This window comes from Lissotriton vulgaris, chromosome 5 (genome assembly GCF_964263255.1).
Source record: "Lissotriton vulgaris chromosome 5, aLisVul1.2, whole genome shotgun sequence".
Lineage (NCBI taxonomy): Eukaryota > Metazoa > Chordata > Amphibia > Caudata > Salamandridae > Lissotriton > Lissotriton vulgaris.
Genome location: NC_141693.1, coordinates 390,777,204 through 390,921,382, shown reverse-complemented (window position 1 = coordinate 390,921,382; position 144,179 = coordinate 390,777,204).

Sequence of the window (144,179 nt, the reverse complement as noted above, 5' to 3'; positions counted from 1 at the left end):
ATTTCATACCATTCAGCTAGTGTGCTGTTGAGGGGATATAATATTTTGGGAAGGTCCATTGTCCGGTTTTGCGCTGCCTCTGAGGTAGTAGATGGGAAGGAGTCAGGTTTTGTTGGGTGTCGAAAGTGCATAATTAGGCCATGCCCACTGCCAGAGTGGTGGCCCTCACCCTGCCACCATGACCACAGGCCTCCTCGACACAGGCCCCCTGTGGACCCATCGCACAGCACCACAGAGTTATGTCTGTATCGACTACTGCCTTTGATCTACACTGTGAACAGCAGTGTTCACAACTTGAATTGAGATTTGGATCTACACTACGGACAACATTGAATTCAACATTCATTATTTTATGCAGAGACAATTGTACTCAATGTCCTCAGATTTTGTTAAAGGATGTGACAAAATGCATTCCTCGATGTTTGTGCTGACTCCTGCCTTCGATCTACACTGTGGACAGCAGGGTTCACAACTTGAATTCAGATTTGGATCTACACTACGGACAACATTGAATTCAGCCTTCATTATTTAATTCAGAGACAATTGTACTCAATGTCCTCAGATTTTGTTAAAGGATGTAACAAAAAGCATCCTCGATGTCTGTGCTGACTACTGCCTTTGATCTACACTATGGACAGCAGGGCTCACAATTCAGGTGGCGTGGCGATTGTATATGAAGCAGTGCAGTAGGCAAGGCACATTGTAGCAGTGCGGCCAGCCTGGACCATGCATCATCGCAGGGTGCGCACACGCTCAGTTCTTCCGGTGCCACTAACTCACTGCACCATAAGTCATCGCCACGTGGCCTTATTAAGGCAGAATTCATTATACAAAAGACATTCCTCCCATTGCGGCCAGCCCGGACCATCCATCATCGCAAGGTACGTACACGCTGAGCTACAGAGGTACCACTAACTCAGGGCACCATAAATCATTGCTGACCGCTGCCTCCTGCCTACACTGTGGTTATCAGGGCTCACAATTAAATTGACTCTTCATTCATTAATTGCAGAGTGCAGTACACAACTAAGTATAACGTCCCTCAAATGTACACAATATCCTTTTAGTATCCTTGCTTCAAGAACTTGTTTTATATTAGTTATAGCTTTAGAACAATAACCAAATTCATCCTGCATGTCCAAAGGAACGCTGAATCACAGTCTACACTACGGACAGCACCGCTCACAATTTGAACTATAATGTCCCTGAAACGTACATCTTTCGACAATAAATTCCGTACATGTTTCATCTTTTGTTCGAAACACGATTACAGATAATGCAGTACACTAGGCAACAGACAATGCTCCCAGGGCACCCCGCCTGGACCATGCATCATCGCAGGTTGCGCACACACTGAGCGCCAGAAGTACCACTAACTCAGTGCACCATAAATAATCATCACATGGCCTTATTAGGGCAGAATTCAGTAGGCAAAAGACACTGCTACCAGTGCGGCCTGCTTGGATCAGACATCATCGCAGGCTCCACACAAGCTAGTTGCTTCAGGTGCCACTAACTACGTGTACCACTTATCTTTGCTTGATGCACACACGCTGAATTGCCAATACTGTGTAGTTCTACTCAACGCCACATGGTCGTGGGCCCTTGCTGAACCCTGCCACCTGCCTACACTGAGGTCATCAAGGCTCACAATTAAATTGACTCTTTATTCATTAATTGCAGAGTGCAGTACACAACTAAGTTAACGTCCCTCAAACCTACACAATATCCTTTTAGTATCCTTCCTTCAAGAACTCGTTTTATATCAGTTATAGCTTTAGTAGAATAACCAAATTCATCTTGCAAGTCCAAATGAACACTGAATGACAGTCTACACTGCGGACAGCACAGCTCACAATTTCAACTATATTGTCCCTGAAACCTACATGTTTCGACAATGTATTGCATACATGTTTCTGTTCGAATCGCGATTACAGATGAAGCAGTCCAGTAGGCAACAGACAATGCTGCCAGTGTGGCCTGCCAGGACCACATATCATAGCTGGCTCTGCAGAAGCTGAATGCATCTGATGCCCCTACCTTAGTGCACCACAGCTTATGGACACTTTATGATAGAATGTTTTGTGTATGATTTCAGATCTGCTGCCCCTACCTCAGTGCACCACAAGTCATGGACCCTTTACGATAGAATCTTTTGTGTATTATTTCACATGTAGTGCTCCTACCTTAATGCAGCACAAGTCAGATTCAGATTTGAAAGTCTTTATTTCGATTTAAAAAGTCATAAAAGACACATTGTAACATACTTTTTAAAAAATTTCAGAGTATTCAGGTAATCTTGTCTTGTCTATGTACAATTGTGGTAATTATAATTTTAAACCGCAACAACATCGACTTGATTCATTTAACTAAGCAAGACAAAACTGAACTAAACAAAACAAAACTAGACCACTTTTAAGACTAAAATATTATTAAACATCAAGAAATACGAAGACAAACCTGTCCCAAACGTGATAAGAGTTAAGAATAGAATACAAAAGGTTTATACAAGTACAATTAAGCAAAACCATTCCTAATACAAGATACATAATATGTTATCCTATGTTTAAGGAGAAAGGAAAGAGGAAAGCCATTGGGTTTTTAATGAGGGCATTGGGAAACACTATCAAAAGGTTTTATCTGTTGTTTTTTTTTTAACCTGATAATCCAAGCCCACCCTAGGAATTTGGCTATGCTCACTGCAAACACCTCTGAGGTGTTAGTTTTTAGAACCCAAATGGCCTCTGCAGACTTTCTAAAAGGCAAGCGCAGGAACAGGGGTTTTAGCCATTTAGTTTGCGGCGCTGAGTAGACAGGACAGGCAAACAAGAAATGGCCCTCGGTTTCCTTCTGACCTGGGCACCATCTACAAAGATCAGTGGCACCATTAGACCAATTATTTGTAAAGGTGTTCAATGGCAGGGCTCCTACCCGAAACTGATGGTAGAGTTTCTTGTCCAGCGGTGTGGTAATGACATCCCAATATGACTCACGGGACGGATCCAGCTTGAAGGTCAGAAACCTACCCGTGAGACTGGTAGAGCTGGAAGCAGAAGCTCGTGTTTGACGGAGCGAGGCCCAATACAGTGCCTTAAATTCTTGTTTGGGGGGAAAGGCGCTGGTACTAGGGGATATCCACAGTTGTTCTCTCCCCATGTCTACCAGGATGATTTTTACCATTTGAAGCCAAGGAATTCTCCCAGAGCCCCCGATTGATCTGGCTTCAGCCAATTCCTTTGCAAATAGGGTGAGGTCAGGGGAGGTCCATATGCGCCTCCAAAAGGCCACCAATCTAAATCTAACCATCTCATTAATGGGAAGGCACCCCAGATCAAAACAAGGGGGAATGGATGGGGACGACTGTGGTAGTCCTACTAAATTCCGTAGAAACTTATACTGGGGTTTGAATAGGCTTGAGAGATCCATGTAACCCCAGAGGTCTGCACCTTATAAGATTGCTGAATTAATCTTGGTGTCATAAATCTTAAGTGCTGGGGTAACCCGTTTAGTAATTGATCTCTTTTGCTCATTTAATAAACAACCAGTGAGTCGGGCGAGCTTAAGCTGTTGAGCACCGACTTGGTCTTTCCATCCCAGACGACATAAACCCTTCATTATGAAATATCTGTGTATGATTTTATGATTACTATTGTACTTGTTACCAACACCAACCGATCCCGGAGGGCTGGCTTACACTCACCCCACATGCACCCAGCACAGACATCACTGGACATGTGACCCTGGTAATAAAAAGGAGTTGAGCGCACATGCACGTACTCAGTTCAACTATCTATCTGTGTCTGTGTGATCATTATGTCTGCAAGATGCTGCCCCAGCATATGCAACCATATTACCTCTGGCAGTAGGAAAAACTTTGGTTATGTAACTTTCTCTCGCTCGATCTACAAGTACTAACATAGAGACTGAATCATTAGAGTACTGCAAACAAAGAGTATAGCAAATGTATACTTGAGTGGGATTGCCAGAGTTTTTTTGTTGTTGCATATTTATATAGCGTGAAGTCGACCCAAAAGTATTTAGGCATTTTACATGAGCACCATATTTGCATTACACTTTCAGGCATGCAAAGATTACGTGATTTGCCCACAATCACAGGATGTGGACGCGACTCCGAGGCTCGAACCCTGGTTTCCAGTACCGAGTTCGACAGTGTAGCCGACTGACCACATAAGTACATATGTTGGCGCAGCCTAACTCCGCCCCCGAGCTTCTCTCTAATTAGCTACCTTTCATGTGCCAAAAACTGTAACCTGAACTTTCCATGGCCCTTTCCAGTGAATGTGCAACATTCATAACCACAAAAATGTGTCATTTCCATCATCTTTAATGTGTGGAACTATGAATGAATATAGGGTCAGTGATTCCCCCTACCTTCCATGTTGGCCATGTTGAGAACTTTACTCACAGAATGACACATTAGCACTTGCGACCTGGGTGACGGCAGCACTACAATACGGACACTTGCATCAGTTGATTCCTCATATAGCTCACGACGGAGCCACACCCATAGCTTCAGAGTCATTCTTCACAACCTCACGCAGCACTGGCATATGCCAGGCCAGCCCACTCCGCTTACGCTTACAGGAAAGAACAACAAGACTACATGGACAAGATTTTCATTGTAGTGATCTGCTGGTCACACGTCTAGTTGTCAGAACGCCACAAACACTCTCTCATGGCTCGTATACACCCACACCACACCTATCCAGCACAGGCGTCACAAGACAGGTGACTCTACCAATAAAAAAGACCGGGCACACGTGCTCTATGCCATTTTAAAGTTGCTCCCATCGCACAGACTGTGATGGCCCGTCCTGGTGGTCCGGACACCTCATGTAGGCCTGAAGCATCGAACAGGGGTGCACACCACCATGTGTGTGCCCTCTCTGGTCACTGAGTTGATTGGCACAGCAAGCACTAAGCATGTGAGCAACCTGCGTTGATGACGGGTGCACAAGTATGTCCTTTGCCAACGCAATATCAAGACTCAGCACCAAATGTGAGACTTCTTGGTTGCAGAGCGGGACTGCATGTTGTAAAGGGTGCCCTGTCTGCGAAAAGGTGAGCAGTGAGGCCTGGATGTGCAGCAGAGGGAGTGGATGGGGTGCAGCAGCCTGGATACAAAAAGGCTACGCAACGATTTAGGCGTATGCAGTCGTGTATGCCCTCTCCTATTGCATTTTGATTTTTTTATTTCAATAGCAGGACAGTTTTTAGATTCGGCCAAATGTCCGTCACTCCCACATCTGTTGCAAAGTAGATGAGTATTTATTTTTTATACTATGCACCCTTAAATATACCATCTTATTTTGACAACCTTTCCTTTCTCAGTTGTTTTAGGGCTCGCGCCTGCGTTGCTGTGGGCAGCACGGCTCGTGCCATCGTTGCAGTGCGCATCACTGCTCTCGCAGCGAGAGCTCTTTTGTATGGAGTTTTCAAAGCTGACCACACACGTGTGCATGCCATCAGCTTTTGCCATAAGGCATTGGCTTTCGCTTGTTTAAAAAAAAAATCATGCGATTGGGCAAAGGCTCGCACATGTCCTGCCTTTGCAACGCCCATTCCCGACGATGACTAGCTCGCGCAGCAGCACGTGTTTGCCTTGCTGCCGCACCACTGGTTTCCCTCACTGCTCGGGACAGGCTTGGCCCCTCACCCGTATCTACGCATAGATATTAAAGTAAGGATTGCAACCCCCCTGCTCTGAGGCAGACACAAGGAAAGCGTTCCGCAGCCCCAAAAACAGCAGCCAGTGGTCGGCGGTACTATGGTTTACGCATACTTTTTTTGTAATTATTGATAAATCAAAGCCCATCAAAATAGTGGGACCATGCAGGTGGATGTGTTTTTAATGGGGGGTGGGGGGTGAGAGGGAAGCGTTGTTATAGTCCAGATTAAGATAGTGGCAATTACCAGTCGTAATATCTTCCTTTTGTGTTATTCCTGTTAAAGAATCTGTGTCATACATAATGGTTTCTGCAATATCACTTTAAGTTGAACTCTTTCATAGAACAAGCATTTGCAATGCAAATGGTCTTGTATTATTAAAGTTTGAGCTATTGGTGTTGCATTATTTAGCAATGCCAATAGCTCAAACTTTAACAAAGCGAGACCTATTGCATTGCAAATGCTTGTTTGTAAGGAGGTAAGGTGTGTTGCGAGCATCAAAGCATGCAGACACGAGCGTGACATTCTTGTCAAAGCTCGTGGCTGCCTTGCATCACTTTCGGATTGTTATGTTTTAAATATGAGATGGTTGAGAAGTAGAAATTAACGGGTGTTCAGTCATCCTTGCTTTACACTTGCTGCATACAAGACACGCTCTAAGGATCAATTAACATCAAGAGAATTACTGTCTCTGTCTTTTCATTCCTGCATACTGGACTTTCCTACAATTACTAATTTTCTACTATCTTACAGATGTGGAGCTTCAGGGTGCACTATGTCCCTAACACCTGGTGGGAGACACACCAGTGACAGAAAGGTGAGCTGCGAAGATTCTCTTCAGTGTCATTCTCTCACTCTTTTTCTCTCTCTCTTCCTTTCTCCTTCGATGAATACAATCTTATCATGCTTTTTATCTGACAGTTTGTGTTTCCCAAATTGGTGTCCCCGCTAACACCACCAGAGCTCAATGTCTGTGAAACCTGCGATGATCCATGGCCATCCTGACAATGCCTGAGAAGGTTGCATCAGCACGTGGTGGACCCTCTTTGAAACACACCAGTGGCACAGTGTGAGCAGAGAAGCTTCTTTCCGCAGCAGCGAGAAGTCACCTCTTGGCGGTGAGAGTGGATAGTGTGCAGCAGCCTGTGTGCACAGGAGCGGGCAAACACCTCTACGCAGTGGTAGTGGATGGGGTACAGCAGTCTGGGTGTGCAGGAACAGGCAGTCACTTCCGAGCAGTGGGAGTGGATGGGGTACAGTAGTCTGAATCCACAGGAACGGGCACTCACCTCCAAGCAGTAAGAATGGATAGGGTGCAGCAGTCTGGGTGCGCAGGAGCGGACAGTCACCTCCGGGCAGTGGGAGTGGATGGCGTGCAACAGTCTGGATGCGCAAGAACTGACAATTCTCTCCGGGCAGTGGGAGTGGATACGGTGCAGCAGTCTGAGTGCGCAGGAACGGGCATTCACCTCCGAGCAGTGGGAATGGATGGGGTGCAGCAATCTGGCTGCGCAGTAATGGGAAGTCACCGCTGGCCAGAGGGGGTGAATGGGGTACAGCACCCTGGGAGCAAAAGAGCGCACAGACGCCTCCTTGCAGTGAGAGTTGATGGAATATAGCAGCGTGAGTGCCCAGAGGCGTAACAGAGAAATATACATGTGCAGTTGTATGTACTCTGCAATTACTAACTCTATACTATCTTTCAGATCACTAAATTTGAGGGTGCACTATGACCCGGCACGTGATTGGACACACACGGGTGGCAGAAAGGGGAGCTGCGAAGATTTTCTCCAGTGTCAAATACAATACAATTATAAATACAATTAAGAAATATATTCTATATTATCTTGCTTTCTATGGAATAAAAAAAATATTGTATGTCATTACTTAACTTAAAACATCTCAAGACCAAGGGTGGAGTAAACTTTCCAGATTTTGTTAAATATCACAAATCCTTTTTATTAAGACAATCTGCCTATTTGATTAAGTACTCATCATTAGACACTCCACAAGGGGTTGATGTGGAACAAGCTTTTTTATCTCCTTTTTCATTTTTACAATGCTTATCCTTCACACGAAAGCCTAAAAATTTCTCCACTCCTATATTTAAGAACAAGTGTAACTTAATAGCCTCTATCATTTTGTATCTGCCCACTGATTAACACTAAATTCTTCTATTTGGGATAATTGTTTTATTCAAGTAAAGTGCTACACAAACAAAAATGGACAGAATGCTGAATAAATCATACATTCACCCCCAGTCAAGGGATCTGGTTAAATCCATTGTTCTTTTGCTCACCATGCCACCCCACTTTAGACCCAGCCATATGCAAATCAGTCTTGACCCTGTACCTCATGGGAACAGTCCAGGCCGAACTGCCTAGCCTGGTCCTACGTGGACGGGAAACAAGCGTTCTGGGACCGAAGTCAAGTAAAGAGCAGATCTACTTACTGGCAGCTTGGAGAAGTAAAGAACTAATTTTGGTCAACCAATTGTTTCAATAAGATTCTGTGATTACTTTTTCTCAGGCTTCGATTTACCATCCAACTCTAAGAGCAGAGTTACACTTTTACAAGATAGAATTTCTCAAACATATATTCACTTCAGATCACTTTCATCTTCTACGGATTAGTTGTCTAAACCTCTGGCCAATATTTTACATACACACCCTAAGGCTTTCTCTATATACACACATTTATTGGATGTCTCCAGTATCAGACTCAAGTTCAATAGTGAATTAACATGGGAAAAAGATCTAGATATCACTTTGCCTATATCTACTTGGAGACAGATTTGGATTAAAATCAGAGAGTCCTCTCGAGCAGTCAACACAAAACAATCAACTTTTCTCATAAATAATTGAATTTTCATGACACTGAAACTTCTCCATAGGATTACCCCAAATATCCAAGATACCTGTTGTACTTGTTCTGCAAACTCAGCGGATTTGAAACATTTATTATTCTCTTGCCCATCTATTGTTTTCATTTTTGTCACAAGTTTGGAGACAAATTAACGTTATCTTTCATTGCAACATCCCATACTCTATGCTTAATATATTTTTGGGAAGTGTATCTGATGTTTGGATAAATACTTTTTTTAATATTAGGATATTGGACCTTTTATTAGCAATTGCTTTTAGCCAATCGCCCAAAATTGGAAAGACTCTACACAGTTGTCCATTAAGGCGTGGTGGTATGCTGTATGTCACAACCACCACATGGATACTGCATATATGCAACCTTTATCTCTTGTTTTAAAGAAAAAGGAGTTATGGGCACCTGTTACGCAATTCCTCAATGACTCTGTGAAAACGTCTTTGGCTCCTACACCCGACATCCAAAAAGTTCTACAACCTCCTTGACTCCGTATTATATTATTTACTGTATTATCAAGTACCTTATTATTATATTTTTTGTAGGATTTATATTGTTCTTTTGATCAGACATGGTTGTGCATCAATATTATACTTAAATCCCCCTCCCTCTCTCCTCCCCCATTATTTGTTACATGTGTAGAATTACTGCTTTTATCCTAATAAACTTCTTAAATTAAAAAAAAAGAAAAACCTGTAAGGCGATACTTAAGACTCTGGCAATTTCTACCTTTTATTAATCTAATAAAGACTTTTCTTGAAAACGTACCTGTCTCTGAACAGTGGTTCTTCGAAATTCAGAAGGCAAAATACCAGGAACTAGACTATTGGTAATAGAGAATTTTTAAAAAAATGCCCTGCCATTGCAATAACAAGGAATATTTCAAACAAAGCGTGGAGCCTTGCAGGCCAGGAAAATGTTTGCAGACACCAGATCAACAACATTATCAGGCTTTCAAAAATTGCGACCAAAATGGTTTCTCCTCCAGGGAACATCAAGACACTGGCCAACAACAAATGCACTGCGAAAAGACAATAACAAAAAAGTAAAGGGCAGATTGAAAATGTCAGCCTGACAATGGATGTAGAAACTGTAAAGTCTCAGCCATGAGGCCACAGATATACTTCACCCATTGAAAACTAAAGCAATCATGAAAGTGTGCAGTTCAGAGTTCAATTTGATGAGTAAAAAAAAACTGCAAATGCTCCGCAATGCAAATAAAGTATATTTGCGTTGAGTTTTGCTCTCAGTTTTATATAGTGCAAAAGACTGGGATGGTTGTCTTTTCGTGTTACCTCTATTTTTCTCTTATAGACTAAGGGACTTATTTATGAGAAATGACACTTCGCTGCGTGAAAGCAGCCATGCGTCACTTCTCAGTGCGCCCTCCTTGCGACAAACTGGATGTGTCATATTTAATGTATGACGCATCATGTCGCAAGGAGTTACAAATACGTCAGAATTTCAGACGTATCTGTAAGCAAAAAAGTGACGCATTGCTCGAGTGTGTCACAAAAGTGACACAACTCCAGCAATGTGTCCTTTCACATGGGGCAAGCCCCATGTGAAAGGGACTGCGTCAGTCTTACGCCTGCTGTGAGGCAGGCGCAAGATATTGACGCAATGGCGTCATAGAAGTGACGCAGTGAAATCTCATAGATATCACTGCGTCACTTCTACGAGGTTTTTTGCGAGGTAACGCTCCCCCTGCACACATTATACCTGACGCAGGTATAATGTAGCACAGGAGTTTACAAAGTGACGCATCTGCTTCGATGCATCACTTTGTAAATAGTGCGCACCAGTAGGCATGTTTTACGCCGCCGATGCGTCACAAAAAGTGATGCATCGGAAGCGCAAAACTGACGCAAGGCCTCATAAATGAGGCCCTAAATGCATAGTTTAACTCTGGGAAATAAGTGACTGCTACAACAGCCTCACACTCCAGATGCTGTACACCTGAAACATAACACAGTAACATACATTCCACTTACTCCCTGTCATTAGTCCCTGGTAATCGGTTTTAGAGATGTAAACACTTGGGGCCAGATGTATCAAGAATCCGTTTTGCGAATCCTAAATAGCGATTTTTTGCGAATCGCTATTTAGAATTCACAAAACGGTATGTATGTACAAAATCGCAATTTTTTGCGATTCCTTATACTTCTTTATTTGCGAATTCGCATTTTGCGAATTCGCAAATAAAGAATAATTTCCAATCTATTCCTATGGGCCAGGAGGCCGATAGGAATGAAAGTGCAATAATTCTCAAATTGCGAATTCGCAATTTGCTAATTGCAATTTGAGAATTATTTCAAGGGTGCAGGGGTGTCTCAAAGACACCCTGATGCACCCCTGAAATCTACTTGTGTGTGCATGTAGCACACATACATGCCCTATGGGCATGTATGTGTGCCATATGCTACCCTCACAAATGCCAAATAGGGCATTTTTAAAAGAAATCACAAATTACCACCAAGTACAAGTTGGTGGTAATTTGCGATTCCTTAACTAAAAAATCGCAATGTAAAAATGTGTCATACATATCATTTAAGGAATCACAAAATTTGCGATTCCTTAAATGCCATGTCAAAATAAGGAATCGCAATTATTTGCGATTCCTTAAATTGCGATTTTTTCATACATCGGAAAAAATGCAAAACGGCCTTTGCGAGTCGCAAAAGCCTTGATACATCTGGCCCATGTTCTTTCAACAGGCAATTTCCCCTTTTGTTTTCATAATTTAGGAAAAGAAGGTCACTCTCATTGTAATACCTTTGCCCTCTGCAGTTTTTCAAAAACGACTGCAAACAAGTTGGTGCTTGCATCGTTTTATCTGTTAAAGCAATATGTTCTGTGTGTTCAAATTTGGCCTTTGATCTCCTCATAAAAACTGAATGCACTTAGGTGTTTCAAAACTTGAAAAATGTTCAGAAAGCGATAGGGAGTTTTAAAAGGAGAAAAATATGTGGAGGCTCAAGGTTCTAGGAGCGCTGTTGTGTTTAGACATTCAATGAAAGTCCAAGGCGTCGATTTTGCTGTGATCCATCAGAGGAATCGGAGTTCAGAGAGAGTTTATTGCTTGTTTCCTGTTTCGGTCTTGGCTTCTTCTTTGGTGTTGAGCCTTTAAATCTTCACAGACAGGCTAATTGAATAAGTTGCATTCTCCTAAATTGGCTGGATGTTTTGCAGGGTCTTTCTCTGGGCGGGTTGGGGAGGTCCCACCGTATGAGAGCTCTTGCATATGGAACGCTTGCATGTTGAATGTAGTTTCCGTCTTCGTACAGCAAACCTTGGTAGTGTTTTATATGTGGAACAGACCTGATAAAGTAGTTAACCAACTGTTATTGACAGGAAAGACATCTATGTGATTGTGATTGTGTGGTATTCGGGCGTAGTTTCTAACTGAGGGCTCGTGTACTATTAGGCTGCATGGGAGGAAAATAAAGTTGGGATTACCATTCACACTTCCATTGCACATCTACCTTTATCAATTGTTAATATTTTCTTACCGAAGTCGTTCGCTCCAGAACAGCCTTAGGTTTCATGTTTTGAGGGGGTTGGGGTTCAGGAGATGTATGTCATCACACTGCACCATTGTTCTATATCACTGTGTTTCTTAGGATCATGGTTGGGAATGGAGATGTAGGTGAACTCTGGGGGATATTCTCAAGAACCATTGCAAAAGTAACAATACAACTTCCAACATCACAGACTATTGTGGGAAAATTACACCGTGTTAACGAAGCATTCTCAACAAGGTGATACCATGCGATAGTCTCCCGACAACGCGTTAAATGACCAGGTTGAAATCAACGCCACGACGCACAAATGCGAAACACAAATGCAAAAACTCTTGCGATGAGGCCAATTGCGGTACAAAAAGCAGCGAAAACCAGAGACAGGCCTGCAAATCCCACGTGTCTGGCGGTAAAATGCACTATAAAAGCTACAGAAAAAACACACCAAAAACAATCCAAAGCGCGTAGCGATAGGATGCACCCTGACTGAGCGCAGAGGCCAACGCGAACCCCACAACCCTCACAGACCACCAGCAAGGAACAACAGGGCTGGGAAAAGCCAAGGAGAGGAGGGAGAGGAAGACAGGGTTCAGTCCGGAGCAAAACCAGATCTGCGTCACGGAGGTGATAGAATACCACCATCAACTGACCCACAATTAGACCACTGGGGATTCAGTCGGAGTGTCGGGGAGGCCAATGGAGGAGGCAAAGAGGCACTGGCATGATGTGATAATCTAAACCAGACACAAACCTGCTGCCAACAGGAAGGCAGCAACGGCGACAGGTGGTGGGAGTAAGGCCCGGACTGGCCGTTGCGGGCACTGGGCAATCCCCCGGTGGGCCACACAGGTTGGGGCCAGTTTGGGGCCCCTGGGGGCCGTTTTTGTTACAGGGCTGTTTTTGCAGAATAGCTGCAAAAACAGCCCTGTAACAAAATCGGCCGAAAACCGGCCCTGGCAAAGAGCGCAGCCGGGCCCTCCCTTCCCCCGGGGGGAGGGGAGGGGGGGCCAGCCGAGCACTTTGTCAGGGCCGGTTTTGGTTCCCAGTCCGGCCCTGGTGGGAGTCCTGCTCCACAGGAGGAGGTGGAAGAAATGGAGGCCACAGTCATCAGTGTGGAGATGGTGCAAGGAGTAGGGAGTATGGACACAGCTCCAAAGGACCTGATACAACATCAACAGGGTGAGTAACGACCAGGGACTGGGGGTCAGGGGAGATGGGCACAATGGCACACATGCACATCCACAATGACCCTGGATCATGTCCCTGATCCCTGTGGCTCACTGCAGCACACACACATAGCAAGAACAGCACACCCACATTGGTGACAATGTGGTACAATGCGTAACCCCGACAACTGACAGATCTTGAAACTGTGAAATGTACGCGTACAACCTCACATCTGTCATGTACTCCAAATGCCAGCTGTCCACCATCAAAATCCAGCCCCTCCCAAACAGTCACAATGTACATTGCCATACAATCTGCATGTAAATAAGAACAATGCTCCAACATACATGTCAACACAATGTCAACATGCATCTCCCCTTCACTTTGCAGAGGGACACACAACACCTCCAGCAGAGCACAGAAGACCACACATTAGTGATGCCGGAGAGGACCACCATACCTTCGACACCGATGCCCTACAACAGCCCATGGACATCCCACGCAACCCACCACCAGGACCAGGGCAGCCAAGCTACTTAGATGAGAACACAGACCCTGCAAAAGACCACACAGCAGGAAGCACCCACAAGCACGGCTGGCTCACAGCACTTCACCGACCCACACATGGCACCACAATGCAAGGTGTCAGAATGCCAAAATGAGGTGGCTGAACACGTGCGGGTAGGTTTCAAACCCAAGGAAGGTGAACTAGATCACATACATGGGTGTGTATTATCCTTCAGGGACCACCTATATCCCACAAAGGAGACCCACACTGCCATAGAGACACATGCAGATGCACATTCCCAGTACAGAACCATGCCCAGGGGCACGCAAATATCAGTCACGCACCCATGTTGGCTCTGCGTACGAAGGGCCAGTCCACTCCCCTTACTAATTGAGTGGGTAACGACAAAGCTACATGTCCAAGCTCTAACCCGCTGCCTGCTGTGAAATGTCTGCGACTGCTGTCCACAGCACAATGTAATGTCGTAGGGCCCAGGGCCCTCATGCATACAACAAGACCACAGGTACACACTTAGATATTATATTGAACTGGCTATGGGCAAGTTCGCCTGGCCCCTTTATTGGAAGGGCCACATGTATAGTGATGCCTGTGTTGGATGTGTGTGGGGTTAGTGTAACCCAGCCCAAACGCATTGCTTGGTGCTGGCAAAAACTTGAACAGTGGACACCAGTGCAATGGAAACAGAAAACACCTGCATGACAGAATCAACTGCTGAGCAGCAAGTACAGAGGTCACCCAACATGCAAACAGAAGTGTCCGTGAGTTGCAGTACACTGAGGTTGTGGCACTAGAGCTGTGTGCACTGTGTGATGAAATTGACTAGGATTGTGTCCATTCAGTATATTCCTGATGCAGAGGCAGTGGGGTGTGTTAGATCTGCATCATCTTCCTCAACCTACGGCCCAGGTCTCCCACATTGCCTGAGGTGACATTGCTGCGCATCATCTCCACAGCACCAAACTCAATCAGTATCGGTCCACAGGTTGCGGTGCACTGAGTCAGTGGCACCTGGAGTGCTGAGCATGAGATCAGGCAGATGATGGCATCTACAACAGGTCTGAGCAACTCTGTTAGTCTGCCAGTACCACTGTTCAGATGGTGCAGTGATGCATCATTCAGGCTGGTCAGAACTCAATTTGATGTGTGAGCCCTGGTGGTCCGTAGTTGAGTCGGAGGCAGCAGACAGCACAGGGCCACATACACATGGAGACGCTGACCCCAAGACCACTGTCACAGAGGTCATCCAATATTCATTCAGACAGAGTCCCTGACTTGAGCTGCACAGAGTTAGTGGCCCGGATGCACAGCGGCCGGCACAGGCACAACGCCACGGGACAGTGACTTTGGGTCCACTGAGGTAGGGCCACGCAGACTGAGTGGGTCCTTGTCGATGTCGAAGGTGAATGTGGCTGAGGGTTGCGGGGACAGTGGAAGGTGTCCTCCAGGGCATGATTTAGAGGGCAGAAGCTATCCGGAAGCAGCATATGGAGGAGTGGAGTGCTACAGCCTCATTGCCACCACCAATTCGGTATCAGCTACATGAGGGTGAAAACTAACCCCTAGTCCATAGACTCAGACGCAAACAATGTTCGACCAGAGAGTGTCCATGAATGTTGGGCAATAGAGTTAGTGGCACCGGGGCTGAGAGGGGATGCAGTCTGCGATGATGCCGGAACACTGATATGAACTTGGCCATGGCTAAATCAAGACTCTGTCCCAAATGTGTGACCTATAGGAACACAGTGTAGGCCGGAGGCAGCCGTCAGCAGTGGCCCACAGCCACATTTCATTGGCTCGCGATGCACAGAGTTAATGACACCAGGGCAGTTGTCGTTAGTGTTCGATCACCTTGTTAATGATGATCCTCTTTCCTGCCTGACTGCAACACGTCATCCTCTTACACCTCTCCTTAAATTCAGTGATATGTACTCTGCCATTGAAAAATCGATGCTCAGTTCCAATTGTGTGCAGTGTAGCCCGAGGTCAGTAGTCTGCTTGGGCCCACAGAAACTTGCAGTTGTGATGCACTACCAAGACCTGGTGGCACCACATCTAAGGGAGTATAGTGACAACAAATAAGCCATAAATATTGTTCTCTGCCACAGTGTAATCAAGCCTCAGTTCTAAATGTGTGACCTACTAGTCCGCTGTGTATGCCGGTGGAGTGCATCAACGAGAATGGAGTACTGCGGGCCTGTGTCGCGGAGTCCGTGATGGTTGGAGGAGCCTGCCAAGGTCACGGGCCTCGGTCTTGGAGCCTGCACCAGCACGTAGTGGGCCCTCTTCGACACTAGGCATTGGCGGAAGTCGCGGTAGGGACTATTGCGGAGAGGCACGGAGATTGAAGCAATCTCCGTGCCTCTCCGCGATATTTCCGTTTTGCGAGGGCGCCTGCTCGGCCGCTTTACACCTGCCTGCTTCCCGCCTGCCCGCATTATTAAATTAAATTAAATTAAAAGGCTAAATAAAAGTTTAAAGCAAACTTACCTTATTGGGCCGCATCTTCCCGATCCCGGATTAATTTTTGTAAACCGCGCATGTGCGGGAGCCTGCGCATGCACAGTCCCGCAAATTGCAAGCCCTAATCAATGGGATACTCACTTCACAGTCTTGCTGCATCTCAGAACTGACACATCTCTTTGATTGAACAGCCTATCTTCTATGAGGACCATCGCAATGCTCCGCATGCCAGGATTTAAAGTACTTTGTTCATTGAGCCTAACTGGGTCCCTGTAGATGGCTGACATGCCATAGCGGTTAGGCAGAACTTGTGACTTTTTTACAGTCTGACTCGCGACCAGACTACCACAGTGTACACTATGTGCTTTTTGGAGTTATTCTCAATAAAATCTTTAAAACTGCATATGTCCGATTCTACTGATGGATTTTTGCCATTTTAGTCTTGTTTTATTTATTTTGTGTGGCGATTCTCACTTAACTACTGTTTGAAGTGTTGCACAAAGAATACCCATTGCCTCTAAATTAATCCTGACTGCTCAGTGCAAAGCTACCAGTGGGTAGAACATAGGTTCATTAAGCATCAGCTTGTGCCTCACCCTGATAAGGATTGTGGTTGCTGCTTGACCAGGGCTCACACCCCAATCAACAAACAGACCAATTTCTCACAGTTGGGTTTTGAATAGGGATAGAAAATTGGCTGTGGTTTAGAAAAGGGAATTTGTGAGTTGCCGTTGAGAGTAATGGGATTGCGTACCTGCTAGCTGGGTGAACCAGACAACAAACAGAAGGGAAGGTTGAAGAGAATTATAGATTATTTATTTTATATTTTTTTTAACAAATAAGTGAAATAAACATATTTCTAAATATGTATTGATGTGCATGCATACGTATACACACAACACTTAGTAAAGTTTTAGTTCCATGCATAAGACCCTATGTTCATAGACACTCATATATATATATATAGAAGTAGCAATATTTACATAATCTGACATACACATGTATGTTGTGGCTTGTTGATGATACTGGAAAGGCAGGTCCAGATACTAACCAATGAACCTGAAGACACCATGAAAACCCTGATTTGCGCAAAGCTAGACCATAAGCTATACCTATACTTACGCAGGGTTAGACTTAATATGCAATTCTCTTGAGCAGCTGAGATGCTTCTTTCAAGACTTAAGTTTAAACAATGGGAGAGAAAGGTGGCGGATTTTGGCCTTACAGCTCAAACAAATGGATTCATTGCATACTCTCCCAACCCAAATCATGGAAGAATTAAACAAAGTTCTATAAGGCTGTTTACACCTCTAATGATGACTGTAGGAGCCAGAAGTATGAAAATTATTTTTTCAAGGATCTACACCAGCCCAGCTCTGACTGTGTGGTGAGTTAGTGGACCAGTTGGAAACTGATATCACCACAGAAGAACTTGCTGAGGCCATAAAAGCCATAGCATTGTGAGAAGACAGCTTCCCGGACGAAGTCTACGAACTAAATGTTGGTCGCTTAGCTCTCTTACTGTGTAAGGTCTTTAAACATACAGTAGTGACCAAGGGCCTGTTACCTCAGTTTAACAAGACAATTATAATCCTACTTTACAAGAGTAATGAAAATCTGCTGACTGATCTTGCCTATAAATATCGATGCCAAAATCTTAGTGGAAGTACTTGCCCACCGACTAGGAATGCTGGTACTGGCCATTATTAACAAGAATAAAGTCAGTTTTGTTCTGAGGTGCTCTTCAAGCCATTATATGAGGCTGCTTTTTCATCAGGTCTGCCAAAATAATGATAAGCACATTACTGTGCCTCTTAATGTGGAAAAAACTTTCGGCCAGTTGATTAGCCTTACCTTTTCCAGGCACTAAGCAGGGCCTGCTTCAAAGAGAAGTGCATTCAAAAGATGCAATGGCTAATTTAACACCCCACAGTGTCTAATCTGTGTAATAGTTTCCACCGTAGCATATGGAGGAGCATAAGAAAAGTGTCCCTATCAGCACTTATTTTTCTTATAGCAATTGAGCCCCTGGCAGCTAAAATAAGGTGATTGCTTACAAATATCAGGTGCGCAGACGGTAATTGGAGAGGTTAAACGTCTTCTCTATGAAGATGACACCCTGTTTTTACTTATGTAACCTGAGACCTCATTATTAGATGTACTTGACATAGTGTCCAATTACAGCAGGTTTTTCGGTTATAAAATAAACGGGAGTAAAAGTGAGGCATTCCTGTAATTACTATTACATACTCTTCCTCCATGGCTGGACTACCTTCAGTGCTTTCCACATTTAGTTAAATAACTTGGAGTTTATGAAGGACGATATTTGAAAGATGTAGTGCAATACAATCTCAAAATTCTCATTACCAAGAAATCTTTAGGGGGTAGGACAGACAATCAAAATGATCACTGCTTCCAGATTGAATTACATCTTTGGGGTGCCACAGCTCTCTTTTCCTGCAACCATGCTAAGTTTAGATATAATGATCAAAAAGTATGTTTAGGGTGCCCAGAAAGCTCAACTACGACCCTCAAAATGTCAGGCCACAATGACATCAATGAGCCTCTGTCTCCCATATATGGTCTCTATTATAGAGCACACCACATTGCAAATATGACTAACTGCTTTTCTACTAGCTCGGAGGGACCTTACTGGATGTGATTGGAAAAACAGATCATGAACAGCACTGCAGGTCCTGATTTTTGTATAAAAATGTGAAGGCTACCTTGGACCCTTCTAACTTACTGCTACGAGAGACAGGGAGCATGTGGAGTGCTATCCAGAGATGCTTTTGACTACATGGATTCCTCCATTCACTGGCACCCATCTGGCAGAATGTGGCACTGAAAATAGACCAACGTATCATATGCTGGGCAGATTGGGTGGCTAAAGGAATCCATAGTTTGGACTACGTCCTCATGTCGGGAAGATTTAATACCTTTGAAGATTTACAGATCAAGTTTCCGGTGGACGCAAGACGATAAGGGAGATATATGCAATTGAAGCATTGCATACAACTGAGTCCCCCCAAGGTCCCAGATGCTCTACCCCAATTGCATATTGTACACAATCTCCAAAGGTAGAGTAATTATAAGGAACTAATATCTGGTTGTACTATTACTCCAATAGAAGAGTTCAACTCCAAACAACTACAAAGCTTCTTGACGGCAGACTGACCAGCCACGCTAAATAAAATGTATACTGAAGTAGATTGGGTTGAATTTATCGAGACGGATAACAGATGACTTAGAGAAGCAAGACTGAGGCTCAGTTACCTGTAGATATTACATCACTGGCGCTGGTCACCACAATCATTGATACTTGCTAATTTCTTTCAGTTTTCGGATTGCTGGAGATGTTGGGGTCCTGGAGGGGTTATGCTGCATTTCAGTCAATCAATCAATCAGGATTTATAAAGTGTGGGTAATCACTCAATAGGGTATCCAGGTGCTTGCGGGTACCATAGGTATATTCAAACAGCCAGGTCTTGAGGGCCAATCCAAATTCTGGAAGTAAGGTGATGGTTTGTAGTTGCGTGGGGAGACTGTTGAATGTCATTGTTGCAATGTGGGAGAAGAAGTGTCCTGCACTTCTGCTTCGGTAGAAGCAGGGAGTATGGACAAGTGAGAGGGAGGCAGAAAGTAGTCTCCTCAATGGTTGTTGGAAGCTCAGGTGGTGGCTAATATAGGTGGGTCCTTGATTGTGTAGAGACTTGTGTGTTTGGGTCAGCAGTTTGAATTGCAATCTCTTCTGTACTAGGAGCCAGTGAAGCCGCCTGAGGAGGGGTGTGATATGGGGTTGTCAGGGAAGGCCAGGGATGAATCTGGCTGCAGTGTCCTGTATGGTCTGAAGTCCCAGTATGAGGTGTGTGATGCTTCCTACATAGAGGGTGTTGCTGCAGTCCAGTTGATTGTTGATGAGGGCCTGTGTCACAATATATCTCGTGTGTAGGGGTAGGCACTTGGAAATCTTATGAAGAATGCACAGAGTGAAGAAGGAGATGGAAGAGAATGCTTTGGGATTTCATTGTGAGCTTCTTGTCAATGATGATGCTGAGTTTTCTGGCATGGTCAGAGTGAGTAGGTGTGCGTTCTAGGTCTGATGACCACTGGGAGTCATTCCAAGTGTTACTGCTGTTGCTGAAGTTTAATACTTCCATCTAGCCTGTGTTCAGTGGCTCTTGATCCAGTCAGCGGCGCTTGTCATGCATCTGTGGAAGTTGGTTCTGGTGGTGAGTGAGAGGATGAGTTGGGTGTTGTCTGCGTAGGAAATTACCTTGAGACCGTGGGATCTGATGATGTTGGCCAGCAGATTCATATATGTGATGAAGAGCATGAGATTGAGGGATGAGCCCTGGGGGACACCACAGGTGATCTCTATGGGTTCAAAGGTGAAAGGTAGGAGGTGGAACCTCTGGGTTCTTCTGGTGTGGAAGAAGGTGATCCATCTGAGCACGCCCCCTTGGATGCCTATGTGGTAGAGTCTTTTGATCAGTGTGTGGTGGGATACGGTGTTGAAGGCTGGAGAGAGGTCAGCAAAGATCAGAGCTGCTGTTGCTCCTAAGTTGAGAGGGTTTGGATGCCATCAGTGGTTTCGATTAGAGCAGCTTAAGTGCTCTGATTGCTGCTGAAACCTGATTGGGAGGCGTTGAGAAGCTGGTTTAGCTCCAGGTGTGTCATGAGTTGCTTGTTAATGATCATTTTCAATACCCCCTCTGGTAACGGGAGCGAGCAGAGAGATTGGCAGGAAGTTATTGAGTTTGCTGGGATAGGCAGAGGGGTTTTTGAGTAATGGTCTGACTTCGGCATGTTTCGAGGAATCAGGAAATGTTGCTGTGGGGATGGAGGTGTTGAGCAGGTTGGTGAGTTCATGACCAATCTTTTGGGTCTTTGGGTACTGAGAATGATAATGTGGTGCATGCATGTGCTGGGGAGCTCCCGAGTGGATGGATTTCATAGTGGAGTTGGGGTCCTGGTTTGTCAGGTTGTGGTTCGTGCTGGTTGCAGTAGTGGCATATCTGTTGACGAAGTCCATAGGTGTGATTTGGGTTTGAATATGATTGTGAACTTGTCGTGGAATAAGTCAGCGAGGTTGTCGCACAGGTCCTGTGAGGGTGCGATGCTATTTTCTCTGGCTGCCAGTCTGGAGAATTCCTTAGCGATGTTGAAAAATTCCTTGGTGTTGTTGGCGCTGGTTTTGAAGCGTGCAGCTAGGACTGTCTTCTATATTTCCCTCAGCAGGCAGGTGTAGAGGTTGAGATGGTCTTGATGACTGCCCTGTAGGAGGTGTCCTTGCTTGCGCGCCAACTCCTCTACATCTGTTTGCTGTCTCAATTCTATTCTGAGATCTCAGGTGTATCAGCTGGCCTTTTTGAAGGACGTTCTATGAAGGTTACCCTTGATGGGAACGATCCTTTCAGCACAATTGGTGTTCCAGGCATTGAAGATCTTCACACACTGTTTGAGGTTGCCGGTGATAGCCGGGTTGGAGGTGTTGAGGGCATCCTTCCACAGGATGTATGGAATTTAGTTCCACCTCCAGTGGGGAGCGCTGGCCATCTCGGGTGGCAGTGAGGGGGCAGGAGATGCTGAAGTGGATGCTGGAGTGATCAGTCCAAGTGAGTTCTGTGATATGGCCACATTTGACCTGGTTGCTGGAGGTTAAAATGCTGTCTAGCCTATGTCCTGCGGTGGGTGTAGGGTTATGGACAACCTTGGTCAATCTGAGGCTGCTCCTCCTGTCGAGGGAATGTGTGGTGTTTCTGTCGGTCAGGTCAAGTCCTCGGTGTCTAAAGATAAGGGGCTCCGCTCAATGAAGTTTGTGATGGAGTTTGAGAAATTGAATATGTCCCTGGGGGAGTGTATGCAAAGGTGCTTTTTATGGTTGTCTTGCCATCCATGTGGAGCTTGAGGTTGAGATATTCCTTGGAGTGGTGGTGGTGTTGGTGGTGTTTCTGTACTGTATGGGCTCTTTGTGCATGATGGTTATTTCTCCTTGCGGCTTGCTGATGCAGTACTGGTGGGTGATTTTATATCTGTTAGGGATTGCTTTGGCAATGTCTTGGGCGGATGTTCCATGGGGGTGGTGGTGGTGCACTGTATGGTCTCTTTGTGGATGATGGATGTTCCTCCTCCTGGCTTGTTGATGCAGATCTGCCGAAGGATTTTATATCCTTTGGGGATTGCTGTGCCGATGCTGGGGCAGAAGTGGGGTTGAGCCAGCTCTGGGAGAGGAAGATGATGTTGGTGTGAGGGTGGTGATGAAGTCCCACATGAGGCACTCATGTTTGCGAGCAGGTGGGAAATTAGAAAGTCAGGAGGATTATAACCCCCAAAGGTTGGCCACACAATTAGGGCGGGCTAGCTGCTGTGCACAGCCAGGAATAGCTGTGCCATCATGAAAAGTCAATTAATAGTGGGTTCTGATTAGTTTGGTGACATACACGACCCAGGTGTGTTCCCCTCAAGAGCAGATTAGCTGTCTGCAGGATCAGTAGCCCATTGCCTACCATCTCACACTTCTAAACACTCCCAGGATTTAAGGGGCAACCAGTACTCCAGATCTGCTGTGAAGAATATCGGACAAAGAAGAGACCAGTGTGTGCACATGCCAGTATTCCACAAAGAGAAGGAGCAAAGCTCTGCACCCATAGCAGCCCCCCTGCACCCGCTCAATTACGACTCAATTACTCAATTACGACCAGAGACCAATTTCAAAAGGAAGGTGAACCTCCCTGCAACTGAAAGACTTCACCAGGAATCCCTAGGACTAGTCCCCTGCAGTCTGCATCCACAAACCGCACTTCAAAGACAAAAGAAGGACTGTCTGCCAGATTCAATAAAGGACCAGCCAAAAGTAACCAGCAAGTGCATTACCAACCCTTCAAAGCATTTCAAAGACTTCAGGAAGAAGAGTTGCTACAGTGCTGCATTGGCCATGGCTCTGTCTGACTTCTGACTGCTTTACTCAACACTCCAGAGATGCCAGCGCTGGGTAGACCCGTTCTGCCTGGTGAATCCTGGTCCTAGGGCCCCTCCAAGCATAACCTCTAAGGGGCTCCCCTGTACTCAACCTGCATGTGAATGAGTGTCACTCGTGTGTTTTTGATAACTACTGCGGCTTTATGTTCAGCACCAAGGATAACCATGTCACCACTGCACCCGGACTCCCTGGGCAATTAAAATTGTTCTGACTATTGAGGCTTGGTCTGTGTGGTCCTGCAAGACCTTACCTCCGAGTGGGTTCTGTTGAACTCAACCTGCAAGTGACAGAGTGTCACTAAGGGAGTAAGGGACCAATTACGATACAGCCTGTAAAGGGAGCCGCATCGTAATATGCCTGCCGGATTCCTTTCAGACCACCTCTTTATAAAGGAGGCACTCAGAAAGGAATCCAACTGGTCCTTCCGGCTGGCTTCTGACGGTTTCGGAGAGCCCGTCCGCCAGTTGGAATGTGGCCTGTAATCTCAAGGGCGTCTCTTTCCGCCCTTTAGATTACAATGAAAAAATAGCAACATGGAACCATGTCGAAAAGCATGTTAGGGGACCCCCAGCAGGGCTCCCTTTGGTGCACATCCTCTTTTGGAGGCCATAGGGGCACCGCTGTGGTCCCTGCACCTTATAGCAGGCAGCTTGATGTGCCTGCCACGGGGTGCATGGATGAACTGCACCTCCCATTTCACTATGGGAGCTTGCAGTATGGATGGTTTATGGCCGTAAGGTATGCTCCCATTGTGAAACATAGGAATGCAACCGAACAGTGTTTGGTCCCAACCTAATGGGGTGGTCGGTATCGATGATTGGTTGTCGGTCAGTCCCATGACCGATGTGGTGTTGGGCAGAAGTGATTCTGTCGACATCGTAATGAGCCCCTTAGTGTTTTCTCCATTGATCGCAATGATAATGTTTGACAGCTCTGCAAAGTATTGATTTTCGGAGAACTTTAAATTCAATAACTCCACTTATATTCCTTGAATTGATTTTGTTTTGGTACCTACATTTTTATAAAAATAAGCTCTAGTTTTATAAATTGGTGTTGGATTTCTATTGAGTCATGTCAATTACTTATCATCCATGTTTGTGCTCTTAAATGCTTAACACTCGTTCCTCTAAGTAAGTCTGACTGCTGTTTGCCACTCTACCAGGACTGAGCTAAGGATTACTAGTTCGAATCCCCGGTCCACTTTTGAGTATTGAATTAATATTACATAGTAAGGCTCCCCAGCCATACCACATAATATTTCCACCTTGCTACATGGTGTGTTCGGTGGGACTGGTCGGTGGGCTGCTGTGTTTGCTGTGGCAGGTGAAGTTGTAGTGGGTGCAGGCGAAAGGTCCTGCCGTGGGCATGGGTCAGCTCAGTTGCAGTGGTTTTTTTCGGCATTTTGGATCACGGTTGTAGAGCTCAAAGAAGATGTAACTAAAGGGTGGTAGGAGGGTCAGGAGTTGTGGCACTGGATGCAGTTCAGGCTAGGACGACGCCGATGGGCTTGCCTTTGGCAATCCAGTGGCACAAAGGTGGAACACATGCCGCACACATCCACTGCACGGTTGAGCTATGGCCTGCATTAAGTAGGTCCTGAGGTGGGCGGGGCTTCTGTTGGCGGGAAGAATGGTGAGTGAGAAAACCAGGGCAGGAAAGAAAACCTGGGCGGAAAACCCATGCATTGGCGGCGTCACTGTATCATTCTGGAACTGGATGCCACAGGCAAGTGGCATGCTAGGTGCCCTGGTGCCTCCTGCATTTGATGTGCTCATGTGGAATACTGCACACTTTCCGGCATGAGGTGGCAAACACTGTTAATATTTTGAAAGATCTCCCTCTAGACTTGTGCCCCATGTTATGCCTCAAAATACTTTGGGCATTCCAGACGCGTCTCGTTATAGGAAGATCGCCATAGACACAGGATTGCCTGTAGCGAAAATGTTTGTTCTGAGGAAATCGAGACAATGTCAGCCTACCACCCATAATGACTGTCGCAATGGCAGCACTGTAGAAGAGAATAATCGATCAATTGATGAATCTCAGATATTGGACACCATCCGATATCCTTTATTATAATCTCTGTCCTAGTACATGAGTTTCGCCTCTTTTCTGAACATGTTTTATTTGCTCTGTTTTTTCTTCCCACGTGGTTAGCTGTTCAAAGGGTCCAGCTTCGGTCCTCCTCGAGGTTGTTGGACTTCATCGAATAACACTTATTAGACAATCCTATGTGAGGCACGGTATTAACTTAGCTTTTTAAATTCTATTTGTAACTTCGTCATTATTGTTTGGAGTGTGGGATTCCATAAGGCATTCCTCTCCAATTTCTTCTTTTATATCGCACTTCTACTTTTTCCTTTCCATTTTACTTGTTTTACTGCAATGGAAAAGTAAGTATGTATTGCATAGACAATTTTATAAAGACGTAAAAGTGGAAAGAGAAACCCAGTGTAAATTCAAGAGAAAGTGCTCCTAACACTGTCACGGTACATCAAGGTACACTTTTTACTGCCTCGAAGTAACATTGTTATGAAAATGTGGTTTAATCTACCAAAAAGAAATCAAGGCAATCGGAGACAGAACGGATTAGCCGAAGAGGAAAGAGTTTGCATTTGTTAGCGGAGCACTGTAGAGAACATTGCTCATTTTCTGCTCCAGTGACCTCTTCAGACTAACACGCAGGACAGCTGAGTTGATCTCCTTTTCAGAAATATAGATTGTAATGAGCAGGGGAAGAGTGTCCTGTGACCTTTAAACTGTGAATCATAGACGACTGCAGGCACATTGTCAAATAGCATCAAAAGAGCCGCTACATTTCAGGGAAAGGAGTGTTCGCTTATAGTAGACACACAACATGCAAAAATGATATCTTCTTTGTCAAACAAATTTATCTTGATGTTATATTCCTGATTGGTTCGTTGACAGCGTGCATTATGTAAATTAGGATTAGCGCCTTGACATTGGTTGGTTTTCTCAATAAGTAGAAGTAAACGAAAGACGAGGAAGTGTAACTAAATCAGACATGGATTTTATAGAAAAATATTTTAGATCATGTCAGTTTGCCTCAGATTGTTAAAGTGTCGATAAACGTTTGCAGTTTAGTGCACAGTGATCATACTTGTGAGTTAGTCTCCCTCTTAGGTGAGAAAATGAATTTGTGGGCATGCTTCCACGACTCATTTGTTAATTGCTGCTCTCACTATATCGAAAGGGGGAGTTCAAGAAATGTATGCATGACACCTGTCAAAAGTATAATCTTTACTTCAGATTAACAAAATCATTATTTCTCAAACGGGAGAAGGGAGAAGGTACGTGTCTTAAAACGAACAGGCTGTTAGATTCAGAACTCAGCTTATACGTTGACCATGTTTGTCCGGAGAGCAAATTTGCAAATGCTTTCAAATCAAATTTAGATTAAATTAAATGAAATAGTTTTTTTGAGATTCGCTTGGTTACAGCACTAAAAGGAAGTAGCTGCACCCAAGTGCTCTATTCAACACTAAACAACTAAAATATTAAAGTGATTTCAAGAGAGTAAAGTGCCAAAATCACTTGCAAGTGGAGAAACTGTGGTGTACATATTTAGGTACTTAGGCGAAAGAGAAAGCCGAGTATGTATTCAGAAATGTTTAAAGAGAAACCAGCGGCTCAAATTAATCACTTGCCTGGCTTTATTTAGCAAGTTTTTAAAATTATAGTATTCTCTGTAGGTCACCATAAATTACTTTTTTCTGATTGCAACAGAGCTCAATCACATTTTCTTCAATATGGTTTAGAAACAACATTTACAAATGTCAATTTACTTTCTCCCATTAGTTATAGAAATAGAAAAACAACTCAACCTTTTCGCATGCAGTCATTCGATAAAGCAGAGAAATACTGTGATAATTGAACTTTGTGTAGTTTCTGACACTGCAAGCGGGTTTTCACAGCCTGGCAAAGCTTCCAAACAAGCAATGAAAAGCAGATAGCAGTCTGTAACTTCTCCCAAAAATCATAGCTTCAGCAGAAGTAACATTAGCTGTTCCCTCACCTTCTACAACAGCATAAGAAGTGTCATCAAACAACCATTGATTGTGCTTTGCGGTAAATACGAAGTTGTGATGGCAATTAAATAGTGAGGTCCAGCTCACAAACCTTTTTCACCTGCGGTTATAGATGTCCGTGGTAAGGCAGTGCTTGGTGCATATCGCTTTCACCATATTATGAGAGCAAATTGTTGGAGGTGGTAAAATGGAACTCTTAGACATGACACCCTTTGGGTGGGATACCCACCTCCCAGCTTTTTACCTACCTCCTCCACTTTTCGGACTTCTTCTCTTTTATACATATAAGTAATCCCTAAGGTAGGCCCTGGGCAACCCAGAGGGCAGGGTGCAATATATTTAAAAGGCAGGACATGTACATTTAAGTGTTACTTGTCCTAGTAGTGAAAAACTCTCAAGTCGTTTTTCTCAACAGCAAGGCCCATCTCTCCCATAGGATAACATAGGGATTACCTTCTTATATTTTATAAGTGCAATATCCAATTGGAAAGAGATGAGAACCCAGGTCTGGTGTCTCAGGAATTCTAATTTAAAATCCTAATTTAAGGTGAGGTCAGATTTGAAATGACTGTTTTAGAAAGTAGCAACACAAAAAGACGATGGACCGAAGGCTGAACATTGACAAACACTCACCCCCAGTACAGAGATCTCAGCCTATATCCATCGTCTTTTTTGCTCACCATGCCATTCCAGTGTGGACCCAACCATATGCAAATTAGTCTTGACAATGCTCATCATTGGAACTGTCCAGCCCGAACTGCAAGGCCTGGTCCTCTCTGGACCGAAAACAAGCATCCTGAGACAAGTTTCAGAGTATCACCCCCTCATCAGCCAGGCTAGTTTAAACCCAAAGGCATAGTGAGCATGGGGCCCACATCTGGCCATACCCTTCCCACTTCGGGTAACTATAGCAACACAAAAAGATGATGGATCAAATCCGGAACATTGTCAAGCATTCACCCCAGTACAGAGATCTCAGCCTAAATCCATCATTTTGTTTGCTCGCCATGCCATTCTAGTGTAGACCCAGCCATATGCAAATCATTCTTGATCCTCCTACTCATGGGAACAGTTGAGTCCAAACTGCCAGGCCAGGTCCTATTTGGACCGGATACAAGCATTCTGGGACCGGTTTCAGAGTATCACCCCTCATGAGCCAGGCTGGCTTGCATCCAATAGCATAGTGAGCATGGGGCCCACGTCTGGGCGTACCTTTCCCACTTGAGGCAACAATAGCAACACTAAAAAATGATGGGTGGAATGCTGAACATTGGTAAACATGAATTCCCTTGGCATCTGGGCAGAAACCCATTGTTTTTTTTATTTTTGCTCACATGCTATTCCACTTTGGACCCAGCTATATACAAATCAGTCTTGACCCTGCTCCCCATTAGAAAAGCCCAGCCCGAAATTACTGTTCAGGAAATGCAACTTTTAGAAAGTTGGCATTTTCTTACTTTAGCCATTTGGTGACTCCTGTCTCTCTCAGATCAGTCTGTGGTGGGTGACCGCTGGGCTTTGACGAGCTTAGGTGTGACATGATGGGCCATCCTGGCAAGATAAGAGGGAGGAGCTGGACCCAGTCTCACTTACGCCTGAATAGGCTGTGTTCTGTCCCCACACAAAGGGCTGTTTACCCCCCTGCAATGAGTCAGGACCCAGGGCAGGAAGACACTTCAAAGCCACGTATTTCCCCACTTCAAACACACAACTGGATATAAGTACTGGACATCCAACAGAATGACTTCAGTGCACTTCTGGACCTGTAGCCACTCAGCCAGGAACTGTTGTGCCACTAAAGGACTGTCACTCTTCGAGACTTTTTGTCTTGCCCTGCTGACTGATGCTCTCTAAGCCTGTGTGAGAAGGACTGGGACTACAGCACTTGAACACAGAGTGACTCCAAGGGCTAGCTGACTGGTCACCTGATTTGAAGTATCAGGTACTTCAAAGACTACCATCCATTCTGCTCCTACACCTGGACTCTGCAATTTGTGAGTTTACCCTGTCAAGTGGTGCCACCCTAGTCCTGGAACCTTGGAAGTGGGCCTGAGGTGTTTGCTCTAGCCGAACCGATTCATTATCTGCTGTTAGAGCAGAATCTACACATCTCTGATGTTGCAGGAACATGAACGGTACATCGCCCTCAGAAACAGGGTATCGCTTTTGGAATCAGCACTTCTGAACCAATGCTTCGCCGCCACTGCATGGAGAAGATTGACGCATCACCTCTACTGCATGGAGAAACGTTGCACATCGCCTTCAGAACCGCAGCATTTCAGAACCAGCACATCACCTTCGAAACCGACGCATAGGTGCTGTTGCATCAAGAAAGACGACTTATCACCCCAATAATAGGCACGCCTGGAGGCGCGCCTATTGCCCGACTCTGAAAACACACTATTCCTTCACACTTAATACGTACAAAAAGGCTATCCTTCTTGCTAAGACCAACTATTTTTTGGGCAAAATACTTTCAGCCGAAAATCAGCCCAGGGAAATTTTCTCCACTGCCTATGAGTTGGCCTCGTCAGGCAGAGCTTCCCTCAAACCTCCCCCTCTCAATCCCTCTGTGACTCCCTAAACAATTTTTTTATTGACAAAATCGCAGTCATCAAGGATAACATACCATTGCCTTCCTCCTCCTTCGCTGCCCCTGAGCCTCCGCCCAACAGACTCCATCTAGACCACATACCTCCTCTGACCAGGAAAACTCTCTCTCCTCTGTTGGCCCGGGTTAAATCTGGTTCCCCCTCGGATGTCTGCCCAGCCTTCGTACTAAGAGAGAATTTTCTAGCTTGCCCTACCCCCCCTTGGTTCTCCTCAACGATTCCCTCAATAAAGGCATTGTTCCTGACCACCACAAAGCGGCAATAATAATCCCTATTCTGAAAAAATCTGGTGCCGACCCCTCTTCCCTCCCCAATTACCGTCCCATTTCCCTTCTCCCATATTTGGGTAAAATCCTGGAGTGCCACATCACCACTTCCTCAGCTCTTTTGTCGAGGACAGTGGCTGTTTAGCCCTTTGCCAGGCTGGCTTCCGTCCGCTCCATTCTACTGAGAAAGTCGTGGTTTCAGTCATGGACAAACTCAGGGAGTGGATGGACATCAACTGACCCCAGGCTCTGGTCCTCCTTGACTTGTCCGCGGCCTTCGACACATTTGACCACTCCACTCTTCTCACCCATGTCGAGGCTGCGGGCATCAGGGGGCCCCCCTGGCCTGGCCCACTTCTTTTCTGAAAGACCGCACTCAGGCCGTTCATCTGGCAGACTTTTCTGCCCACCCCCCTTGCAAGGTGCAGTGCGGCGTCCCTCAGGGTTCCTCCCTCTCCCCCCTTTTGTTTAATTTGTACATCTTCCCCCTCATTTTTGCTTTACAGCAGCTGGAGGTTTTCAACTATGCCAATGACATCCAGCTCATCTTTAACCTTTCCCACTCCCCTGTGTCCGCTCACAATTTTCAAGCAGTTATGATTTTCATCAGGGATTGGATAAACCTTAACCACCTTAAACTCAACCCGGACAAAACTGAGTTAGTTCTCACTGGCGGTTCATCCAGTCCCTGGACCCCCACGTTCTGGCCCCCTTCCCTTGGCTCTCCCCCTTCACCGTCCCATTCAGTTAAAACTATTGGGATCACACTGAATCAACACCTCACCCTTCACTCCCAGATCAGCACGGTAGTATCTTCCTGTTTTTTTACCCCTCGCACTATTAGGAAAATGTCCAGATTCTTTTCCTTCTCTGCCCTAAAACTCATCCTGATGGCAATGGTGTTATCACTCCTAGATTATGGTAACATCTTACATAACAGCCTTCCCGCCTATGCCCTCCGGCGCCACCAGTTGGTCCAGAACCAAGCTGCCCGCCTCATCCATGGTCTTTCCAAATCACACAATGCCACCCCTCTACTAAAGACCTTGCATTGGCACCTTATCAGAGAGCGGGCCCTCTTCAAGCTGGGATGCACTACGTTTCAGGCCCAAGCTGGAACTGCTCCAGCTTTTATAAACTCTGAAATCAAAAATGATAGGCCAATCAGAGAACTCCGCTCTTCTGCCCAGTCTCTTCTTTCTGTACCACAGTTCAGGAAGAACAGAATGGGCGGGATGGAATTCGCCGTTCTTGGCCCCACCTTCTGGAACTCCCTACCCCCTACCATCAGATCTATACCTTCGTATTCTGAATTTCGCAAGACGCTAAAAACTTTCCTTTTCTTGCAAGCTTTCTCGCCCTAAATCCACCATACCTATTGGCCCCAGGTTCTTGTATCCTCCAGCGCCAAGAATCCACCTGGTATACGTGCGCTTAATAAAAGCTTTTAAATTCAAATTCAACTGCGGGTGCAAAACCAACGCATCAATCAGCTACACCCAGCATCTTCACTGATGCAACCAGGATTAAGGTAATTTTGTTCGGCGTGCCTCACTGGATCCCTGTATCCAGCCCACACTCCATAGCACTCAGTCTGAACTCTTGAGGGTGTACCGGTCTAGCTTGACCAGATATCCCAATTCAGCGCTTACTGCTTCTAAATGCTATTTTACAGTTTATTCTTTAAAAACTCATATATCCAGTTCTGCTTATTTGATTTTCATCATTTCGGTCTTGTTCCGTTTACTAAATTAAGTACTATTTTTCTAGCCTAGTGTGGAATCTTTTGTGTGTTTTTTTTTACTGCTTTACTGTTTGCACAAATTCTTTACACATTGCCTCTAAGTTATTCCTGACAGCTCTGTGCCAAGCTACAAGAGGCTGAGCACATGTAAATTTAGAGTTTGCCTGCTTCTTACCATGACTAGGACTGTGGTTGCTGCTTGTCTATGGCTCATACCCCAGTCAACCTACAACCAAATTTCTAGAAGGTGACCAGAAGTGGGCCCATATTTGCTGTCTTTAATTCCCTTGTGATTGGTGATGTGTTGTGGTTTCTGCTACTGTGCGTTTGTGTTTTTGTTTTTGCAGTATATTGTTGTAATTGTGTACTGTGCTTGGTATGTTGCATTGTGTTTTAACTGTTTTATTACATTGCTTATTTTTTAAGTTTTGTAAGTTTAAGGGAATTGTGTTAGCTCATAGAGATGTCTATGGCCTATGTTCCAGCTTTCTAACCAAGAGATTCCCTCATTATCATCCATCTAGAACTTTACATTCTGCAGATCCATTACTGTCGGTGGTGCCTAAGACTAAAAGTAATAGGTGGGGAGGCACGTCTTCCTCTGTGTTGGCTGCTGCGGGCTGCAATGTCCTTCCCTTGCACCATCATGATATTAAGGATGGTGCCTCTTTTAAGTCCAGCTTAAAAACTTGGCAATTTAACCATGCATTTTAATTCTTGTTCCACATGTAGGATCAATGGTAGATGAATCCTGTAGCTCCGGGACACTCTATAGAGCATAAGTGCGCTTTACAAGTGCCATTTGGTTTGATTTAATTCTGCATTTTATAATGTCTTTAGGATGGATGCACAGAGCATAATTATGCATATGACATGTATGCTAGGGCTAGATATCGAGCTCCTAGAGCATTTGTTCAGGACGTTGCCCCTTCTTGTACAAAAGAAATCCTGCCGGCAACATAGGCCCCCTTGCAGCATTGTGCAAGGGGGCCAGCATTTTTATTTTACTTTTTATATGGCTCAAACTAGACCAGCGACATTGCGTATCAGAGCGCTTTACATGAGCACCAGTTTTGTTACAGACGGACGCATTCATTTTTGTTAGGCACGGGGAGATTCAGTGATTTCCCCAAAATAACAGGATGTTGAGAGTTCTTGCCAAAGACTCAAACCCGGTTCCCCAGCTTCGAGGTTGACTGCTCTAGTCATAAGGCTACATCCTCTCCCCATTGTCACAAGGAAGCACATTGTGCACCAGCGAAAAGAAAGGACAAGAATGTGCCATTATCATGTTAAATATGGTACATTCCGGCCGCATGAAAATTTGGTATCAATGCTTGCCGGAAAAGGCATCATCGCCAAGTGCTTGGATAAAAACTGGTTGTCATTGACTTCACACCGTCAACTCAATTTTGGGAATTTTCATCACCTCAGCAGACTAGAGAAGGGTAAATAACTTGGACAATGTCTTTTTGTGAGAATTACAAGTTCATTGTAACACGTAGTGTTGATCAAGTGAGATCAAAGCAGCAAGAAAAGCTTCATAAACTCACTAAAACTAATCCTGCAGTCTGGTCTGTAGTGCCTTATGTCCATGAAAGCACTGATGCAAGAATACAATGAAAGCATGTATATCTATCAACTTAGATCTTCCTTATCCATTCAATTTTTCCCTTTCTACTCATGTAGCTCCTTATGAATAGTTGCCCAGAAACTCTGCCCAATTAAAGGTATTGATTTTGAGGGTACTGCTGACTCCATGTGGGTGGAATCACAACAGGATTACAAATGCATCTCTGAGGGTTCCTGTAGAATTACCAGTGACTTGGAAACGCTGGGTTCAATACCCCGGGTGTATTCCCATTTTGTGCTAAAACTTTACATTGAGATTTTAGATGCTTTCATAGGTTGAAATAACTGATTGAATCAAAATAGATCCACAGTGTTCTCATGAATATCATAATTCCAATAGAGGTGGTAACTAGTGTTACCCCCTTGATCAGAATTAAGAGAAAAGTAATGACAAGGGTCTTAAAGAGAGACTGAGGGGTCCATTAGGATGGTGGGCGGATTGCCCGCGCCAGGCCGGAGATAGACACCACCGGCCTGGTGGGGGCGATCCGCCCACCAATCTTGAAGGAATGAACCTCCGCCATATTATCATGGCTGGGGGGTTCGCGGCGGACAAAAAGACCGTCCACCGCATGAGCAAGGAGATTCACCAATCATTGAAAAGGGAACCAAAATATGAATTTTTAAGGCCTACGCAAAAGTGCCTAGAAAAATGAAAGCACCATTGAAAAAATCAGCAGTTTCAGGCCAACTGCATATGGCCAGAATTTGGGAAGGGCAAAGTGGATTGTCATGCTCGAGGTTCCTAACGAGGCAAGGTCCAAACCTGTGGCTGATGAGGGTCCCTCACAGTCAGATGCATTGTTGTTGAGCTCCCTCTAAAGCCATTGTTTTAGTCCCAAAAGTTTTGCATTGAACAAAGCTGGATTACATGGACTCAAACAGTGCTTCCTCTGTTGTACAGATTTGCCTCCCCTCTGATCCAAAGTTTTACTTCTGAGTTTGTGAATTTTGGTTTTCCAAATCCTCCAGGGTAGCAAGGTTGAAATCTGTAGCTAAACAGAGCTCCACAAACTTTGATACCTTTGTCACAAAGTCCCAAATAACCTGTGTTGAAAGCTGCAGCATGCTCTGAACAAGACACACAAGGATTTTGAGCATGTCTTAGGTGTGACTTCCCATGGCAAGCCCTGGTAATGAACAGTAAAAAACCATCTCAGACATATCCAAATAAAAAGAGATCGGGCTAAACCTGTCCTTTGTTCTGCCAACTCTTCATGTCCACTCCCAGATAGCTAATCTCTGCAAAATGGTCATCATTTAACATAGAATTGTTCTTCCTGGCTCAAAGGGAGGCTATTGTTCCCTGGGCCAGAATCGTTAACTCTCTCAGCCAAGAATGTATATACCAATTCTGGAGGTGTGATGAGTGACAGTAGAGGTTTTAAGACAGTTCTGACTCAAAAAGTCGAAAGTACAGCTTTATAAAGTTATGTTTCAACATAAGTTATCAAAAAATTATTTCACAATTAAATTAGATTTTGAAAAGTAAGGGCCCAATTAATATGTTGGCGTTGAGGGAGTAACCCTCCTTTTCTTTTCGTCTTGCCATCAGGTACTTCTTGACTATAAATACCTTTGTTTTAGTTGGCATTGATACCACACAGGAAAGAATGACTCATGGATCAGAACTGCCTCCAGGTAAACAAGAATTAATAATTCATAAAGTGATGACAAGCACCTGCATGTTTGTTTGAACTTTTCATATCATACGTCCACTGTATGCCCAACAGCACATACATCTAATTAAATATTTCACATTCTTAAAACTGCAATTAAATGTTTCATGAATGCTATAGTTGTTGTTGCCCGATACGTATTTTACCAAAATATTGGAATACATTACATTCTCACATGAGAAAAGCTCATGCTAAATGGCCCCAACCAAGGGGCAACAGAACTCATTTACAGTTCACTGATGGTAATCATTTAATACAGAAATAGATGTTTTATGTAAATAGTTGCAGAATGCCAGTTAAGATCTCCTTCCTTATTTAGTCGATGAAGTATGGTAGGTTCATTGTAGATTTGGGCATTAATACAGACTGTTGGGGCCTTCTCTTAACATGTCTGAACTGGGGTTGCTGAGTGAGCTAAAGAATGGTGATGGATTAAACCCAGATCAGTTGACTGGGGGTGAGTGTTTGATTTGCTCAAACACTCTGTACATCATCCCCTTTTGTATCGCTTTGTTCGCCCTAAGTTGGCAGGGTATGCTCAGACGTGAGTCCCTTGCTCACTTGGCCACTGGATTCAAGATAGCCTGGCTGATGAGGATTATGAATCCGAAACCGATCCCAGGGTGCTTGTTTTCGGTCCAGGAAAGACATGGCTTGGCAGTTTGGGCTGGACTGTTCCCATGAGGCACAGGGTCAGACTGATTTGCATATGGCCATGTCTGAACTGGGGAGGCTGAGTGAGCTAAAGAATGGTGATGGATTAAACCCAGATCAGTTGACTGGGGGTGAGTGTTTGATTTGCTCAAACGCTCCGTCCATCATCCCCTTTTGTATCGCTTTTCTTTTAACATGTAGGCATTATGAACTGTATTATCAAGTATTTGTCATACATGCATTTCTCTACTCATACTTTCTAGTTCTGTCTCAGAACTGTGAAGTCACAATACTGACAAGTACAAGTGAGAAACTACAGAATCTAAATTTGTAGAAAAAAACACTAATAGCGGAAAACAAGATAATACAAATAATGTTTGCTCAGAAACAATAGAAACTCTTAAAGTGGAAACACAAAAGGAGACAAAGGGAGGCAGAGTAGGGAAATAGAAGAAATGAAATTGAGAAGGGCATCCATGTGGGAATAATCTAAGATTCAAAATGGGAGAAGCAGCAGGGCATGCAATGCTCAGCAGTACCAGGAAACCAGGAAATGCAGGAAGAGTAATAGGAAGATCAAGTGAACCAGTTGCACAGGCAGAAAAAATACCAGAGCAAGGAGGACTTGGTGAACTAAAAGGATCATGACAGGAAAAATGCAGAGAAGGAATATCGACAGGGAAATATTGTGGGACAAAAATATCACCGCAGAAATATTGTTTGGAAGAAATATCGACCACAAGAATATAGATGTAAATGTATGAAGCTTATATAGCACATGACTTACCCTGGGGCATCTCCGCGCTTGCTTAGGGAACCCGTCCTGGTATTCCCCTGTGAGATAACCCTGGCAGGGTATCCACAAGGTGAAAGCCAGGCATCCCACTGCGAGGGGCCAATGTGGAGATTAAGCAAGCTATTGCCCAGAGTCGCAGAGTGTGAACCCGTGAGTCGAGAAGGCACCGGAGCGAGAATTATCAAGTCTGTGGAATTATTGAGCCCAAGACCCGCCGAGGCGGGGAATTGAACCCTGGTCCAGGGCCGAACTCAATCTCCGGGTCTGCCGCCTCTAACCCCTGAGCCACACTTCTCCACAAGAATTTAGACTGATAGGTAAGGATTATCGATTACAAAAATAAAGTTGTAATAAATATCGTTTACAAAAATATAGTTTACAAAATATCGATTTTTTAATAATGTTATGTATTTTAGTGTTTTTAATAAGAATTGTTTGGCATTTTATTATATGTTTTAGAATTTTCTACTTATTAATTTATTTTAAGTTTAATTTTGTGTTATTAGTTCCATAGCGGGTTGTGGGTTTACAGGAGAGTAGGGTGGGAAGTAAATTAATTATGTAAATTAATTTATTAATTAATGTGTTCATTTATTAACTAATTATAGTTTAATACTTAGTTGTTAATTAATTTCAATGGGATAATTAATAATTAAGTATGTTAATTGTTTAATTTATTTTAGGTGTGCGTTGTGGTGTTTATATATGTAAATGGTGTGAAGGGTGGTAAGTAAATAATTTTGTATTGATTAATTATTATATAGTTTAAAATTGATTTCTATTAATTATTTAGTAACTGTTAATTGTAATTGTGTAATTAATTTTAGGTGTGTGCCGTGGTGTATAAATGTGTAAATGGTATGAAAGTTGGTAAGTAATTTATTGTTTAATTATTAAATAATAAAACCTTTATTTGGAATAATGAATTAGTAATTATTAATTGTAATTGTGTAATTAATTGTAGGTGTGTGTTGTATTGTATATATGTGTAAATGGTGTGTAAGCTGGTAAGTATTTAATTGTTTGATTAATAAATAATACAAAAACAATTTTAAATAATTAATTAGTAAATATTAATTGTGTAATTGATTTTAGGTGTGTCTTGTGGTGTTTATATGTGTAAATGGTGTGAAGGCTGGTAAGTATTTAATTGTTTAATTAAAAAATAACTAAACAAAATCATTAATGAATTAGTAAATATTAAATGTAATTGTGTAATTAATTTGAGGTATTTGTTGTGGATTTTATAGTGCTAAATATTTATTTTTTCTCTTTGTTAGTAATAATATTTTTATATTTATATATTAAGTATGTTAAAATTAGAAATTACATTTATTGAAAATGTTGATATTTTTTATTTTTTATTGTTTTGGGATCCTGCGCTTTCCCTACTGTTGCACTCACTGGAGTGGGAATAGTAATTTTTAGCCTACGCTATTCAGCGCTTTCTCTATTGTTGCACTCACTGGAGTGGGAATAGTAATTTTTACCCCTCCGCTATCCTGCGCTTTCCCTACTGTTGCACTCATTGGAGTGGGAATAGTAATGTTTACCCCTACGCTATCCAGCGCTTTCCCTACTGTTGCACTCACTCGAGTGGAAATAGTAAATTTTACCCCTTCGCTATCCAGCGCTTTCACTACTGTTGCACTCACTGGAGTGGGAATAGTAATTTTTACCCCTACGCTATCCAGCGCTTTCCCTACTGTTGCACTCCCTGGAGTGGGAATAGTAAATTTTACCTCTATGCTATCCAGCGCTTTCCCTACTGTTGCACTCACTGGAGTGGGAATAGTAATTTTTACCCCTCCGCTATCCTGCCCTTTCCCTATTGTTGCACTCATTGGAGTGGGAATAGTAATGTTTACCCCTACGCTATCCAGCACTATCCCTACTGTTGCACTCACTCGAGTGGAAATAGTAAATTTTACCCCTTCGCTAACCAGTGCTTGCCTTACTGTTGCACTCACTGCAGTGGGAATATTAATTTTTACCCCTACGCTATCCAGCGCTTTCCCTACTGTTGCACTCCCTGGAGTGGGAATAGTAAATTTTACCTCTATGCTATCCACCGCTTTCCCTACTGTTGCACTCACTGGAATGGGAATAGTAATTTTTACCCCTACGCTATCCAGCGCTTTCCCTACTGTTGCAGTCACTGGAGTGGGAATAGTAAATTTTACCCCTACGCTATCCAGCACTTTCCCTACTGTTGCACTCTCTGGAGTGGGAATAGTAAATTTTACCCCTAAGCTATCCAGCGCTTTCACTACTGTTGCACACACTGGAGTGGGAATAGTAATTTTTACCCCTACGCTATCCAGCGTTTTCCCTACTGTTGCACTCACTGGAGTGGGAATTGTAATTTTTACCCCTATGCTATCCAGCGGTTTCCCTATTGTTGCACTCACTTGAGTGGGAATAGTAATTTTTACCCTCCCACTATTTGGGGTCTGATTCTGATTCGGGAGAAAAAACGTCCGTACGATTCGATTCCAGAGCCCTCTCCGTACAATTCATACCCGTCCGTCCGAGTCGCGTAGTACGATCCGTATTTCGTGAATTCGTCCGAATCGTTGCGATCCGTCCGTATTGCAAGGCAGAAACCGTACACATGCCGCAAGACCCGACGAGTACGATCCGGAACGGGGGATGAGGACGCGATTCGTACGGTCAACGCCAGGTAAGGGTGATTCGTACAGAAAAGCACACAATCACATACACACTGTACGGTCCATATGCCCCAAGATTGTGGGGTACGGTGCGTACCACTGCGATCATGGGATGTACGCATCGTACCCCTGCGATTGCAGGATGTACGCACCGTACACCCTGCGAACATGGGGTACGGTCCGTTTGCACCTTGATCGCGGGGTACGATGTGTACCCCCCATGATTGCAGGGGTACGCACTGTACCACTGCGATCATGGGGGCTAGGCACCGTACCCGGGGGGGGCGTTCTGTACCTGTTTCGAGGCGAACTCTGCTTTTACCGCTGTTTTCGGCTATCGTAGGAAAAGGGTCGTATGGTGCGTACCTGACACGAATCGTACTTGCTGGATCGGAAAAACCAGCGGCGAACCGTACGGATGTCGCGTACAGCGGGTTCCAAGGGAGAATCGTGCAGAGATTTTAATCGTACGGTCTTCGTACGATTCGTACGGTGTCCTGCTTCCGGTACGAATTGTACTTCGTCGTACATGCGAGGGACGGGGCAGAGTCCGATTCGTACGGGAAAAACGCTCCATACAGCTAATCGGAGCGCTTTTTCCTGAATCAGAATCGGACCCTAAATGTTATACCTATTCATGTTTTTATTTTGTTATTAAATGCATGTGTTTTTTTATAGTTTAATGTTTTAATTAAATATAGAATATATTAAATATGTTTATTTATTTTTAAATATTTATATATGTTTTTATTTTTATATAATTAATATAGTGTATACATTAAGGTGCCTATTCCGATTCGGGAAAAAGCGCTCCTACGCCACATGTTAGAAGGGGGACTGTAACCTATTCCGCAAACAGTGGGTGTAAACAAAAAAATATTTTATGTTTCATAAAGTCTGGTAGGTACCTGTATCTCTAAAAACTTTATAAACAAAACATCCACAACAGGCACAGAGGCGGTAGGCATGACCAGCAGGAAGGTGAAGACTCGACTTACAGAACATCGCAGCACTATTAGATGTGGCAGATCTAACACTAGGCTGACTTCACACTTCCTATAGATAGGGCACACCTCAGAAGATTTGAGGTGGACGGAGAAACTTCAGCTGGGTATGCATGCTGGGGATAACAATGGTACATTACATGCTTGAACAGAAATGGGTCTATCGGCTCAAGAGCCACATTGTGGGAATGAATGATGATATACTGTGGCAAGCTCTGAGTGGGTGATTTTATTTCATGCATTTACTTTGAATATAGATATCAGGTGTTTGAATGTGATTTGCCGACAATGGGGACTGTTGTGGTCTGTGAGAATATATTGGCAATACATTTTGACATAACAGGATATACAGCTATCTCCAAATTTCGGGATGGCTCTACTTTTATGATCACTGGTATACCCCCGCCTCTGTGCCTGTTGTGGATGTTTTGTTTATAAAGTTTTAGAGATACAGGTACCTACCAGACTTTATGAAAAATAAAAGATAAATGTTGTTTACACCCACTGTTTGTAGGATAGGTTACAGTTACCCTTCTAACATGTGGCATAGGAGTAGCGTGTACTTAGATCGGAACATCCATTATTGACAAGTAAACAATCATTACTATGAATATAAGACTTGTATTTTAAAGATCGCACCATAATACGACTTATGATATAGGTTTGTATTTCAAAGAGTGCATCAGACCATAATTTACAAACAAGATGGTCCAAATATGAAATGTTTCGTGGGTCACGACAGGCGGGTTGCCATGATTACACCCAGGAGGTACTACACCTTCCAGCAGCCCCATTCGCGAAGACGCTCCGACACGCACACGCTCTCAAGCGAGTGCGAGGGGGCATATTTGGAAGAGACTTTCATAAATTAACGGAGCTGGCTCGCTTGTGGTATCCTACGCGGCGGTCTAGGAGCAGGCACGACTAGTGTGGATATCCTTCGGAACAGTAAGGAGTATCTCACCTGGGGGGACATAACTTGAATTGGCGGATAACTTTTTAAGTAAGTCTTGACAGTATTACACACGCTGTCTGCAGGGAACATTTAGTTGGGTGCAGGAAACGATTCCTTGGCGTCCTTGGGTTACAAAACGAATGGGTTCCCTCGTCTTGTTTTCCTCCCTCCAACACAGGTTGTGTTCTTTGGAATCCTCCCTGCCGGGCGCCCTTTCAAGTTTAATTCACTGATAAACTCTGTGAGTTCGCCGCAAGATTTGAGTGCAGATGGTTTATACTATCTTGTATGAGCGTCGTTTTTTAAATCATAATTACAGCAGGTCACGCTGTAGGAGAGTGTGGTGCATCTCATGCAGCAGTATATTTTAATGTTTTTAAAAATACCGTATAATGGCATGAAGGTGGTGAGTGTATTTACGAGCCACATTAAAGGTCTGTCTAATGTAACAGTTCTAGACATTTTGAAATCGATGGGGACATCATTAAAAAAAAAATGTAGTCTTTAATGGTGGTTTACAACAGCAAGCACAATATATGAAAGTATACGATTTTCTGTTCTCTTTTCCAGTATTTGTATCCCATGATGGCGGGACTATCATCCACACGTTCATGATCGATTACGATCCTTTTTACTCCATCCATTTGCCTGATTGAGGTAAGGTAGACATTAGGACTGGGACAGATAGATGTCCTGAAGAAGACCGGGTTGACCAGCTTATTAATGGCACAGTAAGTGGGTCGAAACATGTTGGCACTAGCAGTTTGAGGAAGGGGATTTTAAGAACGTAACATTCTCTCTAAACCCAGCCCATCCTTCACTATTTTAATCCTGGTTGTGGAACCTATAATTAAAGGTCCTAATGGTATCCATGAGCCAGTTATAAAGCACTTTCTTTTGCTGCACTTTGTTCTATCACGATACCCAGTCACAGGGTGATACTCACTGTGTTATCACTATTCTGTCACATTTGTGTTGTTTTGTTTTTGTTTCTTTTTCCCTCCCTCTATGCTCCAGCCTGAGCATGGCTACGCCAGGGCGTTTTGTAGGCAGACCAGATGATGAAGCATGTCACACACATTTGTGTGTGAGTGAGGGCAGTTTCCAAGAATGGAGGAACCAAGAAGGGTCAGGATGTCCAAAAGGCAAGTTTGATGAGAGGAAAGCCCAGGACAGGACAAACTATTAGGAGCAAGAGGATTAGGACCAATGGGCACATAATCTCAAGAAGGAAACGGACTGTTAAGAACAAGAACAGCACAAACAGGGCCAGGAATGTGAGGCAAGTGTGTCCAGAGGCAACCAGAGCCACAAGGAAAGGTTCTAGGACAATTAAGCAACAAAGGACTAGGGGAACCAGGCAGATCAGGGCAAAGAGGAAAAATACCATGAGTACCAAGACCAGGACAAGGAGGGTCAGAGTCAGCGTCATCAGGACCAGGATGATCACAGCCTGGAGGCCTAGGCCATAGGACTGGGCACAGGATGGCCAGTAAGATGATCAACAAGATAGCGAGGCCTAGCAGAACAAGATGAAAGAGTAACATGATACGTTTGTATAGAAGCACAGGAGCAGGAAGACCAGAAGGATCAGGACCAGATCCAGGAAGACCAGATTGAGACAAATATGACCAAGGGGCAGAATAAGAATGTAGGTGAGGTGACACCACGAAGAATACCAGGGGAAACAAAGGCAGAAGGACCAGGAACAGAGCAAACATGATTAGAAGGATCATCACCAATAGGACCAGGACCAGGATTAGGATTGCAGTGGGGATGACCAAAACCATAGGACCAGTGCCCAAATTACTAAGAGGAGCAGACAGACTGGTACCTGGGGGTAGCAGACCTAGGGTGAGGAAGTTAAGAAGGACTAGAACATCCCAAGCTAGGAAGACAAAGGGGGCTGGAGCTGGATGTCCATGAGGACCAGGACCAAAATGACAAGGTGCTTAAGGACTCTAACAAAGAGAACCAGGAGCATGAGGGCCCAGACCTATTGGTGCAGTGCCAGACATACCATGAGACAATGTTCAGGGCCAGGAGGACACAGATAATCCAAACCAAGAAGACAAGAGCTAATAGGGCAAGGACTAAGATGGCCAGTACTCAAACCCCAGGCAGACTGAAGGGACCAGCAGGTCCAGCAACTGATGTACTAGGAGTTAGAGTTGGCAGAGAAGGTTAAGAAGAATCAGGTCAAATAGGTAAGGGTTGAGAGGATATGGAAAGAAAAGGAAGAGCTTGCAAAGGAGGCCTGAAAGGACCAGGGAGGCCAGAAGGACCAAAAAGATTAGGCATACAACATTCCAAACAAAGAGGACCAGAAACAAAAGCTCTAGTAGGCACCAAACTGGGAAAGGGACCATCGACTGTGAGGATCAGGAATAGGAAAACATTTGCTAGGCAAAGCACATCAAAAGTGAGGAGGACTAGGAGAAAAGGACCTGAAAAATCAAGCGGAGATGGCCATGCAACTAGCACCAGTAGGCCGGAGTTAAGAGGACCAGGGCAAGGAGGACCAGTGGACCACAACCAAGTAGAAAAGGAAGCTCATGTTGAAGTGGCCCAAGGATATCAGGACCTGCCATTTGAGGATAAGCAGGACCAAGATGGGGAGGAGGATGATCATAGCAAGAAAAGCCAGGTTGATAGGAGCCATGATGACAAACCAGGTTTCTAAGAATAGAATGGCCTGAACAAGGAGGATCCAGATAAAGTGGTCAAGCTAGTATAGGATGACAATGAGCAGGAAAGCAAAGGCCAAAAATATCATGACATATTAGAGATGGACCTGGAGAACTTGTCAGGTCAACAGTAGTTCCAGCAGTAGTTGTACTAGGGCCAATAAGTCCAGGGACCTGATGGGTCAGGATTAGATGAAATAGAAGGATCAGAATAAGGAGGATCAACGGTACAAGGAAGACCACAGAGGTCAGAAAAAAGGAGACCAGGACCTACAATTTTAAGTGGAGAAAGAGGACGAGGAACAGTGGTGTTAGGACCAGGCTTGTGAGGATTAGGATGAACAGGACATCCAGAGCCATGAGGACCAATGAGACGAGACCAGGATAAAAATGAACTGGCCCATCCCAAGAGGACCTAATAAAGAGGACCAGGACCAATGGATGCACTACGAGATGTACCACAAGGACCAGGCAAGGAGATCCATGTTGACCCAAGCCAGGAAGACTAGAAGTGCTAGCCCTAGGAGATCCAGGATAACAGGGCTAAGTGTATATAGAGAGAGCTGACCCGCAGGATCAGGGTGAGGATCACTAATACCAGGATCAGGAGGTTCAGAAATGGCTCATACACAGATGTGCCAGGAGCATGGCCAGGAAGACCACGGTCAGAAAGGACTGTAACAATGGGAACTATATTCAGGAAACCAGTACCAGGTTGAGCAGAACTAGTTATTCCATGGCCAGGATGGGGATCAGGAGAACAAAAATAGGCCAGAAAAGCAGGGTTGGACTTGCAATACCAGGCACCGGATGTTTCTCTGGGAGTGTGGAAGGGTGGGGCCAGTGTTGCAGTGGTGGGAGCCAGTTTAGTTACTGGGGGCTGTTTTGCAGGGGTGGTCAACATTGGCCCCAGTAACAAAAGCAGCAAGAAAGCATTTTCAGCCTCCAAGTGCCAGGCAGCTTTGCTGACAAATATTTGTGTGCCGAGACAGATAGGTGGAAGTTCAGCCGCAATAGGGGCCTTGTCCTTGTTATCTGGGTAGAGAGGAACTGCGCGGCTTTTGTTACTGCACATAAATAGTCAAATATGTCAGCGTGTACAATTTCTGATGACCCTTCAGTGTCCAGTTTGGGTCTTGTTGAGGGAACTGTTACACGAATGGATCTGCCAGTGACTAGTGGGTGTGGTGTTAGGTGGGGATCAGTGACTAAATATCGAGGGACAAAATATCGACTACACAAAATATCGACGCCAAAATATAGAAAACTACAATATCGACATGCAATATTTAATTTAAATGAAAACTCAAATATCAAACCCCCTATATCGTCTAAAAAAAATATTATTTCTATCATCATCGAACAACAAAATATCGAAAATGAAGTTATCGAAAATCATACAAATATTTAACAATGAACCATAATATCAAACAACAAAATATAGCCAGCCAAAAATATCATTTCAATAATAAAATCAAATAAATATAAAACACATTCAAACATATAAATTCATATAAAAAACACATTTTAAAGCATAAACATACACAATACAATAAATACATATACATAGATATTTTAGGATCACATTAACAATTTAAATACTTACTAATATCACTTAAAAACGAAAATAAATGCATACTTAAAATAAACAGCAAAATATAGATCATTTAATTAATTATCATTTATATTGTAACAATGAAACATATTTAAAAAATAATATTACTACTTAATAAGCATCATACATATATGGAAACACTACAGAAAGAAATTCAAACTGAACACAACAACCAATTAAAATCTAACAGTAAAAACAAAAACTAATCACAGAAAGTAACTAATTAAAACAACACTATAAAAGCCAAAAACAATATTGACTCTTTTCCACTTCAACAGGACAAAAACACAGAAGAGGAATCGCTACCAGATAATTTCCTGATAAGAAAATTCCAAACTAAAACAAATAAGTAAATCATGTGTTGTTAAACTTTAACATTGCTAAAAAGTTCTAAAAAAATATTTTAAATATTATGAAACTCAAATATACTTTCACTTATTTACATCTCCACTACAGATTCTACCAACAATAAAAAATATGTCCTGCAAGAAGTAAGAAAATAAAGCTAATTAAAAAAAAAGTAAGTAAATAATAGCTTGTAAACCATTAAGTGTAGAGAAACATTCTAAAAAATACAACTAAATTAAAATAAACTAAAATATACTTTCATTTATTTATATCTCCACTACAGATACTTGCAGTCACAAGAATACCTATCTACAACAACTAGAAAATAAAGCTAATCAAAAAGTAAGTATATTAAATAAGTAGATTAAAGAAAAACGATAATGTACCTAATTAAAATAAACCATTTCCCAATTGCCCTATAACCTACAACAACTATTTCAAAATATCTTTAAAAAAATTCCTATTATATCAACAGATATACTTCCTCCAGAACAAAATGTAAAAGCCAACACACATCCAAAGAAAATTGGTTTCAACATCTTCATAACCATTGTAAGTATATATGAACAAATGTATATGAATGTAACAAAATATTATACTGCATATTATTAATAAAATTATATCTACATTTTGTTTAGCACAAAACCCACCACCATGACTGAATTCGAATTCATAGTATCACAAAAGGGAAAAATGCTCCTATGCTACATGGGTTATGTATATACACAAGAAAGGCGGAAAGAATTAAAAGTCTTTCGGAAATGTAGCAAGTATTATGCTAACAAATGTTACGGAAGAGCCATAACTAAAGAAACTACTGTATTATCTGTTAATGAGCACAACCACCCCCCCCCCATAGTACTGAAATAGAAATTAGAGCAGCTTTAGAAAAAATAAAAGAAGCAAGCAGTGGCACAGACAGGCCCACTAGTGAAATATTAAAAGAAAAGCTACTGCAAATACCCCAACATGCATCTGGACAACTACCATCCATTTAGGCATTAAAAAAGGTTATAATTAGACAAAAAAACAGCAACAAGTACCATGCCTATCCCTAAAACTTTCCAAGAAGTAAATATCCCACCAGAATTTATCACTACCCATAACAAAGAGCCATTTATTTTCTTAGATAATAACAACAGTGAAACATATATAATAATGTTTGCCACTGCAATTAACTTGACTAAACTCCAACAATGCAACACCTGGATGATAGATGGCTCTTTTAGAATATGTCTAAATCCCATGTTATCAACTGTATACAATAAATGCTATATACCAAAATACTAATATACCCTTCATCTACTGCTTACTCCCAAATGAAACTCAAACTACTTATCCAGAAATTCTCAATAAAATAAAGTCAGAAAATCCTAAATACTTCCCACATAAAATAATCATGGATTTTGAAGTTGCAATGATTAATGCAATTTTTAAAACATACCCGCATACAGCTATCCAAGGAAGCTACTATCATTTTAATCAGTGCCTGTGGAGATTTCTCAAAAAGTCAACACTGAGGGGCCGATTCCGATTACGGTCGGACAGTCCTCCGAGATGTGTAAGTAGCCTTACCTTATAGCCGAATCGTACGAGGAGCGGGACCGTCCGTACAAGGAAGTACGATGCAGAAAGGTGCCAAATTCCCGACCGACACGTGCGCTGCAACTCGAGCCTGACCCGGAAACACACAATTTGCGTTGAACAGCTTCATAAACACTGCTACTTCCGGCAGGTCAAGTACGATGCGAAGTTCCTACATTCCGGATGGGTAGCCACGTACAGCACGTCACAGCACCAGGAAGAGCTGCATATAAACTACGAATCGAGCCAGTAAAACTCTCCACAGATTTGAAACAGAGCAGCTAGCAATGGTTCGAGACGGAGCAACATGAATCCATTTGCGTAGGTCATACCAGCTTTGTACATATGTGACCAGATCAGGAACGGACGCGGACGGCACAGACGGTAAGTCGGACACCCACCATTCAAACAAACAACACTTACCCGTCAAATGTCACATACACCCAGGGGATCCAGAACCTGTCCACTAGCAACAGGCCTCCATTGGGAACCCATGGCCACCACCAATGCCACCCCACCCATATGTGTCATGTTGCCTATCACTAATGACACCCCACCCTTAGGGGCATGTTGCCCACCATCACTGCCACCCCACCCATAGGGGCATATTGTCCACCACCACTGCCACCCCCATATGTGTCATGTTGCCTATCACTAATGCCACCCTACCCATAGGGGCATGTTGCCCACCACCACTGCCACCACTTCCATATGTGTCATGTTGCCTATCACTAATTTCACCCCACCCATATGTGTCTTGTGGCCTACCACTAATGCCACCCCACCCATAGGGGCATGTTGCGTATCACTAATGCCATCCCACCCATATGTGTCATGTTGCCTATCACTAATGCCACCCCACCCATATGTGTCATTGTTGCCTATCACTAATGCCACCCCACCCACATGTGTCATGTTGCCTATCACTAATGCCACCCCACCCATAGGGGCATGATGCCCACCACCACTGCCACCCCACCCATATGTGTCTTGTTGCCTATCACTAATGCCAACCCACCCATAGGTGCATGTTGCCTATCACTAATGCCACAACACCCATATGTGTCACATTGCCCACACCACTGCCGCCCCACCCATTAGGGCATGTTGCCTATCACTAATGCCATCCCACCCATATGTGTCATGTTGCCTATCACTAATGCCACCCCACCCATATGTGTCATGGTGCCTGTCACTAATGCCACCCCACTCACATGTGTCATGTTGACTATCACTAATGCCACCACACCCATATGTGTCATGTTGCCCACACCACTGCCGCCCCACCCATAGGGGCATGTTGCCTATCACTAATGCCACCTCACCCATATGTGTCATGTTGCCTATCACTAATGCCACCCCTCCATAGGGCCATGTTGCCTATCACTAATGCCACCCCACCCATGTGTGTCATGTTGCCTATCACTAATGCCCCCTCACCAACAGGGGCATGTTGCCCACCACTACTGCCACCCCACCCATAGGGGTATGTTGCCCACAGCCACTGCCTCCCTACCCATAGGGGCATGTTGCCCACCACCACTGCCACCCCACCCATATGTGTCATGTTGTCCACCACCACTCCCACCCCACCCATAGGGGCGTGTTGTCCACCACCACTGCCACGCCACCCATAGGGGCATGTTGCCCACCACCACTTCTACCTCACCCATATGTGTCATGTTGCCTATCACTAATACCACCCCACCCATATGTGTCATGTTGCATATCACTAATGCCACCCCACCCATATGTGTCATGATGCCTATTACTTAAGCCACCCCACCCATAGGAGTCTGTGTGTCTAACAATATAGACACCCCACCCATAGGATGGTTGATGCGCCCCACATCCATCAAACCTCAACCTCAGGTATTTAGTGTCTGACAAATACGCATAACAGTGAATTTGAATTAGGACACATAATGTAACTACCATCACATGTGTGACCAACACCAGAGTGTGTTGTACACATGTCAAGCTTCACAATAGCAATGTGCCAATGTGTTCAAAAGCCCCATCAGTGTGTGGATCCAATGTAAAAATGTGTGGACACAAACTGCAGCATAAGTTGGGCATTGTGGCAACGGGTCACAATCCACCATCATCACAGTGACCCCAAGGTAATTGTCATCATGGAAATAGCAGCAAATGCCAAATAGTATGTATATTTTCTAGTCGAAGACCATCACACATTTTGTGGCAAAGTAGTGGTTGTGTCACCTACCCACAGAGATGTGGTGAGGCAAACAGTGCTGAGAAAACACAACATACACTCGGCCATGTGCAGACAAGCAACACCCATGGGGGCTGACATTGCATACAGTGTACAATGACCAAAATGCAGAAGTGACCATCATAATGCATACACACATCTCGAAAATAGACACACAAAGCAATACATCCTGTGTAGACTGTAGGTGGCAGTCCACAAAATACCATCCCTGGCAGCAATGGGACAGGACAACCCGGAACAATGTGCAGAATGATGAGATATGAATCATAAGGACAGCAGGGAAAATAAACTAAACAATATCCAGACAATTGCCCACAACACCAATTCCAATGCACTAGTGCAGATGCACAAACACCAACAGGCAACCTCACACTGCACATCTCACACAGCATGTGTGTGTGTGTATCAGAGTCCTCATGAGGGGGGCTGAAGCACAATGACACAGATGTGGACATAGTGCCACACAAAAGTAAGCCATTAATTGTGCATCCCTCAGTGTGCAATCAGGCATTGTGAGATGAGAGGGATACCAACAGACACATGTGACATCACACAAGCTTGAATGAACATCAACTGAAACAGTATGAGACAGACCCACAACAGCACTACCCCCTGGGACCATATATTGGGGTGACACAAGCCTGCATGAAAGCTCCCCTGTGATGCCAAAGGGAGATGTCGTGCAAACTAGGAAACACAGACAGGTGTCCTGTGACACAAACGTACATCACACCTATACATACACCAATCAATCGGCATGGCACGTCAACCAGGGACAAAAGGGATGTAGGGCCCCACACAGGCAAACATTCACATCTGTCCACCCTCAACACCACACACCCGGAGCTGCACTGATGTGCATCACTGAAGCCCACATGCACTGGTAACATTGCACTGGCACCGTGATTAACACACTAATGTTGTAATGATGTAGGGTGCACAAACTTATCACACATGGACAGTCTACAACCACGGAGAATGACAGACCCACTGCACAGTATGAGGTACATGGCCATGACGTCAGACCTCCATTAACCTTAGGAATCCTTGACACAGTCCCAGGACAATGCAGAAGTCAAGGAGAACCACAAAGCACACATGCTGAAATCAGCCAACAGTGCACCCCTGAACCTGATGGGTGGGAGCAGTCACACACACACACATGTCTGAATCACTGAAAGGTACCCCCAATGGACATCAACATGATTTTGCAAACAAACAAACAAGTGCTCATGGGGAGCCCTGACTGTGTAACATCTGCGTCTGACCACAACATCACCATTCAGAACTGACAAATCCCAATGATGACACACACAGGAACAGTAGTGTGCCATGCACCCACAAATCTGGGAGCCCCAGACAAAGATGTGGGATGAACACAGGACAACTCTGCAAGCATCACCAACACCAACATATGAAGGTACCACAGCCTTTGTAGAGAAAGGGATGGGAACACACACACATGCCACACAACACATACCATGGGCCCAGGCAATGTCAGGGAACAACACACTAACTAGATGGGACTCAACTCCTGTGGAAGCACATCCGTGCCAAACATAGTTCTAGCAGGTCACAGTCATGTCAGCACAACACTGGTCAGTCAACCATCATTTACCTCCCAATGTAGGCACTGGTCACATCCTGCACATACACAATACATATGTCTAGCAAGTTGCACAGAGGACACAGTTATCTCCACACCAATGATGCCCACACCTGCATGTCCAGTGGAGATGGGCTCTCAGTCAAGGAAAGTGACGAATTGTACAATGTGAAGACATCATATGTGCATGGGTGCAAGCCACAGATGTGGCCATGCAAAGGAAATGTTAGCACCCCTGTGCTAAAGTAGTTAATCATGACACACCCAGTTATCTGCAATGGATGACATGGATACCAACCTGAACAGGATACATATCTTATGGAGTACATCACATCAACTCCTCAGTATCCGATTCCGACATTGAAAATCCTGCATCATCACAGCAAGGTCAGGGTAAACATCATCAACATAATGTACAGCTAAATCAAATGCACAAGGAAAACTAAAAATGCTTTATTCAGCAAATTCAAAGCCAAAGGGATAGTCCCAAGAATAATGAAGTCCAATGTACTCTCAAAATACAACGTCCAAATAGGGTGTGAGTGACACCTGTCACCCGGTGCTTGCCTGCACTGCTAAGGACTGGGGAAATCCACTCTGAGGGGCATACATGGGGAGAGGCCAGGCATCGCAGGGACATGATCAGGGTTCAGCAGAAGGAGGCAGTGAAGGGGAGGTGGGTGCAGGAGAGTCACTGGCAACTGCAGTGGAGGGGTCTGGCATGGTGTGTGCCGTCACAACTGTGGGGCACAACTCTGATGGGTGGGTACTGGAACCACTGCAGTGGGCAGGTCAGGTGTAGTAGACATGCTCCCCACTGCAGTGCCCATGTCAGACTGGGTGGTCGTGAACTCCACTGCGCTGCCTAACCCCATGGGAGTGGAAAGGGGTGCAGGTGAGGTTGGCAAGACAGCTGGGGGGGCCACGGTCCCCACACTAGTTGCACTAACAGACAGAAAGCTGGTGGTGTCAGTGGCAGAGCAAGTGGGAGTCGGGGAGGGCCTGAGCATTTTGGGGATGATGTATCCCTGTGGGTGGGGGAACCTGTGGTGTGCTGACCTGGGGGATGGAGGAAGGACACTGTGCAGCTGAGCTGTGGGGTGGTGGTGGGGTCTTTCTCTTCAGGGTACGGGTCGACTTGCGGGTAGGGGCCTCAGTCTGCCTGCGCCTGGGGAAGGGTGTCCGGGTGTGAGGGGCACTCCTCTCTGTGTTTGGAGACTTCCTCTTCCCCCTGTAGTCTGGATCTGCTGGATCGGAGGGGAAGAGGCCAAGGTCACACAGGAAGTGCTTCTTAGGAGATGGGGTTGCAAGTGAGGCAAGGGAAGGGGTCTTGGAAAGAGAGGGATCTGAGGACTGCAGCGTGGTTGTGGATGCCTGTATGTGTTTAAAACCCATCCCCTGTGTGTGTGGTATCAGTCCCCTGACTTTGCTTGCATGCACATTGTAGGAAGGGGGAGTCTCTAGTTGGCGCAGTGCAGCACTAGCGACAAGCAGGGACTCTCCTCTTCCTCGTCAGGGCTGAGGGTTACCTTCCAGACAACCTCTGCTTACCCTCTAGGTAGTGTGGCTTAAGCAGTCGCAGGCTAATCTTTGGGGCATATAGGTTAAACACTTGCAATAGTACACCTTTACAACCAACCCACCACACAACGAGACCAGACTGTATTCTGTAAAAATATATATCTTTATATAGATTTTAAGCAGGCTTGTGAATACAGTCAACGTACTTTATGATAACGGTTGCAAGTTACTCAGTTCAGGTTACCACAGTTCTTATAGCAGTTCTCTTTGGGCCCGTAGGCCGGTGTTAACCAAAGTTCTTGTGGAGCCGGCGGCTTCCAGGGGATCTGTCCCACGTCGCGTTGCCTTCCCGGGGTCGCTGATCGTTGCGGCTCTTCAGCCGAGCAGGTCACTGGTCGTCCGGGGCAGCGGTGTTCTGTGGCGGCAGGGTCCTCTCCTCGTCGTCCGCTCCGACCCTGGCGGCGGCGGCTGTGCGGTGGTGGCAAGTGGCAGTACGGTCCCCAAGTGCAGGACGTACCCAGCCAAGTGCCGGTGCAGCTGTGTGCTCACAGCTGGGCTGTCGGGCAGGTTACCGACTTTGCGGATTCTCACAGGGCAACTGTCCGTCTTTGCAGGTGAGTGACTGCTCGTTATGCAGTCACCTCGAGAGCTTGGACCGGACGGGTCCTCCTTCGCTTTGCTCTCGGGCTCCCGGTGCAGTTGCGGTCACGGTGTTCGGGCCAGCAGCGGCTGGCCCTTTCTTTGCTCTCGCTGTTGCTTTGGGCCCCGGTCACGGTGGTCAGGTGGATGTCGTTGCCTTGGAGGAGATTCCTCCGTCGGTGCTGCGGCGATGGTCAGCACCCGCAGTCGCTTTCTTTCAGGGGGTAGCGTTCACTGTTCCTGGGACGCTGGTCAGGGGGCAAGTTCACAGCAAGCCCTTGGAGATCTCTTTAGCAGAGTTTGGCACAAAGTAAAGCAAAAGTCTTCTCGTAGTCTTCTCTTCTTCCTCTCCTTCAGCAGCAAGGCACCAGACACAGGCAAGAGTCAGCACCCTTCCTTGTCTCTCACGGTCCTTCTCGTAGGGCAGAGTCCTTCTGTGGCCCAAACAGGATCTAATTTTCAAGGAGCAGGGCTCCTTCTTTTATAGGCCAATTCTTTTGTTCTCGCAGGCCAGGGGGGCCTTTGCATAGCCACTCTCAGTCCTTGAGTACCCCGGCGGGTGTACTCCGGCTTCTGCTTTCAGTGTGAGGGGCAGGCGCATCAGACGCCCCACAGGGGGTGGAGCCAGCATTGTGCGGACAGGGGCGGCCAGAGTACCTTGTTGATGGGGGCTTCGCCCTTCCTGGGCCAGGTGCCGGCAGAGTCATCCGCCGCTCCCCAGGAGGGTGGAGCCAGCATTGTGGTGGCCGAGCACAGCTACAGTTCGAGTCAAGAGGCACTCCTACCTCCCACTAAGGTGTAATCTGCGCATTCACCACCTGTCATCCCTCCAGCCCTGTCACTCACACATCCCAGACAGTCAGATAAACATACCAGCAGAGGCGGGCTGAAATGGTTAAGCAAGCAAATGCTAACTTTCTAAAAGTAGCATTTGCAAACCCAGGATACTAAAATAAGCTTGACTACAAGAAATATTTTATCATCCTGAGTTCAGGCATACTAAACATGACTCGCTACCATGCTCCTTGAGCCTGCGGGAATTATATGGTGTAATAATTCCAGCAGCTCAGTCTGGCCTAATGGAGCAGGTAGCCTTCAATAGTGAAATACGGTCTCGGTTGTAAGTCACTACTAGGACATGCCACACACATCAGGGCCTGTCCTACCTTACACCTACAATGCACCCTGCCCGCAGGCCTACCATAGGGGTGACTAATATGTAGTCAAGGGAAGGGTCGAGGCTGGCAAGTGGGTGCACTTGCCCAGCTGGCGTGACAGTACGGGACTGCACGCGGGTTCTGCGGTCGCAGTTCCCAGACACATCGTTACGGCTGCTTCGGTGGGTGGCGCAACCAGCGCTGCAGGCCCACCAGCAGTATTGGCATCTACAAGCCCCGGCACTCTCTAGTGCGCTTTACTAAGGACTGACAGTAGATCCAATGCATCAATCATGGATACCAATCGTATATACAGTTTACAGTAGGGAGCACTTGCACTGCGGCACGGATCAGCCGTGGCGCAGTGCCCTGAGTATCGGAAAACCAGCAAAACATCGGAGGCACATCAGCAAAAAGTGGAAGGGAGACTCACGCCAAGGTGCCAGGTCTAACATGTGTCCCCTCCAGCTGAAATGTGGGGGGAACTGCCCTTCCCCAGGGAGTTCCACATCACTAAGGCGGAAAAATCTGGACAGACCGTCAGCGTTGGCGTGATCGGTGCCAGGGCGGTGTTCCACCGTAAAGTCCATACTCTGTAGAGAAATGGACCACCTCAACAGTTTCGGGTTCTCACCCCTCATTTGCATCAACCATCTGAGGGGCCTGTGGTCTGTCTGAACTCGGAAGTGAGACCCAAACAAGTAGGGTCTTAGCTTCTTCAGCGCCCAGACCACAGCAAATGCTTCACGCTCTATTGCACTCCACCTACTTTCCAGTGGAAGTAACCTCCTACTTATGAAGGCTACGGGTTGGTCAAAGCCCTCCTCAGTCATCTGTGAAAGAACAGCCCCTACACCATGCTCTGAAGCGTCTGTTTGCACAATGAACTCCTTGGAGAAATCAGGGGCCAGGAGCACGGGCGCCGTGCACATGGCAGTCTTCAGGGTGTCAAAAGCCTTCTGACAGGTGTCAGTCCAAATCACATTCCTGGGCTGCTTCTTCGAAGTCAGCTCTGTCAAGGGGGTCACGATCGTGCCATAGCCCTTGACAAACCTCCTGTAATACCCAGTGAGCCCCAGGAAGGCTCTCACTGCAGTCTGGGTCTTGGGGGGTTCCCAAGCCAGGATGGTCTCGATTTTGGGCTGCAAGGGGGCTACCTTGCCACTCCCAACTTGGTGTCCCAAGTACACCACGGAACCCTGCCCAATCTGGCACTTGCTTGCCTTGATTGTGAGGCCTGCTCTGCGCAGGGCCATCAACACTTCCCAGAGGTGTCGCAGGTGTTCGGGCCAGGTACCGCTGAACACTGCGATGTCATCCAGGTAGGCGGCACTGAACTCGTCCAGTCCAGCCAACACCTGGTTGACCAATCTCTGAAAGGTGGCAGGGGCATTCTTCATTCCAAATGGCATAACCCGGAACTGGAAATGCCCATCTGGTGTAGAGAATGCCGACCTCTCCTTTGCCCCATCGGTCAAGGCGATCTGCCAGTACCCATACGTTAAATCAAACGTGCTGAGGAACCGGGCAGCCCCTAGCCGATCAATGAGCTCGTCAGCTCGGGGGATGGGGTGCGCGTCAGTCTTCGTGACTGAATTGAGTCCTCTGTAGTCCACACAGAACCGGAGTTCGGGTGTGGCTCCCGGCGCAGCAGCCTTCGGAACCAAGACCACGGGGCTGGACCAAGGACTGCTGGAAGACTCAACCACCCCGAGGGCAAGCATCTTGGAGACCTCCTCCTTGATGCAGGCCCGGACCCTGTCAGTCACCCTGTAAGCCTTATGCTTCACAGGTAAGCTGTCTCCTGTGTCCACATCATGGACGCACCAATCTGTGACACTCGGAATCAAGGAGAACAGGTCTGGAAACTGCCCCAGCAACTGGCGGCAGTCCTCCTGTTGTTCGGCGGTCAGGGTGGGTGAGAGGTTAACTCCATCCACTGACCCATCTTTCTCACAGGCCACCAAGAGGTCAGGAAGAGGCTCCGACTCCTCCTCCATTCCGTCATCGGTTGCCAACAACATGCCCACTTCGGACCTTCGCAAGTGGGGCTTGAGGCGGTTGACATGTAGGACCCGCAAAGGGTTCCTGGGCGTCTTCATGTCCACCAAGTATGTCACGGGGCTCTTGCGCTCCACAACCTCAAATGGTCCTGTCCACTTATCCTGAAGGGCACAGGGCTCCACTGGGGCTAGGACATACACCTCTTGTCCAGGCTGAAGCTCGACCAGAGTGGCATTCTGATCGTACCACCGCTTCATTTCTTCCTGGCTCGCTTCCAGATTTGCCTCGGCAAGTTGTCTGAAGCGTCTGGTCTGGTTTCTGAAGGCCAGCATGTAGCTATATACATTCTGGGGAGGTTTCCTGGGAGATTGCTCCCAGCCTCCCTTTACCAAACTCAGCGGTCCTCTCACGGGGTGACCGTACAGTAGTTCAAAGGGGCTGAACCCTAGGGACTTCTGTGGCACCTCGCGATATGCAAAGAGCAGGCATGGTAAGAGGACGTCCCACTTACGCCTCATCGGACCTTCCAGGCCCATGATCATGCCTTTTAGGGTGCGGTTGAATCTTTCAACCAACCCGTTACCTTGGGGATGGTAGGGCGTGGTGAACTTATACGTCACGCCACACTCCTGCCAAAGGGACTTCATATACTTCGATATGAAATTGGTCCCCCTGTCGCTCACCACCTCTAGAGGGAATCCTACTCGTGAGAAAATTCCCATCAGTGCACGCCCCACCACGGGAGCCGTCACTGTCCTCAGAGGGATGGCTTCAGGGTACCAGGTGGCATGGTCCACCAAGACCAGGATGAACCTGTTGCCCATGGCTGTCTTGGGGTCCAGAGGCCCAACGATGTCAATACCCACTCGCTGGAATGGCGTACCGACCACAGGGAAGGGTTGGAGGGGAGCCTTGTTCTTCCCTCCCGTCTTCCCACTTGCCTGGCAAGTCGGACAGGTTCTGCAATAAGCATCTGAACTCTTATGCATTTGGGGCCAGTAAAAGTGGGTGACAAGCCTGTCATAGGTCTTGTCCATCCCCAAATGTCCTGCTAAAGGCACATCATGAGCCAGACCCAGTAGGAAGGCTCTGAACTTCTGGGGTACCACCAGCACACGGGCTGACCCAGGTTCAGCAGCCTTAGGCTCCGAATACAGGAGGTCGTTCTCCCAGTACACGTAATGTGTTTTGGCCTGAACACCATTGGCCTGGTCTGCAGCCTGCTGCTGCATACCCACGAGAGAAGGGCATTCTTTCTGCTCCCTGCAGAATTCCTCCCTGGATGGTCCTCCTTCTTGCTGCCAATGGGTCAGCTCAGGCAGGTCCCCCAGTTCAGCGATCTGTTCCCCTGTAGGCTCCAGGGCATCCCCCTCAAGGTCTGCTCCCTCCTGGACCGTGGGAACTTCAGGAGCCGGTTTCCTGCGCCCCCTGCGCCTTCTCCCTAAGGCCGGTTCCTGGGCCTCTCCTTCAGGCCCCAGGACCTCTCGATCACCCCTACTGGCTGCCATTGACCGGGTGGTCACGCACGCCCAGTCAGGCAGACCCACCATCCGCAGGTGAGTCGTCTTCTCCACCTTTTCCCAAGGGGAGTGCTCCAAGTCGTTCCCTAGCAAACAGTCGACAGGCATGGTTTTTCTCACACAGACCTGCAGAGTACCAGAGACCCCCCCACTCGAAGGGAACTTGAGCCATCGGACACTGACTCTCTGAATTATCAGCGTTGATAACCCTACAGTAGGCATGGGGTACAACCTGCTCTTGAGACACCAGGTGCTGCCTCACTGCAGTCACACTGGCTCCTGTGTCTCTAAGAGCCTCAGCTTCCTTACCATTGATGATCACCACCTGCCCATATTTCTTAGTGTTAGAGGGCAGGTAGTTCGTAGGGATCATCTCGCTGTCTCCTAGTGAGACCAGGGTCATGTGAACGGGATCTCCACCCCCCGGGACCATCATTTCTTCTCCCAGGTGAACGCTAGTCACTTGACGGGGCGGAGCACCAGTGGGTGCGGGTTTTCCAAACAGGCGACACTTGGGGTCACTGGATATGTGCCCAGGCTCGCCACATTTGAAACAATTGAAGGGCCCCTTTGGAACAGGTTTACCTGTCGGGGCCCCATTCTGCTTTGGGGGTGGGGGAGGCTGAGAACCCTGCTGCGGGCTCCCTTGGGAACTACTTTGGGGGCCTTTTTGGAACCCTTTCTGTTTTCCCCCCTTGTCCCTCCCACTATTCTGCTGGGGACCCTGCCCACTCTTGGCGGAGTCTCCCACGGGACCCTTGTGGACCCTGGTGCTGAGCCAGCGGTCCGCCTCCTCAGCAAGCTTCCTCGGGTGGACAGCTTGCTATCGATCAGGTGTTGGCGTAACTCAGGAAAACAGTGATCAGACAAGTGCTCCCATGCAATTAAATCAAAGAGACCTTGAAAATCATTAACGTTGTTACCTTTCACCCAACCATCCAGTGCTCTGCAAAAGTAAGTCACATACTCCACATACGTATTCCCAGGCCGCTTAGTACATCCCCTAAACTTCTGTCTATACATTTCAGGGGTAAGCCCGTACCTGTTCATTAAAGCTTCTTTCATGTGGTCATAGGATCTCTGATTTTCAACGGGCAAATCTAGCAAGGTATCTCTCCCTTCGCTAAGGAACCTTCCCCACAACCCCGCTCCCCAATCCTTGTCAGGGACCCGGTGGGAGGACATGGCTACCTCGTATGCCCTAAACCACTGTCCTATGTCATCCCCCTTAAAGAACTCTTTAACTACGTCTTTCGGGATGTGCACTCTTGACTCTACCTGCACTGGCGATGTGCTGCCACCAGAGGGAGGACGATCCAAGTCTCTCTCCTTGAGACTTATCTCCCTCATTTTTACTTCATAATCCATTTGGTGCTTTCGCTCTTCCAGCGCCATTCTTTTTGTTTCAAGCTCCAGTTGGATTTTCAATTCTGCCAGCTTTCTTTCGTGATTCCTTGTCTCCTTCCTGTCCGCCAGCTCCTCTGGCGACAGGCCTTTACCAAAGCTGTGCTCGCTGTCTTGCCTCTCGAGATCGATCAGATCCCCAAGTGCATTCTGCTCCTCCGTTGCATTCTGCTCGGTGAGGACGTCTTGCTCCTCCGGGGTCTTTCGGGACTCTATCCAGGCTTTCAGGGCCTTGGAGAGCTGTGTCTTGTTTTTGCAGCCAGCGTGCGGGACCTTGAGTTTCTTGCAAAAGAACTTCAGTTCGTCCCTGGAATATTTATCCACTTTGGCGGGATCCCACTCTACCTCCAACACCTCGGAGGTCGTGGACTCTGCTCCATCCAGGCTCTTTGTGCCCGGCATGGTTTCTGCACTCGGAATCTTCTTTTCGGCAAAATTCAAAAGCAAAGTCTGTGGCTAAGCAACTGGACCGTAATCCTTGTGTAGTGGTCAGAAGCTCAGGTATAGCTATCGCAAGTGTAAATTCAAAAATCCCACCGCTGCCACCAATGTAGGAAGGGGGAGTCTCTAGTTGGCGCAGTGCAGCACTAGCGACAAGCAGGGACTCTCCTCTTCCTCGTCAGGGCTGAGGGTTACCTTCCAGACAACCTCTGCTTACCCTCTAGGTAGTGTGGCTTAAGCAGTCGCAGGCTAATCTTTGGGGCATATAGGTTAAACACTTGCAATAGTACACCTTTACAACCAACCCACCACACAACGAGACCAGACTGTATTCTGTAAAAATATATATCTTTATATAGATTTTAAGCAGGCTTGTGAATACAGTCAACGTACTTTATGATAACGGTTGCAAGTTACTCAGTTCAGGTTACCACAGTTCTTATAGCAGTTCTCTTTGGGCCCATAGGCCGGTGTTAACCAAAGTTCTTGTGGAGCCGGCGGCTTCCAGGGGATCTGTCCCACGTCGCGTTGCCTTCCCGGGGTCGCTGATCGTTGCGGCTCTTCAGCCGAGCAGGTCACTGGTCGTCCGGGGCAGCGGTGTTCTGTGGCGGCAGGGTCCTCTCCTCGTCGTCCGCTCCGACCCTGGCGGCGGCGGCTGTGCGGTGGTGGCAAGTGGCAGTACGGTCCCCAAGTGCAGGACGTGCCCAGCCAAGTGCCGGTGCAGCTGTGTGCTCACAGCTAGGCTGTGGGGCAGGTTACCGACTTTGCGGATTCTCACAGGGCAACTGTCCGTCTTTGCAGGTGAGTGACTGCTCGTTATGCAGTCACCTCGAGAGCTTGGACCGGACGGGTCCTCCTTCGCTTTGCTCTCGGGCTCCCGGTGCAGTTGCGGTCACGTTGTTCGGGCCAGCAGCGGCTGGCCCTTTCTTTGCTCTCGCTGTTGCTTTGGGCCCCGGTCACGGTGGTCAGGTGGATGTCGTTGCCTTGGAGGAGATTCCTCCGTCGGTGCTGCGGCGATGGTCAGCACCCGCAGTCGCTTTCTTTCAGGGGGTAGCGTCCACTGTTCCTGGGACGCTGGTCAGGGGGCAAGTTCACAGCAAGCCCTTGGAGATCTCTTTAGCAGAGTTTGGCACAAAGTAAAGCAAAAGTCTTCTCGTAGTCTTCTCTTCCTCCTCTCCTTCAGCAGCAAGGCACCAGACACAGGCAAGAGTCAGCACCCTTCCTTGTCTCTCACGGTCCTTCTCGTAGGGCAGAGTCCTTCTGTGGCCCAAACAGGATCTAATTTTCAAGGAGCAGGGCTCCTTCTTTTATAGGCCAATTCTTTTGTTCTCGCAGGCCAGGGGGGCCTTTGCATAGCCACTCTCAGTCCTTGAGTACCCCGGCGGGTGTACTCCGGCTTCTGCTTTCAGTGTGAGGGGCAGGCGCATCAGACGCCCCACAGGGGGTGGAGCCAGCATTGTGCGGACAGGGGCGGCCAGAGTACCTTGTTGATGGGGGCTTCGCCCTTCCTGGGCCAGGTGCCGGCAGAGTCATCCGCCGCTCCCCAGGAGGGTGGAGCCAGCATTGTGGTGGCCGAGCACAGCTACAGTTCGAGTCAAGAGGCACTCCTACCTCCCACTAAGGTGTAATCTGCGCATTCACCACCTGTCATCCCTCCAGCCCTGTCACTCACACATCCCAGACAGTCAGATACACATACCAGCAGAGGCGGGCTGAAATGGTTAAGCAAGCAAATGCTAACTTTCTAAACGTAGCATTTGCAAACCCAGGATACTAAAATAAGCTTGACTACAAGAAATATTTTATCATCCTGAGTTCAGGCATACTAAACATGACTCGCTACCATGCTCCTTGAGCCTGCGGGAATTATATGGTGTAATAATTCCAGCAGCTCAGTCTGGCCTAATGGAGCAGGTAGCCTTCAATAGTGAAATACGGTCTCGGTTGTAAGTCACTACTAGGACATGCCACACACATCAGGGCCTGTCCTACCTTACACCTACAATGCACCCTGCCCGCAGGCCTACCATAGGGGTGACTAATATGTAGTCAAGGGAAGGGTCGAGGCTGGCAAGTGGGTGCACTTGCCCAGCTGGCGTGACAGTACGGGACTGCACGCGGGTTCTGCGGTCGCAGTTCCCAGACACATCGTTACGGCTGCTTCGGTGGGTGGCGCAACCAGCGCTGCAGGCCCACCAGCAGTATTGGCATCTACAAGCCCCGGCACTCTCTAGTGCGCTTTACTAAGGACTGACAGTAGATCCAATGCATCAATCATGGATACCAATCGTATATACAGTTTACAGTAGGGAGCACTTGCACTGCGGCACGGATCAGCCGTGGCGCAGTGCCCTGAGTATCGGAAAACCAGCAAAACATCGGAGGCACATCAGCAAAAAGTGGAAGGGAGACTCACGCCAAGGTGCCAGGTCTAACATGTGTCCCCTCCAGCTGAAATGTGGGGGGAACTACCCTTCCCCAGGGAGTTCCACATCACTAAGGCGGAAAAATCTGGACAGACCGTCAGCGTTGGCGTGATCGGTGCCAGGGCGGTGTTCCACCGTAAAGTCCATACTCTGTAGAGAAATGGACCACCTCAACAGTTTCGGGTTCTCACCCCTCATTTGCATCAACCATCTGAGGGGCCTGTGGTCTGTCTGAACTCGGAAGTGAGACCCAAACAAGTAGGGTCTTAGCTTCTTCAGCGCCCAGACCACAGCAAATGCTTCACGCTCTATTGCACTCCACCTACTTTCCCGTGGAAGTAACCTCCTACTTATGAAGGCTACGGGTTGGTCAAAGCCCTCCTCAGTCATCTGTGAAAGAACAGCCCCTACACCATGCTCTGAAGCGTCTGTTTGCACAATGAACTCCTTGGAGAAATCAGGGGCCAGGAGCACGGGCGCCGTGCACATGGCAGTCTTCAGGGTGTCAAAAGCCTTCTGACAGGTGTCAGTCCAAATCACATTCCTGGGCTGCTTCTTCGAAGTCAGCTCTGTCAAGGGGGTCACGATCGTGCCATAGCCCTTGACAAACCTCCTGTAATACCCAGTGAGCCCCAGGAAGGCTCTCACTGCAGTCTGGGTCTTGGGGGGTTCCCAAGCCAGGATGGTCTCGATTTTGGGCTGCAAGGGGGCTACCTTGCCACTCCCAACTTGGTGTCCCAAGTACACCACGGAACCCTGCCCAATCTGGCACTTGCTTGCCTTGATTGTGAGGCCTGCTCTGCGCAGGGCCATCAACACTTCCCAGAGGTGTCGCAGGTGTTCGGGCCAGGTACCGCTGAACACTGCGATGTCATCCAGGTAGGCGGCACTGAACTCGTCCAGTCCAGCCAACACCTGGTTGACCAATCTCTGAAAGGTGGCAGGGGCATTCTTCATTCCAAATGGCATAACCCGGAACTGGAAATGCCCATCTGGTGTAGAGAATGCCGACCTCTCCTTTGCCCCATCGGTCAAGGCGATCTGCCAGTACCCAGACGTTAAATCAAACGTGCTGAGGAACCGGGCAGCCCCTAGCCGATCAATGAGCTCGTCAGCTCGGGGGATGGGGTGCGCGTCAGTCTTCGTGACTGAATTGAGTCCTCTGTAGTCCACACAGAACCGGAGTTCGGGTGTGGCTCCCGGCGCAGCAGCCTTCGGAACCAAGACCACGGGGCTGGACCAAGGACTGCTGGAAGACTCAACCACCCCGAGGGCAAGCATCTTGGAGACCTCCTCCTTGATGCAGGCCCGGACCCTGTCAGTCACCCTGTAAGCCTTATGCTTCACAGGTAAGCTGTCTCCTGTGTCCACATCATGGACGCACCAATCTGTGACACTCGGAACCAGGGAGAACAGGTCTGGAAACTGCCCCAGCAACTGGCGGCAGTCCTCCTGTTGTTCGGCGGTCAGGGTGGGTGAGAGGTTAACTCCATCCACTGACCCATCTTTCTCACAGGCCACCAAGAGGTCAGGAAGAGGCTCTGACTCCTCCTCCATTCCGTCATCGGTTGCCAACAACATGCCCACTTCGGACCTTCGCAAGTGGGGCTTGAGGCGGTTGACATGTAGGACCCGCAAAGGGTTCCTGGGCGTCTTCATGTCCACCAAGTATGTCACGGGGCTCTTGCGCTCCACAACCTCAAATGGTCCTGTCCACTTATCCTGAAGGGCACAGGGCTCCACTGGGGCTAGGACATACACCTCTTGTCCAGGCTGAAGCTCGACCAGAGTGGCATTCTGATCTTACCACCGCTTCATTTCTTCCTGGCTCGCTTCCAGATTTGCCTCGGAAAGTTGTCTGAAGCGTCTGGTCTGGTTTCTGAAGGCCAGCATGTAGCTATATACATTCTGGGGAGGTTTCCTGGGAGATTGCTCCCAGCCTTCCTTTACCAAACTCAGCGGTCCTCTCACGGGGTGACCGTACAGTAGTTCAAAGGGGCTGAACCCTAGGGACTTCTGTGGCACCTCGCGATATGCAAAGAGCAGGCATGGTAAGAGGACGTCCCACTTACGCCTCATCGGACCTTCCAGGCCCATGATCATGCCTTTTAGGGTGCGGTTGAATCTTTCAACCAACCTGTTACCTTGGGGATGGTAGGGCGTGGTGAACTTATACGTCACGCCACACTCCTGCCAAAGGGACTTCATATACTTCGATATGAAATTGGTCCCCCTGTCGCTCACCACCTCTAGAGGGAATCCTACTCATGAGAAAATTCCCATCAGTGCACGCCCCACCACGGGAGCCGTCACTGTCCTCAGAGGGATGGCTTCAGGGTACCGGGTGGCATGGTCCACCAAGACCAGGATGAACCTGTTGCCCATGGCTGTCTTGGGGTCCAGAGGCCCAACGATGTCAATACCCACTCGCTGGAATGGCGTACCGACCACAGGGAAGGGTTGGAGGGGAGCCTTGTTCTTCCCTCCCGTCTTCCCACTTGCCTGGCAATTCGGACAGGTTCTGCAATAAGCATCTGAACTCTTATGCATTTGGGGCCAGTAAAAGTGGGTGACAAGCCTGTCATAGGTCTTGTCCATCCCCAAATGTCCTGCTAAAGGCACATCATGAGCCAGACCCAGTTGGAAGGCTCTGAACTTCTGGGGTACCACCAGCACACGGGCTGACCCAGGTTCAGCAGCCTTAGGCTCCGAATACAGGAGGTCGTTCTCCCAGTACACGTAGTGTGTTTTGGCCTGAACACCATTGGCCTGGTCTGCAGCCTGCTGCCGCATACCCACGAGAGAAGGGCATTCTTTCTGCTCCCTGCAGAATTCCTCCCTGGATGGTCCTCCTTCTTGCTGCCAATGGGTCAGCTCAGGCAGGTCCCCCAGTTCGGCGATCTGTTCCCCTGTAGGCTCCAGGGCATCCCCCTCAAGGTCTGCTCCCTCCTGGACCGTGGGAACTTCAGGAGCCGGTTTCCCGCACCCCCTGCGCCTTCTCCCTAAGGCCGGTTCCTGGGCCTCTCCTTCAGGCCCCAGGACCTCTCGATCACCCCTACTGGCTGCCATTGACCGGGTGGTCACGCACGCCCAGTCAGGCAGACCCACCATCCGCAGGTGAGTCGTCTTCTCCACCTTTTCCCAAGGGGAGTGCTCCAAGTCGTTCCCTAGCAAACAGTCGACAGGCATGGTTTTTCTCACACAGACCTGCAGAGTACCAGAGACCCCCCCCACTCGAAGGGAACTTGAGCCATCGGACACTGACTCTCTGAATTATCAGCGTTGATAACCCTACAGTAGGCATGGGGTACAACCTGCTCTTGAGACACCAGGTGCTGCCTCACTGCAGTCACACTGGCTCCTGTGTCTCTAAGAGCCTCAGCTTCCTTACCATTGATGATCACCACCTGCCCATATTTCTTAGTGTTAGAGGACAGGTAGTTCGTAGGGATCATCTCGCTGTCTCCTAGTGAGACCAGGGTCATGTGAACGGGATCTCCACCCCCGGGACCATCATTTCTTCTCCCAGGTGAACGCTAGTCACTTGACGGGGCGGAGCACCAGTGGGTGCGGGTTTTCCAAACAGGCGACACTTGGGGTCACTGGATATGTGCCCAGGCTCGCCACATTTGAAACAATTGAAGGGCCCCTTTGGAACAGGTTTACCTGTCGGGCCCCATTCTGCTTTGGGGGTGGGGGAGGCTGAGAACCCTGCTGCGGGCTCCCTTGGGAACTACTTTGGGGGCCTTTTTGGAACCCTTTCTGTTTTCCCCCCTTGTCCCCCCCACTCTTCTGCTGGGGACCCTGCCCACTCTTGGCGGAGTCTCCCACGGGACCCTTGTGGACCCTGGTGCTGAGCCAGCGGTCCGCCTCCTCAGCAAGCTTCCTCGGGTTGGACAGCTTGCTAACGATCAGGTGTTGGCGTAACTCAGGAAAACAGTGATCAGACAAGTGCTCCCATGCAATTAAATCAAAGAGACCTTGAAAATCATTAACGTTGTTACCTTTCACCCAACCATCCAGTGCTCTGCAAAAGTAAGTCACATACTCCACATACGTATTCCCAGGCCGCTTAGTACATCCCCTAAACTTCTGTCTATACATTTCAGGGGTAAGCCCGTACCTGTTCATTAAAGCTTCTTTCATGTGGTCATAGGATCTCTGATTTTCAACGGGCAAATCTAGCAAGGTATCTCTCCCTTCGCTAAGGAACCTTCCCCACAACCCCGCTCCCCAATCCTTGTCAGGGACCCGGTGGGAGGACATGGCTACCTCGTATGCCCTAAACCACTGTCCTATGTCATCCCCCTTAAAGAACTCTTTAACTACGTCTTTCGGGATGTGCACTCTTGACTCTACCTGCACTGGCGATGTGCTGCCACCAGAGGGAGGACGATCCAAGTCTCTCTCCTTGAGACTTATCTCCCTCATTTTTACTTCATAATCCATTTGGTGCTTTCGCTCTTCCAGCGCCATTCTTTTTGTTTCAAGCTCCAGTTGGATTTTCAATTCTGCCAGCTTTCTTTCGTGATTCCTTGTCTCCTTCCTGTCCGCCAGCTCCTCTGGCGACAGGCCTTTACCAAAGCTGTGCTCGTTGTCTTGCCTCTCGAGATCGATCAGATCCCCAAGTGCATTCTGCTCCTCCGTTGCATTCTGCTCGGCGAGGACGTCTTGCTCCTCCGGGGTCTTTCGGGACTCTATCCAGGCTTTCAGGGCCTTGGAGAGCTGTGTCTTGTTTTTGCAGCCAGCGTGCGGGACCTTGAGTTTCTTGCAAAAGAACTTCAGTTCGTCCCTGGAATATTTATCCACTTTGGCGGGGTCCCACTCTACCTCCAACACCTCGGAGGTCGTGGACTCTGCTCCATCCAGGCTCTTTGTGCCCGGCATGGTTTCTGCACTCGGAATCTTCTTTTCGGCAAAATTCAAAAGCAAAGTCTGTGGCTAAGCAACTGGACCGTAATCCTTGTGTAGTGGTCAGAAGCTCAGGTATAGCTATCGCAAGTGTAAATTCGAAAATCCCACCGCTGCCACCAATGTAGGAAGGGGGAGTCTCTAGTTGGCGCAGTGCAGCACTAGCGACAAGCAGGGACTCTCCTCTTCCTCGTCAGGGCTGAGGGTTACCTTCCAGACAACCTCTGCTTACCCTCTAGGTAGTGTGGCTTAAGCAGTCGCAGGCTAATCTTTGGGGCATATAGGTTAAACACTTGCAATAGTACACCTTTACAACCAACCCACCACACAACGAGACCAGACTGTATTCTGTAAAAATATATATCTTTATATAGATTTTAAGCAGGCTTGTGAATACAGTCAACGTACTTTATGATAACGGTTGCAAGTTACTCAGTTCAGGTTACCACAGTTCTTATAGCAGTTCTCTTTGGGCCCGTAGGCCGGTGTTAACCAAAGTTCTTGTGGAGCCGGCGGCTTCCAGGGGATCTGTCCCACGTCGCGTTGCCTTCCCGGGGTCGCTGATCGTTGCGGCTCTTCAGCGGAGCAGGTCACTGGTCGTCCGGGGCAGCGGTGTTCTGTGGCGGCAGGGTCCTCTCCTCGTCGTCCGCTCCGACCCTGGCGGCGGCGGCTGTGCGGTGGTGGCAAGTGGCAGTACGGTCCCCAAGTGCAGGACGTACCCAGCCAAGTGCCGGTGCAGCTGTGTGCTCACAGCTGGGCTGTCGGGCAGGTTACCGACTTTGCGGATTCTCACAGGGCAACTGTCCGTCTTTGCAGGTGAGTGACTGCTCGTTATGCAGTCACCTCGAGAGCTTGGACCGGACGAGTCCTCCTTCGCTTTGCTCTCGGGCTCCCGGTGCAGTTGCGGTCACGGTGTTCGGGCCAGCAGCGGCTGGCCCTTACTTTGCTCTCGCTGTTGCTTTGGGCCCCGGTCACGGTGGTCAGGTGGATGTCGTTGCCTTGGAGGAGATTCCTCCGTCGGTGCTGCGGCGATGGTCAGCACCCGCAGTCGCTTTCTTTCAGGGGGTAGCGTCCACTGTTCCTGGGACGCTGGTCAGGGGGCAAGTTCACAGCAAGCCCTTGGAGATCTCTTTAGCAGAGTTTGGCACAAAGTAAAGCAAAAGTCTTCTCGTAGTCTTCTCTTCTTCCTCTCCTTCAGCAGCAAGGCACCAGACACAGGCAAGAGTCAGCACCCTTCCTTGTCTCTCACGGTCCTTCTCGTAGGGCAGAGTCCTTCTGTGGCCCAAACAGGATCTAATTTTCAAGGAGCAGGGCTCCTTCTTTTATAGGCCAATTCTTTTGTTCTCGCAGGCCAGGGGGGCCTTTGCATAGCCACTCTCAGTCCTTGAGTACCCCGGCGGGTGTACTCCGGCTTCTGCTTTCAGTGTGAGGGGCAGGCGCATCAGACGCCCCACAGGGGGTGGAGCCAGCATTGTGCGGACAGGGGCGGCCAGAGTACCTTGTTGATGGGGGCTTCGCCCTTCCTGGGCCAGGTGCCGGCAGAGTCATCCGCCGCTCCCCAGGAGGGTGGAGCCAGCATTGTGGTCGCCGAGCACAGCTACAGTTCGAGTCAAGAGGCACTCCTACCTCCCACTAAGGTGTAATCTGCGCATTCACCACCTGTCATCCCTCCAGCCCTGTCACTCACACATCCCAGACAGTCAGATACACATACCAGCAGAGGCGGGCTGAAATGGTTAAGCAAGCAAATGCTAACTTTCTAAAAGTAGCATTTGCAAACCCAGGATACTAAAATAAGCTTGACTACAAGAAATATTTTATCATCCTGAGTTCAGGCATACTAAACATGACTCGCTACCATGCTCCTTGAGCCTGCGGGAATTATATGGTGTAATAATTCCAGCAGCTCAGTCTGGCCTAATGGAGCAGGTAGCCTTCAATAGTGAAATACGGTCTCGGTTGTAAGTCACTACTAGGACATGCCACACACATCAGGGCCTGTCCTACCTTACACCTACAATGCACCCTGCCCGCAGGCCTACCATAGGGGTGACTAATATGTAGTCAAGGGAAGGGTCGAGGCTGGCAAGTGGGTGCACTTGCCCAGCTGGCGTGACAGTACGGGACTGCACGCGGGTTCTGCGGTCGCAGTTCCCAGACACATCGTTACGGCTGCTTCGGTGGGTGGCGCAACCAGCGCTGCAGGCCCACCAGCAGTATTGGCATCTACAAGCCCCGGCACTCTCTAGTGCGCTTTACTAAGGACTGACAGTAGATCCAATGCATCAATCATGGATACCAATCGTATATACAGTTTACAGTAGGGAGCACTTGCACTGCGGCACGGATCAGCCGTGGCGCAGTGCCCTGAGTATCGGAAAACCAGCAAAACATCGGAGGCACATCAGCAAAAAGTGGAAGGGAGACTCACGCCAAGGTGCCAGGTCTAACACACATCTTGACTTTGGTTTGGGTGATTGTGTGCTGTCTGTGTCTGTGTGTTTGGGTGACTGTGCTGGTGGGGACAGGTAGGATGCTAGGGGTTAGGGACTGTTGGAGGAGGGATACTGCTGCTGTCAGGGAGGAGGCCAATGACTGATTGGTCCTCTGTAGGGCAGACATTCCCGATGAGATGCCCTCCATGAACGACAGCAGTTGCATCAACAGACTGGTGTGTGCATGGAGGACACTCAGCATTGATGTCTGCCCTACATGGATCTGTTTAAGCAAGTCCACATACTCTACACTCTGGGCAGCAGGGGACAAAGGGGCAGGGGCTGCGGTGCCTGGCATGAAGGAGACATGCTCCGAACACGGGAGTTGCCACGGACCGAGGGGATGGGAGCTGAGGGGAGGGTGGTGGTGGTGGTGGCGGGAACAGCCTCACTATCTGTCGTTTGCTGGCTACTGACACCCGCCCCCACAAGGGAGTCATCCTCTGAGCTGCTGTGGTCCTCAGCTGAGGTGGATGGTGCTGAGGACTTCTTGTGTGGCTCCCCTCACCCTCCGTGCCACTGGGTCCCTCAGACTCTTCAGTTGCTGGCCCAGGCTGACTCCGCGGCTCCTCCAGTTCCATGGCTCTGTCTCCTGTGCCCGTGGATGTATCTGCATATAAGTAGGAAAACAAGGCCCACATTAGTCGTCTGCACTGACTGCACACAACATACTGAATACAGCGCATTACAGGGCATGCACTGGCATCCTCAGCTGATAATTGCTCAAAATGACCACTGGTGTACATAGGGCAATTGCCAGTCTGAACATCAACCATGGCACCCATATCCCTCCTGGACCCGTACCCATATTTCTGTTGCATGCTCGATCATAATATCCACAAATGCACCACCTACAGTTTTTGGACATGCAATGTAGAAGTTTATTACTATACACACACATCACATCACATGCCAATCACTCAGTACAAGTTTAAGGATGAATGGATGGCCAGAGTTACATTTCACAATCTTGTGATGCCTAGCAGCACCACACATAATGATGTCCTCACGTCTTGAATGTCAATGACACAGTGGGGTACACGGAGCACGTTTTACTCCAATGCAGGATCCCTCTAAGCAAGTCAATGCCCTGGCACAGACATGCATGGTAAGTCAGTATTCACTGCCACATGTCATAGGGGCAGGGCATCCGAACAACATCAGTCTGTACTGTGTCACAATCATAGGTCATGCCCATACCAAACTCTGCAGCTGACAAGTGCAATTGTCCCTCCCCTGCCAAACACTGTTCTTGGACTATGATGAACCCACATCACTAAAATGATGCAAACACAACTACCTGAACATGAGCACCTAACAGTCTGCTGTGAATGACATACAGCTGCGTGAAAGTCACAGTTGCATACAGCTTTGTGCACAATCAAGTGACCACACTCCTATATGTGACACAGGTATCATCCCCATAGTCACAACTCAGATGTCCTGCTGACACTAAAATTCTCAACACATCAGTTGTCACAAAAAGTAAGCCACAACACAATGACATTGTGTCAGACACCTGATGGCACATTTCAGGAATCACAATCAGTAGGTCCATACACGTGAGTGTGAATACAGAGTCTCCCAATACCGTGGAGTGGGCATAACTGCCCAGGTAAACCTGAAACAGTGTATAGGCCTGGACAGTAGGCAGGTGTCTGGGCTAGTGTGACATACTTGATATACATAATCCTGAGGACACTACATGGACTCACCTGCTGCATGGGTGTTTTTTAAAAACCCCACACACATGTTGTAAGCCGGATCAGCATTTGGGACACATATCAAAGGCACACACAGAACACATGTCAAAGACCAGGCATAGTGCACACAATCAACCCACACACAAAGCACACATCAGAGTCACAGTAACATATGCTGTACAGGGCATTCAGCATGGCAGACTGCAGGGACACAGTGCCCAAGTGAAGAAAGTCACAGACTGGAGGGGCCACAACTGAGGATCAGATGAGGAGTGTGACTCACACAATTGAGGGACATGAGTCCAGGACTACAAGACCAACATAATGTGGAAGCATGACCAGGCCAAAAGACTGTAAATAGCATGTCAGACATAGTTCACAGATTGGGCATGGACTTACCCCCTCCTTGCTGCTGTCTGGCCTTCAGTTGCCCATCCATGTCCAGGAAGACCACCACCAGAATCCGTTGCATGTGGGGGGTCAGGGTCCGGTGTCCGCCCCTACGGCGAAGGCGCGTCAGCTTCAGCTGGACCCTTGCGATCCTCCGGGTCCAGCCACGTAGGTCCTGCTCCCTCTTCTGGCAGTGGCGGATCCAGCGCTTGTAGACCCCCACAGAGTTTACTGCCCGGCGGATGGTCAGTCAGGTTTCTTGCTTCTGGTGGGCACCAACCTGTGAGGATGACAAAGTGAAGAGGACATTACCATACATGCCACATAATTGTGCTGCAAACAATTGAAAATACATGTAGTCATCACAAAGCTAAAAGAGGTACACAGGTAGTGCACCCATAGTAATGTGCATCTGTTCTGCAGGCCTGACATGGTAACATTGCCTAGGAATTAAAGGCTAGCACTACTGCACTACTGCAGCAGGACATCTGTCCATCACATGTACCCACATAAATTGGTTGCTGAAAGTACTCAGTGCATATGCCTCCCACTGCTGTGCACACTTCTATTACTGCTAGTCAGACAACTTGCAGAAAATGGTAGGCAGTGGCCTGCAAACTCACCTGCTCCCCTGGTTTCCTATACAGCTTGCTGTACTCTGGGAGGACCCTGTGCAGCAGGGCCTGGTTCTCCTCCTCTGTGAACGCTGGTGCCCTCTCCAGAGTATATGCCATTGCAGGATCCAGAGGAAGCATAGACAGCAGCAATGGAATCAGTTTTGGGATCCTGTAGCATGTAGCGCAGTCAAGTGAGCTCCTTGGGGGCCTGCCAGCCTTAAATCAGTGCTGCAGAAGCAGATTCTGTGACATTGTCCCTTACTGATAGGCCTGAAATGGTTGCATTGTATGAATCTGTCCAATCCATGGAAATGTAAGACTCCTACACATCTTCCGCATCGTTCAAAACTTTCACCTTCAGGACACCCTAGGATTGTAACATTGTTGTAGGCATCCAACTGAATTTCCAGCACACGACTCAGACGATTTTTTAATTTGCGTCCTATCTCCATGACAGCTGATTGCCAATGAGTGCGCACGGCTCGGAAAACTGACTGTACGACACGTATTTTTTTAAACCACACGCACCGCCCCAGTACAATTCTATGGGCTATGCGTGTGCACGTCTCGGTCCATGCCTGTACGAAGCGTCTGCTTTCAAGTCACCCGCGTCGGTTCAGATTGCAGTCAATGGCCAAGCTGTGAACATGGCTTGGTCCAGATTAGAACTGCACGATGTGTCTCTATAGAAGTCACCTACGTCGGGTCACATTGCATACGCGTCGTACATGTATGAACCGAGCTGTGCGCACGCATAGCCCATTGTCATCAATGTGATCCGATGCAGGAGACTGTAATGCATACGCATCATACAGTCAATGGACAAGGTGTGCACACTACTCGGTCCATGCATGTACGGCGCGTCTGCAAACAAGTCACCCGCCTCAGTTCACATTGGTGTGACTTGCAGACCGATTCCACATGCATGTCATTGCCATAGCCACACCTTCTACACCACAGCATGCCCCCATAGCTACGAAGGTTGCAGATTGCTATGTGTGACATTTTCCAATATTCAGTGTAAATATGATTGACATTTGAACGACTATGAGTGAAACTTTATCACAATCAAAAACAAGCAATGATGATTAGGTAAACATGTCAATAAAAAAAATACACCCATTTGAGGTACAAGAAACTCTGAGATGATCAATGAAGTGCTGCAAAGCACCAGAAATAGAAGAGCAGTAACCTAGTCCTCTTGTAACCTGATTGTACTGTTAATCAATTGTGTTATCATGATATTATACTACTGTTTGAGAGGCACTACTTTAGAAAAATTCTGAGCACATTAGCAGACATGTGCAGTTAAAATACAAAACATAACACTTACTCAACACAGTCAGCAGAGTCGCAGACACTGACAGGCACCGGATATACATTGGGAAGCCTCAGGCTGAGGCACACACAGTCACATATGTCACTCACATCCGGCAGCCAAGGCGCTCCGATGTAGGTTATTATACTACAACAATACATTAATGCCCTGAAGCGCAAAGACTAACTCCTGTGACAATAGGCCATGCCGCATGGAATTCAGACTGGGCTCTGCAAAGCAGCTCAGTGGTGTGCTGTGGGCTCCAGGCCGCATGCCGCGGTCCGTGGGGTTGGGTCCATCCCGGCAGAGGGGATGATCAGCATTGATTTGATGAATAAACCGCAGACTCCTAACACTTTCTCATGATGTCAAACTGAAGCCTGAGCCCCACAGTGCATGTGGCGCTTATTTAAGTCTGTGTTAGGAGTGGTGATATTGCGATAGCCACTGGCAACTGCCTATCCTGCCATCAGTCGCGTGAGAACGTAATGCTGTGCGGTCAAGTTGGGAATCATATTGTTACATTGCAGCACTGCCGATCCGTTCAGCCAGCCCACCCAAGCCGGCTGGTAGCAGCGCACACTCCATGGTGCATCTGCCACTGCAGCTTTCAGTTTCTGTCACAGCAAGGTGACCAGGTGCGATTTTCAGAGCTGTCACCAGAGTGCCTGTGGGCGGTCAGTGGGAAATGCGTGACAATGCATTTCAGTGCGGTGATGCGGAAACACCACACTGAAATGCGTTAGTGTCACACATTATATGTGACACCTGGCAGGCCTATGTCCCACACTACATCCCATGACATGTACGGCTGCTTCATGTAGAACAACAAGGACCCCCTGATAAGAATCAATTTCCTGGGTCAGGGCAAATAATATATGTGAGTACAACACCCAGGCAAATTATCAATACCAACTAGCACATGAAAGGTGGCATGTGCCACACAAAAATTAATAGTCGACTACTGTTTTTACACATAGAATACAATTTAATTCCTTATACAAAACATAATATTAGATACATGATTATAGACAGTTGATAAAATATTTCAGCATTATAGCATATTCATTTTTCTATACACACAACACTTATTAAATATAAAAACTATTAGATGGTTTCATGACATATACCTTCAAGTCTCGGGTACGAGCATGGGCAGTATTTTTGCTCCTTCGTTAGCGAAGCTGTATGTCCATATGTTTGAGCAGACAACAGTGTTAAATCCAACCAACCCCTTTTTTCCGTCTATACTGTGGTGGAAACGCTACATAGATGATGTTTTAGTGGTGTGGAGAGGGGACATAGATTCAGTTACTAACTTTCATCATTGGCTGAACAATCAGAACGATTTCTTGCGCTTTACTATGGAAACTGCGCTTATGTTGTTGCACTGTTCTTGTTTTTAACAAGGAAGGGGCTTACGCCCATTAAAGGAATCTTTGTTGAAGCTCCCTATCCTTTTTTAAACCATCACTTTCACTTTCCTGTGTTTGCACTGCACTTTCCCATCAGATCCTCATCATTTGGTCTATTCTAGTGACTGTAAGTCATTACCCCATGCCAACGATGGGGGTATGCCGTATGTCTCGATGGTCAAGAGGCAGAATACCCTGGCAGGATTACCAAATGAAAACATTGATCCATACAAGCTATTGATGGGAATCCTAAATGGGTTTTGACTAGCAGTTACAGGTAGCCCCCTTTTTTGGTGATCTGGTCTGTTGTTCATACTTGTCAGCGACTTCTTTATCTCGATGTACTTTGTAGACATGAAGGTGATTCTGGATACCCAAACATGCTGTGGTTGTTGACACCCCTCAGGAACCCTGTGACAGCATCCGAGATGCGCTAAAATGAGGCACATGGTAGGACCAGGCGAGTGATTGAACGTACCTTTGGTCTCCTGAAAAGCTGCTTCCGCTGCCTGGACAAGACGAAGGGCCCTCCCATATGAACCTGCAAAGGTGTGCAAGATCATCATTGTCTGCTGCATGCTCCTCAACAAGATGACGATGACCAACATCCACCACCTGTGGAAGACTGGCCTGGGCCACGAGTCCAGTGATGATGATGATGAGGGTGATGCCCACCCAGAGCTCATTAACAACTTCTTCAGCTAAATGTGAGTTCATAGGGTTGTCATGTCAATGTCCCGAGTTAGCCTGTGATGTGTTTGTGCAGCTCAGTTGCTGTTTGAGTTTGTCTGTGTGGTACTTGACTGGATGCGTGCAGTGATGTGTCCTGTCAGATGGTCTGTAGTCCACAATAGTGTTCACATGCTAAGTTGTTACCGTGTGGGTTTCTTGTGACATGTTTTGTGCATGTGTATTGCATTTCCATCCTGTTCTGTTGTGCTTCTGACTGTGTCTCATTTCTGTCCTTCCCAAGGTACTTTGCCTGTTGCTTGGTCAACTATGACACCCAACAACCAGAATCCAATGCCAGGGTGGAACTTCTAGTATCCCATCATGTGATGTACCACACAACTCTGAAGCTCAATTTGACGACACTTGGGGAACATGTGCCCACTTTCATGTGGATTCACCTTGCTACTGTTGTGTAATAAACATGTGTGTTGTCTGTCTTCACACAACTGACTGAAATTTGGTTACCTCACCTGTGGCTTGTTAGCAGTGGCTGTGGATAGGTGTGGTGTCAGTCCATTTCACCATATATCTGGCAAACATCATGTAGGCAATGTGTTGAATGTCCATGGTGAGTATGTGGTGTGGTGCCCTATTGGTGTGTCTCCCTCATATGTGTCATATCAACATGAGTCACATGACGATAATAACATTGCTGTAGGAGTTTGCATGCACTGTGTACTTCAGCTTTTCATCAGGTCCATGACACATACCAAGTTTGAATCACAACATAGGCAAGTATAGTGTAATAGTGAGTTTATTTACATACATATGTGGAGATAGTGCTGTACATGAGGGTTAGAATCCGAAGTTCACAGATGAGTTTGAAGTCTTGGTAGATGAAATCTCCAGAGTCAAGTTCACATTCCTCTCCTACATTAGTACAACATGGACCCTCCATGTCATATTGGGGAGTTGTGTCATGTGCAACAAGGTGAACGCGTTGCACACAAAGGACAATATCCAAAACAGGATCTGGGTTCCTGGGGGATGTGCACGGACAACTGTGGCTTACTTGTCCTTCTTCCGGCGACCCTTCTTCTTCTTCTGGGGGGGATCCTTAAGTGCAGGCATCGGCATTGCATCAGACTCTCAACCAGATTCATCCTCCTTCCCTGTGGCATTTGCAGATGTTGTTGCAACAGATGTTGTGGGCACACAGGGAGGTGTGGACATATTTCTTCTAATCTGGCGGAGACAAGTAAAAATGTTGCTATGCACCGCAGTAAGTTTGTCCCACTTGGCCTCCATGCGTGCATGATGGCCAGCCTGCTCCTGTTGCATGTCCTTGAGGATTTCCACTATATGGCTGAATCCTCCGGTGCTATCCTGGTACGCATCTATGATGCGTACCAGTTGGGTTTATCATGCAGTCCAGGTCCATCTGTAGGCCGTGACCTTTGCCTCACACCACTCCCACCACCCCTAGCTACATGGGCTGGACCTGTGGTGGCACCCACAGTTGACCGCGGGCCCCCTTGGGTGTTGCTACTGGTGTCATTGTCCATAGCTTCCTGGGTGGCCAGTGTCCCTGTGCTGTTTGTAATCTGGGTCCTAGGTATGTCCGTTTTGGTGGGGGTGCTTGGTCTGTGGCCAGATGTTGTTTGCGTGGCTGCAGGGGGTGCAGATGTTTCTGATGCTGAGGCTTCATGATGACTCACTCCGGAGGTGCCAGGTTGTTGTTCATCATCCAAAGAGGACAGAGCCAGATCCACACCAGAGAGTTCATCCTCCACCAGAGTCTGAGACAGGGACTCCTCTTCACTTGCTGCTGTTTCCACTGTACCACCTGTGTTTGTAAGAGACAGACATTGTCAGTTATAATACTACAGGCATCAATGGTTAACCTATGTATTTTGCAACGGGGAGGGAGAAAGAGGTACTGATGCATTCACCTTGCAATGGGTAGTACTAACAATGAAGTAGGCTGGAATGATTTACTCATCCTGTGCAACCATGGTATTTACATATTTTCATTCATACTAAATGACCTCATATACATATACAGAAATGGGGCCATGTATCTTGTTTCACCGCCTCTGTGAACTGTAGCAGGATTTTCTTTGTGTCATCATTGTTGCAAATATGATGTGCCTCCACCTGCAGGTAGACTGGCTGCTTTCCCTGTAGGGTCCAGGCGAGACATAGGCTCTAGGATCACATGGGGCTTCACCATGTTGCCCAACACTGAACGACCCTGGTGAGGTGGACCAGTAGCTGGATCCACACACGCAACACCTTTGCTTGTAACTTCATACATCACAATGCTCACCATTTTTTCTTTGCTTTTGGGTGTTGTGAGTGATTTTGACTCACAGCACTTCAGCACAGACAAATACTCTCAGTTTTCATCTCTGGACACTATTGGGAAACCAGCCAGTTTACCTCCGGGTGGAGGCACAGCATATTTGCCACAATGGGGAGCCAATGATGGTGCTGCTACAATACACTGATGCAGAAAAGCATAATATCCCACACTACGCATGTGTATGTATGTGATGATTTCAATGGAGGCAACACAATATGTAATGACCCAGGTTGCACAGGACGTGTGAACCATTCACCCCTTTTTGTAACAATGGTTCATATACATGTAATTTGAAATGGGACATCAGGATGCATGCGTGAACACTGAATTGTCTTCAGTCGTCACAGAGAGAGCTTGATGTTGTTGTAGCACATTGTCCCATCATCATGAAGCCCTTCAATGTGCAGGTTGATGTGTGTGCATAACCAACTCATGTATGGATTTTGATGCACATAGTCATTGGTACTCAAGAGCCATCAGGTGGCTGACACAGGAGTGTAATCCCTGTTAACATTTGACCCTGCTTCCCTGTGAGGGGGTGTGCCTGTGCTGACAAGATGGCTGACAGTGGAGTTCTGGTGTTTGTTGGTGGCCAATTCCCAGCAGGGCCTTGTGCTCCCCACAACAGATCCCAGTCCCAGAGTACTTGCTAGCCCATTCTCTCCCCCTGTGAGGTGTGCATGGTGCAGTGTGGGTGTGCTGGTCCATGTAGGTGGCTGAGGCTAGTGAGTGAATGCCACTCCCACCATGCTCTGGCCTACACCCCCCTTCCCAGCATGCACTCACTTTCCTCCTTTGGATTCTGCTTCCCTGTGAGTGGGTGTGCCTCTGCTAACAAGAATGCTGAAAGTGGAGTTCTGGGGTTCGTTGGTGGCCAATTCCCAGCAGGGCCTTGTGCTCCTCACAACAGAACCTAGTCCCAGAATTCTTGCCATCCCATTTCCACCCCCTGTGAGGTGTGCATGGTACGGTGTAGGCTTGCTGGGTAATGTATGTGGCTGAGGCTAGTGAGTGACTGCAACTCCCACCATGCTCTGGCCTACACCCCTTCCCAGCATTCCCTCACTTTCCTCCTTTGGACTCTTGTTCCCTGTGAGGGGGTTTGTCTGTGCTGACAAGATGGCTGACAGTGGAGTTCTGGTATTTTGTGGTGGCCAATTCCCAGCAGGGTCTTGTGCTCCCCACAACAGAGCCCAGTCCCAGAGTTCTTGCCAGCCCATTTCCACCCCCTGTGAGGTGAGCATTCTTCAGAGAGTTGTTGATGGTCCAATTGGGAGGGGGAGCATTGTCTGTGACAACAACACCATCATGATTTTGTATACACTCACTTCACCAGCATACCCACTATTTCTTTCTTTCAGTCAGCTTCACCGTGAGGTAGTGGTTGTGGTGGCAAGAATTACTGACATTGTTTACTTACATTCGTGCCACAGCCTTGCTCTATTTGCTGGTAGGTTTGTACTTGTCATGACCCAGTTATAAATCACTATGATGTGGCTATTGTTGTGTTTGTTGGACTAGCATACACTTCTTGGGCTGATTAACTTTTGTTTACTATGCATTTGTTATCAGTGCATGGTTTCACTGTCCTCTTAACGGTGATGTGTGTGTATTGCGAAACAATTTTGAGTATATTGGTTGTGTACTAACCAGGCTCTGGTATGTCTGATAGGCCATGGACGCTCTCTGTCGGTAGGATGTCTTGCACCTTCTCCTCCCAGGACCTGAAGTAGACTGGTTTGGCAGGAAGGCCACAGCCAGTGCGCTGATGCAAGGCGTGCTCCTTCTGGAGGAGCTTCTTGACCCTCCTGCGCACGTCAGGCCACCTGTTCTGGTGCTTGTGCATTCGCATTGTCCAAGATCCTCTCCCACATCTTGGTTTTCTGTGACAAGGGGGTCCTTTGTACCAATGTGTCAAGCAAATGTGGCTCCACTCTGAGGATCTCATCTACCAATATTTCTAACTCAATGTTTGTGAACTGTGGATTCTTCCTAGGGGGCATGATGATGGGTGGCGGTGAGGAGTGATGCTCTGCAAGTGAGGGTGGGTGGGTGGGTGTCTGTTTTGGTAGGTGTATGTGTGAGAGCTTTTGGAGAGGTGCTGATAGAGTGTAGGTTGTGTGATTGGTGAGTTGTGTGTTTGTCTGTAATTGGTGTCTCAAGTTGTTCTGTCCTTGCTGCTCTTTTGTATTTGCAAAGGATCTTGGTAGTGAATTTGTGCCTTTTTATAGGTGGAGTTGTGTGTGTGTCTTTCTGACTTTTTTCATTTTTTTGTTATTTATTGACTTTCTCATTGCTTGTTTGGTCCCTTTTTTGTGTTTTTGCCATTGTTTTTTGTGGGCATGTAGGAGACGTTCTTCTGACCAAGTCAGACGCTCTTGTTGGCTTGTGCGGGCTGCTCCGTGTCTTTCACGCTGAATTTGTTCTGTGTTGCATGTGTGTCGGTTGCGGTGGTCTCTCTTGCTTCAGGTAAGTTTTCTGTGCGTGTCGGTCATGCGGCTTGGGCTCCGTGCAAATCGGTTGTGTTTCATAGGTATTGCATCGTACTGTGCATGACGGATGTTGCAGGTACGTCTTGGTCTGGTTTATTCCTGGTTCGTATCGGTCAGTGTGGCTCGTGTTGAGTTTCCAGCTGAATTGATAATTTCTGTATGGCTCAGTCATATGGCTTGTTTTCCGTACGGCCCCGGTTGCAGGTCACAGGCTTCACATCATAGTGCACGGGTCATATGGTGCCTATAGGTGTCGGTCAGACTACCTTCCCGGTACGAGTTGGTCAGGCCTATTTCTTAACGGAATCGGAATCAACCCCTGAGTGTAGAATAGGTAACAGATAGCACCTTAGCATACACATAAAAAAAATTGTATCACTAGCCTATGTGCCTGTGACAGACATAGTAGAACAATATAACCTACTGATAGAAAGTCCATACTACAAGAGAAATGAGGAGAAATTAAGCCCACTACTTGATTACTTCGAGGAAACATGGGTAGGGCGACTACAAAGATCAGGTCACCGAAAATTTCCAAAGTTCCACATACCATGGTGGAACGTTTACATTAGTACCCCAAACAAAGAAGCCAAAAGTAACAATGCCGTGGAAGGGTGTCATAACGCCTTCCAGGCAACAAAAGCTGGAGGTACACCCACTCTACCAAAATTACTAGAAAGTATCCTAAAGAAGCAAAGTTACCAAGAACTACGGATGCCACAATCCATTACACTAATTGGACCAAAACTAACTAAACAGACAAACAAAATGTATGAGCTTTTACAAAGCCAAGTCAGACTCGATTCTGCAACTAGAGGCTTAGAATACTTATCCCTAATTGCAAAAACCATCCTTTAACTCAAATCTAAACATTAAATAAAACATTTTCATATACAACACACTAAATATATATAAAATATTTTCATATTTTATAAAACATTATTAATTTGTCAAATATATATACAAGTAATAAAATAGCAAATATATATTGACAAAATAATATTGAAATAGAAATACATTACATTTCCCTCCCACATACCAATTTAAAAATTACTTACATTTGTTGTATCTCCAAAGCTAATTAAACACAAGTTCTAAGTCCATCCAGATGTCGAGTTCTCCAAACAACGTTAAATAAACCCCCCAAAAAATGCAAAAATGCAAATATGTCCAAAAACAATTACTCTATAGATGAATCCAAGTGTCAAATACCATAAAAAAACAGAAATGTAGAAAATGTAAAAAATGCTCCATGAAAAGGGGAAAATTGATGAGTGTGTTAAATAAAGATAAGTTTATGAAACTAATACACACCTCTTAAAAAAACAGCAACCATCTCCAAACAAAAATCCTCCTTCAACAAATCCAATTGGCAAATTCCTTCGAAATCCCGACAACGTATAAAAATAAAAAACACTCCAGGAACACGCGAACAATTAAGAGTATGTTAAACAAATATTAGTTTGCAAAACTAATACACAGCTCTTAAAAAAAAACGTCCAAGTTCTCCAAAATACGACATCATCAAACGGAAACCTGTAAAAAATAATAAAACATAACCACCCACACACCATCAAAACACTTGTAATAACATTTAAAAACAATTCACATAAACCTATCTACATATACTAGACTCGAAAGCACCAGGCCTCAAAAACCAAACCTACTTAAAAATGTACGTAACGTAAAGTATACCCAAATGACACCAAAAACACAAGTACCAAACTCTAAATACACTACAAACCACTTAATTGCATTCAAATGAACTTAAAACTTAGGGCCCGATTAGGATGTCAGGCAAATTGCCACCGCCAGCATGGCAGTGGCAATCTGCCCGACATCCGCCCACGCCTGCCACCCATTTCCTCCCGCCATTTTACTATGGCAGAGGGGACCACGGCGGACGGAAAGACCGTCCACTGCTTTTCCGCCCAGTCAACAAGTTGACCATGAGGTAAAGAGTTTAATATGGTGGCGTGTCTGTTGGACACAGCCAACCATATTATGATGGGGGCGGTCACATGCATTTCCGTGGCGGCAACGTTGCCACTGAAAGGCATGCAGGAATCACTTGTGGGGGCCCGTTGCGGGACCCCAAGGATTCTGGGGGTTGAGGGTACACATGGGGGTACCTATGGTACGTCCCTGCATTTCAATATACAAAGTGGCAGGCACCGTGCGGTGCCTGTCACATTGTACATTGAACTGCTTGGTGTGCATTTTTAGCATTGCATACAGGATACAGGATGCGCCCGCCACTGTGGCGTATTCTATTGACCCAAACGGGACCCCCGCCCTTATGGCGGGAGGTCCCTTTTTGCCTCGAGATGGCGGGCGGACAAAGCCCGCCCGCCATCCTAATGGACCCCTTAGTTTAAAATAAAATAAATACCTCTTACCTAGCTCCAAGCGACACAGCTTCCAACCGCGATCAGATCCCCTGAGAAATGACCCAAAACGACAGTAAGCGGTAAGAAAAGTAGTCCCCATAAACAAAAATGCCTGAATAAATATAAATCTAAACCTTAAATATAATAAAACATTCATCAAACATAACAAAAATGTGAATAAATATAATTTGTAAAATTGTAAAAAATGTGTATAAATGAATAAAAAAACTGTAATATTTGTACAACATTATTTATTAATAATAATAAATATTATAACACATATATTAATTATTATTATTTTAAAATTTTCATTATTACCTCAACATCCCAAACATATGAAGAGGATATAACAACATGTTTAATAAATACCTACCTTTACAGATAACACATTGGAACCTAAATAATGAAATTATTAATATTAATATTAAAAAGCATATATTGATAATATTAATAATAAATATGTTGTGTATATATCAAAATGTTTCTATTAAAGCAATATTTTGTTTTGTTAAGTGTAAATACATTAAAATGCAATATTCCTTTACAATAATGAAAATACCAACAATATAATTATTAATAATACACATAATAATAATATTAATAAAAATATTATTGTATATATGGTAATATGTTATGTGACAATATGAGTATGGTTTGTTAATTTCATAAATTTTGAAATATAATATTGTGTTAACAACTATTTATATGTTATATAAAACATGTGAAACATTGAAAAATTACCTGTTAATTAAAGTACCAATATTATTTTGTATTCAAAATATATTTCTCACAAAGATCAAAAATAAGAAATGTATGTTACCAATTATCTACATATGTATTACTAAACATAAAAATGTATAAACTATGTATGAATGAAAATATATATTGTAAACATTGTAATATGTATCATAAATGTAATAAAAAAAATAAAAGCTGTAAAAATGTTCAGCAAATATCTTCATGAATCTATTATTTACAGATTAAAAAATAACTACTTCAACTAACTATATTCTAATAAAAATAAAAACTTTGTCCATCATACTTCTATGTCTGAATTATTTCACAATACTTGTACTGTTGTAAACTCTTAATAAAAACACAAACATTTAACACAAATACTATCACACATCAAAAACAAATACACCCTTAGAACTATTATTCCTCTAAAAAAGATGTAAATTAAAAATAATTTACTATTCCAACTACAGTCACTATAAAATTAAGAAAAGGTCTGGATAGTAAATAAACATAATTTACTATTCCAACTTCAGCCAGCATAAAATCAGAGAAGGGTCTGGATGTAAAAAAATATAATGTACTATTCAAACTCCAGTAAACATAAAATCAGGGAAGGTGCTAGATAGTAAATAAATATAATTTACTATTCCAACTCCAGTCAGCATAAAATCAGGGAAGGTGCTGGATAGTAAATAAATATAATTTACTATTCCAACTTCAGTCAGCATAAAATCAGGGCAGGTGCTGGATAGTAAATAAATGTAATTTATTATATTCCAACTCCAGTCAGCATAAATTCAGGTAAGGTGCTGGATAGTAAATAAATATAATTTACTATTCCAACTCCAGTTAGCATAAAATCAGGGAAGGTGCTGGATAGTAAATATATATAATTTACTATTCCAACTCCAGTCAGCATAAAATCAGAGAAGGTGCTGGATAGTAAATAAATATAATTTACTATTCCAACTCCAGTCAGATTTAAATCAAGGAAGGTGCTGGATAGTACATAAATATAATTTACTATTCCAACTCCAGTTAGCATAAAATCAGGGAAGGTGCTGGATAGTAAATATATATAATTTACTATTCAAACTCAAGTCAGCATAAAACCAGGGAAGGTGCTGGATAGTAAAAAAATATAATTTACTATTCCAACTCCAGTCAGTATTAAATGAGGCAAGGTGCTGGATAGTAAATAAATATAATTTACTATTCCAACTCCAGTCAACATGCATGCAGAGTCTGCTTGGACTCTGGAAGGGTGGGGGGTGCACATGGGGGGTACCTATATTACCCCCTGCCTTTCAAAGAACAATGTGGCAGGCACTGCGCGGTGCTTGTCACGTTGTGCTTTGGAAAGCACAACATGTATTTTTAGCATTGCAGCGAATGTTAAAAATATGGGATGCGCCCGCCACTGTGGCAGGCACATCCTAATTGCCCCCACGGGACCCCCGCCCTTATGGCGGACCGTCCCTTTTACGGTGAGGATGGCGAACGGACAAAGACCACCAGCCATCCTAATGATGCTAATAAAGCCCTTAGTTTTAAAATGTTCCTATAATTTGTAAATATATCATTAATAATGAATGTAAAATAAAATGAATGATATTTCTAACACTACCCACCTTTATACATTTACAGCCCAACATCCAATGTAATTTGTTTTATATAAGATGATTATTGACATAACATTTTAAACACATATTACTTCTAATAAAGAAATATACAAAATAAATTAAATATTATCAAATTAAAAATTAAATTGAAAATATAAGAGATATGTTATTTTTCTAATTTGTATACAAATATTTTTAATTTGAAAAACATATTTTGATAATCTCAACAATTTAAAAAAAAAAACTTATAATTTTATAACAATATCTCCAACATTATCCCCTAATAACTCAACATCCCACTCCTAAAATTAAAATATCAAAGAATGTTTTAATACATGTAAAAAATGAATAATATGTAATACAAATATATCTACTCTCAACAAACACATTTTTTATTATCATATTATTTATTTCAATATTTTTAAAACACTACCCACCCTTATTCCCTAACATCCCGCTCCTAAAATTTATATTACAAATAATTGTATTTATACATTTTAAACATTATTAATATCTCATAAAAATATATTTACTCAACAAAAATTATTTAAAATTAAAATAATATTTATTTCAATATTTTTAAAACACTCCCCACCCTTATCCCCTACTAACCCAACATGCCGCTCCTAAAATGTATATTACACATAATTTTATCGATACATTTTAAAAATTATTAATATTTCATAAACAAACATTTACACCTCACCAAAAATTATTTAGAATAAAAATATTATTTATTTCAATATTTTTAAAACACTACTCACCCTTATCCCAAAATAACCCTGCATCCTGCTCCTAAAATTCATATTACAAATAATTTCCTTTATACATTTTAAACAACTACTATTTATAATATTTTCACCTTTTTAATATTACATTCATTACATTTTGATATTTATAATATTCAATATTTTTAATATTATCATTTTCGATATTACTTACCTTTACAAAATAACTATATTTTTTCAGAAAGATATTTTATACTCGATATTTTAACATTCAATATTTATTAAATAAATAAAAAAGATATTTTTGCATTCTATATACAGGCATTTGATATTTTAGTACATTGGATATTTAAAATTCGATATAATGTCATTTCGATATTTCGATTTTGTTATTATGTCCGTTCACCGTCAGGTGGTATTCAGAACTGGGAGTATTTCTGAGTGCAAACAGGGCAATTGTTAGGCAATAGAGCCGCTTTTTTCCTATTGTGGCACTGATTTTGCTTATTTTACCTTTAAGCAAGCAGTTGAGGTGCTCACAAATGCTAATACTTTATGGGTGATATGCTGATGTCAATTTATATTTAATCCCTAACATTGTTGTGAGGAAGGCAAAGATGGCATTTGAAAAATGGCTGCCGTTGTCAGAACAGATGGCTTTGGGCAAACCCCAGCACCATATGACCTCAATAGTCCAGCTTTGATCCGTCGTGAGAAAGGGCACACTACCACAATGAGGTATTGACAATGTTGGCATATGTCAATCATGTCCACATAGTCTATGTGTAGTTCTTTAAAAGAGCCTTTTGGTTTGGGTATTGTGGATGCAAAAGTTTTCATAGTGATGTTTGGTGAGTACTGCTGGCAAATGAGGCATTATTTAATGAAAAGCTGAATTTGTTCGTGACCATTTGGGATGAACCAGTCAGTCTGGAAGGTAGTGGACATATTATCTCAGGAAATGTGGGTGGGATGGTGTAAGTGATCCAGTGCTACCTGCACTAGAGCTTGTGGCATGACAGGCTTTCCTGTCATTGTTTGTCTATAGATACAATCTGAGGTATTTTGCTGTACTCCCCTCTTCTTCCATAACTCTTTCTTTTGAGATGGCGCGCTTTCCTGTATTTCTCTAAGGTGCAAATGAGCAGTACAGTCATATCATTGTGTACTCTCAATAATGTATGGGAGTGTTAAATCAGGGGTGTCGCTATCTGCAGTATCTTTGCCCTGCTGTGCTGTTATAGGTAGGTGTTGGCCAAGCAAGATGGGGGCCTGCCGACTTTCTGGTGATTCTTCTGGTGGAGGTGGTAGTGCGGCAGGGGGGAGGTCGGTTGCAGGAGGGGTATCCTGGCAGCTGCTTTGGCTGCCTAGTCTGCCAGAGCATTGCGTCTTGGCCATTAGTGTATGCTGTGTATTTTACTACAGCTACCTCAGCTCGCAGTGTCTATTAGTTCTTCGAGGAACTGTCTGTGCATGACAGGCATACCATCTCATTTGAGAAAACCATACCCTTTCCATCGCAAGATGCTGGAATGTGTTGTTGTGACATATGCAGAGTATGAATACACAGTGATGCGTTTGTCCGTTCCTCTCCTCAAGGCGGCAGTCGATGCCACCAATTCTGCTGCTTGTCTTGAATAATGTGATGGTAATGTTATTTGCTGTATAATGTCTAGGGATTCTGAGTAGTAATATTTTGTGGTGCTCTATCGACTGCAGCTCATGTGTATCTGATCCCTGTCTCTTGATCAATTGTAGAGGAGCCATCAGCAACGTATACTGTACTGTCTGGCAATGGGTCCACTTTAGCTGTTCCTGACTCATCAGGCTGTATGTGGCACAATCGTGAGGGTCATCACCTGCAGTAGCAATGAGGTGGGTGAAGAATGTTGCAGGATTTAGTGTGTGGATTTGACACCTTTCAGGGAGGGCAATGATAGTATGACTTCATAACCTGACACTCTTTGTGTGGTAAGAGTTGATTTAGCTTTCTGCAGTTTTACAAAGACAGCATGCTCAGTGTACAGTGTGAGTGGAGACCCATGACTATGGGGGTGCTCTTGTAAACAGTGAATGCTGCCGCTGCCAGTGCTTGTTTGCATGGGTAATGCCCTTTCATTACAGAATATAACATACCACTAAAGTAGGCGATGGGCTTGTGGCCCATGTGGTACTTTTGGGTGAGGACAGCCGTCATAACTTGACCATCGGAGTGGGTAAACAGGTAGAATTCCTTTGTGTAGTCAGGGGATCCTAACACTGGTGCATTTGTAATCTCATCCTTTAACTGTTTAAAGGCTGTTGTCATTTCAGGTGTCCAATCAATTTTGTTATGTCTATCTTTGGCCATATTAACAGCTATGAGCAGGGGAGCAGTAATAGCAGAGAAATCAAAGACCCACTGACGCACATAGTTCACTAATCCTAGGAATTTCTGCATGTCCTTGACTGTTTGAGATTCAGAGGTACATTGTATTGCCTCAATTCTATCTGGGGTGGCTCTCTTTCCTGAGTCTAAGAGTATCTGACTCAGATAGAGTACTTCCTTCTGGCAGTATTGAAGTTTCTGTTTGTTAACCTTGTATCCTCTCTGTGCTAAGGATGTAAGTAAGGTTATTGTATCCTTTCTACATTGTTGCTCTGTGGTGCTGTAGAGCAATATCTCATCGACATATTGTGGCGGGGTGCCCTCACATCGGAAGTTTGACAAATCATCTTTAACAACTCTTTTGAAAATGCTGGGGCATTCACAATAGCCTTGTGCTATTCTTCTGTACGTCATTTGCACAGTACGGAATGTAAAAGCCAATTGGTATTGCCTATCAGGATGTAGAGGAACACTGAAAAAATAATTTTTCAGGTCAATTACAGAAAAATATTCTGTGTCTGGGGGAATATTAGTAAGGATCACTGAGGGGTCCGGGACAATTGGAAACTCTGGGACCACAATGAAGTTAAGGAGAAGTAAATCATGAACCAAACGCCATTGGTTTGTTTTACCTTTCTTCACCAGAAACAGACAGGTGTTGCAAGGCGATACACAGGGATATATTACTCCCTGATCTAGTAATGCTTGTAAGGTGCAGGCAATACCCTCCTCTGCTTCCTTGGACAAGGGTTACTGGTGCACTCTCTGTAATACTGCCCCCTGCTTGAGTGTTATCCTAAATGTTGCAGCAGATCAAATGAGACCTACGTCATTTGGACCGCTGGTCCAAAGGTTGTGGGGAACCTGTGCTAGTTCAGCATCACGTATGGTTTCTACTTGTGTGGCTGGAGTTGGTGTTCTTATGTCTACTGTCACTGAGAGGGGGACTTCATTCAGGTAGACAATTTTACTTTTTAGATAGTCATCTGTAGAGTCAAACAGTTGGGCAATTGAAATATCTCTAATCAATTGTCCAGGTTCAATAAAGGTGACACAGGCCCAGGTGTGTGCGTCATCGTCAATTGCATGGAAGGCGCCATATGTAGGTGTGACTTCAAAAGCATGAATATGTAAAATCAAGTGTTTGTCGGGCATTTGGGAGTGATGAGAATGTGGACAAAATGTATTTATTTATTTTAGTCATTTGTAGAGCGCAAACAGCTACCCCCAACGGGGGTGTCCCGGCGCTGACAACGTGTGAAGTCCTAGAGGGTCCAACAGAGAGTTCCAACAGGCTAGATCTGAGAGAAAAAACAGGTTTTGAGTTTCCTGCGAAAAGCAACCTCGGATGAAAGAAATCTGAGTTCTACTGGAAGGGGTTCCACAATCTGGAAGTGGCCACGACAAATGCTCTACCGCCTTTGCGAGTCAGACAAAAACGTGGGCAGAACATAAGCCCAAGATGGTTGGATCTGAGATCCCTTGTGGCAAGAGATCGCCTGATTCTGAGCCTTAAGAATGCCGGGCCACGACCATTGAGAGCTCTGAAGGCAAGGACCAAGGCCTTGAACTGGATGCGATATCTCACAGGTAGCCAATGGAGTTCGGCCAGGTAGGGTCAAATCGAGTGGCGATAAGGAATGTTGCAGATCAGCCGGGCCGCTGAATTCTGCACAAGTTGCAGCCGGTTAATGAGATATGCAGGGGCGCCAACATATAGACTATTAGAATAGTCCAGATGAGATGTAATTAGAGCGTGTACTCTGCTCTGCGGGACTCGAAAGGTAAAAAAGGAATGATTTTTTTAATCATTCGGAGTTTTCCAAAACAAGCTGATGAAACCTTATTAATTTGGGTCTTGCAGGACAGTGCTGTGTCAAATTGGAAGCCCAAGTTGCGGGCAGCTTGCACAGGCACAGGGGGGGATTGAGTTGAGATGGCCACCAAATATTAGAGGGGATGGCAGATTTTTGAATAAAAAATAGCACCTCAGTCTTGTCAGTATTTAATTTTAAATTGTTGGTGGACATCCATGAGGCGATGTTAACCAGATAGTGGCGGAAGTGTGCCATGGAGCTGTCAGAGTGATCCTTAAAAGAAAACACAAGCTGAGTGTCATCAGCATAAAAGATCACTCTGACGCCCCATGCTTCGATTAACTCCGCCAGTGGCCTTAGGTATACATTAAATAAGAGAGGACTGAGGGCAGATCCCTGCGGAACCCCCCATCTCAATGGTTTCTTGGAGGAAACAAAGGATCCGAGGGAGACCTGTTGAAATCTGCCTGACAAGAAAGATTTCACCCAAGCCAGGGGAGTTCCTCCAACGCCCACCTCCTGTAGGCGAATCAGTAGAGTGTCATGTGAGATGGTATCAAATGCAGCGGATAGGTCGAAGAGGACCAGCATGGCCTCCTCGCTCTTATCCAGACACTCGCGAATAGATTCAGACACTTCCAACAAAGCTGATTCTGTACTAAAATCAGGCCTAAATCCTGACTGTGTGTCATGAAGGAGGTGGTTAGTTTCTAGATATTCAGACAGCTGCTCCTGTACCGCTTTCTCCAACACTTTTGCGGGCTTGGGGAGCAGTGAGATGGGGCGGTAGTTGTTAAAGCATAGTGGGTCAGCGCCTGTTTTTTTTAGAATAGGTATCAACAGTGCCTGTTTCCATAAAGAGGGAAAAAGACCTGACTGCAAAGAAGAGTTCCAGATATCTAACAAGGGCTTAATCGGCAGGGTCCAAAGGAGAGCCAGATTTACATTTCAGATACAGAGTCAAAGCATGGTCTTCCGTTAGTGGCTTAAATGAGGTAAACACTTCCGCACAGTTGATGGCCTGGGCCGGCGGTACAGCGGAAGAAATATGATGGATGTTTACTGTGATATTATTAGTCCTTCACTGAGTGATTGGCTTGGGATGATTGGGGAGGCCATTGCAGAAGGATTAGCAAAATCCTTGACAATATTAAAGAGGGTCTTGGTAGAATTTTCTGCTCTTTGAATTTTATCTGCAAAATACTCTTTCATGGTCATACGTTTCAATTTGTGAAATTCTTTTAGAGCAGATCTGTAGCGGGCTTTAGCCTCCGGGTCATATCCCCGGCGCCAACTTCGCTCCAGTTTCTTACAATTGCTTCTGTTTTCTCACAATGACTGAGTGAACCAAGGGGCCGAAGGTTTGGATCGTAAAGAAGAGAGGTTTTTCAAGGGGGCAATTTGCTCGGTAGCATCAAGAAGATATTTATTAAATGAGGCAACACGTTCATTGAGATCGTTAACTGGGGACGCCGGAGTGTTCTTAAATCCCTGTTCCAAAGCAGGGCAGGTAACTTTGTGCCAATTTCTACCCTTGTCTCTGCAAATAGTTTCTATCCTAGGTGACTTGGACATAGACACCTCAAACGGGATTAAATAATGATCAGTCCACGTGAGGGGCACAGACGGAAGGACTTTAAGGTCAGGCAGATTTGAAAAAATCAGATCGAGGGTATGGCCTGCAGAATGGGTCGGGCCACTCACCCTTTAGGATAGATTCAGACCTTGCATAGCGTCAAGAAGATTTTTAGCAGGTATACAGTCATGCGAACAAACATGATGATTAAAATCCCCCAACACAATGAAATCAGAGTGTTTAAGGGAAAGATCAGCCGTGGCGGCTATTAGCGAGGTAAGTGCCGACTCGGTGATGGAAAAATAAAGAGCCTCCATAGGCTCTAAGTTAGGAATTTTCCTGGAAGTAATGGTAAAGTGATCCCGTAAAATAACGGCAATGCCACCGCCTGGTTTCGAACCCTCGCGGCTAATTCCTATGAAGTGGTAACCCGGGGGGATAGCTAAAGCAATATCTGGATTGGACGTATCCTTAATCCAGGTCTCCGTGAGAAAGAGTAAATCCCAGGATGTAGATGATAATAACAGCCAAATGTCGCTCGAGTGGCATGGCAGAGAGCGGCAGTTCAATAGGCCAGCTGTGAGGGTTCGAGTAGACATGGGGGGGGGTGCTTTGTAGTGGGAGAGGGGGAGCTGGTAATCGTGATAAAAGCAAAAGAGCATTTATTACATTTAAAGTTGGAGCAGCATGGGGAGGCCAAGTTGCATCGAGTCTCGGGGGTGCAGGGAGCTTGGTTTAATGCCATGAGCTGGGATCTAGACCAAGATTGATGATGGGAAGGAGGGGGAGCAGCAGCATGGCTGGCCCTAGGCACGGAGCTGGCGCGGACGGGCGCAGACGGGCTCGCCTTTGGCGAACCTTTGGCGCGCCGCCGTCGCGCCCGCTGCGCTTCCGATGCCAGGGGACCATTTATACTTGAGGGGCGGGAGAGGCCGAGCGCTAGAGCGCTCGCCGGCTCCTCGTCTCACACAAGATGGCGCCCAGTGTAGTCGATCCCAGCCAGACCTTAGTCGTCTGTAATGGGGGCTACAGCGCTTCGGGGAGAGGTAGGTGTTTCCCGAAATGCAAGCGCAGAGTGCGCAAGAAAGAAAGTGAATATTTTTAAAATAATGGTCGAAAGTAAAATACAACAAATACAATTTTGCATCAAGTTAAAATAACAAGCACCAAATCACAGTATTTACAAATCTCTCATGCAGAGTCCCGGCTTCCGCCTCAGGACTTACTCACACAGCTGTTAATCGCTGAGTGAGGAGAGTGCCGATGATTTTATGCTTGTGGGGCGGAAGGGGCCGAGCACTAGACCGCTCGCCGGCTCCTCGCCTCACACAAGATGGCGCCCAGAGTAGCCGATCCCAGCCAGACCTTAGTCGTCTGTAATGGGGGCTACAGCGCTTCAGGGAGAGGTAGGTAATTCCCGAAATGCAAGTGAAGAGTGTGCAAGAAAGAAAGTGAATATTTTTAAAATAATGGTCGAAAGTAAAATACAGCAAATACAATTTTGCATCAAATTAAAATAACAAGCACCAAATCACAGTATTTCCAAATCTCTCATGCAGAGTCCCGGCTTCCACCTCTGGACTTACTCACACAGTGCGGCCATGCAGTTCAGGTGTGGTGTCAACAATGATGTGCACTGCAGTCGAGAACGCTTTTTCATCCACAGGACAAGCTCTTATTTCATCTTTTAAGGAGGAGTCCACAGTCACTGCCATCATTCTGGCCAAATGGGTACCTGGAATTGAGCAAATCATGTGCCATTTTCATCAAAGTGGATTTTCATGTTTAATTTTGCCATGAGGTCACAGCCTAGGAGATTCACTGGGGACCATGGTCAGTAGAGTAGACATTGTTCCGCACGTTTTCCTCCTACTTGTATTGGTACTGGCTTGGTGAAGGGGACCCTAGCTATAGCCCCAGAGAAACCCAGTGTGCCCGCCATATGGTTTGAAATTGGCAGCGCTCCTCCTGTAATACAGGAATAAGTAGCACCTGTGTCAATAAGAAAGTTGTAAATCTTGTTGTTTATCGTGACAAACACAACGGGATCCTACTTAACATCGATTGCGCATGACAAAACTGGGCACACAATAGTTGTCTGTGGGTTGTCCTAACTGGTATGTCCTCCATTCTGGTACTGCTGGCTGGTGCCCTGCATGAATGGATTGCTGGAAGATATCACCGTGCCTCCCTAGGGTAGGAATGCTTGTGCTTGGGGCAGCATTTGGTATGCAGGTGTTTGTTGTTGTACTTGTGGCTGTGCTTGAGGTGATGGTACCTGCACTTGTGTAATTGTATAGGCCGGCATTTTTACTTGTTGCTGCCTGGGCTGTTGCTGCACTGGTGGGAGGTAGGAATATAATATCTAGGGCTTAGCTACTTGTGGCTTTACTTGCTCCTTTTGTTGGTACTGGGTGGGGGGCTTTTGTTGGGGTCCTCTGACCACCGCTCTTTCTTCATGCTGCATTTTTTCATGACAATCTCTTATGAAGTGTCCTGGTCTCTGACAGTAAAAACGTGTAGTTGGCCCCTGGTTGTTGTGCTGCCCTTTGTTGGCCCAGTCCTCTACTTCTGCCCTGCATCCCTGTATTTCTTGGCCTGGTGTGTTGGTCCCTATATTATGGCTGCTGTTCTTGGTTATAGGGGTGCTGTGCTGGTATGTATGGGGCACCACCCTTGGTGTTATCTGCCAATGCATTGATAGCATCCTGTGGAAATCCTGTAACTGCAGTCATTTGATTCACTGGGGTGGCAAGCATGAATGTGTCAAGGACATCTTTTTTCATGTTCAGTTTCTGTTGTACTAATGTGTCGGCCTCATTTTCAATCACCAATCATCTACTTCTGTCCTGTTCCTACTGCTTTTTACAGAAGTGACTAATGTGATGCTGTATTTCTGGCTATGGTTTGCATTCTATTGCAACAATGCCATCTAATCTGTCCTGTACCACAGTGGGAAGCCCCTTCTTGACTGTATGGTAAAAGAACCTACAGTTTCCTCCTGTTGCATCCCATTTCCCCCCTAACTTCTGGTGGAATTTTTCCTTCATTTTTGAAATGTATTGTGCTAGGTCCTCAGTCGGTTGTATTGTTTGTGACATTAAAGACCCTATATCTGGGACATCCGGAAATTTCCTGCGCAATTGAGACCACACATGTGTTCTTATTGTGTTAAAAGTGTTCCCATCATAATCTGTGCCCATAATTGTAATCTTGTTGTGGACATATGTGAATATATCTTCTGCGTATTCTCAAATTAGGGAGATAAGCAGACTTTTCACGTCCCTAAATTAACACCTGCAGTGTGTTTTTCAAAGGCGGCTATCCATTTCCCAGCGCCCTCTGTGACTGGTGGTAGTTGGTTTTTCAAATTGTCTTTATCCATTTGTGACCATGGAACATAAATGGGGTGATCAGTGGCATTTGTGAATAATAGGGGCATCTGGTGTGTCACCCTTGTGCCTACTGCTGTTGGCTGTGTACGATCATATTGGCGTGCATATTTCTGCCAGATCTTTAAACTTGCCCCCATAAAGCCACATTCCCAATATTCCTCTCCTGACAATAATGGGATACATTATTCTGCTGTTGCCATATGTTGTGGCTTAAAATACCATTCCCTTGGCCACAGGAGCATTTGTGGTGCTAAGGTCTCTGTCCAGCCTGTCAAATCGTCCATAAAGGGATTGACAGAAAAGTCTGAGTCTTCCCCAAGGGTCACTATTTCTTTAGGTGTCAGGTTGTTTCTTTGTGTTGTATACCGTCGACTGAGACACATGTTACTTGTGTTTTTTAGTCTGGTGTTACGCAGAGAGGCTGTACCTGAGACATCATTTGATATGTCATCTGGCCGCCTGTATGGTCCCAAAATTCTTAGTCCTTCCACTTCTGTCTGTCTACTCTATCTACTTACTGCTTGTTCCTGTACACTTTGAGAGTACCTTGATGACATAGTGTGCATGGGAGTAAGCGTGGGCATAGATGGCGAGTGAAGTGCATATGTTGGTGCTGGTGGTCTTGCCTGAACTTGAAATCCACTGATTTTCCTTGTGTCCCCACACAGAGATTACCTGGCTAGTTGTCACAGCTATCTGGGTCATGCTTGAAGCAGAAGCTTCAGGAGGACAAGGGGCCTCATTGTTTTGCTGTGCTGTGACACCCTGTTTATCCCCTGGAGCATGTGTCTGCAGTGGTGCTTGTGAGGGGATGTCTGTCCTTGCCTCGCTTGGTGGCACCGGGAGTTGCTGAGCATGTTGGTAAATGTGTCTTTCATTTGCTCTATTTTTAGTGGCAGACGTTGAAGGGCCTTAATGTTGCTTATGGGGCTGTTTGACCGACTTCTGTGTAGTATGTCTGAGAGGCTGGGTGACCGACTTCTGAGTAGAATGCCTGAGTGGCTGGGTGGCCGACTTCTGTGTAGTACGACTGAGTAGCAGTCTTCCAGTGTAACGCTTTTCATACTGTAATTAATGTTAGGGCCACTTTTCCATTTGCTTAAATGATCTTTGTCAGATGTGTTAGGGAATAGTTGTCGCTGTCCCTAAACAGCTTATGTATAATTGGGAGGTCCAGAATAGCCCGGGATGTGGCGCTGTTAAATAGCAACTGGCTTTGGGGAGAGTGGCGTGGCTTTTGGAGTAGTAGCTGGTCATTTCTAAGAAAGGAGTTAGAGTTACTACGGGAGCTGTGAGAGGATATGTGAGTGGCAGTATCAGAGTCCTCATCTTCTTCTTGCTGCTGTGCTGCAGTTTTTGATGTTGGTCTAAGTTTCAATGTGAATTGTGCATCTATCTGGCCTGACATTCCTGATGCCACAGCTTCTATCATTGGACTGGCCCTCCGTGGTGCTGGATCTATATTCATTTGGCCTAAAGCTGTGCTCATATTGTCACTATCCAGTGATGGATGTTGTGTAGGAGTGTTGTTATCTGGCAATTGGATGGAACCAACAGCTGATAGGTCATTTGTAGTAGGTGTCAACTCTAAACTATCAAGGAGGGTGACAGAATTCGCCAGAACTTCGGGGTGCATACCACTTACATGATAAGGATGCAGGGAGGTGGGCATGAGTGTGGGCAATATATGTTCATCAGCATTCTCTTTAAAGATACGCCAGAGGGCTAGGGTGTCCTTGCATTTTTGTAGTTTATTGCCGGAATACTTGGCTTCTAAGAAAGTGGTGGCATGATCTAATATAGCTCTATCGAAACTACCTTCAGGAGGCCAGGGGTGTGTCAAGTTTTTAGTATATTTGTGCAGCTCCCTACAGTGTTTTTGACGCATAGCTCTTGGCCTGTAAAGTTTTTTAGGACGTGCTGTAACGGCGTTGCCATATTTCTTGTGGATCTGTCCTGGGTGTGTGTAGTTGGGAAACGTGGCTGGGTATTATTGTCAACTTCACCTGGTGTTGATGTGTTACGTCAATCCCCAATACTGAAAATACTGTCATGAGGGCAGCACTTGTTAACGGTGTAATCTGGATGAAGGATGCAGGGGGGCCTTGTGAAATGCCAATATTGTGTCTGTTAATGGGATATATAACTATCTGGGGTGCTGGAGATCCTACTGATGCTGCACTCATACCCTTTTTTTGGCTTACTGAGTGTTACTATGTCTCTGGAGCATGCATGTGCTCCTTCTCTGGCTGGAGGCCTTGCAACAAAGCTTGTAAGGGGGCAATGTGGTGTTCTGAGAGCATCCTTGCAAGAGTGCTCGCAATAGGGTTACGTTAATGTCCTGAGGATCCTCTTGCTGTATGTTACTACGTGAGCTTGATGACAAAAGGTGTGTTTGGGAATATGAGGACGGGGATATAGGCGTCCTCAGTGGGTCACACTGAATAGGTGTATTCCTGAGGAGGAGGAGGAGTCCCTGCTGTCGCTAATTACAACTGGAGAGGCTGGTGAGTTTAGTGGAGGTGTGTAGCATGTGCCGTTTGAAGTGGAAGAACTCTGGAAATACTGAGGCCAGACAAGGTCGGGATGCGTAGTATCAGGAAGTGGTGCGTTAGGCCTGGTATGTGTGTAAGGTGTTTCTGGTGGAGGCAGTTCTATCAGGGTAAGTCAGACACTCTCACTTCGACAACTGGAGTGACGTGAACTTCCAATATGTCCCATGATGTTGTGATAAGCTTGCTTTGATATTCCGGTAGTGGAAACAGTGTATCTATGTTTGAATTATACACTGCCACTGCCCTATGGTGCATGAGATGCAAAACTAGGTCAATTATTTGCGGTTCGTTATTAGTCATTACGTGTATTATTGCTGATACTCTTTATGAAGTCAGGCAAGGGTGTTTGTGGCGAGTGGCAGTTGAACAGTAATGTGACATTACATGCAACACTGCACCATTATATGTGGTGGTACAGTCAATTGCAGGACCTGTAACCCAGGGGACTGTTGTCCTATATGAATCACTTGTGGTGACCCATCCACCTCTAGATATACATTCCTGAACTTCGCATTGAACCAAGTTTGTCTGAACAACCTAATCATGGCGTCCCGCCCTAGATGAGGATCACCATGGTACATCCTAGCCATAGGAGCAAGCATACACTCTAGCAACGCAGGCCTTCCATCAAGGTGAAAAATGACACCATCTCCAGTCCTTCTCTGACAACCTATTTTTGCCCTTCTTCTCTTTCTTTTTGTTCTGCATCATTTTGTAGGTCTCTCACTTCTGCCCACATTTTCACTCTTTCAAGCAACATAAGTTGGCAGCTGTTTCCATTTGTTTCAACTTTATTGTTTATTGCCATTTTATTTTTGGCGCATGTTTTTGGTCAGCATATCTGTTACCTGCTCTCACTCTGTCATTGCCAGATTGGTGAGCAGCACACTTGACCAGAGCCACTGTTTCTGGTAATTGGATTGCTTTCAGCAAATCTTTCACAAAATTTCCATTTTTATTAGGAGTGCCTGATGAAGTCAGAAACTCCCTTTGCATCCAGAGTTGGCCAAAATCATGCACAACTTCATAGCCATTATAGTCAGTATAAATGGTCACTCTTACATTTTTCCCAATTTTGCAAGCCTTTTCCAATGCAATTAATGCAGCTACTTGTGCAGATTTGACTCCAGGTAAATAGAATGCTTCAACTGGACCCCATAGAGTGCACACAGCATAGGCAGCACTCACACCTCCTTCCTCATGTCGCATGCATCAACCATCTACAAATAGCTCATGTTCGGAGTTTATTAATGGTTCTTCTCTTATACCTGGATGAGGTTTAGTACAGTATTCTGTAAGATCAATACAATTATGTTTAACTTCATTTTTGACTTCTGCAAAGTGTGAATCAGGCAATAATGTTGCTGCGTTCAGAATATTACACCTAGCAATAGTCACATTTTCTGCACCTACAAGAATTTGTTCATACTTAGTCAGCCAACTAGGTGTTAGGTACTGAGTTTTAGTTCTGGTCAACAAAATAACAACTGCATGTGGGACATATACGGTTACTGGATGTCTCATAATTATGGACTCACTTTTCTAAAGACTCATGCAAGTTGCTGCTACTGCTTTCAGACATCCCGGCAATGCAGCTGCCACTGGATCCAGTGTAGAAGAAAAATATGCAACAGGATGTCTCATCAGACCATGGGTCTGAGTCAGAACTGAAAGTGCACAATTGTCTCGTGTATCACAAAATAATGCAAAATCTTTTGAATAGTCAGGCATGCCTAATGCTGGAGCTGAACACAAACAATCTCGTAATTTTAGGAAAGATGACATGCTTTAATCATCCCATTCAACTGGGTCCTTTGCTCTTTTCTTTGTCCTTTTTATCATTGGTTTTGCTAGGACTGCAAATCCCACAATCCATTGCCTGCAGTAACCTACAACTACAAGAAACATTCTGATTTCTTTCTGTGTTTGAGGTGAATTCATGTTTTGAATTATTCTGATTCTTTCAGAAGTAACTCTTCTGACACCTCTATCTATCTGGTGCCCCAGATATTTCAATGATGTAGTACAACATTGCAGTTTCTCAGGTGATGCTTTATGTCCTCCTTTACCTAAGTGATTCAGTAAAGCGATGGTATCAACAACAAATCATTTTGATTTTTAGACGCCAGCAGTAGGTCTTCTATATATTGCACCAGGACTGATTGTCCAGGCAATATTAGGGATTCAAGACACTTGTTCAAGATATGATTAAAAATCAATGGACTTGCCATGTACCCCTGAGGTACATGCGTAGATATGATCTTCGTACTTGAATGAGAAAAAATATTTGCTATCTGGATGTAATGGTATGGAAAAAAATGCATGGCACAAATCTATCACAGTAAACCAGCCTGCTGCCCACGGTATTTGATACAAAATCACAGCAGGGTTTGGCACAACTGGACAACATGGGACAACAATTTTCTTAATTTTGCGGAGGTCTTGGAGGTGAATTACATGGACTGCTCATTGTCTCCTGCACAATTCCTGCTTCAACTAGACGTTTTATTTGTAGTGCAACTCCTGCTTTTATTTCTGGGCTCATTTTGTATTGTCGAATATTTGGGTAAAATGCACCTTCTTTTACTGTCACTTTTACTGGATCGACATTTGCCATTAATCCTACATCTTTTCCTGTGAAATCCCATACTCTGTGGGGGTCTTTATCTTGAAAGAATACCTGCAGTTTGATTTTTCTCAGGAATTCTTTTAATTCACAGCATAGTTTAAACTTGTCTGTGGTTGGGGTGGGTACAAATCCTAAGCCTTTGTTAAGCACTTGGATCTGTATAGCTGTGAGGCATAGTGATGATAGGTTTACTACTAAATCGAGCTGGTGCTCGTGGTTGGTTCCGGCGGGCCTTTGCTCCGTGTGTGACGTGTGGTTGTCACCACTGGTTCTGCCCATTGTACTCCCTGGCTGGGTTTGTTTTTTGCTCTTTGTGCCTGGCGGCCTCTCCCTAAAAAAGGTTTCCTTTGGTTACCTTGGTTTCCTTGATCATTCCCCCAGTTCTGATAGTTGGGTTGATTGTACATGGGTGGACCATAGAAGAAAGGCGGGGGCGGGGGGCAATAATTATATGGGTCTTGGTACATGGGCCACATCGGCGCTTGATTGCCTCTAAAACCCCTTGTGTTGCCTCTTCCTCTTCTAGGTCTTCTGTTGGGAGTAGTGCTGTAATTGCTTGATCCCCCAGAGCTATTTGATCCTGTGTCAGAGCCATCACTATCGGTGTTGTATCCAGGGTTCTTATTGTTGGTTCTGTAATCATCCCTAATGTAAGGATACACTTTTTCGTGAGCAAATGCTTTTTTATCCTTAGATAATTTGATGTATTTTGAATTACCGAGCGGGTTTGCCAATAGGAAGTAAGTGTATGAGCTACGCTAGATTGCAAGGAAATCGGCAATTTAAACGGGCAAAACAGGAAAGGAGCCTTCTAACTCTAAACCTTGATAATCCTCTTTCAGCAATGTTTCCACGAGGCGTTCCTGCCCTTGCCTAAGACCATGGGGTGTAATCATACACTCTTTTATGTAAATATAACCATCTGCCATATTATTTCGTGTGTTTGTGTTGTGTGTCTTGTCAATAGTCACATTAAGTCTATATGTTTTGTGTGTGAAACCACTAAACCACTTTATTCACAGTGATTTACCTTTCTACACCGGTTTGAAAACCAGCACGCATCATTATGATGCCAAGGGCACACTCACGCCCTAGTTCGAGTGAGATGCATGTGAGTTGTTCCCCTTCCTGGAAGGGGTGTCCATCATTTAACAATTGTTATTCTATTTTACAGGAATCGAAGTGAAATATAAAAATGTATGTACAACCACACGCATGTTTTATTAACAACAGCGTTAATTGAAAATAAGTATTTTTTAGCAACACTTTTTCATTAGAAAACAGGAGTGGCAATACAGGGCTGGACCCTGTATGGTCCTGAAGAAAAGCTTGGGGGAGCTTGAAACATGTTGACCTTGACACTGATCTAGCTCAGTAAAAGTTGGAATACAGTGTTACCCCTTTTTAATTTTTATACCACACTAGGAGCAGAAATAAATTGTTGAGGCCCACTAGCACGGTATTTTTAATTCCACACCCACTCCACCACCACCACACTTGCACCACACATAGTCATCTCACAAAACCAGTGCTCCAGCGTAGTCGCCTTGTCGCAGCACGCCCCTTTTCGTAGAGAACTGGGATGGCCCCAATGATGAAGCATGTCACCGTGGGGCAACCCCGGTGAGTGAGGGGACTCTAGAAAGAAATTTTTCTTTCTTACACATTTTTGGTACACACTGACTGAGTAAGCAGTGACCATACAAACACCTACCAGGTCTCTGGACCCTTGACATAGGGTTCCTGTATTTTGATCTACCAAGTATGCACTCCTCGTCCTCCCCTCTCAGGCACCGTCAGAAACTGTCTTCTTCAAAATATGTGTCATTCAAAAGGATTTGGGTGTCATGGTGTCCCTTTTACCACTTCCTTCCCAGCTTCTGGTATCCACACGGTATGTGGTATGACTCCCAGGGTTTGGCATAGGCGCCAAAGGTAGCTGGTTTGCATGTTAATAATTAATGCAACCTCACACTCGTTTTTCCAATGCCCCAACTTGCTGCACCCATGACAAGAACATTTCTTTTTAGCTTCATCTTGGTTGAACTTTCCCCTAGGTTTACCGTCATTTCCATCTCCTTGGGTCTGAATATTTTTCATTTGGAGTTCTTGTTGCTCGTCTCCACAATATTTTGCATATTTTAAAATCTAATCTATTGGTTTGGCCTGCCAACAGATTTTATGATCTTTAATAATTTGCAAAATTTCTGGTTTTAACCTTGACACAAACTGATAAATAAAATGTGTCATGTCTTCTGTAATAATGCTTTCTAAGCCACTGTACTGCTTTAATACCTGTAAACGGCACTCGTAATATGCATGTACTGATTCATCTTTATTTTGGGTAGTTCTGTCTAGTCTTGTCCAATATGTTTCTTTTGAGGGTACCTTTCCTTTCGAGTACAGTATTACTTTATTATATTTTTTCATCACTTCATCTGAAGGGGCTCCTCTTGTCTTTGGATCTCTAGGGTATTCATGATTGGGCTAATCAACTGCTATTTTACACTCTGTCCACAAATCTACAGGAACAACAATGTCAAATAACCCATCCAAATCTTTTAGCATCACTTTCGAGACCTTTACAAATCTTTTGACCTGCCTCTAACATTCTACAGGTTTCTCTCTGAGTTTTGGGAAATCATTTGTAAATGATAGAATATCTTGTCTAGACCATGGAACATGTACATAGCCTCCACCTGGCACTTCTCTCATCGGACACAATTTCTCTACTTTCTCTGTTTCTTTCAATACGTATTCAGATACAGAGCTTTTCACTTCAGCTTCTTCCCTTTTCTTTATCCATCTAGCTTTCCATCTGTCTAAATCACCTCATTTTTGCAATAATGATAATAACTCTTTGATCTGCAATTTACGTCCTGACACATTCATGTTTTCTAAATCTTGGTCAGAAAGTTCAGCTCAATATGGTTTCTGGAACACTTTTGATTTACCAATATCAATTCCCATTTCATTTGCCAAGCTCGTTAACTTTTCACGAAATGTCTTTGTATTTCGAGTAATACTTCGACATATAAACAACAGTTCATCTTCATTTAATGCATTTAATGGGTCTAAACCCACATTTCCAGCAAGCAGTTCTTCCAATTCCACTCCTAATTTAAAAATATCCAACGTATTTGCTGTGATTTTGGTTTTTCTATTTCTAAAGACCATTTTTCAATTTCTTCTGGGGTAACTACAGTAGCACTTCTTGTACCTGAGGAAATTTCTATTTGTACCTCTCTAGAATTTACAGGTGTAGTTTTCCCAGCTGAGCTACTTACTGGTTCCCTTATAGGTAAATCCATCAGAGAAATTTCTGAGTCACATTCACTTGCTTGATCATCCACTATTAATGTTTCGTTTCTTGGCTGCACTACAGGTGTAGTTAGAACAGGAGGTCTAGAACTGGTTTGCTTATCTCCATGTAAAGGAACACCAGGACCTATATTCACTGGAATCGGTAAGGCTACTGGACTTATATTTAACTGTGTAATTTTTTTAATTAACTCATGTCTTTGTTTAATTATTGCTCCTCATTCCTTTTCCTGTAACACTATTTCTAATGATGTCTCATGTATTACTTGCGGAACTAAAGGTGGCTTTAAGAACGGAGCTTTATGATTAACTTGATTTTGCTCCTCATTATGAGGTGGCGTATTTTTCATTAGTAAATCATCTTCTGAATCAGCATTTGTCATTAAATTTTCAGTTTTCTCAGTACTTTTACTCCCTGTTTGTTCTTCTAAAGCTCGGACAGGATATAATCCTTCCACTAACATGGACTGCCTCCATTGTTTCATCTGTTTATCTCTTGTCTCTTTCGGTAATTTAGGATAAAATGTATTCAAAATCCTGTCACTTCTAGATCTATCTCGCTCAAAAGCCTCTGTTTCCCATTCCTCTAATGCTTCATATTGGGTTAATCTAGGTCTAGGATCTAATTCATTCATGCGTGCTCTTAAATTGTACAAAATTCTACCATTCAAGGTACAATTTTCTGGAAATGCCAAAATTCCATCATCTTTTGTATATTCTATCCAGATTAGGCAGAACGAACAGCTTAGCAAAGCAGCGATGCAAGCTTCTTGCACATTAGGACACAGAACAGCCATCTTAATTCTAGTGCGCAGAAGCAAAAGTTTCCCACCAAGCGAAGTAACATGTCATGTCACATGAGTGTGACAGACGCATGCACAGTAGAAAATCCCGCGTAGCAGCAGCCATTTTAATGCAAGCGGATTATAGTTAGTAAAAGCACACTGTCGAGCTTCCACTAGATAGTAAAAATGTTGTGTAATGCAATATTAATATAACAAAACATGTTAGTTAGTACATTAATATTATTTTTTGAGATGGCTGAATACAAGCAAGTCACTTTACGTGTGCAACCCTGCTCCATCACTAGTACCACCAGAACCTTTTAAAAGTTGGGAAAGTGCAAGATGCTATTTTTCCCTTACCAATCTATGTTAAACAAACAGATGTCCTCTCCCAATTCATAGAGGGAAAATGAAAACTAATGCATAAAAGGGGAAGTCTCACAATTCTAAACCGTTACAATTGGTTCATGCTAACTCTTGGCTCCCTTCCTGCACACACGTATAACAAGGGATGGTTCTTTTTATCGTGGGTAGACACCAGCTTAAACAGGAAATTGAAACTTTGGACAGATACACCCACAAGTGCTTAACTAACAACCTCAGGCGAGGCAACGCAGGCACAAGTGACTTACCCGGGTGAGTTGTGTCTGCTTGGTCAGGAAAAGGCACTGGAGGACAATCTTCATCCGTGGTCACGGTGTGTAACTGCTGGATGGAGCTTACCAGAGATCCGAGTCACAGCACCAAAATGTTGGAGGGTGGATTTAGCGCACCTTAATTTGCACCGGGTGCTCAGTCTAAATGCGGAAATACACGTGTGTGAGACAGGAACTGAACCAAGAGTTGAAACAATTTATTTAAAGGTAAAACCTAAGACAATAATGATTTAGGCACCCAGATTTAAGGAACTAAATACCAGAGCTTTTAAAATATCAAATATCAATGATGCATTTTGAATTGAAGAGCAAAAACATGCAATCTGCAAATAGGCTTAAAACCAACAATGCAAATGAGAGAAATGCTTTTCAATAATGTAAGAAAGAATATGCAATATTTAACGCTGTTATAGTATCAGGGTCAGCTTAGAGAGCAGACAATATGCAATTTCAATGAGACTTAAATGCAGCTTAATACCTTGGAAATAATACCTTTCATGATAATATGCATAAGAGGTAACTGTCACAATACAAGCAAGGACAGGAATAACACTTTTCTGATAGATACCATGAGAGAAATATATTCCTTAACAAATGCAATGAGAAAGATCTACAAAGCAATAATCCAAGGAGAAAAAATGCATTTCATGGTCAATGAAAACAGATACTGAGAGAAATATTAAGATACATTTTAAAGTAACACAACCTTAAAACAAGACTTCTTAAATGAGCTCAATTTCAATTTCAGTTAATTGGGGAGCACCCAAACAAACAACCGTGACTCACGAACACAGACTAGGGGTGGGTCAAAGAGTGACCGGTGGATATTTCTTTTATACCATTTAAATGCAACGCATTTTGACCACAACTCCTCCTGTGTCAATTGTACTCAACGTAAATCATACCCACAATTTGTAAATTATCAAGAATAATGTGCGTCACTTCACAAAAATCTCTATAGAACTGCGGAAGACTAGAAAGGTTATAGGTCATCTTCTCACGCTTGTCTTAGGTTGCTTTAAAAGCTAGCATAATGCAATATTATAAAGAAATCAAGATATCAAAACTGCCCATCATCCCACCACCTCAACGTGTTCCTCTTAGGTACTGAAGTTCTCTGTTTTTGTGGTTGGCATGTTTCGTGTTCTTGTGGTTTAAACATATTTCAATAGACATGAGAACAGAAGTGAACTGTGGGTGCAATGAGGGAGCGGGGTCTTGGGGGAGCGGGGGCCTCGCTGAAGAGCTGTCTCGTGATTTTAGTTAGAGAGGCACAGCACAGGACCTACTATTTTAAGAGAATAACTCAAGAGTTGAGACAGTATGGTCAACCTAACACTACTCTGTATGCTAACTGGTGGGGCCTTATAAGGGCATCACGTTTCAGGTGTGGACAGAATGGTCCGGGAAAGTCACTACATGGTAAAACTAGACCCTGCTTCATCTGGGAGTTTGTTTTTGAAAGCAAAATGTCTGGCAGTACTGTCCTTCAAGCATGTTGTGCATAGACAGGAACCACCATGACAGCAGTTTCTCTCAGTGTAGAGAGTTTTCCACAGGGCCCGGGGACAATGTACATTTTTTTACGTGCTTTAATCACCAGAATTAGTACTTACAGAATGCACCGATTTGCTGCAGAAAAAGAGGTGTTCTGATAACATTGAGCCCTTTGTGTTATGCTATATCTGTCCCTGGTGTACTCCCATAGCTTTTTATGAGCCAGCATATAGCTTCAGAAGAGTAAACAGCTTTAACTAGTCACTTCTGCAAGTAAACATAAAAGAGAAAGAGCATTTGCAGAGCACACAACATCTCCGTAAAGGGCCTCCCAAGAGGCTATTTCTTGGCCAGTGGTGTAATGGAGTGTCATTCTGTGCCATGTCTGTCAACATTACTTGGAAACATTTGAATATTTGGGACCAACAGACCTATAAGTGAGTGACTTCATCTATGCCAGTTTTAGCACTAAGGGCATCCTGTCACAAAATCCAAAGGATTATGACCACAGAAGGGCTAATCCTTATGTATAAAACTCTTTATATGAGTAAGAAATAGGTTCGACTAGTAAAATGACTTTTGTGATTGTTTCCAAATTGCAAATAAGAGGGTTTAAGAAAAGAGTTTCCCCTCCATATTCTGTAGTGTAGTTCCTATATTCCCCATAGGCTCTGCGCATTGGAATAACATATACTATAGATTTGACGCAGGACTGAGGTCTACTAGGTCTCTATCGAATATATTAGACTTAATTGTGAGTGCCAGCTAGCTCAGAGGTCACTAGAAACTTTCTCGAATTCACAGGAAGGGGTTAGTTTCTGACCACCGCATAAACATGACAACTTTGTTTCCCAAGAATAAGAAATGTATCTCTAGAGTCGCGGAAACAATAGTTATTTCACTCAGTCAATCGTGCATGCTTCATTTCACCAGAGGTGCAGAGAAATAGAGAGACAGGACTTTTCAATAAAAAGTATTTATTGAACAGTCTTCTGTCTCATGCAGGAGAAATGAACTGCTACAATTGTAATATTGGTTGCAAAGTACAATGCGTACAGTACGAAGAGTATTATAAAATAACACTGTAAAAGCATGATATGGTTTCTAAGCCATAAAATATAACATAGAATACATACATTAATAAATAATGACTAAAAGTACTCAACTGGTGATTCTAAAATATGCCTACCCCGGTGTACCTAACCTAGGTCTAGTATGAGGGAAGAAGTAAGTGAGGTGTAGCTTAAGTTTAGTATTTTTTGCCAACAATCTCTCCAAGAATTCTCTAAGGGTCTAATCAGCTCCGTACCTTGGTTTTAGAATGAAGGAGGTCTTGTATCTCTCTCTCTCAGAACTCGATTTCCCAGCAACCCGCAAGGGCAGCATGGAAACACTGGAGCTGGATTTCTCGGCAGGAGAAAAGACAGCGTCTCTCAGTGCATCTGCTGGAGGGGTCAGCTTCCTTCGGCACTTGCTGCGGCGAGCTGTGTTGTGTAGGTAGATAGTCGAACTGATCCAAAGCACTGTGTGTTTGACTGAGCAAGTGTGGGCATATTTATACCTTGAAGGTGCCTAGTTTGACATAAGGTTGGACATAATTACGTCATCAAAGGCTCAGTTCTTTGAAAACTCCATGATTTCTTGGATAAATTAATATTCAAGCAAGGGGAAGTCCCTGACTGCTGAAGGCGGGTTTTTCCAAGAAATCGTTGTGGATTTTCAGAACTAGTGGAAGTAGCCATGCCGTATTTGGACTGCATAGGCTAAGTCTAAATATGGTTATGATTTCTATGCCTATATAATGATAGGGTGATTTATACCTATGTATGGGCATGAATCGGGAAAATTACACTGGGGTCCTAAATTCATGTACAAAAATTCCAATTTGGAAAGGAATTTATTGATCGTTTGTGAGTACAATTGCTGTTGCAAACCATTAAAGATTTTTTTCTTGCCAGCACTGGTTCCTTTAGGGCTAACTGGCTGCTTTGAATTTTTTTTTCTATTTTGGAATGCAGCCATTGAGATAAGGGTGCTGTCCCTTGAGGCCACCATCTCTGCGATTACAGCCAATCACAGACGGTCACACATTTGCACCGGTATAATGAATATTACTATGCAGATTATTATGCAAACCCTGCGATTCGGTATTTTTTTAACCAACTGAACACAACATATGTTAGTTTGAAAAATACTTCTCCATTCATATTAATACGTTAGGACCCTAATTATCAAAAGGAGATGGATGCCAATTGTGTACACTCCATGTTTTCAGCTCTACCTAGCGTAAGTACCTGTTGAAATCTGCAGATTAGTAAGCTGTTTAGACAGCAGCCAGGTAAATAGTAGAGTTCCTTTGTTGTTTGCATGGCTCCCGGCAAACTTCTACACACTGTCTACTAGTTAGTCCGTAGCCAGGTAAAAAATGAAGTTTCTCTTCAAGATATTTGCAAAGCATGGTCAATACAGTACATCAATTCGACTATTTAGCCGGCTGCCGGGTAAATATTGAAATTCCTTTTCTACTTGCCAGGCTAATGATCAAAAAATATCACATTCCTGATATTTAACCGGCAGCCACATAACTATTTATGTTTATTTGCATGGCTGCTGGCCTAATTGTACATGCCTGCTGTTTTACAAGCAGCTGGGCAATGAGTAAACTTTTTTGTGTGTATACTGCTGGCCAAATAGTACACAACTTCTTTTATTTAGACAATGGCCATGTAAATAGTGCAGTTTTCTTGGTATTTGTGTGGCTACTGGACAAATAGTGCAGAATCAATTCTATTTACCCAACAGACGGGTAACTAGAGAAGATTTTCTACTATATGCATGCCCGCCAGCCAAACATTTGGTATTTGCATGGCCTCCTGACGAACAGTGCAGTATCGCTACAATTTGGCAAGTAGAGGGGTGAATAGTTATGTTTTCCTGGTATTTGCACGGCTGCCAGCTATACAGTGCAAATACTTCACCATTTTGCCAGCAGACAGGTAAATAGTAAAGTTGTACTGCTATTTGCATGACTGCTGGACAAATAGTGCAGAATCTCTATTATTTATAAGGGCGGGAAAAGAAATCCACTCCACCAGCAGAGTGTGCAGAGACTCTGACGCCCCAGCGAAGCGAAGTTAGCCAGCCCCCCTGTTTAGTTTGCTCCCCGTCTCCACCAACCCCTGATAAAAAATACGTAAAAAGTAATTTTGCCGTACATCTTGCGAGAACCGCGCATGCGCATTTCTCACAAGATGTACGGCGAGGAGGGCAGCCCGGGGAATGCCGCAGGACAGATAAGTGTTTTTATTTCTTTTTAAATTACTTTTTAAGTATTTTTTATTAGGGGGGTGTAGGCGGGTGGCAGTGCAGAGTTTTACAGAGTTTTTTCCCAACTCCTTGGGCCTCCGCTTAGTGGCACTAGGCCAGCTCCACCCAGGGATAAATATTTAGTCAGTGGCTGCGAAAATAGTGAAGTGTCTAATGCCACTGGCCAAATGGTAAAGTGTAATCTTACTGAAAATTGTAAGTTAACTTTGTGATTCAGGCCCTACGTAATATTCATATCAGTTCACCTTGTATGCCTAGCCATTGTTTAGCAGACTATCCATCACAAAAGATTAATTCGTTTTGCAGGTCATATTGTCACCCAGTTGAATTTATATAATTTCTTTTCACTTACTGCTTCAAATGAGTTAGGTGATAAAGTCACAGTGCCTAAAGTGCCTCTCAAACGAGAAAATCAATCAATCAATCAATCATTTGTAAAGCACACTACATACCCGCAAGGGTCTCAAGGCGCTGGGGGGGTGCTACTGATTGAAAAGCCAGGTCTTGAGTATCCTCCTGAAGGTCAGCAGGTCTTGGGTCTGTCATAAGCTCAGTGGGAGGGTGTTCCATGTCTTGGCGACGTATGGGACCGGTGGTTGTTTTTCGGATGCGTGGGACGGTGGCGAGTGAGAGGTCGGCTGAGCGTAACTGGCGTTTGGGGATGTAGAAGGAAAACCATCTGTTGATGTAGGCTGAGGCTGTCTTATGGAGTGCCTTGTGTGCATGGGTGAGGAGCTTGAAAGATATATACGCTTGTTGACGGGAGCCAGTGTGGGTTTCTCAGGTGGGGGGTGATGTGGCCGTGGCGTGGTACGTCGAGGTTCAGTCGTGCTGAGGCATTTTGGATGCGTTGTAGTCGTTTGATGAGCTTGGTCGGGGCTCCCGCATAGAGGGCATTTCCGTAGTTGAGTCTGCTGCTGACGAGGGCCTGGGTGATTGTCTATTTTGTATCTGTCGGGATCCATCTATAGATCTTGCAGAGCATGCAGAGGGTGTTGAAGCAGGAGGAGGAGACAGCGTTGACTTGCTTGGTCATTGAGAGCGTTGAGTCGAGGATGATTCCCAGGTTGCGTTCGTGGTCAGTTGGTGGCAGGGCTGCCACCAGTGCCGTCGGCCACCTGGAATCATCCCAGGTTGAAGGGTTGGAGCCGGGGATGAGGACCTCCGCCTTGTCTGAGTTCAGCTTCATACGGCTGGTTTTCATCCAGTTGGCGATGGCCTTCATTACTTCATGGAGGTTGGCTTTGGCTGTGATGGGGTCCTTGGTGACGTAGAGGATCAGCTGAGTGTCATCAGCGTAAGAGAATATTTTGAGGTTGTGCTGTCGGCCTACGTATGCGAGTGGGGCCATCTAAATGTTGAACAGCATCGGGCTGAGGGGGGATCCCTGGGGTACGCCGCAGATGATCTCGGAGGCTTTGGAATGGAATTGGGGAGGTGGACGCTTTTCTGCCAGAGAGGAAAGTTGTCCAATCCAGAGCCTTGTATTGGATCCCTGTGGCGTGGAGGCGTGCATGTAGTGTGCGGTGGCAGACAGTGACGAAGGCGGCTGAGAGGTCTAGAAGGATGAGTGCTGCGGTCTCGCCAATGTCCAGCAGAGTCCTGATGTCGTCGGTGGCTGCGATGAGGGCAGTCTCAGTTTTCTTCGAGGTATCGGGTTAGCTGTCTGTTGACGGTTTTCTCGATGACCTTGGCCGGGAAGGGAAGCAGAGAGATGGGCCGGAAGATCTCGAGGTCTCTTGGGTCTGCCTTAGGTTTTTTTGAGGTGGGTGTTGATCTCAGCATGTTTCCAGATCTCTGGGAAGGTTGCGGTCTCAAGGGAGAGATTGATGATGTTGCGCAGGTAGGGTGCGATGGAGCTGCTTGCTCTGTTGAAGATGTGGTGCGGGAATGGATCTGACGGAGAGCCGGAGTGGCTAGCAGGGGGTCGTGGTCAATGGTGTGCTGTCTGTTTTGTTGCTGTCTGTTGGGGCTGTCTGGGTGTTGAAGCTGTCATGGATGTCTGCTATCTTGTGGTGGAAGAAGGTGATGAGGGAGTCACACAGGGCTTGTGATGGCGGGCTGTCGTTGGTGTTGGAGCTGGGGTTGTGGAGGTCCTTCACGATGTTGAAAAGCTCCTTGCTATTGTGTGTGTTGTTGTCAAGGCGGTCTTTGAAGGAGGTCCTCTTGGCCGCCCTGATGAGGTGGTGGTGGTTGTGGATGGCGTCCTTGTGTGCTGCGTGGCTGTCCGGAGTTTGTTCTCTGTGCCATTTCTTCTCTAGTTTCCGGCAGGCTTGCTTGGAGGCTAGGAGTTCTGGGGTGAACCAGCTGGCCCTCTTGCTGGAGTCTCTGTGGGGGGGGGTTTCTTCAGCGGGCGAGGGTATTGGCACAGTCTTCGATCCAGAGGCTGAGGCTGTGGGCAGTGTCGTCGGTGTTGGAGGGTTCGGTGGGTGGGCTGAGAGCGAGGTTTGCGTGTAATTGGTCTTCAGTGATTTTGCTCCAGCAGCGGCGGGGGTTCTGTTGGGTGCGGTGGTGTGCGGTGGGTTTCTGGAAGGCAAAGTGGATGCAGCGGTGGTCGGTCCAAAGGAGTTTGGCGGTGTGGCTGACGGAGACGTGCAGGCTCAAGGAGAAGACGGGTTTGAGCGTGTGGCCTGCGGAATGGGTGGGCGTTGTGACGAGTTGCTTCAGTCCGAGGATGGCGAGGTTATCAATCAGAGTTGTGAAGTTGTTGTTGTTGTTTTTCTCAAGGTGAAAATTCAGGTCTCCGAGGAGAATGTAGTCGGTGGAGGTCAGGGCGTGCATGCTGATCAAGTCGGCGATGGAGTAGCTGAACTGGGGCGGGGACCGGGGGGTCAGTAGATGAGGGTGCCTCTGGATCTGGAAATGCATGTGTTCAGCGGTGCTGAGCATGTGGTATGTGCTAGTCGAGACCCTGATGCTGTTCTTGTGGACGATGGCGATTCCTCCTCTGACTCCATTGGTGCGGTGTCTGCGGGTGATCTTGTAGCTGTCTTGGATGGCTATAGCGATGTTGGGTGTGGAGGAGTCGTTAAACCAGGTCTCTGTCAGGAAGGCGATGTCCAAGGATGTTGTGTTGAGCAGGTCCCAGAGCTCGACGGCATGCTTGTGTTCGGGTGTTCAGTAGTATGCATCGGAGGTTGTTGGGGTCTTTCTTGGCGGGTGGTTCGTCGGCTCTGAGGCTGATGTAGCTGAAGTTCGGGCAGGTAAAGGGGCCTTATGTGCCTTTCAGGGCAGCCTTGAAGCAGGTGTGGCGCAGTTCGGAGTTGAGAGCGTGCAGAGTTCTGGTGTGGTAGTGGCGGTGGTCATCCTGGCAGGTGCGGGGACCAGGGGTTCAGGCACTAGGCACGGTCTAGGCGTAGATGGGTGCAGACAGGCTTGTCTTAGGCGTGCCTTCGAAAGCGCCAGCGGCGCGGCCACGCAGCAGCTGGCATATATGGGGAGGTGGGAGGGAGGAGCGGCTGGGAGGCGGGCGGGGGCAGCGAATGGGCAATGGGCAGTCAGAGGGGCGGGGCCACAGGGGACGCAGCAGCGAGGGCGGTGAGGGACAATGAAGGTAACAGAAGGAAAAAGGGGCACAGAAACGTGGGAAAAACGAGTGGCACAGAGGGCAGAAGGGCACAAAAAATGAGTGGAACAGAGGGCAGAAGGGCACAAAAACAAGTGGAACAGAAGGCAAAAGGGGCACAGAACAGGTGGCACAGAGGGCAGAAGGGCACAAAAAACGAGTGGAACAGAGGGCAGAAGGTCACAAAAATGAGTGGTACAAAAGGCAGAAGGGCACAAAAAATGAGGGAAAAACAAGTGGAACAGAGGGCAGACGGGCACACAAAAATGAGTGGGACAGAGGGCAGAATGGCACAAGAAACAAATGGAACAGAAGGCAGAAGGGCACAAAAAACGAGGGTAAATCGAGAAGCACAGATGGCAGAATGCACAAAAAACTAGTGGAACAGAGGGCAGAAGGGCACACAAAAATGAGTGGGACAGAGGGCAGAATGGCACAAAAAACTAATGGAACAGAAGGCAGAAGGGCACAAAAAACGAGGGTAAATCGAGAAGCACAGATGGCAGAAGGGCACAAAAAAAGAGTGGAACAGAGGGTAGAAGGGCACAAAAAACGAGTGGAACAGAAGGCAAAAGAGGCACAAAAAGGTGGGAAAACAAGTGGCACAGAAGGCAGACGGGCACAAAAAACGAGTGGATCAGAAGGCAAAAGGGGCACAAAAAGGAGGGAAAACAAGTGGTACAGAAGGCAAAAAGGGCACAGAAATACCGGAAAAACAAGTGGCACAGGGGCAAAATACAGAATACAGAAATACAGGGCCAGCTAAGAACAGAAGGCAGAACGGGCAGAGAGGCACGGGGGCAGCGAGGGGAACAGAAGGGAACACTGGGCAAAGACACAGGGGCAGCGAGGGGTACAGAAGGAAAGACCAGGCAGAGAGAGCACGGGGACAGCGAGGGGAACAGAGGGAAGAAAAAGGGGCACGGACCACGTACAGGCAGCGGGGGAAGACAGACAACAGCAGTCACAGACACAACAATGAAAATACAGGCAATACAATAAAAGCAATAAAGTGGAGGATGAACAAACCTACCTACGGCCTACCAGTGGCCATCTGGGATGAGGCGCAGGTGGTAGCCTGCAGGTGGTGGAGGGCCTCAAAATTTGTTCTGTGCGGAGGGGGAGCGACCTACCTTGGCAAGCACTGAGATGATAAAGCAAGACATGATGATACTTAGGGCTGAGATGCCCAAGGATAGTCATGCGCTCTACAAAACCCATAAGCATGAACATAAACATACTGCAACAGAACTTTTACAGTTATCATTAGTAGTGCTTAAGAGTTCATCGTAAACTTGACTAGACAGGGTATGTATTTGGGTCCTGTTCAATGTACCCTTTTGTCAGTAACAAGTAGTGGAGTAAAGATTCTTTCGAAAGACAAATGGCCTGATTCACAAAGGCAGCCTACACGTTTGAGTAAGTTTACTACTTTTCGGTATTCACAAACTATAAGTGTAAGTTAGATCTAAACAAACCTGGCTAGTCCAGCACTACACATGGCCAACAATTGGTCCAGCAAAACCCTCTGATAGAAAATAATGCAGGTTGGGTCTTAAAATAAATTCTCATACGATATATTATCGGATTCAATAATTTGTTAGTGTAAGTTACCTTTTTGAATCAGCCCCCACATGTGTAGAATCCACCTGTGAAGGAATTTCACAAAACGAGAAGATTCACAACTTTTTTGTAAAACTGATGAATTTCACAACATTGCATGGAATTTCATGTGTGTACCATATCAGGAGAGTGTTGTCAATATTTTGCAGTTTCAGGGTGTTTTCTCAAAGCACCACTAAAAGACTCCCTACATTTTGTGTTCTGTAGACTGTCTTTGGTACCAAAATCGACCAATCGTGTCAATCAATAGTAGCCCAGCCGACCATCTCAATTAAAAACATGTTTGGAGCCTAATCAGTCTAATAAGAGTACCTTTTCTCACCACACAGTTTCCACCTTGGGATTCTAACTGACCATTTGGAATTCTAATAAAATCAAAGCATTCATGGGCCATAAGTGGGAAAGGGTGCACACCTTGTTTGACATGTCTGCAACAGATAATGTCTTCTGTATTTACAACAGAAACTCCTTAGGAATATTAGAAAGGTTAATCTGGGAGAGCCTCCTAGCTGCTGTATTGATACAAGATCATGTACTCAAACACAATGCCGGATATTTAAAATGAATAACTCCCGTAGGCATGTGGTTTTACACTTTCCCATTATTTACTCAGATTTTTAGGCAGGTTTCATTTTTGAGAAAAAACGAAATTGTCTGGGACAGTATCCCTGACCGGTGCATTGTTTTTTTGGTTATTTTGGTGATAGTTTTGATTTTGTTTTCTCTCCCTATGACTTCAAATTGACCAGGGAGTACAAAGGTTAGTTTTTGATGGAGTATGCATGTTTAACTAAATATGTATTTGCCTCTAAAGTCCATAGAGTATAGAGTTGCATGAAAATTTCATGATTTTACTTGGTTTTGCTAAATATGGTGTCCCTTGATATGAGAATATAGGCATTATGAGTCACACTTTGAGTACATGATGTGCTCATGATTTACATACAGAGGTCTCAAATTTTTAGAAGTTGACCGTGTATGGGTAACCAACCTTGCATATATGACCTCTGTGCAAGACGCATTCTAAATAGGTGGGGTGCCCAGTTGACTATATGGGAATGGACCTGATGTGTTTTTGCTGATTGCCAAGTTCATTTTATGCATGTTGTACTGCGTGATGTGGGCTGGTTTTTCCAGCAATGCTGTTGTAAGGATGCCATTTAGGAATTGTAGCATGTGCATGTCAATGTTATTATTGAATTGCTATGTTATTATAGGAAGACTGATATTGCGGCATGAGTTGGGCGTGCAATTTTGAAAAGGTGATAGTGCGCCTAGTGCTGATGATGTGGGACTGGCTGCCATGTTTGCTGTGTTTCCGCAGGGGAAGGGGTGTCTTGCCTTATTAGGCTTTAAAGACAGGCCCTTGCTGTCCCCATGGTGGAGGGGGGCTGCGTAAACCTTCATGGTCTTCCCAAGACTTGAAGGGGCAGCCATTCAGCTGACAGCCTATGAATGTCTGGTAGATATAGGACACTCAGGGACCCCACTTCACATTCTAAAGGGGAACCCCATTATTTTTTTGCACTGTGCCTTATGTTGTAGTGTCGAGGTCTTCGTCATTTCTGATGTATGTGATGCTGTGAAATGCATACATGTGAGTGGTCCAGGAAAATAGATTGAGACTGGCTGACTGACGAGGTAGTAAAGTTAGTTGGCAACTTCTGGCGCATAGTTAAATATCTGTCTTAACTTTAATGTAACTTAAAGAAAGAAGAAAACAATCACAAGCATCTGCATCACAACTGTTCTGTTATAAAATGGTAAATCGTCAAGGTGAAATCACTACACACCAAGGGTCAGATTTAAAAGAAAGTGACGCATCTGTAGAGATGTGTTAGTTTCCCTGCGCATGCCGGTGAAACCCTTGCTCCACCATGGATGCACCTTATTTACATAGGGAGCACCATGGTGCAAGGATTGACAGATGCGTCAGAAATTCTGACGCATCTGTTTTATGCAAAAGTCACGCATTGCTAGAGTCATGTCGCAAGCATGATGCATCTCCAGCAATGCACGGGGAGGCCTATTCTCACTAGACTGCATCACTCCTTACTCCTGCTTCAAGGAGGCGTAGGGTGTTGATGCAATGGCATCCTAGAAGTGGCGTAGGGAAAACTTGTAGATTTCACTGCGTCACTTCTATGAGGTTTTCCTGCATGGGAACACCCACCCTACATACATTATACCTGACTCAGGTATAATGCACACAGGGCTTTACAATGTGATGCATCTCCCTAGATGCGTCGCGTTGTAAATTGCCCGTCTTGTTTACATCGCCGCTTCGTCACAAAAGTGACACAACGGCGGCGCAAACTTGTCACAAGGGGCTTGTTAACCTGCCTCCAAGAGCCTGTGATAATTTGAACACATTTGAATGAATTGTACCTTTTAGAGGGATGAAACAGTATTTTTCTTCACTGGTAAAAATAGTTTTCTGACTTGCAGATTCTTATTTTTTACTTGCGGGCAAGTGTTCTTCATAGGAATGGTGACCTTGACGAACAGATACCCGCCTCGCTACCATCGCTAGTTATGTTAACTAAGAGCCATACTAAATTATTGATATGAAGCACCTGTCTGTAATATTGTAAGTTGCAGAAATAAAACATTATGCCTTTGCCGTTTTCTGATAATAACTATCGCGGTAGAGTGGGGAGGTGGCAAGGAAACAATAGGTGCAAAGTCATTGTAAGATGTATTTTGCAATTACTGCTTCACTGTGCCTTCAAATGGAAAATCTGAGCGGTGACCATAAACTCATTAGTGGTGTGATTAGCTGTGTTTGGAATGAAGCAGTACTCTCGGTGGTGTCAAAAATATTACCTACCATCCTGTCTAAGCATATACTAGCAAACTGCATCGCTGCCACTGCTTGATGGTTATTAATAGGCTTAGCACGCACTAAAAAGTTTAGTATATTCAGCGAAGTTATTTTTTTATTTATTTTGTGCCTTAGATGGAACGCATGGCAAATGTTAATATCTCTTTATTGCAGCTGACCTGAGTCTTGTATAGTCCCTGATTTGATCCATTCTCGTTAAATGTGCCAGGCCGATCTACAATTGAGGGGTACTGTATTTATGCACTCCTTGGAAATGAGGGTGTTTCCTCCGCAGTGGGGAACACCTTTATGTTTTTAGGTCCCCTCACACACCAACAGGCCCCTTGGTGTCATGCTTCATCATCGGGGCCATCGTACCTCTCTACGGGGTACGGCATGCTGCGACCTACGAAGACACGGGAGCACTTGTATAAGACTATGTGTGATGTTGGTGTAGGTGTTTTTTTTTTTAGATGTGAGTGTATAGTGGGGTTTGAGGAATGGTGAAAGTTAAAAATAACCTGGCTCGTAGGGTGACTAAAAATTATTTAATAAGCCCCCGGGCTGGTGCTGTTAAAAAAGAGGGTAGGAGGTCTCTACGCTGACAATGTGCGTTATCTCCTTTTTGTGTGCGTCGACATGTTTTGGTGCCAGAAGCACCTTCTTCAGGACGGGGTGCACAAATCCCCACCTTACTCACGTTTCTCTAACTGATACTAGAAATTCCTAATAAAAGTGAGGAAGAAATATTAATAGTGCCTATTATGTGCCTATCAAAAATTAAAAGAACGTTGTCTTTCAATCAACCTGTAAAGGAAAGTAGACAAAAACATTTTTCAGGTGGTCTCTCTTTCCAATTCCAATGGTAAAATGTCCAGCGGTTACAGGTGACAGACTATAGCCGTATTACAGTGCTTTTAGTGAAGAAAATATTTTTCATTGTAAAAAGAACACGCTAGACACACTGACACACAACATAAAGTACACACACTTGATGAAGAAGTTTTCTGGTCTGGTGTTAAAAAACATCATGTGGTCGTAACACCCTTGTTGGTAAATAGGGAAAGGATAAAGATTGTGTATATATCCCTACAAAGTGAGGAGGAAAAAAGAACATTGAAATCATGCCAATATATATTCGCAACATACTGTTTTGGAGTTTGTGGATAAACCTCATGAGCCAATGCGTCAGGATCTGGTGTGCTAAATAGCACCTGTTTGAGGGGAAAAGGGCATATTCAGGTTCTGATTTTGCTTACAAAATTTATCATGATGGCACTGCTTAGAGTTGTATGGCTCCACTACTTACGATTTCTAAGAGGAAATACCTCCCGATCGATCCCTCCGTGGCTCCGGTGATAATGCCAGAAGGATTCTTGGGAATGGGTTTTATACCCTTCCCGAGTCGGAGTTAATTGGTTAATTGCATGACTCATGTTTACTTATGGTCATGTATGGTCATTGCCGGTTTTTGTTAGTTAATTACATGATTGCTGTATCCTTAGGAACATATATGGGCATTGTCGGATCAGACGGTCATGATGTACTCATGTCTTTCCTTCGCGCATGCGGTATGGTTCCTCCTTCTGCGCATGCGTTGTTATGAGTCAGGGTTTTCTTGTTGCGCATGCGCTTGTACGGGTGTCATTGTTAACCCGTTATGCGCAAGCGCTGTATTGCGTAGGAATTTGGTTTTGGAAGCAAACCAACTGTACTTTGTCACGTGCACCATTGTAACATGTATAATGTTTGTAGGGGAACCTAGATAATCTTCCATCATGATTACCATTAGTCCCGCGTTGTCCTATGTAGCGGGCTAGAGAGCACATTGTCATCCGAATGAATAAGGCGTTGGTTTGGAAATAGATCCATGATTTTATGTCCCACGAAAACACTGTAAACGGCCCAAATAAATCATAATTCTGATTGTCATTAGTCGATCTCGATCCTGTGTAACACATTTTCACCAGGATATGTGAGGCGATTGGGAGACAGCCAGGTATCTGTTTAAGAGGGGAAGGCAAATTTCATGAACCACTCTTATTAACTAAAAATGGTCTGTACGCCACCTTAGAAGGGTCCATTCTATGTTATCTGACCCCACGGAATGTTGTCATTTAAACCTGTCACATTGGTACCCAGTCTGAAAACCCATCTCTGCTCTTTCTCGAAGAGTCCTTGTTCTGATGGGAGTTGTTCAACCACTGTCCACCTAATGTCATTGACACAATGTCCATTCTCAACGAAATGCGTTGCCATTTTTGTTGTTGTCTTTTTACAGCGGATATTGCTCTTATGTTCTCCGATTCATGTTTTTACTGGCCTTTTCATCATTCCGATATACTCCAAGCTGCAAGGGCAGGTAATCAAATATATGACATTTTTGCTGTTGCAATTGGTTAGTTTGCGTTGTTCCCAAACCGTTCCGTTCTTGAAGGTCGGATTTTTACTTTTCTGGGCTAAGTGGCAACTCGCACAATTTCCACAAGGGTAGTGGCCACCTAGTCCCTGTGGATTGAGTTGTGACATCCGATGTATCTTTGGCGGGTGTGCACCAGCATGTCCCTGAGATTTTTGCCTCGTTTGTGAGCAATTAGCGGTTTTTCAATCTTTAGTTTGGCACTTGTCAGAATGCGCCAGTGTTTATTCAGAAGTTTAGTAACCTCATTGCTTTGAGGGCTGTAGGTTGTAACGCAGATGGGTCTGGCTGGTGCCTGATTGTTCTGGGGTCTTTTTTCCAGTAGTGCCTCCCGATGATTATTTCTCGCTCTTTTCATTGCGTTATCGATGACTTTCTCTGGGTACTGCCTTTTCTGCAATTTGATTTTTAAATCCTTTGCTTGTGCTTTGTAGTCCTGGAATTGTTTGCAATTGCGTCTCAGGGGTAGGAACTGCCATATCACCAGCACATCATTGATGTACCTTCTCCATGTGTGTATATGATGTCTGTATGGGTTGTTGACATGTAGGATTTTCTTACTCTCCATATGATGAACGTACAGGCCCGCCAGGCACGGCGCGAAAGTGCTGCCCATGCCCGTGCCATGGCGTTGGAGGTAGAGGGTTCCTTCAAACTCAAAAAAGTTTCTTGTTAGTGCAAGTGAGATGCACTCCATTACCACACTTCTCTGGATCAAAAGTTATCCCAGAAGACACCTAGAACACCATATTTTTACTGTATACCGAAAATTCACAAGAGACTGGAGAACCCACCAGGCAGACCCATCGTCTCAGGGATAGGCTCCATCCTTGAGCCCCTGTCAAAATTTTCTGATACTTTCCTGCGCCCCTTAGTCCAGGGGACGGACATGTACCTCAAGAACACGAAAGCAGTCCCCCAACTCCTACAAGAAATAACTTTTGATCCAGAAAATCAACTACTTCTCAGCCTAGATGTGGAGAGCCTCTACACGAGCCTCCCTCACGATGAAACCTTGGCCATCATAGAAGGAGTTATATACAGTACCAACTGGAAATACCAAACACCGAGAAGTGTGGTAATGGAGTGCATCTCACTTGCACTAACAAGAAACTTTTTTGAGTTTGAAGGTACATCGATGATGTGCTGGTGATATGGCATGGGGACGAACAATCTGTGTCTGACTTTATGGTTTGGTTGAATCAGCAGAACCAATTCTTGAAGTTTACTCACACGGTATCAAAAGAAACATTGGTGTTCCTAGATCTCAACATTTTCCCAAAAGATGGGAAATTATATACAAATACCCACTTCAAACCAACGGCAAGGAGCTGCCTCCTCCGCTATGATAGCTTCCATCCTCGGCACTTACGTACCAATTTGCCGTATGGACAGTTCCTACGCCTCAGACGCAATTGCACACAAATCCAGGACTACAAAGCACAAGCAAAGGATTTAAAAATCAAATTGCAGAAAAGGCAGTACCCAGAGAAAATCATCGATAACGCAATGAAAAGAGCGAGAAATAATCATCGGGAGGCACTACTGGAAAACAGACACCAGAACAATCAGGCACCAGCCAGACCCATCTGCGTTACAACCTACAGCCCTCAAAGCAATGAGGTTACTAAACTTCTGAATAAACACTGGCGCATTCTGACAAGTGCCAAACTAAAGATTGAAAAACCCCTAATTGCTCACAAACGAGGCAAAAATCTCAGGGACATGCTGGTGCACACCCGGCCACAGATACATCAGATGCCACAACTCCATCCACAGGGACTAGTTGGCCACTACCCTTGTGGAAATTGTGCGAGTTGCCACTTAACCCAGAAAAGTAAAAATCTGACCTTCAAGAATGGAACGGTTTGGTAAACAACGCAAACTAACCAATTGCAACAGCAAAAACGCCATATATATGATTACCTGCCCTTGCAGCTTGGAGTATATCGGAATGACGAAAAGGCCAGTAAAAACAAGTATCGGAGAACATAAGAGCAATATCCGCTGTAAAAAGACAACAACAAAAATGGCAACGCATTTCGTTGAGAATGGACATTGTGTCAATGACATTAGGTGGACAGTGGTTGAACAACTCCCATCAGAACAAGGACTCTTCGAGAAAGAGCAGAGATGGGTTTTCAGACTGGGTACCAATGTGACAGGTTTAAATGACAACATTCCGTGGGGTCAGATAACATAAAATGGATTTCTTTTGACAGACCCTTCTAAGGTGGCGTACAGACCATATTCAGTTAATAAGAGTGGTTCATGAAATTTGCCTTCCCCTCTTAAACAGATACCTGGCTGTCTCCCAATCGCCTCACATATCCTGGTGAAAATGTGTTACACAGGATCGAGATCGACTAATGACAATCAGAATTATGATTTATTTGGGCTGTTTACAGTGTTTTTGTGGGACATAAAATCATGGATCTATTTCCAAACCAATGCCTTATTCATTCGGATGACAATGTGCTCTCTAGCCCGCTACATAGGACAACGCGGGACTAATGGCAATCATGATGGAAGATTATGTGGGTTTCCCTACAAGCATTATACATGTTGCAGTGGTGCACGTGTCAAAGTACTGTTGGTTTGCTTCCGAAACCAAATTCCTATGCAATACAGCGCTTGCGCATAACAGGTTAACAATAACACCGTACGAGCGCGTGCGCAACAAGAAAACCCTGACTCATAACAACGCATGCGCAGAAGGAGGAACCATACCGCATGTGCGAAGGAAAGACACGAGTACTTCATGACCATGTGAACCGACAATGCCCATATATGTTCCTAAGGATACAGCAATCATGTAATTAACTAACAAAAACCGGCAATGACCATACATGACCATAAGGAAACATGAGTCATGCAATTAACCAATTAACTCCGACTCGGGGAAGAGTATCAAACCCATTCCCAAGAATCCTTCTGGCATTATCACCGGAGCCATGGAGGGATCGATCGGGAGGTATTTCCTCGTAGAAATCGTGAGTAGTGGAGCCATACAACTCTAAGCAGTGCCACCACGATAGATTTTGTAAGCAAAATCAGAACCTGAATATGCCCTTTTCACCTCAAACAGGTGCTATTTAGCACACCAGATCCTGACGCATTGGCTCATGAGGTTTATCCACAAACTCCAAAACAGTATGTTGCGAATATGTATTGGCATGATTTCAATATTCTTTTTTCCTCCTCACTATGTAGGCATATAAACACAATCTTTATTCTTTCCCTATTTACCAACAAGGGTGCTACGACCACATGATGTTTTTTAACACCAGACCAGAAAACTTCTTCATCAAGTGTGTGTACTTTATGTTGTGCGTCAGTGTGTCTAGTGTGTTCTTTTTACAATGAAAAACTTTTTCTTCACTATAAGCACTGTAATACGGCTATAGTCTGTCACCTGTAACCACTGGACATTTTACCATTGCAGTTGGAAAGAGAGACCACCTGAAAAAATGTTTTGTCTACTTTCCTTTACAGGTTGATTGAAAGACGTTCTTTTCATTTTTGATAGGCACATAATAGGCACTATTAATATTTCTTCCTCACTTTTATTAGGAATTCCTAGTATCAGTTAGAGAAAAGTGAGTAAGGTGGGTTTGTGCACCCCGTCCTGAAGAAGGTGCTTCTGGCACCGAAACATGTCGACGCACACAAAAAGGAGATAACGCACATTGTCAGCGTAGAGACCTCCTACCCTCTTTTTTAACAGCACCAGCCCGGGGGCTTATTAAATAATTTTTTGTCACCCCACGAGCAAGGTTCTTTTTAACTTTCACCATTCCTCAAACCACACTATACACTCACATCTAAAAAAAAAACCACATACACCAACATCACACATAGTCTTAAACAAGTGCTCCCGCGTCTTCGTAGGTCGCAACACGCCGTACCCCATAGAGAGGTACGATGGCTCCGATGATGAAGCATGAAACCAAGGGGCCTGTTGGTGTGTGAGGGGACCTAAAAACATAAAGGTGTTCCCCACTGCCGAGGAAACACCCTCATTTCCAAGAAGTGGATTCTAACTGTTTATTTATGTATGCCCAGGGAGAATGAATCTATTCTAATCTCTCTCTCCCCCTTTGTTTGTTAAGTGTACTGTATTTAAGGGCAGAAGTTTGTGAACTCTGGATGGTAGGAATTATGTAAGTATCCCTCAGATTCTGGGAGATTCAATCAATGTAACAGAAAATCGCTCATTGAGGCTAACATTTGAGGTTAAAATTGTCTTGTGGGTAAGAAAATGTCATGGTTTCCATGCAAGGCACACCACCCTCGTCTCCCCTGGGTATATAGTTTGCATTAATGTCACAGTTTAGTAGGATTCTCTGGGTGGTGGGCGAGCTTGGGTCCAAATACCAGAGATACCATATGTCCCAAGCACAGTGGAGGCAGGCATGGCTTGCAGGTGGCGGGGTGCCCAGGTTGGCGGGGCAGGTGGAATGGGTGTCAAGGCGGGATATAGCGCGGGGGAATACACAAAAAATAAAAATACCTTGAGGTCGGTCCTGCGTCTCGGCTCCTGCTCTCCTGCCTCCGACTCCAGGAACAGGAAGCAGGCAGCCAGGCTCCCTCCACTAAGCCAATCACAATGCTGCAATGCAGTATTGTAATTGGACTGAGTGCCATGACACGGCGCTCAGCCAGTGGCTGAAGTGGTGGGCATGTTCTCAATGCAGACTCTAATGCAGCCTGCATGGAGAACAGGGAAAGTGTGCATGACTGGTTTGGGTGGCCCGAGAAGGCTAACCAAACAGTAATTGCGCACTTAGGAGTGGGCAAACCACTCCTCCCCTTCTCCGAGAGCAGAGTAGCCCTGCCCACCCTCCTGTCCACAAAGCAGCAAGACACAAAGCATAAAGTGGAGAAGTGTGGCTCAATGGTTAGAGCGGCAGACCCTGATGCAGAGGTCAATCCCGGGACCAGGGTTCAATTCCCCGCCTCTGCAGGTCTTGGGCTCAAAATTCCACGGACCTGATAATTCTCTCCTCGGTGCCTATTCCAACCATGGAGTCCCACTCTGCAACTCTGGGCAATTGCTTGCTTAATCTCCACAACGGCCCCCACAATGCTAAGGATGACTGGCCTCCACCTTGGGGGTGCCCAGGAGTGGACGCCTCACAGGGAAAGCCAGGATGGGTTCCACAGCGGTATTCGTACAAGCGCCATGAGACCCTTGCGGGTGAGTAGTGCACTATACAAGTATCAATTTACAATTTTTTACATTTAAAATGATAATAACTCTGTTATTATCATTTTATGTTTCTTCTTGGCACTGCTTAAAAGCAGTGTGGTGATGTTCCTCTACCATAGCAGAGGAGCGGGCACTGCCAAAGCAGGCACTTTTTTTAGAGGAATTTCAGAGATTGTCACATTGCATTTCAAGGCCCTTGTGTTGCAGGTGCTTCACCTAGCCAGACTAGTGGCACAGTGTTCTTTATCAGGAGAAGTAGGGGAATAGTATAACTTATGTTATTATGAATTGAATTTCTCTCCATTGCGGACTTCCAAATGTAAGCCAGTGTGCAAGAAAGATCACATTTTGCAAATTGCCCTCTGAATCACAATAACAAGGCTAACCCCAAACAACTGATATTCCTATAATCTGTATTTAGGGCACATTTAATAAATGTCTGGGCCCTTATTTATGAGGCCGTGCGTCAGTTTTGCGCCGCCGGTGCGTCACTTTTTGTGACGCACCAGCGGTGTAAAAAATGCGCCATATTTAAAAAGTGACGCATCTAAGTAGATGCGTCACTTTTTAAACCCCTGCGACACATTATACCTGCGTCAGGTATAATGTATGCAGAGGGGGTGTTCCCCCGCAAAAAGCCTTGTAATAGTGACGCAGTGAAATCTATGAGATTTCACTGTGTCACTTTTAGGCCACTGTTGCGTCAAAATCTTGCACCTGCCTCACAGCAGGCGTAAGACTGACGCAAGCCCTTTCACATGGGGCTTGCCCCATGTGAAAGGACGCATTGCTGGAGTTGCGTCACTTTTGTGACACACTCCAGCAATGCGTCACTTTTGCGCTTACAGATACGTCAGAAATACTGACGTATCTGTAACTCCTTGCGACATGATGCGTCATACATTAAATATGACGCATCAGGAATGTCGTAAGGAGTGCGCAGTGAAAAGTGACGCATCGCTGTTTTCACGCAGCGATGCGTCACTTTTCATAAATGAGGCCCCAAGTTTTCTGTGTATCACATGTTTCAGTTTGACATGTTTGAGTACAACCAACAAACACTATGGACCTGATGCAAAAAAGTACTCAGCACATGTCGCGGAGACCCCGATGTTATGGGGAGTCTCCACACTCGGGTGGAGTCTCCTCAATCAAAGTTTTCATTGCAGAGATTCTGCCCAGAGTGTGTTGACTCCCCCATGACGGCGGGGTCTCCGCCACAAGTGCCAAGGCCCTTTGTGAATCACGTCCTATATATCCCTTCATGAGGTATGTAATGGTGTACTGCGTTTCTAAACTCGCCTTTGCCTCCAAAAAATTACAGGTGAAAACTTTGTCAGCTATTTACATTTTTCCCCATTATTTTATGTTTCAATGAATAGTTTTTTTTGCAGAAACCACGAGCAATCTATAAAAATCAAGCCTTCTTTAATGTTCTGTTTTAATAAATGTATGGCTTTCGAGCTTCAGCCATGGCCTGTTTCTAGTACAACCGCAAGTAGGTTGAATCCACAAACAATAGAAACATGGGCTACTTATAAGAAAAGTAGAAAAAACTGTGGTAAACAATTGTCTTCTTTATCAACTCTGCTTGTTCCTCACAGCTGGGAAGGTATAGATCGTAACACTGTAAAATAATAATTGATGCAATTTTTAGGAAAAAAACTACACTTTCTTACACCGCACTTTGTCCCATTTAAAAAAAAATCTACAGAGATTTTGCCTTTTTATAGTTCACTCAAGGCAAATCCTTAAAACCTTGGGCGCCTTTACAATCTCCTCAATGTAGGAGAAACAGGGGTGCATTTGGCATGGATACCTTTTTTTGGAATCAATGAAGGGGGTCAATAACTTTACCATATTTTAATACATATAATTACACCAATTTGACAAAAGCACAGTAGGGGAAACCAGCAATATGAATTGTTCAAGTTTTACAGTTTAATGTGCAAAATACTGGCAACCGACCATCTAGTTCCACTTTACTGGTACTAAGTGCAAGTTACGGCCAACTGCGATGGAGCACAGGTTGGTTACAGAAACCAGGTTCAACCAGGTCAGAAGTTTTAACTTCGGTCTTAGTCTCTGAATTGGAACTTAAAATCTTGAGCGAGGCAAGGCAGCAGGCACTACCCAAAGAGGACTCCAGTCATTGGTAGCTGCTGTATGAAGTCTCAGTAAAACTGTTGAATTTCTGAAGGAAGTCTCAGTGCATGAATTTCATGACCAAGGACGGTCCCTCACCAGCTAAATACATTTGATGCACAAGATATTGAATGATTCTCAAAAATGGGACTGTGACAGAATTCGTGTGGATTTAGCTAAATATTAATTTACTTAGTGCATTACCTGTATAATAAAATAATTGTCAAGGGGTGTAAATTGATGAATATATAAATAATGAATATTAGTTTATGGATTAGGTGATATGGCAGAGTTCGGAAATACACTTGGTAGATAATATGTACTATCATTTACAATGGAAAAACGTTAAACAAATCTCAAATGAATCATCTGGTAATATTGACTATGGAGACTTACTGTTTGAAGTGCTCTCATAATTCACTTTAATTTTAACCTACATCAATCAAATAGGTCCCACCAATGAGGCATCCTGAGCATCTCTCTGTATGTTTTGGTGTATGTATGTAGGTGTATTTGAATGTTGCACTTATATGACCCAATCCTAGTTGAAAGGACCAGAGTGCTGCACAAGGTCAAGCAAAAAGACACAGTCAACGTGTGCTTGCAGGGGTAGGTGGTTTCTAAGAACAATAGTGGTCTCTTACTACATCATGATTTAGTGTTATTTAAAGAGGCGTGTCTTGGCCTCTTTTACATATTGGAAGAGGGTTGGGGCAGTCTTGACGGATAGGCAGCAGCGGCGGGTGCAGAAAAGCACGGTGGGGTGGGATAGGGAATATCAACAGATGACGGAATAGGATTTATTTCTTTAATTTTCCCTATTCCATTATCTGACTGCTAATCCCCCCCCCCCCCCCCCACCCCCAGCCTGCCCCACTGAGCTTACCTGCACCAGCCACTGCTGGGGATAGGGGATGTTATTCCCTTTTATGGGTGCCTACCTAAATGGAGTAGGCCTAGTCTTGTTTGCATTATTTCACCTATAGTTTGATAGTGTCCAATGTGTGCAGAGAGCCAACGACGAGGATGAGCTTGCCAATCAGCTGAGCAGTGGTGCCAAAGGAGTCCATCAGGGGAAGGGTCAAGTGGTCTTAATTATTCAGGCCCTTGGTGAGGTTTTTCAATGAAACTAATTTCTGACTTGCATAGCATATCAGCACAGCAGTCTTGGGGCATCAACAGAGCTCTTAGAAGAAAGACGCCTATCCTTATTTTTGTCCACACATTGATTCCTGAGTTTTTGCACGATATAAAGAGTTTTTTCAGAGGGTCTCTACCATGGACCACAGTATGAACTTTTGCCCCATTATTAATATGACTAAAGAGCTCTCATAATACACCTCAACCCTGAATTTCATTATGCACTCTCATACCAGCACTGAGAAGGCAGTAGTCATGACATTCTGCCTCCACCCTGATCCACAGTGCCCCTTTGTATCCCAATAATTAGCGATGTAAAGGACTCTGTGAACATACTTTTACCCCTAAATCATGCACTAGCATATCAGCACTGCGACATCCATTCAGCTCTTAGGATACACCTCAATCGAGAATTACAGATATCACTAGAATCCAAGTACTGACACATCCACAGAAGTCTCACAAAGCACCTCTGTTCTGACATGCATTGTGTGAGAACCTCAAAACTCGCACCCCTCTTGATGATTATAGTTTCATCCCCTTTCAGTAGGATTTGAAGTTAGTTCTTTTTGGTAGAACATTGCATTGAATTAACATGTCTTCTATAATCATCTGCTTAATAGGGCGAAAGGTTAAATTCAAGATGGGATCAATTCAGATTTCATTTTTCTGGGGTTCATAAACCGGGTGCAATTGACTTTTGTAAAAAAAAATCACCTACAGCTGTGCTCAAAATAATTCACTTTAAATGCGTCATACAATTATAGTATGTTTCATGTATGTATGTCTCATACAAATCACTTAAAATTGGATAGAAAAAGCAAAATAAGCATGCCATCCTTAAGTATGCACTGTGGTCTCCGTGGGTTACATAGAAGGAACTTGGGATGCTCTAGTAAAACATCAGAGAGTTGAGGTCATTCTAAAGAAATGCAGAAAGTGCATGTTACTTTGCCCCTGTCCAAGTAAGCCATCTCAGGGAATGAGTGAATGCTAACGTGAAAATGTTATAACCTGAATATCTTATGTTATGTTTTCTTACCATCAGTGTCATGATTTGGCTTGTTAATGCTACAGTTGCAGAGACGTGCACATGAAGCCAGATGGTTAATGATTGTTATCTTGTTATTAGAGCTTGTGAGGTAAACGCAGCAGCTGAAAGTGTGTTACCAGGATGTTTCTCCTTCTCATGCCAGTAAAATAGCCAAGGGATTTGTTTGTACTATGCAGCAGTCTTTATGGAAGAGTTTTTGCTGCATTAACCGCTTTAGCAAAATGTGTGTGCGTGTGTGTGTGTGTGTGTGTGTGTGTGTGTGTGTGTGTGTGTATATATATATATATATATATATATATATATATATATATGTATATATATTGGAGGGGCTTGTTTGTGGGCCTACATCAAAATGTGATACTGCAGTCCAGATTAGCTTTGCACCTGCTGCAAGACTGCGAGTCGCAGATTCCAGGTCTTGATAGTTATGAAAAGGGAGACAATGATCCTTCTGCACATGTGAACCACAAGTTACAATAGTAATAATAATAATAATAATAATAATAATAATAATAATAATAATAATAATAATAATAATAATAATAATAATAATAAATACAAAATATGACAATGACTTATCTTGTTGCAAAAAATGTTCTCAGCACTTCAGATTCTTTTATTGACAAAATGTATAGATTGAGAGTTTTAACATGATCAGCTATTACACAGAACGGCATTAGTATCAGAGGGCCATGTCTACAGGGCCTCGCTGTATGAAATCTTTTTCCCCATTTGCTGCTATGGGGCTTGGACCCACCAACTAGCAACACAATACTGTCAGTCTGCAGCTGTTCTGTGAGTGCAGATATCGGATCCGGTCCTGGTTAAACTCCCGGCCATCTTATAGTCATCCTTCTTGCTTTGAAATTCCCATGGATTTCGCAATTACCTACTGGACCAGTGCAAGTTACTTTCGCAGGAGAGGGTTGAAGAAGCAACTAAAGTAGCATCAATTGCAGATTTTGATGGCACCATTACTCTGGTGGTGTGTTCAGATGGCGATTTGCCAAAATGCCAAGGGCAGAGGACAAAACTTTATATTCTTTTTTTTATGTTTGAAAGATTTATTGAAGAGCAAAAATGATAAACAACAGTAGACATCAGCAATAAACAATAGAAAATGCAAAAACAAAGTCTGAAGTAATGTCATAGCTAATGTCATGGCAGAGAAATAAAAGCATTTTGTGGAATTTTAGGACTATAGGGGGGGTGGGAGGGGACAAAAGAGTAATGCTACAACAGGATAATATTATAAAAAACAACGGCAGTTAAAACTATGAGAAGAAACATCTGACCATACAACAATATACATTGTAGGAAAATTGCAAAAGGCATCAAATAAGTAAAAAGGAGGGAGTATTAGCCTTTCAAGGAGGTTTAAATATCTCTGAGGTGGAATGATTGGGCAATTTATTAGCTAATTGGTCTAAATATGTGGTAAGATCCACATTGCGTTTTGGTTTGCAAGAAGAAGCAAAGGCAACATCAAGTCTGTGAAAATGACATAAAGATTTCCACCAATGTTGTATTGAAATGTTTGTAAGGGATTTCCAGGTGTAAGAAATATGTTGGAATGCAAGTGCAATCATGAGATCATAAAGACCATGTGAGTGTGTAGGAAGATCTAAAGTTTCTGAAAGACTGCCCAGAAAAAGATCAGTTATTGAAAAAGAAATAGAAAGAGTGAAAATGCTAGAAAGATAAGACCATACTCTGTTCCAAAAAGTAGAGACAGCAGGACAAAGAAAGAATAGATGGAGGAGATCAGCATTTAAAGAACCACATGTCCAGCATTTAGAGTCAGAGGAGGAAGTAAAACGAGATGGAGACAGAGGAGAGAGATAAAGTCTGTGATATAGAAAAAATAAAGATTGAGGGAGAAATTTTCAAAGACCTAGACCAAAGATTGTCCCGGAGAGCAACAGACCAAACACAATCAAAATCTTTTTCCCAAGAAAGTTCTACTTTAGTCTTGTCACGATCTGGGTTAGGAGAAGAAAATAATTTATAAATCAGAGAAGCTTTAGGAAGGGTAGAAAGAACAAGAAGAAGAAGGGATGGAGTAACTGGCGAAGCTAAAGAAGGAAGAGAGAAATAGCGATCAAGAATTGTCTCCATGAGAATAGTAAATTTGTGTAGGAAAGAGCGAAACAAAAGCTAAAATTGGGGGAAGGAACGAGATGAGACACCATCAAAGAGATGATTGACCCAAATAATACCTCTTGATCTCCAAGATGTCCAACAGATGGGCCTATTGTTAAAAAGAATAAGATAATTATACCAAATGGGAGTATTTAAAAATGATTCTCGCGAGATGACATGTGGAAAGAGCGAAGACTGTAAGAGAGAAGAAGTATATTTAACAGAGGAAGGGAAGTATAAGGAGTTTTGGTAGAGAATCCCAAAACTTCCTCAAAAGAAAAGGGTAGTAAAAGAGTTTGTTCAATAGTGGGCCAAACAGGAGTAAAGAGGGGAGAATTTGAAGAAAGCCATCGGGAAGCTTGTCGTAGAGAGAAGGATTTATGGTAAAGATGAAAGTCAGGAAAATTAACACCACCATTCAATTTAGGTCTGCGAAGAGCAGTCAGAGAGATTCTAGCTTTTTTATTTTCCATTGAAATTTGGAGAGGGAGGAATCAATGTGTTGAAAATTGAGAGCAGGAATATGAACAGGTGACATAGAAAAAATATAAATAAGAATAGGAGCAACCATCATTTTGATAGAATCGAGCTGACCCCACCAGGAGAGGAAAAAGGGGTTCCAGGAGGAAAACAAATTATCAATTCTGGATAAAACTGCTGACATGTTTAATGTGATGGAGGAGGGAATAGATTTGGAAAACCATATTCCAAGATATTTGATCTTTGTGCTATTCCAGGCAAAACCAGTCAAAGAGAATATATGTGGAAGACAAGTGTTGGTCAAGGGGAGAATTTCAGTCTTATCAGAATTGATCTTATAGCCCGAGACAGAGGAAAAGTGATCAAATTCAGATAATAAGGGGGGAATAGACAATTCTGGATTGGAGATAAACTAAAGGATATCATCCGCATATGCAGAGAGCTTTAATTGATCATCACCAAAGAGGAAGCCAAAGATAGATTTATTATTCTGAATGGAAGATAGAAACGGTACACAGCGCGAATAAAAAGAAGCGGGGAAAGAGGACAACCTTGGCGTACACCTCTCTGAAGGTTGAAAGACGAAGAAAGCTGGCCATTTACAAGAACTGAGGCTTTAGGCGCGGAATATAACAAAGAACCAAGAGAAATACATTTAGGACCAAAACCGTGCCAACGTAATGAAGCAAACAGGAAGGACCAATCCACTCTGTCAAAGGCTCTTTCTGAATCAACAGAAATAGCGGCTAAGGGAACTGAACGGGAAGATTCTTTGTTCAAAACATTAAGAAAGAGTCGGGAATTATCAGAAGTAAGTCTAACCTTAACAAAACCACTCTGTTCATTATCAATAAGATGAGGCATAAGGGGATCTAAACGTACAGCAACTAATTTAGAGAACAGTTTATAATCTACATTAACTAATGAGATTGGACGGTAATTTTTACAAAATTTGGGATCACTGCCGTCCTTTGGGATTAGGCAGATGGTAGCATCCTGAAAGGAGCCTTCAGCTTTACCAGCGGAATAAAATGACTGGAAAAGAGACAGGAGTTTAGGCAATAAAAGTTCAGTGAAGTGTAAATAAAATTCAACAGGAAAACCATCAGGACCAGGTGTTTTACCTTTAGTAAGAGAAGGAAAAGCTGTAGAAAGTTCTTGTAAGGAGAGGTCAAGTTCAAGAGTTGGAAAATTAAGATGGGAAGTTTTGCGTTTGGGAATTTCTCAAAGTAAGATTTGATAAGAGAAGAGGAAGGAGGAGATTCTGGAGTATAGAGACGTTGATAAAACATTCGAAACTGATCTGGCATGTTGTTATCTTTATGAAGAAGGCTACCATCAGAGGAGTAAATGGAATTAATAGGAGTGCGTTCTTCATGAGATTTGAGATAGTTAGCCAAGAGCTTACCAGATTTATTGCGACCGCAATAGTAACGTGCACTACTGCAAAGAAGAATGGAAGAAGCATTATAAGTATTGAGTTTATTAAAGCCAATTTTTGCATGCAAAAGTTCTGGTGACATACATTTATTTGAGGAAGTGTAAAATTGATGTTCCGATTGTTTTATAAGTGCTAGAGCAAGTTTACGCTTTTGAAGAAATTGTCTTTTTTTCTGGAAACAAAATCAATAATGAAACCCCTTGCAGTAGCTTTAAAGGAATCCCAGAGGATATAAGGATGAGTGGAAGGATCAGAATTAATTTGAAAGAACTCATTAGTAAAGGAACGAAATGAGGAAGAGAATTTAGGGTCAGAGAGGAGAGAACAATTGAAACGCCAACGAGATGGTTTGCTATGAGGTGGAAGTAAATCCAGGTCTGTTACGATGGGAGCATGATCAGAAATAACTATAGGTTCAATGGAGGAGGACAGTAAGTTTTGAGATAAGGATTGAGAAAGAAAAATTTAGTCCAGTCGAGAGAAAGAGGCATGAGGAGGAGAAAAGAAAGAATAGTCCAGTGTATCTGAATGTAAGAGCCTCCAAGAGTCAGTAAGATGATATTGTAAAATGGTATCTAAAAATTGTTTATGGTATTTGTGAGGAATAAATCAAACTGCGGATTTGCGATCAAGGAATGGATCCATAATCTCATTACAATCGCCACCTAAGAGGAAGAAGTCATCTTTATGTAGAATACCTTTAATCGTAACTAAAGGCCAAAATGTATAATCAGGTTGAGTAGGCCCATAAACATTAAAAACAGTCAAAGGTACTGAGTTAATTACTAGTTTAACAAGGATCCATCTACCATCAGTATCTTTTTCTTCTGATAAAACCTGACATTTCAATTTTTTATGTAGGAGAATGGCAACTCCGTTCTTATTATTATTATAGGGGGAAAATAAAACCGTACCTACCCAATTCCTTTTTTTTAAGGGATTCAAGTTGATTGAGATGAGTCTCTTGTAGAAGGAGTATATCAGGGGTATAGAAAGCTAAGTGAGAAAGAACTCTCTGCCGTTTAATAGGATTAACCCTGAATTTAACCCATTTAAAAGAGTTAGAGCCTTCTACCTTATGCAACAAGTACCTGATACCCAAGCCTAAAGCTAATTGATACTGAAATGCAGTTAGCCCAGGTTTCCTCCCAGTAAGTGAGCTTTGGATCTGGCCAGTGAATGATGCCCAGAAATATAATTTAAAATCTGGTAACGTGAATTCTCCCTGTATGTAAGGTAGTTTCAAAAAGTGAATAGCTAGCTTAACCCTCCTATACTCCCATATAAAAGTACTAACAACCCCCTCCAAATATATGATAAAAGAATTTGAAACCTGCAATGGGATGGAGCAAAATAGATAAAGAAACTTTGGTAGTATATTCATTTTGATAATATTACATCAGCTCAAGATTCTCAAAGGAAGCTGATGCCATTGCCGCAGTTTAGTGGTTAATATTTCCAGGAGGGGCTCATAGTTAAGTGTGATAACTTTTTCCACATGGCTACTCAATTGTATACTGAGATACGTAGCCTTATCTTTAACTGTTACTATTTGTTGAGGGTGGTTTGAAATTAAGGATTACCTGTGTTTCTTAAAAGTACAATATGTACCCAGAGAAGGTGCAACATTTGTCAGCCTCCTTTGACATAAGATTAACAGCCAGTCTAGGATTAGTAGCATACACTGCTATATCATCGGCATATGCCAATATTTTAAGCTCAATTCCATTTAATCATTGTATGCCTTTATTCAGTTTCAGATGTCTTAAATAATGTCCTATATGTAGGGTGAACAGGAGAGGAGAAAGTGAGCACCCCTGATGTGTGCGTGCCTCTGTGTATTGCAAATATAGTGGAGGAGATACTTGCCATCAAGACCGTAGTTGCAAAATTTCTTTAGAGCATTTTTGCCAGCATTATAAACCAACCACCTAACCCACATGCATCCATACTCAGGCAGAGTGTCTCCCAGGTGACCCGGTCAACGGCCTTCTATGGTCAAGCATTATCATGCCAATAATATCATTTGTTTTCCCAGCAATGTCAAACGCTGAGATTGCAGTATTTATATGTGCCTTAGTGTCTCTACAGGGGAAAAAGTCATACTGTTGTTCTGAAACAAATTCATGCATAAGTGGAATAAAATGCCCGGCTAGAATTTTTGAGAAGACCTTAGCGTCAGCCTTTATCAGGGAGTTTGGCAATGAGATTTCCTTTCCTCCGGTGGTTTATCTATTTTATGGAAAACGGTTCCCTGATGAAATATCGATGTAATAAATATAAACATACACAAATATCAACTCAAAAATATAGAATACAAAAATATCAACTCCCGGAATAGCTGCTTAATTGGTATTTGGGGGACTACAGAGCTCGCACTGCTGTGACACGCACTATACCTTTTAAAAATCTTTTTTAAATCAATTAAAGCAATCGTGTTCATGACTGCCAAATGTTTTCTTGCTTGTATAGTACCTTTTAACATCACTATATTCGGAGACTGTTTTAAAAAATATATTTCTCTACCTCTGTGGTCGCCGTTTTCTCCCCCTTCCACCACAGCGTGTGCTGATTGAGTGTAGGGAGGAGTAACGCAACCTGCTTTCTCAAATCCTTCTTTCAGTTGCACATTAGCGGGGGCCATCTTCAACAACTAGATGGTCTAGCCTCTTTACTGGCCTGCCGTCCGGGCCTGGACCGGGCCCAGGGATAGAAATGCTAAGTCTTCACTACTAGAACACTCTCTCACGAGAGAGTTTATTCTATCTTTAAATACTGTTCTACCTAACCGTCACAACTCCTTAGACCCACTAAATGGGAGGGAACCATTAGTTGTAAGAACTGCAAAAAGGTTCTCAATCACATACAGACCCCTGTAGTTAAAGAGAAAGCCATGCTGAGCAGCCTATGCGGTGGCCTTATAAATGCAACGTCAATTTGTAAGCATGCCCTTCACATTTACCATTTAATACACAATGATAATCTTGATTGCCTCTTTGTGATCGAAACCTGGCTGAAGGCCTGGTGCAATCCGAATATTGTGAATGCCCTTCCCCTGATATCTCATTCAGAGATTAGACAGACCAGAACAACGTGGAGGAGGCCTTGCAATTATCTATTGTAACACCCTTAGGTGCTCTATAGCTCAATTGCCTGACTCAAAAGGAGAGGAGGGCATCAGTTTCTGCCTCCAGCTACATGACTCCTTTTCCTTTGCAGGAGCACTACTATACCGCCCACCGGGACCCCATAAATACTTTTTAGATAATATTGGAGAGGTGGTCAGCGTACTGTCTCTCAGATTTTCTAACTTCACTCTGCTAGGTGATGTCAATATCCATCTTGACTCACACAATGACTCAGGGGCAACATGGTTCAAGGAGTTAATGGAAATACTGAGCCTAGAACAACGCTCCGTATCTGCTGCACACAATGCCGGCCATGCGCTGGACTGTATTTGTTCCAATTTGGAAACCCTTAAAGTCAAGCCCCCAGTCGATCAAACATGGACCAATCACAAATTAATTCCTTTTGCGATTTCGGCAAAGAATAGGCATCTCTTTAAGGATAGCACCAGGGCCCTCGAACAGGACAAGCCCAGGTGGAAGTAATTGATAGCACATTCAGATCTACTTCCAGATGCACTAGCGTGCAGACCTAACCTGTCTTGAGACCCTATAGCAGATCTCCAGATTTTTGAGCAGTAAATACACACCTTGAAAGATCAGCTGGTACGCCCGGACCTACATCTCAGCCACCCAAACAAGAAGCGTTCTGCTTAAGCATGGGCGAATTTTGCGAATCTCGCGTTCGCGAATTTTGCGGATTTGCGAACTCGCAATTCGCAAAATCCGCGAATTCTCGCGAATTTGCGGATTTTTTTTGTGTGTTCGCGCAGGTTTCTGCCAGTTCGCGAGGGTTTTGTACAATTTCGCAAACGCGAACTTACCTGTCGGGTCGCAAGTTTTGCGAACTTGTTGTTTCTACGTGTCCAGCCTGTTTGGGACACTCTTCTTCATCACTGCGACTCTGTGTCACCACTGCCACTCTCTGACTACTCATGCCACCCTCTGGCCCACCCATGCCACCCTCTGTTTCATCACAGCACCCTCTGGTTGTCCAGTCAGTGTACATTATTGTGGCAAAGCAAAGCACACCTTCCCTGCCTCAAGTGACCTGAATTAATTTGGGGCTGATTAATGTGTCACAGAATATTTTTTTAGCTGGCACCTGCTTCCTTAGTGCTTCCTGATTAGTGATCTTTTGCACTTGCTAAGTGCTTTCATTGTTTCAAACTGACATAATGACAATAACTGAATTAGGGGCTGATTAAAGGATTTGAACTTCCAGCCTGGCTCCTGCTTGTCTCCCTTAGCTGTAATTCAGGACCTTTGTGGCATATGTGTAACTATTCTGAGGTTCAGAGCAGGGTCACATAATAGTTGCAAGTAGGCAACTGAACTCTGGAGGGGCCCCTCAGGAAGCACTACAGGAAATGGCTACTAATGATGAGCCTGAACTTTTGAACCTGGTAAGTAGTTTCAGTTTTGCTAAGATCGTATTTCTGCAATTTAGCGCTTATTCGCGGGGCGCAAAGTTGTACTGGGAAGCCGCGAACTCACGCGAACAGTGCGAGCAAAATCCGCTGCTCGCGGATTTGCGGATTTTGCGGGAGATTCGCGAATCTCGCGGATTGCGAATTTACCGAAAATCCGCAAAATCCGCAAGCGAAACGGATTTTCCGCCCATGCTTAGTTCTGCTCCGTGGTACTCTCAATTCTTGAAAGAATTGCACAGCCATGTCAGGTCTTAAGAACGCAGATGGCATTGAAATTATGATGAGACAGAGCTAAATAATTTCAAAGCAGCCCTTACAAAATATCATGCTCTGATTAAAGCTACCAAAAAAGCCTATTATAACGAGGCAATTAAAACCACCAACACCAATCACAAAGCGATTTTCAAAATAGTCAATCTATTTACGAATCCTAAAATCTTACAACAAGCGATCACCCCCCCCTCTGCGTCTCTGTAATAACGGGGCAGAATTTTTGTTACCAGGAAGTTCGGATATTACAAAAAGATTTCCCTCCTCCTATTCTTTCTTTCACTAATAATGAAGTTTCTGCAGACATGGACAGCGCCTGTATGCAAATTTGTAGGCAAATAACTTTGCAAAATCGCGTCAGGCGATCCTGTCTATTAAATCAGGCTCCCCTTTGGATACCTGTCTCCCCATGCTATTACATGCTTAACGTTAACCTTAATATAAATAATATAATAAACTCTTCTCTATCAACAGCCAAGATTGCAGCAGATTGGAAACTTGCAGCTGTAAAGCCACTCCAAAATAAACAACTTGCGGATCCTGCTACTCTTTCCAATGTGCGCCCTCTCTCTCTCTTACCAAGTCTGAGTAGGATGACAGAAAAATGTGTCAATATTCAACTCACAACATATCTGGAGGAAGCAAATCTGCTCCACTCTAATCAATCCGGTTTCCGAGCTGAACACTCTACAGAATCTGCCCTATTGTATACGGCCGAATCCCTAGGAGCAGGCCTTGATCAGGGAAAAAGAGCAGTACTGGTGTTGTTAGACCTGTCGACTGCTTTCGACATGGTGTCACGCACCATTCTTTTAAACCGTCTTGCATTGGCATTTCTGGTATTGTCCTAGCTTGGCTAAAGAACTTCCTGCAATGTCGCAGAGAAGTGATGAAACTAGGCCATTAGAACTCCAAAGACAATGCACTGCTCTCAATTGTACCTCAGAGGTTCTTGTCTTAGCCCTACCCTCTTCAATGCCTATATGGCTCCACTTTTCAGGCTGATGTCCTTTAATGTAGAGACTATCTCATATGTGGATGATACACAGCTAATTCTGGTCTTGGACAATAACACCACTCAGGCGGAAGAAAATCTCCGCCAGTGCCTTACCGTGAGTTTCATTTGAATGAAGACTAACCATCTTAATTGTAATTCTGAAAAAATGGAAATTCTACCTTTAGACCAAGAAAACTCTTTCTCTCCCAAACTCTTGTGGCCAGAACACCACCCTTCCTCCAAACACAGTAAACGTGGTCAGGAACTAGGGACTAAAATTTGATACCACTCTATCTTTTAAACAGCAATCTTTGGCAGTTGCCAGCACCTGTTTTTGCATAATAAAAAGCCTAAAGAAATTCTTCGATCTGATTCCCATCTCAGCAAGGCAAACAGTTGCCTTTGCCCTAATTATATCGAGGCTAGACTATTGTAACAGCCTGTAGGCAGGTACCAACAAGTCGGTCCTACACAAGCTACAAATGGTCCAGCATGCTGCAGCATGGTTAGTGCTGAAGTGGCCTAGGAGGTCATCTGCATCTTCCGAAGTATAACATCATCAAATGCCAATCTGCTGAAAATGCCAGCTTTCATATTGGCATCGAGGGGTGGAAAATCGCTAACAATGATAGGCTCCAAGGCATGGAATAAACTTCCTCTGCAGCTCCGCCAGATCACAACCGAGTCTCTTTTTAGGAAGGCCCTAAAAACCTGGATCTTCAATGCATCTGACACTCTGCAAAACTCTGGTCTGATTACCTGTTCTTACCGTCATCAGTTAACCAGGCCTTTTTGCTTCCATCTCTGGGTTCCGTTTAGCGCCATTTGGATCCTAGGAGAGACATATAAACACACAAACGCAAAAATATATGCATATACATATATTTACTTCAATATCATTTATTAACTATTATATTTATTTAATTTTTAAACTTTTAAATTATATGAAAATTAAATATATACATATATCAATAATGTAAAAAATTTCTTTTCTTTTTTTAATGAATTCAAACATTTATGTATCTAAAAAATTTACATTTTGCAATACAATAAATACAACAGAAGGGAAATTATTGGAAAGCATGGGGGTGAAAATTATTATTCCCACAGCAGTAAGTACAACAGTAGAGAAAATGCTGGATTGCGAGGGGTACATATTACTATTCCCACTCCAGTGAGCGGTTGGCAGCGAAAGCGGAAGTTAGCAGAAGCAAGGCAAGGTGGAGGCAGAGCAGCTGAGATTCAGTGGAGCATCAGCACTGCAGGAAAGAGCTGAGACGCTGCAGGAAATGTGGGACAGAGAGAGCAAGGCATCAGGCAAGGCATCTGAGGTACCGTTAGGGGGGCCAGCAACCCGTGTCCCCTGCGGAGTGCAGAGAGTGGCGCGATGCTGTAAAAACTGCACTTGAATTATAGCACTTGCTTGGATCCCTCAACTATTGCTGCTGTGAAAGCCTGTGCAATAAGATTCTACCACTGCCTGCTCCAGCGACTATCTCGGGTCATGTACCAAGCGCAAGCCTGTGTTTTTGCGAGCGGCTCGTGAGCAGTCCACCATCGTCACTGCTCCACCGTTACTGCGTCGAGCGAGCAGCTAGTAACAAGCAACTAGCCAGTAACCAGACCCCAGCAACGCCGCAACCAGTCAGCCAGTCTGCAGCAAATGCGGATAAATGTGCAAAGCAGTGTGTTGCATGCTGGAAAGATCCCCAGAGTTCCCCAGGTTAAACAACACCTAAAAAATATCAATACAAATGTGTGCTTTTTTTGTTGTTTTTTGTCCTCATCTCACCTTAGATCAGTGCAGGTTTAACAAGCCATCTGTGGTCAATCTGGGTGCCCTTCGACTAACTGCATAGATCAAAACCCCCTGGGCGACCTCTTGTGACCGAGGTCAGGTGTAATCATTGGACCGGGGAACCAACAACTTTATGCTTAGAGATTGATCAGATATAAGCGTCTGCCCCAGTTCAGAAGGGGGGACCATATGTTGACCTGTCTCCCTAGCTGGTCTCCCTGGTCCCTTTGGGCTATGTTAAACATAGACTTTACCCAGCTCTCTTTATTAGGGGGTATTGGATCTTTCCATTTTAAGCAGATTTCTCTCCTGGCTAAGATTATCCGTTACAGTAATAAGCCTTTATCCAGCTGAAGGAGCATCACATCAGTAAAGTCATTTTTTCCAAATATGACCAGGTTAATGTCCATTTCTAGATCAATACTAAAAATTGCAGTCAGTATTTCTCCCACATTTTTCCAAAATGAAATTAATTCTGGACAGTCAAAAAACATATGTAGGTCGTCGGCCTTGTCAAAATTACATTTGGGGCATTTGGGGGTAGGGATTGGGGCAAACTTTGCAATTTTGGCTGGTGTAAAGTAAAGGCTATTTAACACAAAAGTGCGGTTCCTTTTTAAGCTTGCTGGTTTTATATACTTATACAATATTTTAAAGGATGATTCAAACCTTTCATCTACCACAAAAGCTTGAGGAAGGGAGTTCCATACAGCGGATTGGGGTGGGATCACACTATGCACTATTCTCCGCCTCGAGCAGCTTCGCGTACCAATAGGCTATTTCTTTTTTCTTTGGATGCGGGTCTAAAAAAAAGCTGTTCGAGCTCCCAATCTCCTTTGATCTCGCTCTCTTCCGCTTCATACCATGATCTCAATTGTATGTATTTAAATCTTGAAAGTGTGGGGCCAATCTTGGCTGATAGATATTCCCAAGGTAATAAACCATCCCCGTCTGGCAGCTCTGACCAGGTCTGCAGACCCTCCCTCCTCAATGGGGCCGCTAGGCTGTCCTTTAAACACTCTGGGGTCCCAGGTGAGTCCCATATTGGGGAAAAGTACCCCAGCTCCCATACTCGCCTCAGCCGGTACCATGTTGACAAGGCAGCTTTCAAGACCTTCAAGCGTACTCGTTTAAAGAATCTGAGCGCCCCAAATTTAAACAGGAATCGGTCTTGCCCGTTATCTCCTTCTGCAATAGTCATTTCCCTTAAAAGACTACCCCACTTAAATTCGGCCGGTGTTGTGAGCAACATTCTAATGTTTTTAAACTGGAATGCCATTAAGTACCAGTTAATATCTGGTAAAGCCAAGACGCCTTTTAGTAGCTTCCTTTTCAGTTTCTTCCCCATATAAAACTTCCAATCTTCCCCAGGATTTTATTAATAACTTTGTGAGAAAAAGTGAGGGGGATGGTGTTAAAAAGGTAGGCCAATTTGGGGAGGACTGTCATCTTTACCAGGTTGACCCAATACATAAATTGACAAGGGGAGGTTTTTCCATCTTGCAAAGAGGTACTCTATATCTTTTTCAACCTTAGCCAGATTTAACATGGGGATTTTCTTTAGATAGTTTACAATTTTAATCCCTAAATACCTAAACTCTTCATTTTCTGGGCCACCTCTATACTCTGTGTTTCAACACATGATTTCCGTTTTAGATGAGTTAGCAAGATAACCCGACAGTGTCCCAAACTCTCGCAGCAACGTCTCAATCCGAGGGTTGGCTATATTAGGATCACAAGTATATATAATGACATCATCTGCATAGAGAGGTATTTTACACTGGTACTCTTGTGAATAGACTGATGATATTGTCCAACCTGATCATTTGTGCCATGGGTTCGATGTAAATATTAAATAATAGAGGGGACAGAGGGCATCCCTGCCTTGTTCCCCTCTTTATTTCAAAACTCGAGATAAAGGAGCCATTTACCAGGATTTTCGCTGATGCCCCAGAATAGCATTTTATTAAGGTTTGTATGAATACAGGGCCCATTCCGGCAGTTTCTAGTACTCCCCAAAGGTATCTCCAGCACACTTGGTCAAATGCCTTAGCGGCATCTAAGGCCACTACTGCTAAAGAGTTGTTCCTCCATTCAGCCAAGTCGATGTTACCAATCAAGGTCTGCGTTTGCTCCTGGATAAACCTTCCGACCATAAAACCTTTCTGGTCAGAGTTGATCAGATTTGGTACAAGTTTTGCCAGCCTCCCTGCTAAGATGCCCATAAAGATTTTATAATCTGCATTCAGCAGGG